Genomic DNA, 128,515 nt, shown 5'->3' on the forward strand with positions numbered 1-128,515 from the left:
CAGACATCTTGTCATAATGAGAATCTTATTCAACCCTTGACTTATTATTTATTTATCCTTATTTGTTAAGGATCTTAATAAAACCTTTATTCTCAAAACCCTTTATTTAAAAAAAAATTTTTTTAAGCCCTGGATCTGAAGAAGCAGCTCAGTTACTCTAGTAAGTATCCACAATCTAGTCACATGGCCGTATTAAAATGAACTAAGTCGCCATATTTGGGATTAATATATTCCAAATAACCAATAAACTGGTGATGGTTACTAATGGTACAATGAAGAAGAACACTGAGTTACAATCAATTCCTCCGTTACATCATTTCATGGACCCGACTGCAAAATTTGCAACACAGATTCTCTGCTGAATGATGCAAGAGAAGGCAGAACATTTTTTTCAGAATTGAATACACACTTGAAACCTGTTTTTTTTATGTACTACAGGTGTGCCATCTGTGAAAGTGAAGTCAGCTTTTCCGTTTTTAGTCCAAACTTCTCAAGTTTCTTCCTTAAAGAGGGTTAAGCAAAATAGTTTCTATGTGCTGGCTAATTATGGTGGACAAATTTTTTTTGCTTAAAAATTTGTTTTGCTGCACCCTCAAATCAGATAAACTACAATTAGTTCACCACTCTAAAAGTTGCAAGATATACAGAGAAGACCTTGTAAACAAGAAGGATGAAATAAGATAAAGACAGACATAAACCATAGTCCAAGAAAGAATATGATACATACCAAAAGAAAATTACAACATTAAATGTTTCCTCTCAAAGGAAGGAAACATACTATCTGGTAGGAGGAATCAGAAGAGACTCAAGTGGAAAAATGGCATTTGAAATAACTTCAAATTCTCTAATTAGAAATACCTATATGAGAGGCAATAATGCAGAATACAGAGAGAAATGCATGAGCAAAGAAAGGTGGAAAGTAAAACATAGTAAAGGTGATCACAGTTAGCTAAGCAGAAGTAGAAAAATAATCCAAGTTTCCAACTTCCTTTCAAGCCATTCACACACAAAGCCATTCATCTAATTTCCAATGCAGAATCCTGTACTGATACACTTTAGATTAAGAATGCTCTCATCAGGGGGGCACCTGGGTGGCTCAGACAGTTAAGTGTCTGCCTTCAGCTCAGGTCATGATCCCGGGGTCCTGGGATTGAGCCCCACATGGGCTCCCTGCTCAGCGGGAAGCCTGCTTCTCCCTCTCCCTCTGCCTCTGCCTGCCGCTCTCCCTGCTTGTGCTCTCTCTCTCTCTCTGTCAAATAAAAAATAAATAAATAAATAAAATTTTAAAAAAAGAATGCTCTCATCAGGGATGCCTGGGTGGCTCAGTCGGTGAAGCATCTGCCTTCAGCTCAGGTCATGATCCGAGGGTCCTGGGATCGAGTCTCACATCGGGTTCCTTGCTCAGTGGGGAGCCTGCTTCTCCCTCTGCCTGCTCTGCCTGCCACTCCCCCTGCTTGTGCTCTCTCTGTCTCCTTGACAAATAAATAAATAAAATCTTAAAAAAAAAAAAAAGAAGAAGAAGAATGCTCTCATTAATCAGTGAATGGGACAGACCATATTTCCAAAATTACACCTACCAGGATGCACCTATTTTTGCTGTTTCTTCCTAAAGTACACATAGTCTTTCTTCTCTCCTTTCTAAACAAGCCAATCACTAGACCAGAGCTTTCCACCAGGATGCAATAAAACAGTGGTGTACAGACAATAGAATTTAATGGGTCAAGACAAAGTGGACATCTTCAGCCTTCAAGGCAACCAGGCACAGCCAGGGATGGCTGGAGCTTCCAGGATTGTGATGTCTGGTTGTGAGCAACCTGGTTTGGGACTCCTTGTGTCCATCTCCCTCCCCTGGAGAAGGCGATTGACGAGTTACATCCCACACCTACCGCTCCTCTGTAAGACACTGAGCATAGCCAAGGAGTTGCCTGCTTGGGAAGCCTGCTTCCCCCTCTCCCACAGATTTATTAGCTATCTGTAGAGCATATCACCCTCCCATGAAGCTGCCAGAAGAGATTGTTTGAGATGTCCAAGAAAACCATGCACAGCCAAAGGTGCTGACAGCTTGGAGGAAGGGGGGAAGGGAGATCCTGGAAGGCTACAGATGATGGCCTCAAATCTCTGCCTTCACATATATCAGATATTTCTGTCCACTGGTAACTGATGTATGCCTGTGGTAGTATCCAAGCTAGATACAAGGTGATCACTCAAAAACTGTATGCATATACTGCAACATAGTTTCATCATTATTTAGAAATATTTGATATGAAACATTTTATTGATTTCTAAATCAATTTGTTTACCCTCAGAAATTTTGACATTATATTTGTCATGAGAAGAAGAACTATTAAATTTTAATTTCAACTCTTGCAATTTTGAATGGTTACAAAAAACAGTCTAAAAATTTTTAACTCTTTTTGGGTGAACAGTTTCTTACCTACAGAGACTATTCAAGAATTTTAAGAGATCACCATTAAAAAAATCTAGATTAGTAACTGCATACAGGCATTTCAACCATAAAACTTGATATTAAAAAACGTTACCTACATCCAAAAAAGGAAATTAAGAAAATAATTCGATTTACAAAGAAATTTGCTGCAAAGTAGTAAGAGAAGACATAAATACAGGAAAACATACCATGTTTATGAATTGGAAGACAATATTGTTAAGATGACAATACCACCCAAAGCAATCTACAGATTTAGTACCAAAATCCTCATAACATTAATTATAACAGATCTCCACCAAAATCCCAATAACATTATTTTTTGCAGAAATAGAAAAACTCATCCTAAAACTCATATGGAATTTCAAGGGACCGCAAATAGCCAAAACCATCTTGAAAAAGAACAAATTTGGAGAACTCACATATCCTGATTTCAATACTTACTACAAAACTACAGTAATCAAAACAGTGTGGCATAAAAAACAGAGAGAGAGACCACTGGAATAGAGTCCATAAATAAACCCTCTCATACATGGTCAAATGGTTTTCAACAAGGGTGCTAAGACCATTCAGTGAGGAAAGGACACTATTTATCAACAAATGGTGCTAGAAAACTGAATATCCACATGCAAAAGAATGAAGTTGGACCTTTACCTTATACCATACACAAAAATTAACTCAAAATGGATGAAAGACCTAAACATAAGAACTAAAACTATAAAATACTTCCCAAAAAACATAAAGATAATTCTTTATGACCTTGTATTTCCCCATGGATTCTTAGACATTACACCAAAAGCATGAGCAATAAAAGAAAAATTGGACTTTATGAAAATTTTAATATTTTGCGCATCAAAGGCATCTATTAAGAAAGTGAAAAGGTGGGGCACCTGGGTGGCTCAGTCGTTAAGCATCTGCCTTCAGCTCAGGTCATGATCCCAGGGTCCTGGGATCAAGCCCCGCGTCGGGCTCCCTGCTCAGCGGGAAGCCTGCTTCCCCCTCTCCCACTCCCCCTGCTTGCGTCCCTGCTCTCGCTATGTCTCTGTCAAATAAATAAATTTTAAAAATCTTTAAAAAAAAAAAAGAAAGTGAAAAGGCCACCTACGGAATGTGAGAAAATATTTGCAAATCATATATCTGAGAATCAAGAAAAAGATAAACAATCCACATTTTTTAAATGGGCAAATGTCGTGAATAGACATTTCTCCAAAGAAGATATTCAAGTAGTCAATAAGCATGTGAAAAGATGCTCAACATCACTAGCAATAAGAGAAATTAAAATCAAAACCACAATGAGATATCACTTCACATCTACTAGGTGGGCTGCAATTTAAAAGAAAAAAGAGTAAAATAACAAGTACTGGTGGGGATGTGGAGAAATTGGGACATTTGTACGCTGCTGGTGGGAATGTGAGATAGTGTAGCTACTGTGGACCATAGTGTGGCAGTTCCTCAAAAAATATTATATATAATTACCATATGACCCAGCAATTCCGATTCTGGGTATATGCCCAAAAGAACTGAAAGCAGAGACTCAAATAGAATTTTGTACACCCATGTTCATAGTGGCATTATTCCTAATAGCCAAAAAGTGGAAGCAACTCAAATGTCCATTGACATACCAAAGGATAAACGAGATGTGGTATATACATACATGGAATGGTATTCAGCCTTAAAAAGGAATAAAATTCTGATTCATGCAACAACATGGATGATCCTTGAAAATGTTATGCTAAATAAAATAAGCCAGAGACAAAAGGACAAATGTTGTATGATTCCACTTATATGAGGTACCTAGAAGAGTCGAATCTTTAAAGGCAGAAAGTAGAATAATGGTAACCAGAGGCAAGTTACTGTCTAATGAATACAGAGCCACTTGGGTGGCTCAGTCAGTTGAGCATCGGACTCTTGATTTCAGCTCAGGTCATGATCTCAGGGTTGTGAGACTGAGCCCTGCATCGGGCTCCGTGCTGGGCATGTAGCCTGCTTGGGATTCTCTCTCCCTCTCCTTTTGCCCTTACCCGCCTCCACCCATGCTTGTGCTCTCAATCTCTCTCTAAAAAAAAAGAGAGAAAAAGAAATGTTTAGGGTTGATGTCTATCTTAGGGATACCTGCAACTTACTTTGAAACATAGTTTAAAAGTGGATTGATGGATAAATGGCATAGTGGACAGGATTAGAAACATGTAAAAACAAATGTAGCAAAATGTTAATAACTGTGACATCCTGGTGGTGGGTATATAGGTGTTCACTATACAATTCTTTCAACTTCCTTGTATGTTTAAAGTTTTTCATAATATAATGGAGTGGAGACTTATGTACAAGGAAACAATACCCAAGTCTCTCGGCACCTTATGGACAGCCTTCTTAGCCTCTTGTGTACTAAATGACAGATCCCAAATCACTATCATCCTCTCTAGAATAAACCCCTGGACAGCTGATCATCTTCTGACTACTACCCTGGGATCCCATCCTCTAAGGGTCAGATCCCTAGCACCTCTGCTTCACCCTCCTGGTCATAACGTGCCAAACTTCATCTTCCCTACCCATCCTTAACCACACCACACTATGAATCAGTCTTTCTAATCACATCTCTATTAATACAAACAGATCCACCTGTCCCCCCAATCCCCAATCTTTTCTATCACAAAAAGAGTTTATGATTAATGCAATTTGGCTACTGCCCAGCTGTCCAACCCCAAATCGTACTACCATACTTCAGTCATAGCAATTTTTTTTACAGTTCTGCACCTTTGCACATGCTAATTATTCTACCTAGAAAATCTCTTCTTGCCTTATTCTCCTATTTATCCTTTTTCTTTCCCAAAAGTCATCTATGTTCCCCCATCACAATCTTTAATACTTCATACTAAAACTGCCTGTTTACATGTCTCACCCACTGGATCATGAACTTTTGGAAGAAAAAGACAGTTTTTTATTCACTTTTTAAATTCCCAATGCTTTTATTTTTTTTAAGATTTTATTTATTTATTTGAGAGAGAAAGTGGGCGAGAGAGAGAGCACAAGTTGTGGGGGAGTTGGAGAGGGAGAATCAGGCTCCCTGCTGAGCAGGGAGCCTGATGTGGGGCTCGATCCCAGGACCCTGAGATCATGACCTGAGCCGAAGGCAGCCGCTTAACCAACTGAGCCACTCAGGTGCCCCCCCTCGTGTTTTTTAAGATTTTATTTATTTAGATTCCCAATGCTTTTAGGGGCACCTCAATAACTCAGTTGGTTAAGCGGCTGACTCTTAATTCTGGCTCAGGTTATGGTCTTGGGGTCCTGGGATCAAGCCCATACTGGGCTCTGTGCTCAGCATGGACTCTGCTTGAGATTCTCTCTCCCTCTCCCACTGCCCCTTCCCCTGCTCTCTCTCTCTAAATAAATAAGTAAATCTAAATAAATAAATAAATTCTCAATGCTTTTATGTAATAGATGATTACAACATTTTTGTTGAATGAATGCTTGAATGATTACATTAAGGACGTGAAAGCTGAAAAGACTGATAAACCTAATAAAGACTCTAATAAAACAATATTAATAAAATAAAAAGGAGAGATACTGCTAAAAGACGAAAACAGTCAGAAAACGAGAACACAGAAATGAGAAACAAGCTCCACAAAGTGGCTTGTTGAAAGTGTACCTTGCTTATATCAAAGCATTTTGGGAAACTTAAGAGCTCATAGTGCATTTCTCAGACCCTCACTGGTTCACAAAATTGACTGTATTATGAATGTACTCTATGAACGTGGGAGAAAATAAGGGTAGCTCAGGACACCTGGGTGGCTCAGTCCATTAAGAGTCTGCCTTTGGCTCAGGTCATGGTCCCAGGGTCATGGGATCGAGTCCCGCATCGGGCTCCTTCCTTGGTGGGGAGCCTGCTTCTCCCTCTGCCTGCCGCTCCCCCTGCTTATGCTCTCTCTCTCTCTCTTTGACAAATAAATAAACAAAATCTTAAAAAAAAATAAGGGTAGCTCATGCAATTTAAGTATGGACTCTCCTCCTTTCATTCTCAAGAGTTATCATCACAAATTACAATCAGCACCTATCCAGCAGTACTTTTCTTTTTTTTTATTTTTAAAGATTTTATTTATTTGAGAGAGAGAATGAGCAGTGGGGAGGGGCAGAGGGAAGTAGGGAGAGAGGGAGAGAGAGAGAGAGAGAGAGAGAGAAGCATACTCCCCTCTGAGCAGGGAGCCCTATGTGGGGCTTGATCCCAGGATCCGGAGATCATGACCTGAGCCGAAGGCAGACGCTTAACCGACTGAGCCACCCAGGCGCCCCAGTACTTTTCTATTTGATTTCTGTTCTCACTGTCTCTACTGGAAGAAAGTCTCAAAGACCTGGGGAAGGTAAAGGAAGCTCTCAATTACCTTTCATTCAATTCCATCTCAAATCAAACCTACTTGGCTTTAGTCAGTTCATTTGGCCAAATACCCTAAGGCTTTCTCCCTGTACAAAGGTCCTTACAACCTGACATTCTCATTTAAAAGAGAGAGAATGGGGCGCCTGGGTGGCTCAGTCGTTAAGCATCTGCCTTCGGCTCAGGTCATGGTCCCAGGGTTCTGGGATCGAGCCCCACATCGGGCTCCCTGCTCTGCGGGAAGCCGCTTCTCCCTCTCCCACTCCCCCTGCTTGTGTTCCCTCTCTCACTGTGTCTCTCTCTGTCAAATAAATACATAAAAAATCTTAAAAAATTAAAAAAAACTTTAAAAATTAAAAAATGAAAGAGAGAGAGTACCTCCCACTCTTTATCACCTCTTCCATTTTACACCTTACCCATGGGTAAAAAGCTTCCCTAAGTCCTAATACACTTTTGGTTCAAGCCTCAAAATTCACACTTAAACATAAACTGCTTATCCTCTTATTGTTTCACATTAAAGGTCATGTCTGCAATCAGAAACTACACCACTTTGGGGAAGAGTGACTGACAATGTGTGTCCCCAGTAGTGTCTAATAAAGCGATATATGCAAGTAGTTGCTTAACAATATACTCGTTCACTAACTTATTGGTGGAACTTCTCATGCAGTTCCTGGAGTTCGAGAAAGCAGCAGAGAATTAGATTCTACCCAGAGAATTGGAGTCCACAGAGATGGAAGAATTCCAAACAGCCTAACACTTTCCAAAGGACTTCCAGGACCTGTCTCAGTTTCCAAATGACTTGCTGGAAACACTTCTGGCACACCCTCTTAAGAAAAGAAAGGGAGCTGGGGGAAAGAAGGAATGGTGCCTACATTTACCTGCTCCTGCCCTCCACCATTCCCATAGAATACCACCTCTGTGTTTATTATAAGTTCATTCAACCTATACAAATAACAGAGTATGAATTTGAACAAGCTAAGGATTAGCTAAAAATGAATATCATTTTTAACAAGTATGATACAGTAAATACTGCATGAACTAGTCTCTCTTGTTTTGATGGTAAAAATAAAGGGATCTGCTTTTTTTTCACTTTTTTTCTTTTTTAAATGGCATCTGCTTTTAAAGTTAACGAAAGTGGGCTTCATATATCAGACAATCGTCCAAAAAAGAAGTCACTGTACTACAAAATTTTTACTCTACAAAGACTATTTTTGAGGCATGATGTACCCTCCTGCATAGTTTCAAACTATGAAATTTTTAGGGGTGCCTGGGTGCCTCAGTTGGTTAAGTGTCGACCCTTGGTTTCGGCTCAGGTCATGATCTCGGGGTGGTGGTATTGAGCCCTGGGTCAGGCTCCTTGCTCAGTGGGGAGTCTGCTTGAAAGATTCTCTCCCTCTGCCCCTCCTCCTCCAAAAAAGTAAATAAATAAATATTTTTTTAAAAAATTTCAAGGCACAAGAAAAAAATATGATTATTTTGGATTTAAGAGTCAAGTAATTAAGCTTTTAAATGAATTTATTTTCTATTTTAAAATTAAAAATAATTTAGCAGTCACTTTCACTTTAAACTCTTCTCCATGTATACCTAACGCATAATCAAATCCCAATGTAACATAAAGCAATCTGAACTCAACTTTTCTTGCTATGACAGATTTATATTTCAGTTTTTATGGAATATAAAAATGAAAGGGGCTTGGGTAGAAGCAAGTGATGAAAAGAATATTCACTTTATCACTTTATTACTTGAATTATTTATAAGAATATTCATACATTGCTTTTATAATTAAAAATATACCCCCAGAGGAACTGATGAGAAAATTGAATGTATTAACATTTTTGTCTGTATTTTCCCTGAGAGAATTATCAAAAACCAATCAAATACAAAGTTAACAAAGACACTGAAGTAGAAGAATGCCAGGAGAGAGGAGCTTAAGAAATATAGAATATATATCAAAAGAAACTTTGCAAAAAAAAGATAATAAGTGAAACATGGCATAACAAACAGAGAAGTTGAATCACTATGTTGTACATCTGAAACTAATGTAACATTGTGTGTCAACTCTAAAAATTTTTTAAATAAAACAAAATTAAAAATAAATGAAATAAATCACACTAGTTATCATATATGAAAATATCCATCAACCAAAATGTATTAATCATCTAATAGCATATTCTGGACATTGTGCTACACACCACAGGGTATATTAAGATTGTACTGAGACCCAGTACCAGCCCAGTAGGAATTCACAATTATGTGAAGAAATTGCAAATTTTCCACATAAAAAGTTAAATCATACACAAGGCAATGTGTCCCTGACAACAAATGATTTATTCTAAAAGACAACATTTTCTAGGCTTCCTTACAACTAAATGTGGTCATGTAACCAAATTTTGGTCAGTGGAATGTAAGCAGAAATGGCGCGTGTTACTTCTGGAAAGCTGGTGCCACTTCTACCTCATGATCCCAGCTGACTGCTTCCGCTCCAGCATCACACCCTCCTTCCAGCCAGCAGGAAAGAAGAAAAGGGCATGGTCTCTTGCTTTGTGTATTAGATAGAGTCAGTTAGACCCAGGTTCTAATTGTGGCTTGACCAGGTACCAGCTGGGTGACACAGCGGTCAGTTATTTAATCCCTGTAAACATCAGCTAGAAAATGTAGTCTAATCTAGAAAGCAACGTGTCTAGCATATATCGTGGGAAAGGGTAGAATCGATCTGGGCGAGCCAGAGAGCTCTGCCACATTATTTCTCTAAGAATATCAATGAGAAAAAAATTATTTTGACACTTTTGAAAACCTGAGGTAAATATATGTGCAAGGCATGAATCATTTAATCTATCGATAATCCTGGGTGAGCACATGAATTGCAGGAGCTGGTCACAAACTGGTCTCTAGGGCAAGCTGCACAGAGTTCAAAGGCAGTCCAGACGACGTGAGGTTAGTCAGCTGTCATTGAGGAGGTGAGCTGGGCCTTGAAGGGTGTGCAAGACTGGGAAAGAGACGCGGAGGGTAACGGAGGCAAAACCGCATGGCAAAGGCAAGAGGGCAAGAGGAGCAGTTTGGCTGGAGCAGAAGAAATGTGGAAGTACTTAATAATCCCAAAACAGTATGAACATTGTCTATCACACGGAAGGTACTGGGAGGTAAGGTTAAAAAAGGCTAAAAAGCCATAGAAAAGATTTTGAATGCTGGAGGGAGGTGTTTGACTTTCCGGCTCGGCCAGTTACTAGAGGTGCGGCCTCCAGCCAAGTTGGTTAACAGTTGTGGACTTCAACTTCCTCATCTGTGAAACGTGGGTGATTAATAACAACCTAATGGAGTTGTAATGAGGTTAAATACTAGCCTGTAGTCAGCATTCAATAAATAGGAGGATTAATAAAAGAGTGGAGCAATCAAGGAACGTGGTAATTCTTTAAAAGAGTTAATAGCAATCTGACAGCCAGGGAGCCAGGGCAGAAGTGATGGGAGGGGGAGAATCTGAAGGTAGACAGAGCAAAGCAATAATCATCCAGCGCAGGCAATGCACACGAATTTGCACTTTAAGCTTTAAGCCAAGAAAAATTGGAGTCGACAGAGTGAATATTGGAGGCAGTGATATCAGTTAGGACTACTGCCAGGGTCCAGGCCCGGGATGAGGGCCTGAAATAAGACAGTAGCTGTGAGGCTGGAGAAAAAGACCCAGATAGGAAAGGAACTTGGTAAATGATTGCAGGTGGGAGGTGAAGAAAGGGGAAGAAAGTTCTGGCTTCTTGGACGACTGAATGGCCAGTGGTACCATGAACCAAAACAAGAAAAAGAGGAAGAAAAACAGCACAGGGCTGAGGGGAGCAGAGAGAAAAGGTCACTTTATCACACTCTTGAGAGAGTGTGGAATAGGAATGGGACTGTGGCGGTGATGCAAGGACATCCAGCTGATGAAGGTGCCCCATAACCCAACGGATATAGGGTGCTGGCGTCAGAAAAGGTGTCTGGGCTGGAGACGTATAGATCTGGAAGCTCTGGGACATAAGAGTAGCTAAAACTATAGGAGAAGAAGAGCTCTCCCAGAAGTAGTCTGTGGAACAGAGTCCTGAAGAGGGTCAACACTTTCATGGGCAAAAGAAAGAGAAGCCGGAAATGGGGACATGAACAGGAGAGATGGGAAACCAGGAGATGGTGGTACCAGAGACACCAAGAGAAAGAGGGGTGGCTAATAGAGTCTTGGAGCTGTTACGAGTTCCCAAACAGTTACAGAGACCTGAGGGGTCAGAAGGCTACTCAAATGGTTAAATACAATGCTGCTGAGTGCTCCTCAGAGAATTTATGGTGGAATTGTATGGGAAAGATTGGCTCCAGAAATGCTGACCTCCTGCAGGAATGAAGAACAGTTCTGGAAACAGTTTAAAGAAATCTGCCACTACCCAGGGTTACACTGAGGCAACAAGAAGATGGGTGGAGTTTCTGGCATGCTGTTTGTGTCTCGACCTTGATGTCTGTCTGTCTGTCTGTCTGTCGCTCTCTCTCTCTCTCTCTCAGTAGTGGACCAAAGGTCCAGAAGGGTGAAAATGGAAGGTGCTAGCAGATGCAGCCCCTCACCCTCTCCTTTCACAGCCCCTCCCAGCTAGACTGTAAACTTTTTGAGACTTACCTTCAGCATCTAGTAGTGCACTGTGAATACAGAGGCCCTCACGTTTGTTGAATAAAAAGCCAAAAGCAAATAAGGTAATTGGCCAACAAGAGAAATAAGTGCTGGAAGACATAAGCCAAATAGCACAGAGAAGTGGTGAAGGGGAGGAAAAATTCTTCTCTGCCCTCAAGGCCTTCCAGCTAGACTACGAATTGCATTTACATGGGACAGATTAAAAGAAGATCAGATTTAATAGTGTGCATATGGGGAATCCACAAAGACATGGAAATTCCAAAGATAGGCAAAATGAGGCCTTTATGTCCTTCTGACTCAAGGAGAAGGGGTAGGGGTGTGAGACTTCCAAGGGAAAGAGCGCAATTCACAGGAAGATGAAAAAGAGGAAATGTTTGGTAAGCAAATGTGTGCTGGGCCACTGGGAAACAATGGGACATGGAGGACTTGGGTCAAACAGGCCTTGCCAGGTTCTTCCCTGTCTACCGTAACTTGTTCATACCATAATGTTGTTCTCTGCGGTGATGGTTCTTTTCCTGGATCCTCTACCTAAATTCTTTTTAGGCAGTTGCGGGAGAGATAAAGAGCTGTTCCTCAATCTGCTGGGTTTTAACTGCTTTTTAACTGAAAATAATCTTCATGCCAAAGTGGCCCGTCATGGGGCAGCCTGCCCTTGGCCCCTACAGTGGTTAGGGCTCTTGGAATCAAATTCCAACCTTAGTAGGAAATGGGCTCTACTACCTCCTATCTGGTTGTTTAACTTTGAGCAAGTTCCTTAAATATCCAACAGGAGTTACAATAGAACCCATCCTAAATGAAGCACTCACTTAAATGATCAAGGATATAACCTATTTGGCAAAGGACTTATTACTACTCAACTCACCACAGAAGTCTGACCTGAAACATTCAGTACATTTTTAAACTAATTATAACTATAAAGTGACCACTTGTTATCAATCAGCGCCATCTACTAATGTTTACACAACCAGGAACTGCAGCGCCACATCACAATAAAACCATGGAGATAAAACCTACCTCGCACGGAGTCATGAAAGAGTTTAGAGAAATTAAATGAGGTCATTTATGTAAAAACATCCACCATAAAAATCAACTGGCCTCTTCTTAAAAATGTACCTGTTAAAGAATGTAAAAATGCTAAAACTAATGATGTAATGTATGGGGATTAACATAAGAATTAAAAAAAAAAAAAGAATGTAAAAATGCTTGTACTCAGCACCACTGTTACCAAGCCAAAGTTTCTATTATATTCATTTGGCAAAAGGAGAAAATATACAGCTTTTTTCTACAATTTATGATTTTAAAAAGCCAAGAGGGAAAAATAGTCCTCTAAAATTGTACTTACAAATCCTTCTTCTGTAATATCTGGTGGCTCTGAAACAAGATAAAATATGACATTATCTCACTCAAATCTGATTTCCTTTTAAAGTAAATGAAATAATTTGAGACAGCACCTAGCCCTGCTTTATACGTGGGCAAGCTCAGTAAAATTTTGGCCCTCCGTTCATTCTCTGCACATGGATTGAATTTTAAGTTGGAATTCAAGGTGGAAGTGGGGAGGAAAGGCCTCTGGAATCCAGCTTGGTCACTAATTCACTGTGACCCTGAAGTTAACCTTGTAGGCTTCCATTATTCCGGCTGCAAAACGGAGAATTAAGCAAGACAAAATAAGACGGTGCCAATGAGGCAATGCAAACGGGGGTCGCCGGGGGCGGAGCGGGGGTAGAGGGAGGGGGTGAAATTCGCAATAAAATGCTAAGAGAGCGCAGGGGAGCCAGGGTTTGGAAAGTGTGGGAGGGGGGCGCCCGGGCGAGAAGTCACGTCCAGAGGCGGGTGTGTGGTCCCCGCCGCCGCACCTACCCGCGGTGAGCCGCTTCTGGGGCATGCCGCCGCCGTTGCCCGCGCCCGGCGCCCGCGCGGGGCCGTCAGGGCGCCATCGCCCGGCAGCGCCCGTCTCTCCCCGGGAGCGAGAGCCGGAGCGCACGCCGACGCCGCCGAGTTGCTATGGAGCTGAGACAATGCGGGCCAGGCGGGCGGCGGCGCGCGCCTTCCCGGGGGCCCCGGGCCGCCGCAGCCCGTCCTCCTCCTCCGGGGCAGGGGCGGACGCCGCCGCCAGGGGCCGGGGGACCCGCGCGGCCTCCCCGGGAGAGAGACCCGACTCGCCCGGGCCTGGTGCCTGTGGTGCCCGCGGCTCCGGCCTGTTCCCGCGCATCAAGACCGTGGCCGCACCGTCCAGGAAACTCGGTGAATGCTAGTTAGAAATGACCCGCCGGCGAGCGCGTGCGGGAGACAGGGCCCGAAGGGCTGGTCCGGAGAAGAGGAGGAAGAAAGGGGAGTCGGGCCTCAGGAGTTTCCTTGAAAAGGAAGGAAGGAGGACATAGTCACACACAGCGCCTGAGCTCATCCCCAGCTGTAGGAAATGCCTACATCAGAAGTCAAATATTCGTGTGCTTTAGGAACGAGATCTGCCCCCACGTTTTTGCTTCAATTTGTTACAGCTCCTGCCTTTTCACATCGACGATGTCCGTAGTGTGTGTTCCGGGAAAAGTTAGGATGGAAGTAAAAAGTGAAATTCGAAAAAAGAAAAATGGTACTTCTAATTAGGAGGGGGAGGGAAGGGGGAAGGAGAAAAAGAAGATTTTTATTAAAGTCATAGTCAACTCAAATTTCTAGTCCAGATTTCCACTTCAGGCTCTCCCTGCTCCTGAGAACCCTAAATCCAATTGCTTGCTGCAGGTACACAGTGGTGGCTCATCCTTGGATGCTTCCAAATCAAAATATCCAAAAGGAAATCTACATTTCCCCCATTCCTTATCTTCAAATTTCATCTTTCTGCATATATCCCGTGTTCAGTAAGTGGTACCTTCATCTACCAGGTGACTCAAGCCAGAAACCCCATATTTAGACAAGGTCCTGCCAGTTTTAGGTCCTGCCAATTCTACAGTAAAGTATTTCTGGAATCTGGAATCTCCTCTCCACTCCCATGAACAACCATACCCTAAGCACAGGCTCCCATGTGGAGTGTCATAAAAAGTTCCTTAACTTTTCCCTCTTCCACTGCTTGCTTCCAGTGGGGTTCCCCTTAAATCCATTTCCCATGCTGAAAGCGAAACAATCTCTCTAAATACGAAGATGGCCCACTTAAAACCTTCAGTGGTTCCACATTTGCCTCCTACCCCGCGGGGGACATCCAAGGCCTGTCAGGGTCTTGCAGGTATGTGAATGCTTGAGCAAGCAAGGAGTCAGACAATGGGTGCTTGTAGAGCAAGGAACTGGTACACCTGCCTACTTATAGTTCCTGCCTTTTCAATAGTACATAGTCAAAGAGAAAAATAAAACTATAAACCACTGCTTGGACCAAACAAAATCAGAGGGCCAAATGAAATCAAGGGGGAGTAGTGGAAGCAATCAGAAAGGCAAGGGAAGGTGTGAGGCCAAAAACCACGGGAGGGTTTTGTCGGCCCTTGCAAGGATCCCAGCTTTCATCCCGAGTGAAATGCAAACCATAGAAGTTTTGAGCAGAGAAGTACTATGATCGTACTTTTATTTGAAAAGGGTCACTCTGGGTGCTATCTAGACAATGTCGATGGGCACAAGTAGAAGCAGACAGGAGTTGACAGTGGCTCAGACCAGGGTGGTAGCAGTAACAGGTTTGAGAAAACTCAGATCCTGCATACATTTTAACGGCAGAGCCAAGGGTATTCCTGACAAGTTGGTTGTGGGGATGAAACAAAAAGTAGCTGAGAATAACTCCAAGGATTCTGGCATGAGCAACCAGAAGAATGGGGTTGCCATCATCCGAGAAGGGAAAAGTTGTGAGTGGGCCATGTTGTGGGGGAGAGTTTAAGAAGCGTATGAGCCTTACAAGTGAAGGTTCTGAATTTGCAGTTGATATAGAAGCTTGGAAGTTAGGAGATGTAAACTTGACAGCTGACCTATAAATGGGCTTTTTAGGCATTTATTTGCTTGCACTGTTTCTGCTGCCACAGAAGCCCTTCTGGCCTTTTTCAAGCAAAATTTTCTCATTCTTCAATACTCAGCTCGAGTGTCATCTTCCCCAGTGTAGCCTCCTATGAATTCCTTTCATTGGCCTCTCCTAGTTTTCCTGTATATTGGATAAAAACTCCTATCTTAAAACCATATTAATATTAAAATAATCGGTACAGAGAGGTGTGCCCACTACCTCAGTGTCATCTAGCAGACAGTAAATTCCTGGGGATTGAAAGAGATCCATCTTGGGACGCCTGGTGGCTCAGTCAGTTAAGTGGCTGCCTTCGGCCCGGGTCATGATCCCAGGGTCCTGGGATCGAGTCCCACATCGGGCTCCTTGCTCAGCAGGGAGCCTGCTTCTCCCTCTCTCCCCCTCTGCTTGTGCTCTGTCAAATAAATAAAATCTTTAAAAAAAAAAAAAAGAAGAAAAGAAAGAGATCCATCTTATTTCACCCCCAACCCCCACCCCCACCCCCCTCTACTGAGTGCCTGCCACTCAGTACGTATTTGTTGAAATATCTTCTCTGCATTGCAATTATTCCGCACTGTGCCCTCTTCACAGACTTGTTTATCCCTGTTTCAGATAACCACACCCATAAGAAGTCAATTGTTTTATCATCAAGTGTGGCTACCACTTATTGCACACTTAACTATGGGCCTCTAACAATACCCCTAAGAGATTGGTATTATTATTTCCAACAGTCTAGGAAACTGAGACTTCCAGAGGTGAGATGGTTTGTTCAAAGACAAACAGCTTTAAAGTGTTGAAGCCACAAGTTGATCCAGGTCTGATTCCAAAGCCTTTGCTCTTTAACAACAATGCTATTCAGCCTTTCCCTCTAAAAATAATCTCATGAGGTTTAAAAAAACAACCTAAGAATCACAAAGACCGTAACTTGAACCCAAATGTGTAGGTTTTAAGTTATTCTAATGTTTTGGTGATTTTATTTTTTTGTAATAGCTTCATTGAAATGTAATTCATATATCATACAATTCATCTATCTGAAGTATATACTTCAGTGATTTTTAATATATTCAAAGTTGTGCAACTATCACCAAAATCAATTTTAGAACATTATTACCTCAAAAAAGCAATCGCTAACCTACCCTCTGTCTCTGTGTATTTTCCTATTCTGGACATTTCATATAAATGGAATCATACCATATGTTGGGCTTTCATGACTGGTTCCTTTCACTTAGCATGTTTCTAATTTTCATCCATATTGTGGCATGAATCAGTACTTCATTCCTTATTGCTGAATAATATTTCATTGTGTGGATATATCACAGTTTGTCCATTCATCAGTTGGTAGACATTGGGTTGTTTCTACTTTTTGGCTATTATGAATAATGCTTCTATGAACATCCATGTACAAGTTTTTGTGTGGACATATGTTTTCATTTCTCTTGAATATATACCTAGGAGTGGAATTGCTGGGTCAGAGGGTAATCCTATGTTTGTTTGACAACTCTTTGTAGCCTTTTGAGGAACTGCTACACTGCTGTTCCATATTGGCTGAGCCATTTTATATTACCACCAGCAGTGGGTTAAGGATTCTGGTTTCACCACGTCCTCACTAACATTTGTTATCATCTAACTTTTTTACTATAGCCATCCCACTGGGTGTGAAGTGGTTATCTCTTGGTGGGATTGATTCACATTTCCCTGAAGACTAGATTTAATTTACTTTTAAAATATTTTATTCTGTCTCTGCCCCCCAACTAGCTAGTTTTTCCAGAAATGCCTTTTTCTACCTTTGGTCTGTATCATTGTTGAAAACTGATGCTGTCCAAAACCAAAAGTTTATAATGGGAATTATATCTACATAAGTGGAATTAAATTTCTGTTTACTCTGATTCTGGACATATTGGTAGCAAATTTGAAGGATGTGCTTGAGATGGCCTTACTTAGAAACAGACTTTGTGGTACACCTGTAGTTCAATTTGGGGAACTCTGGAGAGCATCTCAATCTCCCTGCAAAATATCTAAAACTGTTGACGAGAAGCCAACATAACCATGGGACAGAAGTGATATGTTAAGCTGCTGTGGAAAAAAAAAAAAAAAAAAAAAATTGATTAGGTTTCAGATATGAGCCCTAAACCAAATGTTTCGAGGGCTGACCTAAATTGCAAAGATTTATTTGCACTAGGGCTACTCGATAGCCTGCTCAGGAGGCAAAGCTGCAAGGATTTATTCACTGATTCTCCCAAGTACTGCTGGAGAGATGTGCTAGTGTGTGTGTGTGTGTGTGTGTGTGTGTGTGTGTGTGTGTGTGTATCTCGACAATCACAAGCAAAATTTCAGGCATCCTACGTGTTTAATGATTTAGAAGTACTAGTCCTTTCTTGAGTTTGATGTGGTAGGGTCCCACTTAAGCCTAGTTCTAAACTTTTCTGAATGTGAACAGGAATAGCACCAAAGGCTGAAATTTATATCATTGTGATTTTAATTTTTAATGGTAATGAGATTTTTTATATGGCTGAGAGTCTGAATATACAAATGGACAATGGCCAGACCCTATATGCCAATAGAACTCTGACTCAAATCTCTGCAGCAACCAGTCTTGGAAACCAAACCAAAACCTCTATGGCAATAGAGCCAGAATGGTCAAGACATGGTCAGTAACTGCCAGTATCCCTAATTTTTGTCCCTATTTCCAATTAAGGACCAACCAGAGAAAGCCAAATAAGCTTCCCAAACCAATCACATAGGATTCCCTGTAGATTATAGTTAGCCCGCTTCCTGCTCCCCCATGCCAACAACCTCCGATCAAAGCACACCTGAAGTCTTCCCCTTTTTTGCACTATACAGCTTTCCCCCTCTCTTGCCTGCCTTGAGTCTCTACCAAATGCACATGATGGTGTCTGACTCCCTTGCTATTGCAAGCTCTGAATAAATACCCTTTGCTTGTTCTTCTCTGGGTTGTTTTCATTTATTTCCACATAACTAAACCATTTTTTAAATTTTTACACACAAATGAACCAGACTGACAGAAGAGTGCAGTATAATGTTTTTTCTAGGAGCTGGATTGCAACTCAACATCTAATAACGTATTATACCAACCCCCACTGCAGTCCCGAAAGTAACTGCCGTTGTGGCAAGATCAGAAACACAAATTACAAAATTTATATGTTGTTTATTTCCATTCCCTTTTTGATAATCATTATCTTTCCTTTTTATGAAATTACACATCTAAATTAGATAACTACACCATTCCTATCACATTTAACTAGAAAACAGCATTTTTTTCTATTTCTTAACAGTTCATGATTTTTTGAAGAAGGAATATAATTAGTTTAATACATTCATTAGGCAATTTCTTAACTTATCCAAGATAACTACCATCTGGACCTGCTGGTTTAGATTTATTGTAATTGTCAATATATTCCATTACATTACTTTGCTTCTTGCACAAACTGATGAGATAATTCCATTTTTAACCCTTCCCTAGTTAAAGTTTTAAAACCCTAATATTGCTCTAGGATGTTGTAGTTTTTACAAATAGAGAATATAGTTGAACCTTAAACAACGTGGGGGTTCAGGGTACCAACGCCCTCTGCACAGTTGAAAATCCACGCGTATCCTTTGACTTCCCCAAAATTTAACTACTAATAGCCTACTGTTGACCAGAAGCCTTACCGATAATATCAACAAATGACACATATTTTGTATGTTATATGTATTACATACTGCATTCTTACAATAAAGTAAGCTAGGGAAAAGAAAATATTAAGAAAATCATAAGAAAGAAAATATACTGACAATAGTCTACTGTATCAAAAAAAAAATCTACATATAAGTGGACCCACCCAGTTTAAGCCCATGTTGTTAAAGGGTCAACTGTACTTGAACGTTGCTAACGGAGTGGATCTTAAATGTTCTCATCACAGGAAAAAATGGTAATTATGTGATGGGATGGAGATGTTAGATAATACTATGGTGGTGATCACTGTGCAATATAGAAGTGTATCAAATCAATGTTGTACACCTTAAACATCCACAATGCTCTATGTCAATTATATCTCAAGCTGGAGAAAAAAGGAAAATTATTTTTCTTCCTTTATTTAATATAAGGGCAATGTCTTGAATATATATTTCCTTCTTTTGAATACCAACACAAAAATATCTTTGCTACCCTAGCACATAAAAATTTAAATGTTGGGGCGCCTGGGTGGCTCAGTCATTAAATGTCTGCCTTCGGCTCAGGTCATGATCCCAGGGTCCTGGGATCGAGCCCCGCATCAGGCTCCCTGCTCTGCAGGAAGCCTGCTTCTCCCTCTCCTTCTGCTTGTTGTTTCTTTCCCTCTCTCTCAAATAAATAAATAAAATCTTTTAATTTTTTTTTTTTTAAAGATTTTTTTTTTTTTTTTTTTATTCATGAGAGACAGAGCGAGAGAGAAAGGCAGAGGGAGAAACAGGCTCCCAAGGAGCAGGGAGCCCGATGCGGGACTCGATCCCAGGACCCTGAGATCATGACCTGAGCCGAAGGCAGACGCTTAACCATCTGAGCCACCCAGGCGCCCTCAAATAAATAAATAAAATCTTAAAAAAAATTTTTTTAATGTTATGTTGTTAACTTTCTGCGTGTGTATTTTTTTACCACTTAATTCTAAAGTGATGCATATTTCACCTCTAAAGGCAATATCCTCTACCCCTAAACACCTAACGTGTATATACACTTATACATACATACATATTTTAATTCTCATTCAGCATATCATTATCATATGGTTCATTATCATATGTGACAATCATTAATTCAACAATTCAGTTTTTTTTTCTTTTTTTTTTTTTTTTTTTTTTTTTTAAAAGATTTTATTTATTTATTTGAGACAGAGAGAATGAGATACAGAGAGCATGAGAGGGAGGAGGGTCAGAGGGAGAAGCAGACTCCCTGCCGAGCAGGGAGCCCGATGCGGGACTCGATCCAGGGACTCCAGGATCATGACCTGAGCCGAAGGCAGTCGCTTAACCAACTGAGCCACCCAGGCGCCCTCAACAATTCAGTTAATATTTGCTCTATCATCTATCATGTAAGACATTCTGCTAAAGGAGGTAGAGAGGTGAATAAAACAGTTTTGCTCTTAAGGAACTTGCTAATGGTGGAAGACGACAAGAATTTATTTTTTTATTTGTATTTTTTTAAGATTACAAGAATTTAATACAAATAAGACATGCCAGAGACAGCACAAGAAAGGTATAAATAAACACTAGATTCAAAGAAGGTAAAAATTTCATCTTGTTGGAGAGATCGTCGAAGATGATTCATGGAAAGAAACTAAGGATTAGCTGGGTTTGATGGGATTTAGTATGGCAAGAGAGAGGGGAAGAGGGAAAAAGCAGAGGGGAAATTTAGGAAGTAGTAAGGAATCTAGTTTGGCTGGAACAAAGAGTACAGAGTGGAATGGTGAGAGAGATTGCTAGAAAGTTAGGACCATTAGGAGATACTAAATTCAGCTACATTTTTAATAGGAAGCAATATAATTGGAGCCACATTTTTGTACAAATAACCTGGCAATGGCTATTTAGGACAGATTTAGATGGGGAGAAAGTAAAAGCAAAGAGACCTGTTAGGAAGCATTTACAGAATCTAGGCAGGCTGTGATTAGGATCTGAACCAAGCAAGCACTACCTTTCTGTAGAAATGAGAATGCCAGAAGGAAATGGTTGGTAGCAAGCTACCACCCTTCAAAACCAGAACTCACCTCCATGATTCTACTGCTCCTTCCGCTCCTCTGGCTCCACTGTCCATGATGAGGGAGCCAGGAGGGCAGAGCTGCTGGGCAAGTAAATACAGATGGCCAAGGCACAGACCCAGCCGCCAACAAGGTGTTCTGTTAAAAGTCATCCCAGAAACGGAGCAATCTTGCAAGCCAGCTAAAATATTTTAATTAGCAACTCTGAGCAATAACTATTACCTAAATTTATTCTGTATGCATTTTTAAAATTAAGTCAAGGAACATTTCCCCTACCTGGCAATGTCACAGTACATCAGCGTCAAATATATAAAAGTTAAATTAGCTTTTTTGAAGGAGGGCCAAAATCCCCATAAATGAGTCTTTGGTGCCCCCTTGTGGAATGTTTAGTGTGAGCTTTGAAATATTTACCTTTTGCACAGAAACAGTAATGGGTTACTGCCATCCTTTAAGACGTTTTAAGTACTTTCTGTACATGTTACACTATTCCTAAGGCACATAACTTAAAATAAGGCCATATGAATAATTTAATTCAAACTATAAACATAAGAGACCAAATGTTGAAAATGTTCAGTAAATTTTTATCATAAATTTATGACAATTTTGCTCTGTGAATCATAAATTAAGCAAAGGTAGTGGAAAACTTAGCTTTACACCGTGCTAGGTAAGTATCAAAACTGTTTTCTCAATAGCACTTCTACCCTTAAATTAATGCTTAAGACATTATTAAGTATTTAAATAACTGGAATAATTGTAAATGTCCATATTTGTGCCCATAGAAATGCTAGTATAAAATAATCAGGTAACTTTTAAAGTGTTGTTTCTCTTTATATCACTTATCACAAGTTTCTGACCATTTATTTTCCAAACTAGGGAATGAAAAATAGGAAATTCCTGTCTTTCCTGGAGACAAGTAGAAGTCAAAAAGAAAAAAATATTCCTGCCCATTAGCTGACAAGGCTGTCAAGGGGGCAGACCACAGTGGGGAAAGGTAGATTCTTATCCTAAATCAGTAGAAGTTAAAGTGTTGATTTTCCCCATATTTAACACTCCTTCTTTCCCTTATGTCCTTATTAAGCAGTGGGAAAAAATACAAAAAGAAAGTGCCAAATTTAATCATCCCTCTTGTATTGGAATCTTCTTGGAAACGCAGAGCAGACCTATCAATAACTGGTAAATTTTTTCTTATTACTTTCACTCAATAATCAAAATCTGTAAGAAGGTGGTAATGACTGGAATGTGTTAATACTTATTTTCATGCCTTGTGTCTTTAGATTACAAAGACCTTGGGCCTGGAGCTAAGTCTTTCTCTGGAACTGAGCTCTCAGATAATAGTATATTCATGCAATTCATTTAGTTTTTCAAATTATAAAGTTGTGAGGAACTACGGAGCTAAGGAACGACTTTATAGCAGAACTGTTTTAAGTCAGAATTTTTTTCCTGACATACCAATAGATTTTCCTTTAATGGCAAAACAATCTTCCATTTAAGACATGGTAATTCGATGCATATTGAATTTATCAACAGGGATTCTGCGGAGTCTTGTCATGTACAAGTGGCAGGCTACCTCTGGTAGAATCTTGGCTCCCCAGCTTGTTGTCTAAGTGATCTTAGATGATTAAACCTACTTCTTGGCTTCCTGATATATAAAAGGAATAAGATAATAACTGCCTTATAGAGTCAACGTGAGGAATAAATGAGTTAACACACGTAAGGGATTTAGGACAGTGTCTATACATAGTAAACACTCAATGTATGATTAGATGAATTTTTTTTTTCAAGCAGACATTTTTTACAAGCAAGTTAGAGGCTGACTTTATAGTTTCATTGAGCATAATGCTAATGATATCAAGATCATATATTCTAGCCCCACAAATGGTATTTTGTTTTATTCTATTCATATTTAGCCAAACACATAGCCATACAGATTAGTGTAACACTTAGAGTTTCAACACTTAGAGTGATCAACTCTCTTAATTTCTCTCATTTATAGACAGAAGAAATCGGCTCAGAATCAATAAGCTACTTGCATAAGGGCACAGCTAGTAAGTAGTTTAGAATACCCACTCCGGCTTTTTGACTCCTAGTCCAGTGCTCTTTCCATTACACTTTCACAAACTATAAGAACAGTAACTAAAAGAAGGAGTAAACCAAACAAATCCACTGATTACATGTGTGAAGCAATTTAAGAAATCATTTAGATCTCACTTTTTTGTGTCATGAAGCATTAATCACTAAGATCAAATATTATGAAATTAACATAGGATAGAGTTGTAAGTGTTTATTCAATAAAAATTACTAGTAGCACTAAAAAAATCCACTCATTCAAAAAATACTTATTGAGCCCCTTCTAGTTGCCTGGCACTGGGCAAGGTGCTAGGGATGCAACAGCATTTAAATCAAACGTGATGTGGTCCAGGTCTTCACAGAGCTGATCGGCTCATGGGGAAAGAAAATCAACAAACAATTTGAATAAAGTAAACTAAGTGCTGTGACAGGGGAAGCACAGGATGCTACCGGAGCATAGAGCTGTTACTACAATACATAGTTGTTTACAATAATTTGGAGAATGCTGATTATTTTCTGGATAGCTAAAGCCTTTGTTTAATAAAGTTATTCTGGAAACTGTATGATTTTCTTCTAGTTAACCTACCTCTGAACCCCATCACAAATATAAAGCTTACCAATAAAAAGCTTATCTTTCAAATTCCTACTCTGATCTTTTTTCTTCAGAATTTTTATTATGAAATCATTAAAATATGTGGTACTGAGTCCTTATGCTATTTTACTCATAACTACTTGATCATGGTACTCAAATCCCAATCAAAACCAGAAATATAAAAAATTTGAAACTCCATTGTTAACAGTACCTGCGGTAGACAAGAATACATGGAGATTATTGATTTCTAAAACAAAACGTGGTAAAATCTACATTTTCAACAGTAGAGTAAGATAAAATATTACATTTGAATGGACTGAGTAGCTACAAGACCACAAAGGTGATCACACGGAGAGGGCAGTGTGACTGTACCACATAAGACAGATGCAAGGTGCTTCCTAATGGACAGGAGATAGGATTCCAGATTCTTGCATTGCAATACTGACAATTTCAAGTATAAGGAGGCAAAAAAAATGCTTATCCTTCCTTTTTCATTTTCTGTAATAGAATAATAAAAATCCATAGGATATTGGGAAATAAACATTTTAAATTATAAAAATAGAAAATCTTGCATTTCATTTTAAAAAAACATACCATGAAACTGGATCTGTGATTTTTACAACTTAAGAAGTCGCTTCTGGAATGGCATTTAGGCCAGACAGAAATCAAGAGCATAAAATAGCAAAAATGTTCATATGACAGAAGAGGATATGATTTGATCTGAGCCCCAGAAAGAGAGGTCAAAGACAGGTAGTCAAACTAAATCAAGGAGTTGTCTTCATAAATTAAAAGAATCAAGACTGGGAATAAGTTTCCTAAATGCAAAGAAACTTCAATTAACAATGTTTATTAAAAATCTTAATAAGTATATTGACCCTGATGTGGAAGATACCTCAGGAAATTAAGTAGACACTGAGAACTAAACTTGATTAGAATCAACTGAATCAGAAAATTTGATATAAAATGTATAGACTGGGTAAATTATTAAAGACAACTGACAATTTACTTATATTTATATTTAGCCTCCAAAAATTCTTTGTGGAATTAGAAAGGATATAGATAAAATGTAATATTTAGCAGCTAAAATTTTTAGTGAGTTAAATAACAAATTAAAATTTAGGGCAGATTTTTCCAGATATATTTATATCCAGGGCGCCTGGGTGGCTCAGTCGGTTGAGTGTCTGACCCTTGATTTCAATTCAGGTCATGATCTCAGGGTGGTAGGATGGAGCCCCATATCGAGCTCCACACAGAGTCTGCTTATCCCTCTCCCTCTGCGCCTAGCCCCACTCACCTGTCCCCGACTCTCTAAAATAAATAATCTTTTAAAAAAAAGATTTTATTTATTTGACAGAGAGAGACACAGCAAGAGCAGGAACACAAGCAGGGCAAGTGGGAGAGGGAGAAGCAGGCTTCCCGCGGAGCAGGGAGCCCGATGTGGGGCTCGATCCCAGGACCCTGGGATCATGACCTGAGCCGAAGGCAGACGCTTAATGACTGAGCCACTCAGGGACCAGGGACCAGGGAATTTTTTTAAAAATTAAAAAAAACAACTATATCTATACCTAATTCACACTTTAAAACTGTCTTATTAAGATACTGTGTATGAAAAGCTACATTTTAAATCTGTGTGTATAGTGTGTACACAGACATATACCCACTCAGTTACCTAAAGACAAACAAATAAAATATGAAACCATCTTCAAATTTTCCCCTGGTCTTAGTAATTTGTTCAACAATAGAACTTACCTCTTTCTTGCTGCTATTCTATAAATGGAACATGCTACCTCCAATCATTTTTGGAAAGAGGTACATTATAAACAATTCAGTAAATTTTCTTATTTAAGAAACCCAATCTAAAACTAACTGTTGAGAAAAGAAAAACCAACAACAATCTTCTCTAACTAGTCCAAATTTATCACAATAGTGATAACCAAGCTGGATTAAACAAATGGAATCTGCGATTATAGTTCTGGAATTTTAAAAAACGCTTAAATGAAATGCAGGACTTATAAGGGTTTATTAACTGACTGAGACTCTCACTGTGAATTAACAACATACATCTAACAACTTAGTTTTTATGTCTTCTTACTAATCAATATTAAGTAAATTTTATTTAACTATAAGTCTGCTCACATATGACACTCACTAAATTAAAAGATTGAAATTATAGAGTAAATTCAATAGAACTTCTGAAAACATTTTATTTATATTTCATTTCAGTCAAATACTCATTTTCCAAATCTATAAGGCCATCTGTCTCAAGTTCAAAATTTGTAATATTACTTGGAAAACTATTTTTAAAAAGTGATCGAAGAACATTTCAACACAGAGTGATGAAATGCACAATTTTCAAAGGTTACATGAAACAATTAAATACATATATATGACAACATTAAAAACTCTTTATTTAAAAACACTTATTAAAATGGGAAAATGTGACACAGTAAAATAAAATTTTTTCAAACTCATCACTTTAAAGAATACAGACATAGATTATGATATATACAAAATAGGAAATAAATCACCATCTGTCATTAATGGGAAATGTTGCATGCTTTCAAAATATTCATAATTTTAAGTCAGACAAGACGCTGTTTAGGGGGAATGCTTCTTTTATTTGAGAGTCTCTTTAAAGGCGTTTTAAATTCCGCTTACTCTGGGCACTTCCTGGAAGAGCATCTTTCCTATTTCTCGGCTTTGCTGCTCCTCTACTACATTCTTCAGACCCATGATAAGCACACAAACATAACACACAAAAGTCAAAACCACAGGCTGTGCGGCTGCACAGTCCCCTTTTCTTATATGGCTGGTACTTAGCAGGGGATTGGCACCTGGGGCAAGGTTTTAATGCTTCATCAATAAATAGTGTTTTGGCAACCTGCAGTGAAAGCATACACACTAAATCTTCCAGTTTCATACAGAGAATCACTTTATTTCAAACTCTAAATATTTATGTCTAATAACTTGTGAGAAATACTCACCTTAACATATTCATCCTGTTTACTACTTAAGGGAGTAACAGAAGAGCTTGCTGTAGGTGTCAAAACTTCTCCCCAAGGAGAAAATGTTGAAACTTCTCCTTTCTGAAAACCTGGTATCCTAGCCTGAGCTTGTACAGATCTTAAAGCTGATCGATTTAAGAGATGGAGCCGAGTGGCAGCATCCTCAACATTTAATATAGCCCCCTGCAGTAAAAGATAAGAGGGATCAGTAATCTGTAATATCAAAAGTTCCGGAACAGTTTTCTGATGCACATGCATTTAAATATTGAAAGTGATTTCACACTAAATTCCATTAGAATTTTCCCCCTAAACTTTCCCTTTTAGACAAAAATTTTCTCTCAGCTAACACTTAAATGTCAAAGAAATATAAATGAACGAAATTAAAACAAGAAGTGTTAGCTTTAAGCTTACACGATGGGTTATTTTTCTGCTAAGGTATAGGTTGGAAAACTTTTCCTGGAAAGGGCCAGAAAGTATATATTTAATGTTTTGCAGGCCAGATAGTCACAGCTACTCAACTGCCATTTTAGCAAAAGCAGCTATAGAGATGTGTAAATGAAAGAGCAACTTATTTTAAAAACAGAAGTGATGGACAGGATTTGGCCCACAGACTGGAGTTTGCCAACCCCTCTTTTAAGTCAAGGTATTATTAGAGGTGAATCTTTGTAAAGTTTGCTATGGGATATCATGGAATTCTTCGAAGGTTTCTTACCTTAGCCACATGTCAGAAGAATAATGGTCCTGGTTAGACCATGAAATCCAATTGGTTTGGCTAGTTTTTATAATACATGTAAATACTGGAATCATTTTTACACTTACATTGTAATAAACATGCTTAGGCATTTTAAAAGGAGAAAAAAAGGTATCTCTTCTCTGAACTGGATTTCCACATTACTTAAATATTCAGCCAAGAAATATTTTCAATAAGCCCTCTATTTTTTTGAGGTTGATAACGGAAAAAAATCGTGTTTTTTTTTTTTTTTTTTAACAAATTGGCCTTCTTAACCAATTATCAAAATAAAATGTACTGAGAGTTAATTTCCTCATGTGTCTGACTAACACTGTGCCTCCTCTCCCTTGAGAGTTTCCCTTTGCCACAATTGGCTCCTAAAAGTGAGGAGAGAGAAAATAAGAGAAATTATAGTAGGATAAGTATAGGAAATAAGATAAGCTGGTCATGAAAAATTCCATGATTAACAGTTTAACAACATATGCATAAGGGTAATGGATGAACATTGGTTTGCCAAAATTAGAATGAATACAACTGAACTTTTTCAAGGACTCAATACATTTCTATATAGTACATTTGTATAAATAATTTGCAGCCTAGGACACAAGCACACGATAAAAGAGCACACCAAAATTTTGATGGATTCGATGCAATTGGTAAACACAGTGATTGTGTATGAACCAACAAAATGAATAGAGATACACTGTTGAAACACATTTCAGCCACAGAATAAACATTCATTTATTTAACAAATATTTATAGAACTCCTAAAGGTGCCAAGTGAATAAAACAGTCTAATCCCAGGCCTCGTAGAGTTTAAAATGTGTGCTTCCATCTCTGAGCAATAGGAGGCAAAGACGTCAACCAAGGCACATGTTCACGAAGGCCAAAATTTTTCAAACACAGTCACATCATGTTACCAGAAAATACTTAAATGTGAGAGTTGAGTCACCATGTGGTTGTTCATTTCCATAATTATAAAAGAACAGTGAAGAATACAGTAAATTAAGAAATTTGATGGAAAAGCCGTATCCCAATTCTAATACTCATTCTCATGGCTGCAAAGCAAATGGATGAAATTGAGATCCTATTACACGTAGCTGGTGTTTGCCTTCTAACTTTTATACATAAGGAGCTTTCAGAGACATTACACGAGTATGAGGAAAACTATCAAACAACTTTGTCTTACAATGTTTCTGTTTGGGTTAATGATATACATTAGGATAGTACATGTGGAAAGTAACCAGTCCATATCGGAATAGGAGGGCAAAGTGCACCAGGAAGGATGTCTCTAGGGAAAAGAAGGAACAGGAAGAATACCTGATTTGTCTGGACTTACACAGAGGAGATTTCCAGTTCTGGTGGATAATAGGAGATGAATCGGGGATCTGTACAGAGAAACACTAAGCAAAACAAAAGAAAGAAACTGGGCAATTAACAACTCTGGAAAAAAAAGTTATATAGGAAAAAAGATGTAATCATAGTGTACTGCATGTTTCAGCAGTCAACAAACTCATAGTCTCAATACAGTCTTAATAATATCAGCACCTGTTTCTGATTCACTCCCAAATGGTGGTATGGTTACATTAGTGAGACAGGAGAAAAGAAGAAAGGAGTTCAGAGAGACGGGTGGGTGGGTAGGTAGTGGTAGGAGCGGTGAGAGGTTAGAGAACAAACTCTTCAAAGATAAAAGCCAAGAAATAGCAGGAAAGGCATGCCATTTAGAAACGTGGAGGTAAATCTCAAAAGGAACAACTGAAGAGTTGAAAGTGATTAACTTGGGACAAGAATCAAGAGTAGGAAGAGACAAGTAAGAGAATGTGTTTTGTTATAAGCCTCATAGTCCAGTTTGACTTTTTAAACCATGTACTTGTTTTACTTTGAAAAAAAAATTTAAAAAGCAAATCAAAATAAGAAAAAAAGTTCAAGTAAGGAAAAACGTATAGTCCTTTAAGAAATAAAGTTGGAAAAAAAAAGTGGTGGCCAGGATATGAATATTTTATCTGGAATTACCTGAAGTGTTGCCAAACACAACCATGCTTCTTTCCTTGTACATGTACATGGAGCTAATAGTTTAATATTAATAGATGCTTGCTTAAAAATTGTTTTTTTGGGGGGGCGCCTGGGTGGCTCAGTCAGTTAAGCATCTGCCTCCCTCTCTGCTGTTTTATTTATTTATTGGTCAGAGAGATAGAGAGCACAAGCAGGAGGAGTGGCAGGCAGAGGGAGAGGGAGAAGCAGGCTCTCCGCTGAGCAGGGAGCCCGATGTGGGACTTGATCCCAGGACCCTGGGATCATGACCTGAGCCGAAGGCAGTAGCTTAACCGACTGAGCCACCCAGGCGCCCTAAAAAAATTATTTTTTAAAGTAAGTCCTTAGCACATAGAGCAGCACTCTAAAAAATAAGAAGTTAAGAAGAAAAATATTTTCTCTAGTATAAGCTCTAGTATAAGCTCCCAGGCCCAGAAGCTGCAGCAGTAGGTAGCCAGGAGCTGTGAGTAAGTTGTAAGGCAATATCATAGGTGAGAAGGTAAAAAAAAAGTAAAATAGAAAGTCAACATTTTAGTTAAGTGCAGTCCCCAATATTTCATTGTAATGAGAAACCCACCAATCTGTAACTAGGTATTTATATTTGTTTACACCATGTATCACCTCAATTATTATATTTTGTCAAATTAAAAATTTACTTATGTTATTAAATACTTTTTACTAGAACAAGGATAAGAGAGTGAGCTCTCGTGGTTTCTTTTGGTATTAATGGCTAAGAAAGGTCTAAAAGCTGCGTATACAATATATACAGGGCCAGAGTCATCAGATGCCTAGTACACAAAGTAATGTCGCTAGGAAGAATAAATCAGCTTCTGCAGGACTTTTCCTGTCAATTCAAAGCTGTTTCCCAAATCTTCAAGAAAATACAAGCTTATGATGCTTTACCAGCACTAATCTGCCACGCTCACTCACTTCCAGGCCTTCCTCTATGCTATCCTCTCTGCTGCAACGCTCCTCCCTGTCTTCACCTGGCTAGCCACTCACTCCCTCATCCATCAGGTCTCAGCGGAGTTGCACTGTTTCTGAAAAGCCTTCTCTTGATTCCCAAGTATCAAATACTCCTTTTCAATGATCTAATAGAATGAACTCTGGGCTTCCTCTAACACACCTGTATTATAATCCCCTGTTGACTTTTATCTCAAGTCATGGGGCATGAGTTCCAAGAGAGCAGGGACCATTTCAGAAAGGTTCACCATTGTAATCTGAGCAATTGGCACATAATATCCACTCAAAAGACGGGATAGAAAATGCTTTAAGGATATCTAATTATGAATAGGATCCAGCATAGCACTGGTATTCAAACCCTGCTAACAGTACACACACCTAAACAACAAAACCCTACAAGACGCTCCTGATGCTAGGTAGTCTACTCCACTGTGGACTGGAAGGAAATGGAGTTTGAGAGAAGTAAAACATTCATGAGGGAATGTTTGCTAAATGAAAAGCCTTAAAAGATAGCAGGGAAACCAAGTTAGGTTGTCCAGCAATATGAGATTATTTTACAAATCCATTTGAGAAAAGTATTATATACATTACCTCAGAATCTGCTTTCAGTTGTGAGATATAACATTTCCTCCTCCGATTCGCTTTTTTATCTTGAACAATAATTTCACGCCAATTTCTGCTCACTTTCCAAACACTGCAACAAAATGATTGGTCTTTATATTGTATATCTTCCACAAAATTAACATTTTTTAAAAGATTTTATTTATTTATTTGAGAGAGAGAATGAGATAGAGAGCATGAGAGGGGGGAGGGTCAGAGAGAGAGAGGCAGACTCCCCGCCGAGCAGGGAGCCCGACACGGGACTCGATCCCGGGACTCCAGGATCATGACCTGAGCCGAAGGCAGTCGCTTAACCAACTGAGCCACCCAGGCGCTCCAAAATTAACATTTTTGCATGTGACAATTAATAAGAAAAACTTGTTTTAAAGATTTTGGACAGTAAATTTAAACCTAAAACTTACATTAAAAATATGACTTGATCTACATTGTTGTTCCATATTGTTTCACCATATGAAAGAATTGTCATTAAAATATTAAGCATATACCAGCATTATATTGACAGGTTATTATCTTACAAATGGTTAAGAGAAAAACATAGTTGCATATAAAGCCAATATGAGTCCACTGGGAGACTGATTAAGAGGATTTAACTTCAAATGTGAGACTAAAATTAAAAATTTGGAACACAACATGTAGAAAATGATTATCATCCATATAGCACAAGAGGTGTTTATCTATTCCTCCTATGAATGTACTTAACAAAGCTATCATTTTTTTATTATGTTATGTTAATCACCATACATTACATCATTAGTTTTTGATGTAATGTTCCATGATTCATTGTTTGCGTATAACACCCAGTGCTCCATTCAATACATGCCCTCTTTTATACCCATCACCAGGCTAACCCATCCCCCCACAAACATAAGAACTATCAATAATTCATTGGATGTACTAAGTGCCAAATAACAATCATTATGATGGGTAGCACTACAAAGTTTCTATTTTAGAAACCAAAGTTGATGAGAATGAAGTAGCTAAGGAAAAAAAAAAAAAACACCTCAATTTATATCCAGAGATTGTCTATTTATCAGTAACCTTGGCTATACTATTTATGAAAGAAAAGATAATCTCTCAGCTGTTAATCTGGTCTTTTTTATTACTCTAACTTAAATCACTCAAAGGGAATAAGATCAGACAATTTTAAAAAGTTCGCTTGCTGTTATGGGGCTAATACTGTCCTTCCAGTTACCATGGCCACTTCAATTGCCTTGCCTCTCCCTAAACCAATAAATGTGTCTTATATCAGATTGATGGAGAGGAAAAGGCAGAAAGTCACCTCTAAATGGGGAAGAAATGAACTATGCAGTTGGTTATTTGCCACAGTTATTTCAACTGACCATAATCTCTCACATTACCAAGAATAAACACTGCTAACATTATACATGCATTCTGCAATACAAATACTATACATTTGGAGGGGTGGGGAAAAGTCGTAACTACAAAAATATGACCAATTATCAACTGTTCCTACAAGTGAGCATCCAAAAATATCACCCAAGTTTTTAATTGGTCTCTATCCAAATACTACAGCATATAAAAATAAACTTCCTATATTTCAGCCATCTCCGTGATTTTTTTAAACAAATAATTTATCTCATTCAAACCTTTTTTTAAAAGGCACATACATACAGGTACACTAATCTGTTTATTATCCTACTTGGTTTACACCAAGTACATTCCCGGTCAAGTCTATTTAGAAAGGCCTTAAATCTTAATATAAGTTTGTGAGGCAGTATTGGATTGAGAATCAGAGGGCTCAGGGCACCTGGGTGGCTCAGTCAGTTAAGCGTCTCACTCTTGCTCTCAGCTCAGGTCATGATCTCAGGGTCATGGGATCAAGCCTGGCATTGGGCTCCATGCCCAGCGTGGAGTCTGCTTAAGATTTTCTCTCTCCTTCTGCCCCTGCCTCCACATCTCCCTTTCTAAAAAAAAAAAAAAAGAAAGAAAGAAAAGAAAAGAAAAAAAGAAAAAAAAAATCAGAGGGCTCAATTAAAGACCTAGATACATTCCTATCTCCTTGAATGACTGTTGGCAGGTACTTAACTTCTTTGGAAGTTTCCCCATCTGCAAAACATGTGATTAGACCAGATGTTTCAGAAGACTTCCGGCTACAAAATTCTACAATTCTCTACAGTAGCCTACAATTAATTTGTGGAGGAAAGGTGAAGAAGAGCTTTAATAGAAGCAGTGGCCATAAAAACAGCAGGAATTCTATGAACCAAACTCTTGACATATCTCTATCAAAAAACAAATTCACAAACTCTCCTGCATGTCCTCCTTCTGCCGTCACCTTGCAGAAGTCTACAGGCTTCCCTCCTTCCTGGTCATGGCATTCCCAGAGGTCTTGTCTTCTGATGGTCCTGCAACTCCCCAAAATTGCCAGTATGAACACAGTCTCACGTTAGTCTTTATAACCCTCGTTCCTGCCTTCATACTCCTAAATGTCTGTTTCTCTTTAATTATGTAGCAGCATCCAATATACTGAAATCTTTGTTAACACAAATACTTCAGTTTCTAATTCCTTGAAATTCCCAAAAGTAATTACCTTCCACTGCCCTGTTAGCGATGAAAATGAACTAATCCATATGCCTTGGTCTCTAGCGAAACTAAGCCCTAACATGAAAGCTAACCATCATTTTGGATTCTAGAATTTAGATTAAATAACTAAATGGTATCCTTTGTATGCTGTCACTTCTTAGTCAGCATAATACTTTACATTGTTTCTGACCAAGTGTCATAACTTTAATACAATTTGCAATCTGACAATAGGATGTGAACTATTAAATCAGTAAATAACTTTTGCAGAATATAATTTGCCATCTTGAAAATTTAAAGTTCAACGTTTAGAAACTCTCTTCCCAAATGACAGTGACATGAACTTTATCCAGAAGACTATATTGATGCTTCTAAAACAGGATTTTATTTTTTTTTAAGATTTATTTATTTATTTTAAAGAGAGAGAGAGAGAGGTTGGGGGGAGGGGCAGAAGGAGAGAACCCCCAAGCAGACTCCCCACTGAGAGCCGAGCGCAAGGCAGGACTCCACCCCACAACCTGACTCCAGCCAAAACCAAGAGTCGGACCCCCAACCGACTGAGCCACCCAGACGCCCCTAAAACAGGATTTTAAACAGAAGGAACTATATTAGTAAGCTCTTCTAGGAAGCTCATTAAACCACCTTTGATAAAGTGTAAGACAACCAAAGATAGAGATAATAAAACAAAATGAATAGAAAACAGGACAACTACTCAACTCACAGAAAAGCTTTCCAACTTAAAAAAAAAAGGTGGTAAGAAGGAAGCTTTACTTCAGAAAAAAATTTTATTTCTTACCTGCATAGGCTTTCTGCAGCCAAGGAATCTAAAACCATAGCAAGAATATGTTTTAAATTTCTGTATTTTAATTCCGTTAAGATGTCCAGTTTTTCTATACCCATTTTCTTGCCAATCAGTCCTGCAAGTACACACTGTAGTACAGCTATTTGCCCCCCATCCTTCTCTTCTAAGAATTCATGTGCACCATTTTGCTGGAATCTTTTTCTTTTGTTTCTCATAAAGAGTTCGTGCACTAACTGCAAGGCTGGGGTCTTTGATAAATTCTTAAAGGTTAAAATCTCATTGTCACTGCTCGGCTGATTCTCCGAGGTGTCTGAAGCAGCTGCTGGTGTTGCTTCTGAGTCAGAGTCCCTTTCTGTCTCAGACTGTGAGCTTTGTTCCTGAAGGGTGGACAATCTTCTCAGCCTCCGAAGATGCCCTGACTTTTTTATGGTGTCCCCCACTTTGACAGTTCCCTTACGTTTCCAAAGTTCTCGAAAAGAACCCTCCTGGTCAGAGAGGGAATCTTCTGATTTATCCAAACAAAGTGAGTTAAAACCACTGTCTTCAGGTGTTGAAATATTGCCCCTCACTTCAGCTGAAGGAGAGAGCCTTTGACTTGCATTAAATTTAATGTTTGCTACAAGATTACTTATTGGAGTCACACATAAATTCTCATTTGTTCCACAAGATGTTCGACTAGCAGAAGAGCCCAGAAGTTTGGGATATGTATTCTCATCATTAACAAACAGACTGCTATCACTAAGGTCATATGTGATAGAGTCTTTAGAACTATTGCCCTGAATCGGAGATATACATTCAACTTCAAATAGGCTACAGTCATCTTTGGAATCATCAACTGTGGAAGTCTTCTGTTGAGAAAAATTAAGTCTCAATTTTTGACTGCTGGAAGTTGTTTCTTCTGTTTTCAAAGTACTAGTAACTAAAGGACTAAAATTGGTTTGCCTCGGAAAACCTGAAGCACAGCTTGGATTATTTTTTTCTAAGTTGAGGACTTGGTTTATACTACTTTCTAAAGAACTGTTTTGTGATTCACAGTCCTCCTTTAGGAAAGAGAAAGATATGTCCAACCTTCTACGCAGTAAAAATTTTTTTCCACTGACTTTAGGGGTTTCACAAAGTTCTGGAGTTGTATCATTTTCATTCCTAGAAAAGACAAATCTCTTTTTTTGAGTTGGAGATTCTAAAGGATGAGTTAAGCCCAGATTTGAAGTTTCAGGATGTTCATGGATTAATGTTGGGCCTTTTTCTTTCTTTCCAAAAAATTCTTTATCTGTACTACCAAAGTTGCAAGGTTGTAACAACTCATTGTAGCCACTATCTTGAAATGAAGATGTGGAACAGAAATCTCTGAAGCTGGAGGATTTGAAGTTGACGGTAGGAAAGTCCACCTCATTTTCTGCTCCAGTGCAAGCTTGGCTTGAACGTCTCTCTGACATCTTCAAAATCTGTTTCTACAAAGTGCAAACAGATTATATTCTTCCTTTGAAATGAGTAGCCTAGCAGCTTATCCAAAAATATATGAATAGGGATAATAGAAAATGTTATGGCAATAAGAAAAGTTACCTTAAAAAAACAAATCTACTCTAATACATACTCACGTGTATATTACTGAACCCAACTTTTAACGTCATAAAAACCAAAACTTTTGGGTTATACATATTCACGGATTACTTGGTTAAGCATAGTCCTAAGCACCATGCACAAATATTTTCTTGAACTACACTTGAGGAAAAAATCTGGCAGCATCATTTTTAGATTTTATTACCTTATGATTTTAACAGCACTGAAGTACATATAGTTTTAATATTCTAGCTTATTTGTACTGGCCTATATCTAGTCAATTGGATATTTCCCTTCAAAGTTCTGGTATATAAGTAAAGCTGCTTAAAAAACTATATGCCAATTTTTAAACATGTTTTTGGAAATGTGTCAAATGAGTGCTACCACTAGATTTAATGGCAACTTGGCTAAGCAATACCAGGATAATATTATTCATCTTTGTGACATAGGCCTGCCACAGAAATCCAGTCCCCATGACCATTTTCAAGGTCTGAGTTCCCAGACTCATAACTCTGCAAAGACTCCTTGGCTGATTGATAAATTACTAATACATTCTTCTTGACCTAACCCAAATGAACCAGCACCCCACAGATAGAGGGCATGTTATTCTTGTCTCATTTTCTAAATATTTTGAGACGTCAGGTCCAGTTGCAGGTTTGAATTCACAGATAACAGACAACTATTTGTGGGAAACTCACCCTTTATAATAGTCTTGAAATTACAAGAACAGAAGTCAAGTAAATTACTTGTAATTACTTATTGAGTTACTCAGTAATTATATTTGTAAGGAATGACACTAGGAGATACTTTACTCCTTAACCTTTTCTTAACAGTATTATCACATTCCTTCTTTCTAGAAACTCAGATCTTAACTCAAAGGGTGTGAAGGGGAGAAAATTACCATAGTTTCTGATATTTCTCCAGATTATTCAAAGAACACTGAGAAAACTGTCATTTTTCAAAGTTTTCTCCAGACCAAATACATGATTTTTCTCTATTAAAAGATCCTGGGAAAATATATTTTAGTTGACTATAATGGGAAAGTAATATATTTATGCTTAGGTTATACTAGTTAAGTACCTAAGTGAATGAGTTTTTAAAAACAACAACAACAACAACAACAACAAATTGCTACTCCAACCACAAAACAAAAGTTTCTTTATGGTAAAATGATCATGGGAAGATTACTACTGGGCAAAATACCTAAGTGTATTTCAACCTTTTAAACCTATATTCAATTCTGGTAAATCTCATACATGTTCTCTTCTGATCTAGATCCCCACAGATCTTAAGAATAACTGCTATCTTCTGTACATGCTTACCAGCCAAGATAATCAAACTTTGCTTTCTATAACTTGTATTATACTTTAAGACAATTTTGTTTTCAAAATATTAAGTTAATGACATATAATGAGCTTCCAAATTACACCTGCACCCATGAATATTTTCCCCTCTCTGAGAATCATTCTATAAAGTTAAGTTAAAATTAGGTCAACAAATCCTTCTAAAATTTTAGAGCAAATGTAACTATTCTACCTTACCACTAGGTGTCTCACCATGCTAGAATTTGGGAAACAGGCAAATTGTTAGAAACAAAACCGGGATGCAGCTATCCTCTCCCCCTACCACCCATAGGCCACTTGATATAAACATAAACATATAAACAAAAAACTAATTTTTTTCTGTTCATCTACCCATCTGAAGTTGCCTCCAATGTGCTTTCTCTGCTGTCATCATCTCCATCTTTCTACTATCCCAAGATGTTGGTCTCAAACAAAAATTGGTTCTTCAAAACTTAATTTTTAAATCATTTAAAAAGACTCATGCAAAATTTTGAAATGTCCATTGACTTACCTAATTTTACCGATTCAACAGTTCACTAATTAATCAAACGAGCCTCCCTGATACTCATTTTTTAAAACCAGGCTCCTGAGTGTTGAGAACACATCTCTATGTGCCCTCAAAAAAGAAAAAATTGGCAAGGATGTGGAGAAAAGGGAACTTTCACACACTGCTGATGGGAATGCAAATTCGTGCAGTCACTATGGAAAAAGGTATGGAGGTTCCTTAAAAAATTAAAAATAGAACTATCATATGATCCAGCAATTCCACTTCTGGGTATTTACCCAAAGAAAAAGAAAACACTAATTTGAAAAGATACATGTACACCTCTATGTTCATTGCAGCATTATTTACAATAGCCAAGATATGGAAGCAACCTAAGTGTCCATTGATAGATGAACTGATAAAAATGAGGTACATATATACAATGAAATATTACTCTGCCATAAAAAAGAATGAAATCTTGTCGTTTGTGACAACATGGATGGACTCATAGGGTATTATGCTAAGTGAAATAAGCCAGACAAAAACAAATACCATATGATTTCCCTTATTGTGGAATCTAAGAAACAAAACAAATGAACAAATGAAACAGGAACAGACTCATAGAAACAGAGAACAAATCTGAAGTTGCTAGAGGGGATGGGGGTAAAGGGTGGTCAAAATAAATGAAAAGAATTAGAGGTACAAACTTCCAGTTATAAAATAAATAAGCCATAGGAAGGTAATATACACCACAGGGAATGCAATGAATAATATTGTAGTAACTTTTTATAGTGACAGATAACTAGACCTATCAATGTGATCATTTCATAATGTATAAAAATGTAGAATCACTATGTTGTACACCTGAAACTAATATAATATTGTATGTCAACTATAATTAAGTTTAAAAACACTTAAGTTAGAGAATGAAATACTACTTAACTATATTAAAACCAAATTTTCATTTGTTAAAGTGGAAAATCTTACCATCAGTAAATCTTGAACTCTTAGATGTCAGTTATGTGAGCTTCCAAACAAGAAAATCTTTCACTTTGCTTTCAAAACTCATGCCAAAGCATTACCAATTAAAAACTGACAATTGAAACCTGCAGCAGCATGATGACTGCTAAGATTGGAAAGGTACATAAGTACACGCTGCAGGGATTATTCCTAACATATGAAAAGGTCTAAACCATTTTGAACTTCGTTCAGCTCTCCAGATAATGGTAATTTCAATATCCTTGTTCTCTCCAGCGAGTCTGGGAACTGAGGAACCTTCCCAAATTCGGGTTTTTCTGAAAATGCAGTGTAACAAGCCACAGCGGTCATTTATTCCCCCCAAGGTGCTGTCAGCGGGTGGCTGGTTAACGGTCTCACCAGGGCGTCTTTTGGCCCCGTTCGCCCTCCTGGACCTTCCCAAGGCCAAGCTGGCGGAGGGATGGGGGTCGCCTCGGCTCCGCCGCCAGGGCCCAGGGCCCAGAACGCCACCGAAAGGCGGAGGGTGGGTGGGCGTCACCTGGACCGGAGCGAGCGGGCAAGAGATCGGCTTCGGGGCGCCTCTCTCGTCCCAGCACCTGGAAAGCAAAGTGGGCGCCGGGCCGGGACGCCGGGAGGCCCGCTAGCCGGCACACACTTGGGCCCCCCACTCCCGCCCACCTGGAGAGCGAGGCGCGCCCGCACCGACCCGGCCGCGGGGCCAGGCGGGAGGGGAGTCAGGCAGCCGCCGCTGGGAGCGCCGGGCAGGAGCCACCGCCTCGCCCCCAGGGATGCCGGGCTATGGCAACCCCCACGCCAGGTTCGCGTGGGGCCGCCGCGTTTCCCTCCTTCGGTTTGAACCGCTCGCCTTGAGTAACCGCTGCGCGCCGCCCCGCCCCGCGCCGCCTCTTCCTCCGCCTCCGCGGCGCCCCCGCCGGCCGCCCCGCGACCCGCAGGCCCGGGTCCCGGCTTCCCCCGGAGGAGGTCTCGTCCTCCCTTGCCCACCCTTCCACCCCCACCCAAAGCTCAGCCGGGCTTCCTAACTTCATGGGCTCTGCCTCTCCCCATTCTCAGCTTGGGGAGCATTATGTAGAAAGGCCACTAGGCCCTACAATGGGATGCCATTAAAAATAATGCAGGTGAGTGGTCACTTGGATAATGTTTCTTGAGATAGGTATAAAAAGCAGGTTACAAACTGAATGACGCCTTTTAGAAGTATAGATATACACAGGATGAGGTCTGAAAGGTATGACTAACTTGGTTACAGTGTCTCTACACCGGATTATGCTTGATTCTGCTAGACGGGATGTTTTATATTGTTCACCGGACACCTATTCTATGCTAGGCTCCATCCTTCTGCTCTTGGGAGCTTCCTCCTAGTCTCCTTTTTCTGGCTTCTTTTTCTCTGCCTTTTCCCTAAATGAGACGTCCTACCTCAGCATTTTTTTTTTAAACTTTGCCATTATGTTCTTACATAATTCTTGTGCAGAACCTCACCCATTACTTTTAAGCCAATAATAGCAGCTACCACCACTCTCCTCCAAATGGACATTTATTTCTCTGTCTGGATGTCCTTTAGTCATCCAAAATGAAATATATCCAAAATAAAACTCACTAACACTTAATTAAGTTCTGCCGATCACTAGGCTAGCTACTGGGAATACAAAGATGAGTACAGCACAGTAATGGCCTTAAGGGGCTCACGAGCACTCTAATAGAGGAACGGTAGTAGTACAAAGGAAAGAGGATCAACTAACCCTAAGGAATTCGAAGAAGGGGTGGAATTAACTTTATAAAGACCATGACTTAATCAGAGAAAGACATGTATCATACGACCTCACTGATATGAGGAATTCTTAATCTCAGGAAACAAACTGAGGGTTGCTAGAGTGGGGGGGGGGGGGGGATGGGGTGGCTGGGTGATAGACACTGGGGAGGGTATGTGCTATGGTGAGCGTTGTGAATTGTGTAAGACTGTTGAATCACAGACTTGTACCTCTGAAACAAATAATACATTATATGTTAAAAAAAAAAGAAGAAGAAGAAGATAGCAGGAGGGGAAGAATGAAGGGCGGGAAATCGGAGGGGGAGATGAACCATGAGAGACTATGGACTCTGAAAAACAAACTGAGGGTTCTACAGGGGAGGGGGTAGGGGAATGGGTTAACCTGGTGATGGGTATTAAAGAGGGCACGTTCTGCATGGAGCACTGGGTGTTATACACAAACAAGGCATCATGGAACACTACATCAAAAACAAATGATGTAATGTATGGTGATTAACATAATAAAAAAAATAAAGACCATGACTCGAGGTGGATTTTGAGGGACAAATGGCAATTTAAAAGTCAGACAACAGGTGATTTCAATCTCAAAATGTGCAAGAGCAGGAAAGTTGGGACAGTTGGGCAAACTGTAAATAGTTCGTTATATCTAGAAACTCAGATTTATTTGAGGAAAGGGCAAAGAAAATTCTTGAGAAGGGGAAGAAGCCAAGTCATGGAGAATTTTGGATGCATTTAAGGGTCTGAAGTTGATCCTCTAGGCATTGCAGAGCATTTTAATTTTAGAAAGATCATTCTGGTGGCAGAATGGAGAACAGAAGGAAAAGAGGTGAGGGTGGTTGCAAGGAGACCACTTAGGAAGCTATTGCATGACTCTGGAAGCCAGGGGGGCTGGAGAAGAACCTGGACTCAACATGTTCAGTTAGCAGAATCAAGTGCATGGGGCAGGGGTTGAGGAAGCACAGAGGACAGGTTTGGAACAAAATAAGATGAATTTCATATGAGGTTGTTAAGTTTCAGGTACCTGTAGGACTTAAGGAATTGGTGAATTACACATAGCACCTCTCTGAAGACACCCACACGTACCCAGATACAGTGAGTAGTGCCCTCTCTAGCTCTTCAAACAAATCTCTATTACAGCCATTTTGCCCTTCCCCCCACCATAGCATTTGTAATCCTCCTTCTTTGCTGAATTTTCTCCATGTAGTTTATCACCTTCTAAAAATGTCATATTACTGGGATGCCTGGGTGGCTCAGTCGGTTAAGCGTCTTCAGCTCAGGTCATGATCCCAGGGTCCTAGGATCAAGTACTCGGGCTCCTTGCTCAGTGGGAAGCCTCCTCGCCCTCTGCCTGCTGCTCCCCCTGCTTGTGCACTCTCTGACAAATAAATAAAATCCTTAGATAAAATAAATAAAAATTAAAATGTCGGGCGCCTGGGTGGCTCAGTTGGTTAAGCGACTGCCTTCGGCTCAGGTCATGATCCTGGAGTCCCTGGATCGAGTCCCACATCGGGCTCCCTGCTCGGCAGGGAGCCTGCTTCTCCCTCTGACCTTCCCCCCTCTCATGTGCTCTCTGTCTCTCTCATTCTCTCTGTCTCAGATAAATGAATAAAATCTTTAAAAAAAAAAAAATTAAAATGTCATATTACTTACTTATCTAGTTTAATGTCTGATCCTCACTCCACTATAACATAAACAGGGCAGGGGATTTTGCCTATGGTTTAAAAAATCCACAAAATCCCAAACATAATTTAAACATTGCTCTTTTCTCTTTATCTAGTTAATTTATTTTTCTTTATTTTATTATGACTGAAGAGCGCAAAAGTATAACATAACTCCCTTCTATCATAAGAGTAATTTTTACTCCCTCCCCCCCGACCACCGAAAAGGCAAAAAGGAACCTAGTTACATATAGCTTGTCCTGGCTTTACTCATATACCCCAAATACAAATCACTGAGCTATATTCTCCTATTCTTTTTTTTTTTTTTTCTTCCTATTTACCCACCATGGTCTTTGGCCTTTTTGCTTCCTTTTCTGGATTGGATGTCATCCCATTACTGACCTCAGAATTTTAAAACCATCTGTTTTCCACAAGATCTAATTCTTCTTTTGGGGACCATCCGGCAAAACATAATGAAAGACTTTTCCAATCACGATGACTCAAGCTATGCAGATATACTTAAAAGAATAAGATCAAGGAATATGAAAAACAGAGTTTCAGGGAGGAAAAAAGCAACTTGCATCTCCATAACCATATTTTAAGGAATTAAAAGCACTAGTATCCAAGATAACAAGACATCTGCCCTCATTAGGAGAGGGCAATGGAGTGATATCTGCACATGGTATGTGCTCAAGAAAAGTTAGCTGTCACCAATGATAATAGTTTACATTGACCATGCTCCATAGTGATTCTAAAACTATTGGTTCCTACTGATAGGAAAGAGGGTGTTGGATTGAGAACTAGCATCAACATGGACTTTTGTAGAAATTCTGGATCTCCTCGATATCACTTGTAATTACTCTACCCTTCCACAGGGTCCCAAGACCCATTTCTGTCCTACTTTTGCGATCTATTCTCATCTCCCTAGACTGTTATGTGCCAGAATCATTTTGATACATCAACTGGAGAGTCAGAATCCAGTAAAGTGTGCAATGATTAAAGTTATACTTTCTGTATCACTCCATCATCTTTCTCTTTTTTAAAAAGATTTTATTTATTTATTTGACAGAGAGAGAGACCGCGAGAGAGGGAACACAGGCAGGGGGAGTGGGAGAGGGAGAAGCAGGCCTCCTGCTGAGCGAGGATCCCGATGCGGGGCTCGATCCCAGGACCCTGGGATCATGACCTGAGCCGAAGTCAAGACGCTTACCGACTAAGCCAGCAAGGCGCCCCTCCATCATCTTTCTCTTATAACAACAGTTTTATCTAGTAATTCTTGTAGGAAAGCTTATTTTGACTGTTCTGTTGCATTACTCTCTTCTCTTTGGTTGAGAGGGGAGGTAGTTTGTAAGAGAGCTGATGGTCAAAATATTTATGCTGTATGTTGGCCTGTCTGTGAAAGAAGCAGCAAGAAAATCCATTATGTTTCCCTGGAAATTAAAAAATTGGCAGCCAGGAAGACCAGGAAGATCAAGTTAAATCTCCCAACCTGGTCTGTAAAGGAACGATCAGTTTGAACTCCTGGAAGTGAGAGGTGAAGCCTGGCCCGACCCGTCGCCGCTGTGGCTGGGCGGGGGGTGGGGGGTGGGGGGAGTGGGGGGAGTGGCTGAGGAGTCTTGGAGAAAAGGTTTTGTGCCCTCGGGTGGGGCTTACCCCTCATATTTATGATTTTAATTTACACAGTGCCCGCCGTGGAAGCAAATGTCTCCTGTATCGCTGTGTACATACCCGATCTGGGGGTGTAAATAGGTTGTTCTGTGTATAAATAAAATCTTCCATTGTCAAATTGCTGGATGGAAGACAGGAAAGCAGTATATGCTGCTTAATAAGAAATCAAAGACATGTTGGGGTGAAAGAAACCTGTTTCTCTGCTTAACTATAATCATTATTAACAACTATTTTCTAAATTTTAATTCATTTTCTTCTTCCTTCTGATGTAAGTGAAAACCTTCTGTGAAAGAAGCAAACGAACGTAAATGTTGTGAACCCAATTGCTATTAATCTCACTGATTTTGATCTTTCAAAAAACACACCTCCACTGCGCAGATCCTTTTGTTTCATCTAGGGAGGAATACATGAGATGGAAGGAAGATCAATCAATGGATAGTGACTGCTACCAATATCCCTTAGTTTTAAGTGGAATTAATTTATGTAGCTGCCTTCATACCGCCTTTGCTTTTTAAAAAAATTTATTTTAGAGAGAGAGAGATAACACGAGTGAGAGGGACAGAGAGGGAGAGAGAGAGAATCTCAAACAGACTCCACGCTTGAGTGCAGAGCCTGATGCGGGGTTCCATCCCAGGACCCTGAGATCACGACCTGAGCAGAAACCAAGGGTTGGGGGCGCCTGGGTGGCTCAGATGGTTGAGCGTCTGCCTTCGGCTCAGGTCATGATCCCAGGGTCCTGGGATCTAGTCCCGCATCGGGCTCCCTGCTCTTTGGGGAGTCTGCTTCTCCCTCCGCCTCTCTCTCTCTCTCTCCCTCTTTTTTTTTTTTTTTAAAGATTTTTTATTCATTTATTTGACAGAGAGAGAGCACAAGTGGACAGAGCAGCAGGCAGAGGGAGAGGGAGAAGCAGGCTCCCCGCCGAGCAGGGAGCCTGGGGCGGGGCTCGATCCCAGGACCCTGGGACCACGACGCGAGCGGAAGGCAGACACCCAACCGACTGAGCCACCCAGGCGCCCCCTCTCTCTCTCCTGAATAAATAAAATCTTAAAAAAAACCAAACCAACCCCAAAAGCAAGAGTTGGAGGCTTAACCAACTGCGCCATCCAGGCGCCCCAGCCTTTGCTTTAAAACAAGCAAAAGGAGTGGGTCAGAGGGACAACAGGAGCCTACGAAAGGTTCAAAAAGCAAAAATGAAATTATGTGAAGGATAGGGGGCGGCTGCTCCACTGGCCCAGCACAGGTATCAAACGATAGGAAAAACATAATCTGAAAAGTGCTTTTTAAAGTGAAAATCAGTGATGCAGTCGCTGCTTCTGTGTTCCTCCGAGTAACGGTTAGCCTAGGATTCCAGGGGCACTTGTCATTTCGCTTTCTCTCCTAACCCTCAGCCCTCCTGGAAAAGTTTACTTTCTACTGACTTCATTAGTTAGAAAAGCAGACTCCCTCCGATTTGAGGAACTATTGAAATGCTTTGCTATTCTGAAAAACGAAATAAGCTGGGGCGAAACACGAATTCTTCTCCACAGAGCCTAACATACAAAATTCCCGGCTTTACCGCTTGTGTACAATCCGGGTTCCTCGGCCACGCCCGGGGGGCGGAAGAGGCGGGGACTACAGGCGTCATATGCCAGCGCCGGAAGTTGGTTGAGACACAACGAGGAGCCATAATCCGCCGCAAACTTCAGAGTACTTAGTTTCTGGGGGCTACGTGGGTCGGGAATTGGCTGGTTGTATTTAGAGGTGGGTATTTGGACCCAAATTGGTAAGACCCTCAAGGTTAAAAAGGTCCGGTATGGGGTTAGAATTGGGAGAAGCTGGGGGTTGAGTGGATGGTGTTATTCCTTTGCCCGGTTTCGTTCAGGTTAGCTCTTTGGCTTTGGGGAGTTATTCTCCCCTTATTTTCGGTTCGCATGTTCCCTTGTTGAGGGATATAATTTATTGCTTTCTGCTGAATTTTGGAACAGTAGGACTTCTGTTAAATGGGAACGCGAGCTTTGCCGTCAGATCCCAGTGCCCCTATCTCTTAATAGCTGAATAACCCTACGCAAATTGACTTCTACAGGGCTGGGTTTCTTCATCTGTAAAGTAAGGGTAATAACTCCTACGATTGTTGTAAAGGTTAAAATGACATTATATGTGTAAAATGTTACTGTGTCTAGTTTGGGGGTAAGTGCGCAATACGTTGTCGTCCTTTAGCTGTACCCATAGGCTTTGAAAAAGTACACGTTAGGAATTGGGACTTTTTTAGGTTTCTCTGAGAAAAATGAGGCCTGGTTGTATTTGTGAGGAGCCCTTTTAAGATATTCAAGATTTAAGTCTGTGATTTCAGGGACTATCAATGGACACCCAAAAGGACGTTCAACCCCCCAAGCAGCAGCCGATGATATATATCTGCGGAGGTAAGAGTAGAACTTACATAAAGTAGAGTGTTTTACTTCAGAGTTTTGAAATAATTACATTTAACTTTGTCTTGAATGAGTTATCTTTAAAGTTATAAAGCAGAATACTAGCAACTGTAAAAAAAAAAAATCTTATTAAGAATTCGTCCTCCTTAGTATATTGTTATTAAATAATAAAAGTTCAACTGAGTACATTTTAAAGGTGTAATAGGCTTTATTAATGGATTCATGAATCAGGCAGCATCCTGCCTAGCAAGTAGATGGGAGCTCCAAAAGGCTACAGAAAAGGGAAGGTTTTTAAAGGTAGAGAGGAGTGGGAAAAAAGGAAATTATTAGCAAAGACTCCATTGTTTTAGGTAAGGTTGCCTTTCTAAGAGGAACCAAAAAAACAGTAAATTTCCTAATGCTGACAAGGAAATTCCCGTGTTGAGTGGTCAGGGGTTATATTTCTGAATGGTTGAAACTGCAGTTAGGTTAAGTGTTAAGTCTTGGTTTACTAGGTTTACGGACTTGGCATCTTAACCTAAGTGAGGCCATTTGGGTCCTGTGGTTTTCTTTTCAACATGGTCATGGCACCATACTCTTGAGATTGAGTACATTTTAGTGCTTTGGGTAAAAAATACAGTTAAGATAATTTGCTTGTCTGTCCTATTTGCCCTTTAGACATTGAATGACCATACTTTCTTTTTTAGAATGTCACACAGAAAATGAAATAAAATCCAGGGATCCAATCAGATGCAGAGAATGTGGATACAGAATAATGTACAAGAAAAGGACTAAAAGATGTATCCTTGTAACTTGCTAAATATGAAGTAGGTGGAAGTGAAGAATAATGCTTGGGTTGTTAGTCAAAGACTAATTTCTGATTAAAAAAAAGGTAATAACTTTTAGACTGCTTACCAAAAAGGCATGATTAGGATTTTCATAATCATTTTATTTTTATTTTCATAATAAAAATCCAGTGAAGAGGCATATACTAAATATTTAAATACTAGCTGATTTTAGTTCTCATAAGTCTGTTTTTCAGGATCGGTATTTAACTTATTTTACGTATAGTCCTTCTTGAGTTTGAGTTGATGGACAAACTAAATTATACAAGTAGAAATACAAATACTGTGTATGAATGCTACTTAATGGATAAAGTGAGGCTTACAAATTAGCTGAAAGACAAAATACATTGTTACATGGTAATTAATAATACAATTACAGTATTTTTTAAACCAGTAAGTTACCTTGCTAACATGGTTTCAGTGTTTTTTGGTGCATTGGTCTTTTGTATCATGGAATGGGGACTAACAAAAATTGAAACCTTTTTTTTTTTTTTATTTCCAGTTGTCATAGTAAATACTGAGTTCCATTCTTTTGTGCATTGTAGCTAAATAACTAGCTTATTGCAAAGAGAAAGTGACTTGGAAGTGTTAAATCTTTCATGTAATTTTAAAATATGTTTTTGTCCTTAACTCATTTTAAAACAGTGGTGGTTTTTGATGCTCGATGAAACATGGAATTCAGAGGATTATCTTCATTTGTACTTGGATTTGCTGTTAATGTTGTATAGCTTTTGATTAGTGTATATATCTTTACAAATACAAATAACATTTCATTTTAAAATCCATCTTGTATTTAGATATCTATTTAATAGTTTCTATAAAGAAAAGTTTTTTGTTCAATTACATGATTTATAATTTACTTTTATTGTATATGTAATCTGACAGTGAAAGTTTAAAGTGCTTCCCTAAAGCACACTTAATTAAGGCCTAGAATCTTTTGGGATTCTTGTTAAAAATGAAGTTTTCTAGGGCCCTGTGAAGGTCTGATTAAGTAAGTTCCTTGGAAACTACTGTTTTACATCACCAACTGTAAACTCTCCAGCATCATTTTGTATTGAGTATACCAATGTGCTTAGCATGCATGCATTATTTTGTGTTAAATTTTTCATTTTACTTGATGTAGGCCTTCTGTATGTATATATAAGGCTTGACTATATTTTAAATCTTGGGTGAGGAAAAAGAAACTTTAATGGTTGCATCTGTAAGGCAAAATCAACCCTAAGTAAAGTGGATGAAGCAGATTATTAAGGCAGGTGTAGTTTCTGAGGTATAATCATTAAGGTAAAAAATTCTGCTTTCAGGATATATAAAGATATAAATATATATATATATATGGACTTGTTTACACTGACCTATGGATATATGTTTAAAACTTTTGCCCTTTTGCCTTGATCTTAGGGATATGGATACTCGAATACTCCCATTTGTTCCAGGATTCCATCATTATGGGATGTCATCTGACATTCATTTTGAAGATTAGATATATTCCATCTTCACTATTAGCTATGTGTGTCTCTGACATTCAAAAAATTAAGTGCCATTTTAAAAAAGCACCTGTAGGGGCGCCTGGGTGGCTCAGTTGGTTAAGCAACTGCCTTCGGCTCAGGTCGTGTTCCTGGAGTCCCAGGATCGAGTCCCACATCGGGCTCCCTGCTTGGCGGGAGTCTGCTTCTCCCTCTGACCCTCCCCCCTCTCGTGTGCTCTCTCTGTCTCTCATTCTCTCTCTCAAATAAATAAAATCTTTAAAAAAAAAAATAAATAAAAATAAAAAAAAAAATAAAGCACCTATATTTCTATTAACATCCTTGAATACTAAGTTCTATAAATTTTTTAAGTGCTATACAAAGTACTACCATGCTCAGATTTTTATTTATTTATTTTTTAAAGACTTTATTGGACAGACAGCGAGAGAGGGAACACAAGCAGGGGGAGTGGGAGAGGGAGAAGCAGGCTTCCCGTTGAGCAGGGAACCCGATGCAGGGCTCGATCCCAGGACCCTGAGATCATGACCTGAGCTGAAGGCAGACGCTTAACAACTGAGCCACCCAGGTGCCCCCCATGCTCAAATTTTTAAAGAGTGCCTCCTAGGTCCAGGTTTTCCTTTAGCCATACCTTTCATAATTTTGTAATTCTGCTCTGTTCCTTCTTGACCTTGTCTTTTTCAGACAAAAGAGTCCCAATAAATATGATAGGACAGTCCCCTAAACAAATCCTAACACTTCGGATAATGTTCCTCTTAGCTGTTTTGATTTTATCATAGTTCTTTTATGTATCATTAATTGAATTGAATATTATTTGGTTAACTAGACAGTGGTTTAATGGAAAAAGCATTACCACTGGAACTTAAGACCAGCATTTCAACTAGTCCCCTCTTTGTGTCCCTTACATCTATAAAAATGGAAGCCATTTTACCTCTTGCCTCCCTGGACAGTTTCAAGAAAAAAAGGTAAAATGGGTACAAAATTGCTTTAAAAGATGGTTTTGGGGGTGCCTGGGTGGCACAGTCGGTTGTGTCCCAAGTCTTTAGTTTCAGCTCAGGTCGTGATCTCAGGGTCGTGGGCTCGAGCCCCGTGTCAGGCTCTGCACTGAATGCAGAGACCCTCTCCCTCTCCCTCTGCCCCTCCCCTCTGTACACACTTTCTCTCTCAAAAATAAATAAAAACAAATCTTAAAAAAAAAAAAAAAGACTTTCAAATAGTGTTCTGTAAGTATAAATATCAGCAAATCTGAGCTTAGAGTTACCACATAACTTGTCCCGTACTTAAACTGCTTACCAATGACTATGGACATGCATGTCCATGAGAAAAGTATGGAAATTGATTCAAATCCAGCCCTGCTACTCAGTGACTAGCCAGTTCATTTCTTTTAACTTCAACTTCATTGTCAAAGTGGAGGAATTTATGATGGTCAATATGGTGCTTTGAGGCTCTGAAGTTATCTCGAGATTAAAGTTGTGAAAAATGTAAAAATAGTAGATGAAATCAGAAATGGCCAATGTTGGGGCTCCTTGGTGGCTCAGTCAGTTAAGCGTTGGACTCTTGATTTTGGCTCAGGTCATGAACCCAGGGTTGTGAGATGAAGGTTCTCTCTCTCCCTCTGCACACCTCACCCTCCACTGTGTTTGTCTCTGTGTGTGTGTGTGTGTCTGTCTCCAAAAAAAAAAAAAAAAAAGCCAGTCTTAGGAGTCTGGCTGGCTTAGTCGGTAGAGCATGCAACTCTTGATCCTCGGGGTTGTGAGTTCGAGCCCCATGTTGGGTGTAGAGATTACTTAAAAATCTTTAAAAAAAAAAAAAAAGGCCAGTCTTAAGACTAAATTATATAAGTTGAGAAGATGTAAAAACAAGTTGCCTCCTCACATATACAAATACATGGATATCCCCACCCTTCCTAGAATAAGTTCTGTGCAGAAAATTAGTCAAGAGGGAGTGGTTATTTGAGCAGAAGGCTGAAGGATGAGATAGTAAGACAAGGGGAAGGAGCATTCCTGAAATTGAGGAAATAGCCATTGTAATGTCTCGGGGTGGATGTTCCCACTTTAGAATGAAGCCCATGTGGCTCAAACTTTGAGTTAGGCAGAGGCCTGCTTATGTATGGTCTCGTGATGGGAGTAAACAGGACAGTAACATGATTTAAGACAAGATTACTTGAGCTGGGGGCACATGGGTGGCTCAATCGTTAAGCATCTGCTTTAGGCTCAGGTCATGATCCCAGGGTCTTGGGATCAAGCCCTGCATCAGGCTCCCTGCTCTGCGGGAAGCCTGCTTTTCCCTCTCCCACTCCCCCTGCTTGTGTACCCTCTCTCGCTGTGTCTCTCTCTGTCAAACAAAATCTTAAAAAAAAAAAAAAAAAGATTACTTGAGCTGTTCTGTGAGAATGGATAATGTAGGGATGGATGGGTGATGGATGGGGAAGCCAGTTAAGGACCACCTGTAATAGTTCAGGATAACAATGATGATGGCAGGCTAGAGTGGTAGCAGTGGAGGGACTAAGAAGTGGCGGGTTGTAAGATAACATTTTGAAGTTGAGCTAACGGGACTTATTGATGGATTGGCTATCATTTTAAGAGCTCAGTAAACAGTATGGACTTAAGTGAAAGGCTTTGGGTTCAAATATCCACAGTGTCTTTTGTTAACAGTGTGACTTCACCAGGATTCACTTTCCTCATTTGTAAGGTAGGCATGAAATAATGGCACCCACCTCACAGGTTAGTTGCAAAATAAAATGAATCCATAAAAACTCTTAGCCTAATCAGTGTTTATTATTATCACCATTGCTGTATTATTTTCCACACATGATTAGTTTCAAGATCAGTCTCCCAGCTTCCAGCCTTGCTGTCTCCATCCTCTTCAGATTGCTGTTTCAGAAATACGGATTTCATGGCACTGTCCTGAACATCCTCAGTGGGTCTCCATTTTGATAAAGCCAAAAGTATTGGAATAGTATATTTGACTCCTTTTCTATCTCTGTCACCACTTCAACCCACCTCTCACTTAATCTTTTGGTTCCAAGGAGATGTTTGCAGTTCTTTAAGCAGGTAACAGTCCTTTCTTTCTTACCTGTGCCTTTCTCATCCTTTTCTCTCTGCCTGAAATGACCTTTTGTGTTGTTTTTAACCAGCATCAGAATTCTGAAGGTTTGTTTCATAGTCTCCTAGCTTCCAGTATTTTTTTTAAGATTTTACTTATTTGAAAGAGCATGCTCGAGTGCACGGGGGGGGGGGGGCGCACTGGGGGGGGGGGGACAGAGGGAGAAGTGGAGGCCAATGTGGGGCTTGATCCCAGGACCCTGAGATCATGACCTGAGCCAAAGGCAGATTCTTAACTGACTGAGCCACCCAGGTGCCCCCATCCACCTCCGCAGTATTGTTGAGATTCTTATTCCTAATTCTTTTTCATTTTTTCTCTGGAAATGTAGGATTCTCTTTGCCAGTGTACTGAAATTTTACAGTATGTGCCTTAGCATGGGGCTGTTTTCCACTGTTCTGGGTACTTGGTGGGTCCTTTCAATCTGGAAAGTCAAGCTCTTCAATTCTGGGAAATTTTCTTGAATTATTTTTTATTTGAGAGCGCGTGCACGAGTGTGCAATTGGAGGGCAGAAAGAAAATCTTCAAGCTGACTCCTGGCTGAGCACAAAGAAAGCCCTGTGCTGGGCAGGGTCTCAGTGCCCATGAGATCACCACCTGCCCTGAAACCAAGAGTAGGATGCTCAACCAATTGAGCCATCCAGGCGGCCCCTCTTGAATTGTTTAATAACTTCCTACCTTCAATATTCTCTTTTCTCCAGATCTTTTTTAAAAAAATGTTAGACTTCATTGACCTTTCTCATCTTTCCTTTTCCTTTTTTTTTCTTTTTTGCTCTTTGGAAGATTCCTTTAATTTTACTTTCTAATCCATAGTAATTTTCTCTGTAATTTTCATTCTGGTGTAATTTTAATTTGTATAAGCTTATTTTTTCTCTATATTTGAATGTATTGGAATGTATACATTCGAAGAAAAACTAACACATACCTATCCTTGTTTCTTGGATGCAATGTCTTACCTCTATGAAGATGATAGTGGTAATTTTCATTTGCCTACATAGTCTATCCCCTTCAAGTTGCTTTTTACCCTACTTTTTAATTAAGCATAAATGTATATATACATAATTATAACGAGAACAAAATATTGAGTGTGAATGAAAAGAAAATTACAGAGTATGTGGAATTATAACCATTTCCCCAAATATTTAAAGGATTTCCTCCTGTGCTGGAAGTAAAACTATGTCAATTTACAGTAGTCAGTGTTTTAAACCTAGGACATAGTTTTGAGTGAAGTTTGCTGGCTGGAATGAGGTATGAAGTGACTTTACATGGACTGGGGCATGTGATGTGACAAAGCAAACTAAGGTTTACTCTGAAGTTCAAATCTGTGCCTATAAAGGTGCAAATTTAGCATTCTCTGGCATTGGCAGTGGAAATAATAAAAATATAGTCAGTCATATTTGCAGCAGCAGTTTTACCGCTATCAGTGTTTTTACCACTGTCAGTGACTGCTAAAGGACGTAGATCTAATTTAAGTGCAAAGGGAAGGAAAATAACATTGAGTTCCTATTATGTACCAGACATTAATCTGAAATTGTAAAAGTAAAATACATTCCCCCAACAATCTCTACTGTTTTATTCATCTGAATTGTATTACGTCTTATTTGCCTTTGTATCCCAGTGCCCCGTACGGTGTCTCATAACCACCACTCCGAAGATGTTGAATGCATACAAAGGAAGAGGGAATCTTGTCTTTCATTTACTCTTCTATGTAAAGGGAAGGAGCTAAGTCTGGGTTGCATTTTAGATATTCCGAACGTTTAATTATATTTCTATAATTAAGTTGGAGTAGTTATCAATTTATCTTGCGGGTAGTATAACAATCCAGAACAGTAACGGCGTTTTAACTCTGGGAAACGGGTCCTCTGTGCGGGAGAGCATGGGCTGTGTGAGGCCTATCAGCGAGGTAGCAAGTCGAGGGCCAGCCAATCATCCGCAGAGGCTGTGGTCCCGCCCCCGGCGGTCAGCCTCTCACCAGTGGGGGCTGAGGCGGGGCGACACGCCCCGATCTCGGCACCTGCGGCGTCAGTGGTAAATTGTGCAGTGGTCACGTCCGCGGCGCCGAGTGGCGTCTGGGAACCAGGTGAGTACCTGCCGGCCAGGAGTAAATTACATTTCCCATCGCAGTTCCCTTCGGGAGCTGGGGTGAAAAGCGGGCCCCGAGAAGCAAATGCACGGTCGGATTCGACTGAGGAAGCCGGTTATGGGATGGAGAAACTGGGGGCTTTAGTTTACTGTGGCGGAGGGTGGCGGATGTTGGGACAGGGTCGCAACACGGGGGTTGCCGGGGTCTGCCGGCGGCCTCTAGTCCTGGAGACCAAAGCCGGGGAGTGGGGAGCATTTTCAGAGGGTCCTAAAGTGCCCCCTGACCGTTGGGTTGACGGTAGAGCTCCGGGTTCCTGGCCGGCCCCTGACCCCTACCGTTCTCGGCCGCGCTGTACACAGAAACCGTTGCTACGGCTAAGGGAGCCATTTCCTTTCGATCTCTGCCTGCAGGGGGCGCTGGACCCTGTGGTTGTGGAGAGAACGTGCCTGGGGGAGGAAAACAGGTTTTCGTGTTACTTAACCATCTCAGTTTGCGCTGGAGGTATTTCTGTCAGCTGATTAGGGAATATGGGAAATGGATGTGGATCAGGATGACGGAGAAGAGATTAAATCCAACTAGAATCAAGGATTTTCCTAATCAAAGAAATTCCAACCGGATGTGGGAGTGTTCTAATGAGAGCAAATAAACTGTTGTATGATTTTTTTGGAACTTGAGAGTTAACATTTAGTAGTCTTGAAATGTTCATCCCACCGGGGGGGGGGGTACCCCAAACAAATATAAAGTTTTCAAAAAGGATTTTCAGAGAAATGTTAAACCAGTGTGCAGAATGAAATTAATTTGATTAGATAAGAGATGGCTCTGTCATTTAAAATGTTTTTTACTGTATTTTATTCAAATCGTGAAATCTCAGGGGTTGCAAGACAAATTCGAGATCATCCATTTTAATCCTGCTGGATGCTTAAGTTTCTCCCATCAAAGATCTGCCAAGTCTTTAGAAAAATTCTCCTAATGTAACCCATTCTGTTCTGGGCAGCATCAATAATTTAAAAGTCCTTCAAGTTGCTTTCCAGTAACTTCCACTCTTAAGGCTATCCTTGTGATGAATGTATCATCATCCTGGGCCCTGCCAGTATAGGGCGAAAACCATCTCATTTTTCAGCTGGATCTCATCGGAAAGCCGATGAACTGTCTTCTGTGTTCTTTGCCCCAGTCAAAGCCAGCAGGAATATGGAGAAGTTGACAGAGCCTTCTCTTCTTTTGCAGAGGTCTGATGTATGACCAGACTCCCAGAGGGCAGGCATGCTGAAGGAGATACTTTTGGTCAATTAGACCCATTGCTACTTTTTGTTTTAAAATTTATAACCCAATGTGTTTTACTATAGTGGTTTTTAAAACACTTTGACAATGACTCACGATGAGAAATATATTTTGTAACATGTGCATTTATGTTCACACTTGTCATTTGTATAGACACGAAATAAAAGTTTTTACAAAACAGTATTCACTTTAATGGTATGTGAAGTAGTCAGATTTTTTTTTGTTGCTGTTCTAGTGTGTCTTATTATAAAACAATGCTAATTGCAGCTCACTAAATTGATTTCAGGGGTTGCCACCCACAATTTGAAAAGTCTGGGTATGATGGCTAAGTGTGTGGGCTCTGCAGTTGCCTACTGAGATTCAAATCCTCAGTCACTAAATAATTATATGACCTTGAGTAGGTTACTTAAAACACAAGCACTTCCTTTTCTGTAAAATGGGAGTAATTATTAATACCCTTCATGAGAGTGGTTTTGAAGATTATGTGAGATAATAATCCATGGCACAGTAATTTAGCTCCATAACTCTTAACTGTTATTACTGCTCTCTACTTAAAATAAAACCTACCTGATACAGTAGTTGAAAGATTAAATGAGGTAATATATGTACAATTCTTAGGATGGTACCCAGCACACATTAAGAGCTGTGTAGTATTTGTTGGTGTTATTATCATCATCATTAGCAACAGTATCATTAAAGTGAAACAGTCCAAGGCTCCCTTTTTCCCAATTCAGTTCAGCAAGTGTTTCTTAAGGGTATAAGGCACTACTTATGTTGAATAAAGTAAGATCTCACAATCTAGAAGGGAAGACAAAAATAAATAATTAGAATATATGCTATGAGAAAGGTATGGGCCCTGTGTCGTTAGAACATAGCCGGGAGTGGGCAGCAGGGAATGGCGGAGAGGGTGATGTAAAGGACAGTTAAAGGATATTATTTGTGTTTGTGCTGAATCACAAAGCATGGTTGGGGTCTGAACAAACAGCTGAAGTAGAAGTAATCGAAATCAACATTAAAAGCTATCTTAAAAAGCAGTTTGAGGGCGCCTGGGTGGCTCAGATCATGATCCCGGGGTCCTGGGATCGAGTCCCCTGTCAGGCTCCCTGCTCAGTGGGGAGCCTGCTTCTGCCTCTGCCTCTCTCTCTCTTTCTGTCTCTCATGAATAAATAAAAATCTTAAAAAAAAAAAGTTTGAACACCTAAGGGGACCAGAATATGCCATCCCCAAATAAGCCATTTAAGCATAAGGATTATTATTTTTTTTTTTAAAGATTTTTATTTATTTATTTGACAAAGAGAGACACAGTGAGAGAGGGAACACAAGCAGGGGGAGTGGGAGAGAGAAAAGCAGGCTCCCCGCGGAGCAGGGAGCCCGACGCGGGGCTCAATCCCAGGACCCTGGGATCATGACCTGAGCCGAAGGCAGACGCTTGACGACTGAGCCACCCAGGAGCCCCAAAGCATAAGGATTATTTTAAACTGAAAACAATTAACAGGAAGAATTCTCACCCTCCCCCTTTCTGCCTAATAGCAGGGCATAAATTTCCCTTTGTAAAGGTGTCCCCTCCTCCCCTCTCTCACACCAGGAGGAGGAGAACAATCCTCATCATAGTAGATAGACAGCACCAGGATAAGGCTGCATACACAAATCTTAATAAGGAACCATTATCGGGGCGCCTGGGTGGCTCAGTCATTAAGCGTCTGCCTTCGGCTCAGGTCATGATCCCAGGGTCCTGGGATCGAGCCCCACATCGGGTTCCCCGCTCTGAGGGAAGTCTGCTTCTCCCTCTCCCACTCCCCCTGCTTGTGTTCCCTCTCTCACTGTGTCTCTCTCTGTCAAATAAATAAAAAATCTTAAAAAAAAAAAAAAGGAAACCATTATCTTTCACTAGTTTCTCCCATATATTTACCTTCTCCTAAAAGCCAAACCCCCTTTTCCTTTGTCTAATCACTTATCCACAACTTATCACCCTTTGTTAAAATGGTATACAGGCTCCCAGGCCTAACAGTTTCTTTCTTTGGGTTTTTACTTTTCTATGAAGCCCCGCGCCCCCATGCATAAGTGTATAAAATAAACCTTTTCTCCTGTTAATGTGTATTTTATCAGTTTAATTTGGGAGTCTCAGGCACTGAACCTAAATGAGTAGAGGAAAAGTCTTTTCCTATTCTATAGCACCAAAACATGCTTTGTGTTCCAACTTTGCTTAAGTGGAGATTGAGGTAATCTATGTATGGTACTTAGTAATTTAGTTCCATGACTGTTAACTGTTGTTAGCAAGGAGAGAGAGTTTTAAAATGAGTAGCCTTCCTCCTTAGAGAAAACACACCTCCTTTTTCCATAGAAAGGAAAAATCAATGTTATAGAAATACCTAGGTGGCTACTACTATCTAAATTCAGTATTACTATGTATATTTGCTTCATAACTATTTACCTATACTACATTTCAGCCATGACTGCCGAAGATTATCCATCATTATGGGGCTTTGGAACAACAAAAACATTTAAAATTCCTGTCGAACATTTGGATTTCAAGTATATTGAAAAATGTTCAGATATTAAACACTTGGAAAAAATTCTTTGTGTACTCAGGTAAGCATTCAAAAATCATTTTATGTTTCAGTATACCAATTATATTGTTGCCTTCTGAAAATTGAAACTCTTAGAAATATTGCACTTTCACATATTGAGATTGTTGTTTTGTTTTGTTTTTTTCCCATGTTAGGTTCCAAAACTGTTGTTTTGATCCTGTAGTTAGTTCAGAGGGTTCTGGCTAGGTCTACTTCCAGCATGCAACGTAAGGCTCATCAGTGTTCAAGAGGACATTTTTCTTGCTTCCTCCACATTTTCTAGGAAAAGGTAGCCATGAGAGTAGCCATTAGAAAATAAGGTTAGCTCACCAGCCTACCAGTTGATAAAGTTCTTTGGTACTCCCCCCACGCCATACCATCTGCCAACATGGGTGGTGACTTACTGTGAGCTGGTCACAAGGAGAGGATGGTGGGGCGGCCACAAGGTGGGACCAGAAAGCAGGGAATCCAGACCTTCTCTGGGTAAGGGCCCCACAGTGGTGATTGTCAAACTTTAATATAGGTCAAATGTGTTGTTAAAAATGCAGATTTGAGGTTCCCATTCCCAGGGACCCTGCTTCAGGAAACATGGGGTGGGGCCCAGGAACATGTGTTTTTAACGAGTGCCTGGCTGACTGACAGGCAGGTGGTCAAGGGAGCCCACTTCAAGCAGCACTGCTCTGGGTGATCCCAATGGGTGCCACCTATTTGGGATGTACTGAGGGGTTTTCATTTGGAGAGTAGCCTGATATTGTGGAAGTATTTGTGAAGCATGAATCACTCCTCCCTGGACATCAGTAGCGTTCCTTTTGTTAGGTGGTAGTTATCTGTTTTCTGTCTTCTGACCCCCTTCTTCTTCACTGTGTCCTCTCCTTTTTCTCTCTCATCACCTTCAGCCTCCTGTCCTCCCTAAGCATCCCTGCTTGTGCCTGGACACAGTCAATGTCAACCTCATCATTTCTGAAATGGAAAGTGAAACATGTATTTTTCCTTTTGTTTTTCTCAGCAGTAGAAAAACATTTTCATTTACCTGTGGTCAAAGACTAATAAAGAAAATATGACGTTTATGTGATGGAAGAGTTTGAAAGCCACACGCTGTTGGTTTTAAGAAATTCTATGAATAGCTTAATTCAATTATATTGCATTGATTCAGAATTTATTTATATTTAAAGATTTTATTTGTTTATTTGAGATAGAGAGAGAGAGAGATCACGAATGGAGGGCAGAGGGAGAAGCAGGCTCCCCGCTGAGCAGGTAGCCTACCCCGGGGCTCCATCCCAGGACTGTGGGACCATGACCTGAGTTGAAGGCAGATGTTTAACCAACTGAGCCACCCAGGCGCCCCCAGAATTTATTTTTAAGAAAAATTTATTTGAGGGCGCCTGGGTGGCTCAGTTGGTTAAGCGACTGCCTTTGGCTCAGGTCATGATCCTGGAGTCCCGGGATCGAGTCCCGCATCGGGCTCCCTGCTCAGCGGGGAGTCTGCTTCTCCCTCTGACCCTCCCCCCTCTCATGCTCTCTCTCTCATTCTCTCTCTCAAATAAATAAATAAAAAATCTTAAAAAAAAAAAAGTTTAAAAAAAATTTATTTGAAAATGGGAATTTTTTCTACTTTTCTAAAAATTTAAAGGTAAACAGACTTATAAGAGAAGGGGAAACGGTTGATTTTCCTTCAGAAACAAAGAACAGAGTTCTCCATACAACTCTCTAGGAATGAATTCTGTTCCTTGAGTTGGTTGAATTTAGAGGCATGTTGTTCTGAACCACTCCTCTGCCATTTTCTTCCTATCCCTTTGGGGAAAAAAAAGGAGCTACAAACTCCTCCTTGGGAAGGAAATCCAGTCTCAGTTTCTGCTTGTCTCTAATATTGAATTTTCATTTATAAGTTAAAATTACCTTATGTAACAAAATGAACACATGTTAAAGAGGGGAGAAAATGTTTATTCAGCTTTCAAAGTGTGTGATGGAAGCTGGTATCTTTGGAGCTCCATTTTTTCCTTCATTGCATCACTCCATAGATTAACATAAAAATGAAGGTTGTGCTGGTTGAGGAAGGTGAGTGGGAAGCCCACGCACAGCCTAGCCTTCATCCCTGTGCAGGGGCAGCCCTGGAGAGCTCCGCAGAACCCCTCTGCTCCATGGAGCCCAGCCTGCAAATCTACATTGGCCTCTAAATAAAGTGGTGACTCCAAAGTTCTGAATTTTTTTAAAGGTCTGGTGAGGAAGGATATTATCCTGAACTTACGGAATTTTGTGAAAAGCGCCTTAAAGGCTTGGCTCCTGAAAGTAGAGCTTTGAGGAAAGATAAACCTGCAGCAACAGCATCCAGTTTTACAGCAGAAGAATGGGAAAAAATTGACGGCGACATGAAGGTATAGAGTGACGCTGGTTTTTGTGACATTCTCATATTGCATATATGTCTCTTTCCCTTTTCTAAAATCCTAGGCTTCTTTCTTTTTTGTCAGTGAAGGGCTTTTAGTGGTATTCATTCAGGTAGTATTGGTTGCTTCTCAAACCCAGGAGAATATTATGAATGTGTATGTTTGTGTCTGTACACCCACATGTGTATGTTAAATGACTGTCCTATCAAAGAAACATAATTCACTCAGCTTCTATAAATAGTGCTACACAACATGCTGGTTTGTAATTTCTTTTGTACGATCCTGGTTATTTCCTCGGCATAAATTATTGGAAATCCAGTTGCTTGATCAAAGGATGTGAATAATTCTAAGGCTGTTGAAACACATTTCTATGTTCTCAGAACAGTTGTGCCTTTGTTCTCTTTTCAGCAGCAGTATATACGAATGCCCATTTAAGGTATTCTTCACTGGATACTATAATAATTTTTTTTTAAGATTTTACTTATTTATTTGAGAGAGAGTGTGAGCAAGCATGAGTGGGGCGGGGGTTGGGGGTGCGGTGAGGGGCAGAGGGAGAGGGAGACGCAGACTCCCCGCTGAGCAGGGAGCCCCAACGTGGGGCTCAATCTCAGGACCCCAGGATCATGACCTGAGCTGCAGGCAGACACTTAACTGACTAAGCCACCCTATAATCATTTTTTAATCAATTAAATAACTGAAAAATTCGTGTATCTGTTTGATTACTAGCAGCATTCAATTTTTTGTCCATCAGTTGAATTTCTTCTTTTGTTAATGGCCTGTATCTTTAGTGATTTCTTTTAATCAGCTTTATTGAGGTATAATTTACATTCGAACAAAAATGTAATGGTCTACGTTTCACTGAGTTTTGACACCTGTCTATGCTCTAAAACATTTCTATTACCCCGAAAAGTTTCCTTGTGCCCCTATGCAGTCAGTGCTGACCCCACATCCTGGTCCCTGGTAACCCCTGAACTGTTTTCTATCATTGTGGATTTGTCTTTTTTAGACTTCCCTATAGTCATACAGTATGTGGTCTTTTGTGTCTTCTTTCACTTAGCATCATGCTTTTGAGATGCATCTATGTTGTTGCATATCCATAGTTTGTTTCTTTTAATTGCTGAGTAGTACTGAATTGTATGGATATCTCACAGTTTATCCACTTATCAGTTGATGAACAAAATGTTTTCCAAAGTGGCATTCCTGCCAGTAATGAATATAAATTCCTGTTGCTCTGCATCTTGGTTCACACTTAGTATTGCCAGTTTTGTTAATTTCAGCTTTTAGATATGCAGTGGTATCTCATTTCTCTAATGACTAACTTTGTTGAGTGTCTTTTCATGTGCTTATTTGCCATCCATATATCTTCTTTTGTGAAAAGTCTTTAAATACTTTGCCCATTAAAAAAACATTTGGATTACTTATGTTCTTACTAAGTTGTAAAATACATGTCTTTCATACATGTCTTTCATTAGATACATCTTTTGCAAATATTTTTGCAAAAAATATTTTGCAGATTACCTTTTCATTTTTTTACGGTGACTTTGGAAGCGCGAAGGTGTTTAATTTTGATGAAATCAATATTTCTTTTACAGTCTGTGCTTTGTGTCCTATTTAGGAAGTCTTTGTCTAATCCCAGATTCCCAAGGTTCTTCATATGATTCTTCTAGAAAGTTTCTAGTTTTAACTCTTAAATCTAGGTCTAGGATCTGTTTTAATTTGGGGGTACACACACACACACACACATACATATAATATAGATATCAAGGTTTCAAGCATCACTTAATGAAAGATTATCCTTTCCCCATTGAACTTCTTGACATCATCATCAAAAATCAATTGACCATGTATGTGTGGGTCTATTTCTGGACTCTCTTTATTCTTTTTCATTAATCTAAATGTCTCTCTTTACTCTAATACCTCATTCTCTTGATTATGGTTAAGTCTTAAAATCAGATAGTACAAGTCCTCCAACTTTGTTCTCCTTTTTCATAGTTGTTTTGGCTATTCTAGGTCCTTTGCTTGCCAGTTACTACAAAATAACTTGCTCGTCTTTGGGTTGGGATTGTGTTGAATTTATAGATCAATTTCAAAATAACTGACAATAGTGAAATTTCTGATCCATGAACATTATATGTTTTCTGTTCATTTAAGTCTTCTTTAATTTTTTGTGCCAGTGTCTTGTAATTTTCAATGCGTAGTTCTTGCATATTTTTTGTTAAATTTATTCCTAAGTATTTAATATATTTTATGCTATTGTAAAAGTTAATGTTTTTCAATTTCAATTTTTTCCTCATTCTAAGTCACCCTAGCTATGAAATTTTATGTATGTATGTATGTATGTATGTATTTTTGGTGTGGTAAAATACATATCACATAAAATTTACCATCTTAGTCATTTTTAAGGGTACAGTTCATTAGTGTTATATTGACATTATTATATTCAGAGATTTTTAGGTGTGCAGTTCAGTGTTATATTCATATTGTTGTGCAACCAATCTTCAGAACTTTTTTTTATCGTACAGAACTGAAACTCTATACCCATTAAACAGTCCATCTCTCCCTCCCCTCAGCTCCTAGCAACGACCATTCTACTTTCTGTTTCATAAGTTTGACTAATCTAGATACCTCATATCAGTGGAATTTTAATTTCAATTTTTATTTGTACATTGCAAGTTTATAGTTATCTGACTGATCCTTTTATATTGACTTTGTATCCTGCAGTCTTCTTAAATTTACAAATTAGTTGTAGTAGCTTTTTTGTAGATTCATTTTCTTCTATGCAGGATCATGTCGTCCGCAAATAATGAAAGATTTACTTCCTCTTTTCCAGGATGGCTGCCTTTTATTTCTTTTACTTGCCTTATTGCACAGGCTTGGACCTCTAGTACAATGTTGAATAGAAGTGTAAGAACAGATATTCTTGTCTTGTTCATAATATTAGGGGGACATCATTCAGCCATTCACCATTAAGTATAATGTTGGCTTTAGATTTTATGATGTGACCCTTTATAAGGTTGAGGAGGGTCCCTTCTATTCCTTGTTTGATGAGAATTTTTATCATGAATGGATATAGAATTTTATGAAATGTTGGGGCGCCTGGGTGGCTCAGTCGTTAAGCGTCTGCCTTCGGCTCAGGTCATGATCCCAGGGTCCTGGGATCGAGCCCCACATTGGGCTCCTTGCTCTGCAGGGAAGCCTGCTTCTCCCTCTCCCACTCCCCCTGCTTGTGTTCCCTCTCTCGCTCTGTCTCTCTCTGTTAAATAAATAAATAAATAAAATCTTAAAAAAAAAATTTTATGAAATGCTTTTCCTGCATTTATTGAGAGGAATGTAAGATTTTCTTTATAGTCTATTAATAAGGTAAATTATGTACTCTGTTTTCAAACGTTATACCAGTCTTGCATTCAAGGATAAACTCTATTTAGTCATGTTGTGTCTTTTTTATATATTGCTGGAATTTTATGAAGGATTTTTGTGTCTACAATCACAAGAGATATTAGCCTGTAGTTTTCTTGTAATGTCTGGTTTGGGTAATAGGGTAATGCTGGCCTCATAGAATATGAGTTGGGAAGTGTTCTCTCTTCTTGAATTTTCCAGGAAAGTTTGTGTGTAATTGGTATTATTTCTTCCTTAAACATTTTCCAGAATTCACCACTGATGCCATCTGGGCCTCAAGTTTTCATTATAAGAAAGGATTTGGCTATGAATTACGTTTCCTTAACAGATACAGTGCTATTCAGGTTATCCTTAGAGTTCTCTCTCTGTCTGGCTCCCTCTTCTTGAATATATTGCACCCGGATCTTTGTAATCTTTGCCTCCCTGAAGCCTGAACTGTGTTTTTTTTTTAATTCAGTGAGACCACAGGACTGTTTGGGTTTCCTTTCCCTATGTTATAGCCTGGAAATTACGGGCAGTAAATTGGGGCCAATGCAAAGCTTCCCTCATTTGTTTCCTTTCTTTCAAGGATCATTGCCCTGTGCTACCTATTGTCCAATGTCTGAAAACCACTGTTTCATATATTTTATCCAGTTTTCTAGAGTTTAAGCAGGAGGGCAGATCCAGTCCCTGTTACTCCATCAGGTCCAGGAGGAGATATCCCTTTATTGATGTTTCTATTCATGTGTTCCTTATTTATTTGTAATAGTTCTGTTGCATATATTCTAAATTTTCCTTCAATTTGTCATTAGTCTTTTAAATCTTGTGTATAGTGTTTTTCATGTTTATTCATTAAAAAAATTTTATCCCTTGGTTTTATCCCTTCTGTTTTCTTGCTTTTATACTTGCGAAAGCTTCCTCTCCACCAGATGCATATTTACCTGTATTTTCTGAGTTCTTCTGTGGTTTCATTTTGCTTAAGAAATAACTTCTTAAAACAGATTCTGGAGAAACAGTTTTTTGTTTTACTTTATTCAGCGATTTTACTGGATTGAATAATACATTTGAAGACAATTTTGAGGAATATGTATTCTCTAACTCAGAATGCTATGTTTTTTTAAACTTTCAGTTTTCTCGGGGCACCTGGGTGGCTCAGTTGGTTAAGCGTCTGCCTTGGGCTCAGGTCATGATCCCGGGGTCCTGGGATCGAGTCCCGCTTCGGGCTCCCTGCTCAGTGGGGAGCCTGCTTCTCCCTCTCCGTCTACTGCTCCCTTGCTTGTGCTCTCTCTCTGTCTGTCTCTTTCTTTCTGTCAAATGTATAAATAAATAAAATCGTTAAAAAAAAATAAACTTTCAGCTTTCTCATTTTGCCATTTTATTGACTTGAAATTGAAAATCTGGTAATTAATCTACAAGTTAAAATATCAGTTTATGTCCAGAGTTCTTTGGCTTTAGTGTCCAGGGAATAACAGCGTAGTTTTAGTTGCAGAACCTGCTTTTTTTTCCAGTTGCGTGTTCTTTCTCAGTCACCTCTCGACTTTGCTTCCTCTCCCTTTCTTTCTTGCTTTTCCCTGCCACTTGTCCCTCTCCCCGCCCATGCTCTCTTACTCTTTGTCCTCCTCTGTAGTGCTTCCTCTTCCTTTTTACCTTTCTCCCCTTACTGTTTTTCTGTTTCTTCTCCCTTTTTCACCTCTCTGCTCCCATTTTGTTCCCCTGCCTCCTGCACGGTTAGGACAGATAATATAGTTAATCGCTGTATCACAGTGCCTAATTTAATACAGTGTCTGACAGATAGCAGACCCTCACTGTATAGCTGCTGAATAATAACAATAGAATTTCCCAGATAACAAATCTCTCACTCAGTTTCTTCCTAGAACCTGTGAAAATTCAGTTTAATAAACATGATTATGAACCTATCATGTGCCAGACATTGTGCTAGTTTCCTGAACCACAAAGGTGGGACTATGACGTAGGTTCTGCCCTCAGGGAACTTACAGAATGTGAGAGAGATGAACAATAATTGGCTTATTTTAAATCTCTGTGTTAAAACATGGAGGAGGAGCATTTGTAGCCCAACCAGGTAGTTCAGGGAAAGCTTGTTGGAAGGGATGAGAGTAAGCTTGCAAAATAATAGAAGTAGGAAGGGTAACACAAATATGCATAATAATACTGAACTGTACATTTAAAAGTGGTTAACATGATAAATTTTGTTTTGTGTATTTTACCACAGTTTAAAATAATAGTAGAAGGGCATTACAGATAGAATGCATGACCAAATTGTCACCCAAAAAAATGAACCCATAGGAAACTATGATGATGTGTAATCCTAACACCTGATTAATTACTTCAAACTGTTTATCTTCTTTTTTCTCCTGCTTCTCAGAGTTGGATATCGGAAATTAAAAAAGAAGAAAATAAAATGCACTTTCATGAAACGGACACACTTCCGGCACTGGAAGATAATTTGCCTCCAGTTCGTGGTTCACATAGCCATCTCCATGTTAGTAAGGTAGGCCGTTTTGGTGTGAGGTGTGGGTGGCGGGGGGGACAAGACTGTTGTTGTTGTTAAGAGAGCTAGCAGTTAATCAGAGTAACCGCAGTGTGATGTCCCCTGAGAGTTGGGGATCATCTTTCAGCTGGCTGTGTGCTGTGGCCTTCTTGAGGAGGCTGTGTTTCACCACTTGGAGATCCAAATGAAACATTTCCCTTTGAAGGCTTGCTTCTTGGGCTCTGCCTTTTCTCATTTTTTCTTTCATTGTGATGTCTGCTCTACTCTGACCAGTTTTGATGAGCACATAAGATCCAATTCAGTGGGTGAGAATTTCAGGGAATAATCTTGTCTGTCCAATGGAGGCATAGAGGAAATAGTTTATTACATGATTAACTCTGGATTTAAAGTATTAAATAGATACTTGCAAGCAGTTATAGATGTCATTCCTCTGTTTACTGCATGTTATTAGCCCCTTATGATGATTTCTCTGTGGTCGATCCCTATTTTGTCATGTAGACCTTTCCTTTTTCACCCATCGGTTCCATAAAGAAGGGGCCTGTTGGAATTTCAGGTCCATTTATACTTAACTTCAGCTTAAAACTGAGCTTCTGGGCATCCACCTGACCCTGATATTACAGAATCTAGCCATTGTGTCCTGGGCATTGGGAGTCTCTGGGCTTTCACGTGGCTCCTGCATTCTGTTCCCTCTGCCCTACTTTTTTCTTTTATTCCTATCATTTCTGAAAGTTTGCCTGCTCAGCTCTCTTCATTCTGGGTTCATTCATGTTATTCTCATTTCTTCTTTGAATACTCAATTTTATTTAAAAAACATCCATAGCCCTTCATTACAGTGCTCTCTAATAATTTACCTTCCTGCATCTTTTTCCTCCCCATTAAGAATTGCTCATGTAACTGAGGTACACCATAATCTGGTAAGGATGCCACTATCTGTAATTAATATATTTGTATTTATTGAACACCCATTTTTTGCTAGGTCTGTGCCCTGAAAATATAACAGGGGGTTATGGTTCCATGGGGTAGACAGACTAGTGGTACAGTGATTCTCAAAGTATAATCCATGGGCCCTGGTTCTCCCAGAGATCCTTCCAGAGGGTCCAGAAAGTCAATGCTATTTTAGAAAATAATGCTACTGCTTTGCCTTTTTCACTGTGTTGACATTTGTATTGAGGGTGAAGCTGCTGGGCCTTAGCACGAAGCAAGGCACTGAGGGGCACCAAATTGTGCTAGTAGTCTCTGTTTCCTCCACAGTTCCCCATTTACAGTAAACAATTCCAGTTTGACTTAAAAATGTCTTTGATGAAACAAAAAAACTTATTTTGTTAAGTCTTGAATCTTGAGGACACATCTTTTTAATAATCTGTGTGACAAAAGAAGTGTTCAAAAAGCACTTGACTGTGAGGTAAAATCCGGTGGTTATTTCGAGATTCGAGACTTGTATGAGTGAGTTGCCAGCTTAAGTCACCACTGTTTCCCGGAGCAGGTTTTACTGGAAAGCGATTGACAGACAAATTATGGTTATTCAGGCTTGGGTTTTGGCAAACATTGTATTGAAAATAAATGAAGTGGGCCTGTCACTCTAAGGAACAACTGACGGTGTTTTTTGCTAGTGATAAAATCTGAGCTTTCAATTGCAATTTAAGAGCATATTTCATGGGGTGCCTGGGTGGCTCAGTCGGTTAAGCACCTGCCTTTGGCTCAGGTCATGATCCCAGGGTCCTGGGATCGAGTCCCACATCGGGCTCCCTGCTCAGCGGGGAGCCTGCTTCTCCCTCTCCCACTCCCCCTGCTTGTGTTCCTGCTCTCGCTGTCTCTCTCTCTGTCAAATAAATAAATAAAATCTTAAAAAAAAAAAAGCGTATTTCATGTTTTTATGCAGCCCTTAAATACCTGCTTGTGACAAAAAATTTCCCCTTAAGGGGATACCTAAAGACTTTTCTGATGAGCTCGATGAAGATATTAACAGATAAGATTTTTAAATTGTATAATGGAATGTAGGGATATTTGGAAGCTCTCCATAACTCAAATGACCGCGCCCAGTGTTACAAAATTATGTATGGGTAAACAACCCATTCAAACTGGTTTTGGATTGTGACTAACTTTTTTTTTTTTTTTTTAAGGTTTTATTTATTTATTTGACAGAGAGAGACAGCGAGAGAGGGAACACAAGCAGGGGGAGCGGGAGAGGGAGAGAAGCAGGCTTCCCGCTGAGCAGGGAGCCCAACTTGGGGCTTGATCCCAGGACCCTGGGATCATGACCTGAGCCGAACGCAGATGCTTAACCGACTGAGCCACCCAGGCGCCCTGGATTGTGACTAACTTTTAAGAACCCACTTAAGAAACTGTTGATGAGCATAATGGCTGTTGTTTGCTTTCCTCCCATTCCCTTCTAGTGCTCGTAGTGGGCATGCGACCTAGGTTGGGCCACTGAATAGCACCAAGCTAGTGCTTGGTCAGGGATGGGTGCATGACCCAAGCTAGGGAATGCTGAGTCCTTACCTGGGATTTCTCTAACTAAAGGTGGAGAGAAGAATCACTCTCCTTCTTTCTGACTGGGAGGCCTGTGAGGTTATGATCCCATACTGCTTGTAGCCACTGTGCGTACTATATGGAAAAAGCAAGTAGCCAGTGGGGGGAAAATGAAATCTGTGTGCAGAAAGAAGCAGAGACTAGGAACAGGGGGAGAGTGGGAGAGCTGGAGAGAGAGAATATACTATCCTTTATCTAGTAATACCCCTGCCCTTTCATCAATTTGGTTATGTAAGCCAATAGTTTATTCTTTTTTTAATAGGATTAGTCCAAGTTGGGTGTCTGTTGTTGCAAACAAAACATCTCTAATGCACCAAAGTAGTTATTCTTATTTCTCCAATACCTGGGGTTTTTTATGGTTTTTTTTTTTTTTTTTAAGGTTTTATCTATTTATTTGTGGGAGATGAGAGAGAGCGCACAAGCAGCGGGAGCAGCAGGGAGAGAGGGAGAACCAGGCTTCCCGCTGAGCAGGGAGCCGGATGCCGGGCTCATTCCCAGAACCCTGGGATCAGGACCAGAGCCAAAAGCAGACCTTAACCAACTGAGCCACCCAGGCATCCCTCCAATGCCTAGGATTTAAAAGAATGAATGATAGGGCACCTGGGTGGCTCAGTTGGTTAAGCCACTGCCTTCGGCTCAGGTCACGATCCTGGAGTCCCGGGATCGAGTCCCACATCGGGCTCCCTGCTCGGCGGGGAGTCTGCTTCTCCCTCTGACCCTCCCCCTTCTCATGCTCTATCTCATTCTCTCTCTCAAACAAATAAATAAAATCTTAAAAGAAAAAAAAGAATGAATGATAGTTGATTACTTTTTTATTATAAGAAAATCACTAAAAAGCACATTTCATACATGTGAGTTTTTAAATCTTATATACATACTTAAAGTCCTATAGATTGCTCCCAGAATTAACTACCAATTTAAAATCCTTTTTAACATGCTGTATGTTAATAGTTACAATACTTGAGTTGTTATAACTTCAAGAGTACCTATTTTTCTTATCCATTCAATTAGTATATCTTAATTCAGTACTTCACATTGCATTTATCATAAAACCTGCTAATCTTATATTAAATATGTCTCAAAATGTGATTTTATTCTTTCAGGAAAAATATTCTAATAGCAGACAACCTAAGAAGAAAATTCCAAGGGATTATGCAGAATGGGATAAGTATGTTTTATATTTTGTAATACAAAATTTGTCACTGGAAAATTCTCTACCATAAAATATTGTAGTAACTTCTTAATTATTATAAATCTGAACATATCAAGACTACCAAGTTACTCTGGTAGAGTACTAAGAGTATATGGTCTAAGTAATGAAGGATAGTTGGAAGAAAGGCAGGCAGGGACAAGCCCCCCACTCCCCCTAAGTGGAAACCACCCTTAAAAGGGTTTTATACCATCCTGGAAGGAGCCCTCCACCCTTTCCCATGTGATAGATGACAAAAGCCTGATTGGATGACAGGCATGTGGAGGGTTAATCAGATTTAAACAGCCTACCAGCCAGGCCATAAAAACCCCTAGACTTAGACACTCCAGGTTACTCCAGGTTGCAACCCTCTCGGTTCCCCTCCCTTTTCAGGAGCTTTGTACTATCGCTCAGTAAACTTTGCTTTGCTGCCCACCACTCTTCCTCTGGTCTACCCCTTTATTCTTCCAAGTGGCGTCACCAAGAACTATGGGCATTGAGGGAAAAGAAATCCTGTAACATAAGCACTTTTGATCATAGTTTTTCATTAAATAAATATCTACAGCATCCTTTTGTTTATAAAAGCAACCAAAAATAATTCAGGTAATCCTATGCCCATCAAAAATAAAAAAGAACAAAAACTTTAAATCAAGATAAGTTAGTTACAATTTTAATGACAAAGTTCTGAACAGTTTAGGTCTGATAAATATGGAGTTCCTCACTTGAATTGCATGGTTTCTAAGAGCAAATACAGATGACTTGTAATATGAACCTGTTACACATTTTTGGAACATGTCTCTAAAGGCACAGTGGTGTGAATATAAGACTATCACTGATAAATTTAATTTTCTTGCTTGTACATTTTTTCAGTTTTTTTCTTTCATTTAAGATTTGACGTGGAAAAGGAATGTTCAAAAATTGATGAAGATTACAAAGAAAAAGCTGTAGTAAACAAGTCACATTTGTCTAAAATTGAGACAAGAATAGACACAGCAGGTAATTGGAAAAAAATAATAATTTCGTAGTTTTTACATTTTCAAAATTGTAATAAAAGCTATCAAACTAGATGACCTTCTCTTTAAGTGCTATAGATTTCCATTGTAATTTTATGGATTTTCTCCTAGAGTTGACCACTTCTAACAAATTCAGTTGCATCCTTTTTAAACTACTTAATTTTATATGAGTAATAGTTACACTACTTAAATTTAGTAAGCCTCAAAATATAAACCTAGTGTTTTACCTTTTGTTTTTCATTGTATTTTTCAAATCTTTTTTCTCCAAATCCCTCAATTTTTTTTTGCCTCAAAACAAAAAGATACAGCCGTTTATTTGTTTTCACTGGAAGTCTGTAGGTGTATAGCACCTTTAAGGTGAAATAAAACCAATAATAAAAAAAATCTAAACCCCCCAAAATTGGGAATGATTTAAAGAAACATTTCCTAAACTTAGGAAACCTTTATTTTATTTACTTCACAATTTACTGCTGCTCTTAAAATAAGCATTCTTGGATTTAAACTTTTTAAAAATTCTCTTCAATTATATTTTTATTTATAGCAGATAACATTTACTTCTAGGTCTAACTGAGAAGGAAAAGACTTTTCTTGCTACTCATGAAAAGGAAAAAGGAAATGAAGCTTTCAACTCAGGAGACTATGAAGAGGCTGTGATGTATTATACTAGGTGAGCAGATTTTTGTTGTGGTTTATGTTGCCTGTTTTTTTTTTTTTTTTAAGTAGGTTCCACACCTAAATATGGGGCTTGAACTCAGGACCCTGATCGAGAGTTGCGTGCTCTACCAACTGTGCCAACCAGGAACCCCTTGTTGTGGTTTAAACTTGCCATTTAGGGGCGCCTGGGTGGCTCAGTCATTAAGTGTCTGCCTTCGGCTCAGGTCATGATCCCAAGGTCCTGGGATCGAGCCCTGCATCAGGCTCCCTGCTCTGCGGGAAGCCTGCTTCTCCCTCTTCCACTCCCCCCCTGCTTGTGTTCCCTCTCTGTCTCTCTCTCTGTCAAATAAATAAAATCTTAAAAATAAATAAACTTGCCATTTAAAAAACATGATAATGTTTATATTTAATTGTTGAAGTGATATAAATAAGCTAAAAAGTCTGTCAGAATCACTGAAGATATTATACTTACGATTTATCATGAATTCACTTGTGTTTGCCTTGTTTTTCAGTACTTTTCTCAACCCCTTAAGCTCCCTAACCCCCAGTTTGACAGAGGTCCTTTCCTATTTTCCAGAGAAAATAGAAGCCATCTGAATGGAACTCGACAGAAACTCCATAGAGCATAGAGGTTAAGAACTCCAGTTCTGCAGTTAGAGTGCCTGGATCTAATCCTAGTACTTATAATGCTACCTCCCACCACAGGGCCTTTGCATATGCTGGTCCTCTGTGTAGAAATCCTTTCCTCTTCTTACTATCTAGTTAATTCAAACTTGCCTTCAGATCTCATCCCATGCTTCACTTCTTTGGGGAAGTCTTCCTTTGCCTCCCAGACAAGGTTAAATCTCCACTCTACTCCACTCCTCCCCACCCCTGACTCCCAAGGCAATCTTGCTTCTCCTTTGTGGTACTTGTTGGAGATACAATTTAAGTTTGTGTGTTTTGATAGTAACTGGACTGTAAACTGTCAGAGCAGAGCACCCTTGTCAGTTTTCTTATAACTTTGTATCCCCAGTGTCCAAGAAAGTACCTGGTTCATAGTAGATATTCAATAAATACTTATATACACTTTTTTAAAATAAAGATTTTATTTATTTGAGAGAGAGAGAGAGAGCATGAGTGGATAGAGTGGCAGAGGGAGAGGGAGACTCAGACTTTTGACTCAGACTCTCCTTACCTTTGACCCTGAGATCATGACCTGAGCTGAACGCAGATGCTTAACTGACTGAGCCACCCAGGCATCCACTTACATGAACTTTTGAAGCTCTTAACAGTCAATGAAAAGTAGAATAATTTCCTAAAATATTGTTACAAACTAATTGTGCTTATAGAATCCCTTATGCTATCTTAGAAATAAACTCTCTATGATCTTTTTTTCACCTTTGGAAGGAAGATTTTTTTTTTTCAATGTTGCTTCTCTAAAGAAGTTTGTCTCCACTGTTTAAGTGAACATACAAGGTAAAGAGGCTATTAATCTATTTCTCATTCAGTATTATCTTCCCTTTTTAGGCAGGTGGATGTCAGCGCTGATGTTGTTCTCTCTCTTCTTGTAGATTTCTACCAGTAGAGAATCTCTTAGTCTATTACAGGGAACACAATTTTTCCTCTTTTAAGAAATCAGAGTGGTGAAAAATTAAAGCAACATAGCATTAAGGGAACTCAGACTGCCACTTTCTGACATTGGGCAGATTCTTCACCTCTCTTGCCTCAGTTTCTTCAGTGTGATGAGGTTGTTATAGTGAAGTAGTTCAGAGCCGCTGTGAGAATTCAATAAAACAACACACTGAAAGGCAGGATAACATGGTGGTAGTGATAGCAGGTGCTGGAGTACACTGGGTTTGAGTCCTGCCTCCCATTTACTAGCTTGTGACCTCGGGCATGTTACTTGGCTTTTCTGTCACATCTGTTTTTTTCATCTGTAAGATAGGAAGAGCAGTAATACCTCCTTCATGGATTATAGTGAGGCTTCAGTGAGCGTGGTGTTTGTGCCTGGCAGGTGGGAGGTACTCAGTGTCAGGTACTTGTATTAGTCATTCTTACTTGTATTGTCTGTCTTTGGTCTCTACCCAACCATGTGATTTCTTTATATTCATCTTTAATGATCTTAGTAAATTGCTACTTTTTGTGGCTTTTCCCTTTTCATTTTCTGTTCTTCTGGCTTTAGAAAATTCAGTGCACTGATACCCTTATCTTTCCTAAGCTTAGGAATACATTATTTCACAGCACTCCAAATCAACTTATTAAGCAACAACCGGGGAGGTTTTAAGTCCTTTTCATCAGTTATTTTGCTTTCATACCCTTATGTAACAAAATTTCCTCTCTTAAAGTCTGTATTCCTCATTTACTATTACTCTCCTTTGTTTCCTTCAGTTAACTTTTTCTGATTAAATTATGATCATTTCCTCCCGGTTAAATCTACCTTTAGGTTACAAACTAAACTCTTGTTTTTAGATTACAAAGTAAACTCACCATAGCAACTTAATAAAGGATATTAGTTGTGGTTGATTGCTCCATTTTTTTGTACTAGGAAATTGTCCCCAAGGAGTCAAAATAATGTATTTGATGTTAACTAAACTGGTTTTTTAGGAGATCTGTGGGTATGTAGGTTACCATTCACTTCTAAAGCCAGGGTCAACCTTAAACTGCTTACCTAGATATTCAGCATCTGTCTAAATATTGATTCAGTATGTCTACAGAACTATATTTTATTACTCTTGATGATGCAGGCTGTACTAGTTTGCTAGGGCTGCCATAACAAAGTGCCACAGGCTGAGGGGCTCAAACAACAGAAATTTATTTTCTCACTGTGTGGAGGCTGCAAATCTGAGATCAGGGCGTCGGCAGGGCTGGTGTCTTCTGAGGCCTCTCTCCTTGGCTTGTAGGTGGCTGTCTTTTCTCTCTGTCTTCAAGTGGTCTTTCTTCGGCATGTGTCTGTGTCCTAAACTCCTCTTCCTATAAGGACACCAGTCATAATGGATGAGGGTACACCCTCATGACCTCAATTTAACTTAATCATCTCTTTAAAGACCATCTCCAAATACAGTTATATTCTGAGATGCTGGGGGTAAGGACCTCAGCATATGAGTTTGGGGGACACAATTCCACCTATAACACAGGCCATAATTGTTTTGTTTAAAACTTTAGCTGAGTTTTTCTATCTTATGTTTTCCTCTGGTCTACTTGTTGCCAATAAGTGTCTCTTTTGTAGGAGTATATCAGTGCTCCCCACCGTGGCGGCCTATAACAATCGTGCTCAAGCAGAACTCAAACTACAGAACTGGAACAGTGCTTTTCAGGATTGTGAAAAGGTCTTGGAGTTAGAACCTGGAAACTTAAAGGGTAAAAAATATTCACAGAATGCCTTAAATTTACACCAGGATTTGTTCGACAATTTGTAGACACTCACTATGATTATACTAAGACTATTTCAGATACACTCTAATTTCTGTGAATCATCACTTTCATAAAGTTACTTTTAACTTCAAGTTTAACTTGGAATTTAAATTCCTGGTTATTTGCACTGAAGTGGTTAATAATCCCAGGAGATTAAGTAAAATATGTTTTTAAAGAAATATCTCAGGCTTACATTTGAGCTGTAGTGGTTTTCTTTTTATCTTTTAATTTTTTTATTGTGGTAAAATACACATAACATAAAACTTACCATCTTTATCATTTTTCAATGTACAATTCAGTGGTATTAAATACATTCATATTGTTGTGCAGTCGTCATTATCCTCCATTTCCAGAACTTTTTTTATCCTGCGTAAGTGAAACTCTATGCCCATTAAACAATAATTCTCTACCTTCCCCTCCTGCCAGCCTCTGGCAACCACCATTCTCCTTTCTGTCTCTATGATTTTGCTATTGTAGGTATCTCATCTAAGTGGAATCATATAATATTTATCTTTTTGTTACTGGCTTATTGAACTATCCATTTATCCAAAAAATATCTAAGTATAATTTAATATAAAATTTCTGACATTAATATAATAAGCCCATGCCAGAGCTCTAGAACCTTCTGCCAGTGGCTTTGTGGGCATTTCCACCTACATGTCCATAGACATTTTATTTATTTCTTTTTATTTGTTTATTTGAGAGAGAAAGCAAGAGCGATTGAGCACAAGCGAGGTGAGGGGCAGAGGGAAAGGCAGACTCCCTGCTGAGCAAGTGGCCCGATGCGGGACTCGATCCCAGGACCCTGAGATCATGACCTGAGCCAAAAGCAGACGCTTAACCGAGGGAGCCACCTAGGCGCCCCTCCATAGACATTTTAAATTAAATGTGCCCAAAGCTAACTATATCTTTTTACCAAAACCTGCACTGTGTTCGGATTTCCTGTCTCAGTGGCTGCACAACCTTGCTGTGGTCTAAGCCTGACTACACAAGTCAGACTCCACTTTCCTTTTCTGTTATCCAGAAGGAATCACTCCACAAGGGAGCGGCATAATTTATAATAGACCCTATTTCTTTAAATGTTATGGATTTGAGTAAATATAAACACTTAATTTTTTTCACATGGAATGTACCCTTGTGTACCCTCCTGCGCACCATGGGTGTGCAGAAGCCATGGGTGTGCTAAGGGGAGATCCTGGAGCATCAGCCCTGACTGTCATTGCCATGGATTGCCCTCCTTTTACCAGCAAAATCCTCTTTGTCTGTAGTTTGTCTCTGTCACAGAGTATGGGTGGGCTCCCAGTTTTAGGACGTGGCAAAAAAGTTTTGCGATCTTCTGATGGGCCCACACCAACACTGTGCCAGGCCCTGTGCCAGGTACTTGGCACGTATTAACTCCACTAATTTCACAATAGGTGAGTAGAGGTGCAGATACTATTGTTAGGACACTCAGTTTACAAAAGTGGAAACTGAGGCATAGAAGGATTAAGCAATTCACCCATAATCACACAGCTAGCAAATGGCAGAGACAGGACTCAGCACTGGGCAGCGGACTCCAGAGCCCACATTCAACCACAGTGCTCATCTTCTGCCACCAGAATGACTTTATGTTTCCATTTTTCCTTGTTTGAGTAATTTCAAAAGCACCAGAATCTTCACTATTTAAAAAACAAACTGGATAGAGCCAAATCTAGTAATGAGGAGGGCCATAAAACATTAAGAAGTCTTATATTTGCTTAAATGAATAACTTCCTTTTCAAAACTTTATGTTTTACTCAAAATATAACTGTTCTAAATGCAGTGTGGTACTTCAGTTCATCCTGCAACAGAAAAAGGCATTAGTGGAAAAACTGGTGAAATGCAAGGAAAGCCTGTAATTCAGTTAATAGTATTATACCAATGTTAATTTCTTAGTTTTGGCAAATATTCCATAGTTATGTAAGATGTTAGCATGAGGGAAAGCTGGAAGAAGGTATATGAAAACTCTCTGTATTACCTTTGCAGCTTTGCTATACACCTAAAATTATTTCAAAAATAAAAAGTTTAAAAAATGATAACTATTACATCATGCCTACTTCTTTATGGTTGTTCCCTTCTGAGTAGTAATAGTAATAGCTAAACTTGTACTTAAAGTATAGTGTAACAGTTTTGATTAAATTTATGACAAAATGATTTATCCTGTAGATTTTCATGGCTCATTCTAAGGCTAAAATCAAGTTGGTCAAATGTATGTTTTAAAATAGCATATTAAAATATGTTGGATATAAATTTCTCACTTTTCAAAATTTCCAAGCCTCATTCTTTTCAAAATAATGATTTACTGGGCGCCTGGGTGGCTCAGTTGGTTAAGTGACTGCCTTCGGCTCAGGTCATGATCCTGGAGTCCCGGGATCGAGTCCCGCATCGGGCTCCCTGCTCGGCAGGGAGTCTGCTTCTCCCTCTGACCCTCCTCCCTCTCATGCTCTCTGTCTCTCATTCTCTCTGTCTCAAATAAATAAATAAAATCTTTAAAAAAAAAAAAAACAAAATAATGATTTACTATACAAAGTTCTCTGATTATACATGGATAATGATGGGACTATAGGCATTCCTTATCAGTATTAAATAATTGTTGAATTATTTGAAATACACAGAAAATCTGATGCAGATTACCAAAGTGCTCAATTTCTGAACTGAGCCGACTTAATCATCAGGATTCTGTCAGTTCCCTGTGCGCAATACCGTCTAATCATTTTAGAGATTGCTATAGAGGCTTCCTTCACTAATGGCTCATATTATGAGCCATCTGCTGGTCAGCAATATACTAAATTTGAATAAAGGATTTTCTCAATTTTCATAAAGGGGCAAAATACTACTAGTGATGATTATTAAGGGGAAAGTGTTAATGCTCCATGTCCAGCTTCCCAGTAGAGCTGTACAGTGTGGTGCCTCAAGGGTATGTATGGCCTCTCAGCGCTGACAGGGGCTGGCGGAGCCTGGGGCTGCTCGAGGACCGGGCTGCTGGAAGGGACTCTGGTGCCCGAGGCAGCCTCTTTGTTTACCCAGTATCATTTTCTACATGTGCAACAATATGAAAATGGGTGTAATTAAGCTTTGCCCAATTGCACACTAAACTGTTCTGTGCTATTTGTATTCTTCCACTTGAAAAATAGGTTCTGACCATGATACCACACATTAAAAAATATAACTTTTTTTTTTTTTTTAATAAATTTTCAGCCCTTCTGCGCCGTGCCACTACATATAAACATCAAAACAAGCTCCGGGAAGCTCTAGAAGATTTGAATGAAGTACTGAATGTTGAACCTGATAATGAGTTGGCCAGAGTAAGTACAGAAAGTGATACCTCACTTACTTTTATAGTTTTTTTATTTTTATTTTTAAAAAGATTTTATTTGAGAGAGTGAGCAAGTGAGAGAGACAGCACAGGGGCAGGGACAGAAGGAGAGGGAGAAGCAGGCTTCCCATTGAGCAGGGAGCCCGATGCAGGACTCGATCCCAGGACCCTGGGACCATGACCTGAGCTAAAGGCAGATGCTTAATGGACTGAGCCACCCAGGCGCCCAGTTAGTATTTCTGTATTTATGTTAAAATGACATCAATCTTGTTGGATGAATGATGTTGAGAATTAGGTCACAGCTTTAAAAACTAGGTATATCCCGGGGCGCCTGGGTGGCTCAGATGGTTAAGCGTCTGCCTTCGGCTCAGGTCATGATCCCGGGGTCCTGGGATCAAGCCCCGCATTGGGCTCCTGGCTCAGCGGGGAGCCTGCTTCTCCCTCTCCCTCTGCCTCTCTCCCTGCTCATGCTCTCTCTCTCTCTCTCTATCTCTGTGTCTCAAATGAATAAATAAAATCTTTAAAAAAAAAAATTAGGTATATCCCAAAAGAAAAAAAAAAAAAAACAACTAGGTATATCCCAGATGCCCCAAAGTGTTAATATCTATTTGAAGTGGAAGAAAACAGGCTCTGAAAATGTCCAAAACTATAAACCTACTTTTGAAGGACAAATATTTATTTATTTAGATAGGTAACATTGTTTATAAGGTGTACTTGTGTTGATTCAATACATTTATATATTGCAGTAGGATCACCACCTTGGCTTTAGCTAACACCTCTGTCACATCCCATAATTATTTCTTTTTTGTGGTAAGAACAATTAAGATCTTGTCTCTTAGCAACTTTGAAGTTTAGAATATGGTATTGCTGACTCTAATCTCTATGCTGTGCTTTAGCTCTCCAGGACTTATTTATCTATAATTGCAAGTTTGTGCCCTTAAGCAACATCTCCCAGTGCCGTACCTCCCCAGCTCCTGGTAATAATCATTCCACTTTCTGTTTTTTGTTGTTTGCTTATTTTTTTTTTAAGATTTTATTTATTTATTTGACAGAGAGAGACACATTGAGAGAGGGAGCACAAGCAGGGGGAGTGGGAGAGGGACAAGCAGGCCTCCCACTAAGCAGGGAGCCCGATGCAGGGCTTGATCCCAGGACCCTGGGATCATGACCTGAGCCGAAGGCAGACGTTTAACCGACTGAGCCACCCAGGCGCCCCTCCACTTTCTGTTTTTATGAGTTTGGCTTTTTTAGATTTCACATATAAGTGATATCATACAATAAGAATATTTGATTTTTCTCTTTCCTGCAGTGTTGTAGGCAATGCTTTTCTCTGAGCCAATCTCAATTTATTATGCAGAGTGGTATAGAAGTTTCCTAGGTAGGATTAGACACACACTCCATGGCCACAGAAGAGTGCATGGTAAGCATGGCACCACTGACAGCATTCGCTGCCTGACTGAGCAGACTGACTGAGGTATGCACCCCGGGGGCTGTTTGGAGGCCTAATGAGTAGAGGTAAGTGTAGAGAACTGTGAGATTTTACCCTACTGGCAAATTAACAAGGTGGCCTAGCAGAAGACACAAAGGACTCTGTTATTCACACTACAGCAAACTGATGAGCTTCAAATTCATGTCAGCTCCCCTGGCCCCCAAATCCCATGGGGGTGGTGCAGAGTGGCCCAGATAGAGCTGCACAGTCATTGCGTTTATATCACAGGTGAGGAATCCCAAACTTAGGAAAACCCTCATTTTTTATAATGGGATACAATTAAACCTGCCCAAAATTCTGTCATGGAGGGAAACATCTTTATTTTACTGGAGAGCAAACATACCTGCTCTCTTCTCTGAAGAGAAATACTCTCTCTGTTTTCCAAGGCTGTTCTCAGTAACAGACATCCTGGAAAAGATAGTCCAGAACAACTGTTATTTATGCCACTACTCACAACATATTTAGAAATGTGAGAAGTCCATGGAGAACTGTCTTCCAGCAGTAAGTTGTCACTGTTTCTACACGCACCTGTAGGGTTATCTGTCTCACTCTCTCTCAGTGGCAGCTGATGTCCCTAGTGTATTTGTCAAGTTAGCATTTCAGTGGATTAGGTTTAGGGCCTGGCTGAAGAACACATCTTTTTCCCATAGTACTTTCATTTTATAGGGGTATATTTATTGAAAAGTTATCATGACAATATTCTAAAAAAAATCTGAAACAAGGAAAACCACCTTTAATGTCACTACCCAATACAATTTCATGTTTACATATTAACTTTCAGGCCTTAACCATTTATATCTTAACCATATGCAAAGATTAACTCAAAATGGATCATATACCTCACTGTAAAACCTAGAATATAAGAGTTCTAGAAGGACACATAGGATAGAATCTTTATGACCTTGGATTAGACAAATCTTCCTTAGATATGACATAATGGCACAATCCATAAAAGGAAAAGTTGGTAAATTGGACTTCAGAATTTAAAAGTTTTGCTCTTTGAAAGACACTACCAGAAATAAAAAAAAGCAAGTCACAGACTGGGAAAAAATATTTGCAAATTGTGTATCCAACAAAGGACTTGTATCACGAATATACACATGGTCCCCAACTTACAACGGCTTGACTTAACAATTTTTTGACTTTATGATGGTGCAAAAGTGATAGGTATTCAGTAGAAACTGTACTTTGAATTTTCATTTTTTTCTGGACTAGCAATATGCTGGGAAGGGGCAGTGAGCCACGGATCCTAGTCAGCCATGAGCTCACAGGGGTTAACCAATACAGTCATAACCATTCTGTGCCCATGCAACCATTGTGTTGTTCACTTTCAGTACAATAGTCAATAAATTACATGAGATATTCATCACTTTATTATAGAATAGGCTTTGTGTTAGAGGATTTTGCCCAACCATAAGCTAATATAAGCGTTCTGAGCACGATTAAGGGAGGCTAGGCTAAGTAAGCTATGATGTTTGGTAGGGTAGGTGTTGTAAATGCATTTTCAACTTAAAATGGGGTTGTTAGGACATAACCCCATTGTAAGTTGATGAGGATCTGTAAGAACTGCAAAGAACTCTTAAAACCCAATAATAAGAAAACAAACAGGCAAATAAAAAATAAGCAAAATGTTTGACTGTCAGACTCCACCAAAAGAGATCTGTGAATGGAAAATAAGCATTTGGAAAGATGCTTAAGATCATTAGTTACTAGGGAAATTTAAATTAAAATCACAATACTGGGCGCCTGAGTGGCTCAGTTAGTTAAGCCTCCACCTTTGGCTTAGGTCATGATCCCTGGGCTCCTGGGATCCAGCTCCTGGTCGGGCTCCCTCTCTCACGCGCTTTCTCTCAAATAAATAAATAAAATCTTTTTAAAAAAAAATGGGAAGAAACTTTTGGGAATGATGGATATATTTGTCAAAACCTATCAACGTGCATTTTAAGCATGTGACTTTGTCAACTATACCTCCGTAAGCTGTTAAAAATGGGCAATCGGGGGGAAGGAAAATGTTTTGATATATTTTTTTTTTCATTCTCATTGGCATAAAACATAGAACTTTCAACATTAAAAAAAGCATGTGTCATATGATTTTATTTGTATAACACTGTGTGTACATATGTGTAGAAACATATCTAGGAATGTCAGAATGTCATTGTTACAGAGTGGCAGGATTTCAGATTATTTCTTTCTTTCTTTTCACGATCATTATGCTTTAATGGACATGTATGATTATAATCAGACAAAGCAATGAAGTTGTTTGAAAAAGAAAAACAAGATCACCATAAAAAGTGTTGTCCTATGTACCTTTATGCACTTTTTTTTTTTAAGATTTTATTTATTTATTTGACAGAGAAGGAACACAAACAGGGGGAGTGTGGGAGAGGGAGAAGCAGGCTTCCCACCGAGCAGGGAGCCCGATGAGGGGCTCGATCCCAGGACCCTGAGATCATGACCTGAGCCGAAGGCAGACACTTAACGACTGAGCCACCCAGGCGCCCCTCTTTATCCACTTTTTAGTATCTTCATATTCCTACCTGACAGAATGGTTATATTTTTAATTAAAGGAAAATGTTTTCTTTAACATGGTGATTATGTTGCAGAAGACCTTGTCAGAGGTTGAGAGAGATCTGAAAAATTCTGAAGCTGCATCTAAGACTCAAGCCAAAGGAAAGAGGATGGTTATCCAGGAAGTAGAAAACTCAGAGGACGAAGGTGGAAAGGACAGCAGAAGAGCACAGGAAGACGGGAGTGGAGATAAGAGTAAGACATCTTTCCTCTTTTGGTTATGCAAAAACCTCCCTTTTTATATGATGAGCTGGCTCAAATTTTCTATTTCTACCAAAATTCTTAGTCCACCAAACTTTTTCTAGCTCTACCATGTAAATCCATAAACAAGTTTTTTTTTTTCTTTTTTTTAGAGAAGGGGAGAGGCAGGGGGAGGGGCGGAGGGAGAGGGAGAGAGAGAGAATCAAGACCAGCAGCTGAGCCCAACGTTGGGCTCCATCTCATGACCCTGAGCCGGAATCAAGAGTCAAACACTTAACTGAGCCACCCAGGCGCCCCAAGTTTTTTCTTAATGTTTTTCTTACTACAATCTCCTAAACCCATTTTTCTTCTTAACCTGGCACCTTTCTCTAGTGTTCAACTCAATTCCTGATTATCATGGTATATTGACATTATTGATAATTTGTAGGTTAACCTTAAATCCCTCTCCAAGATGATTGTTTTGTATATAGCTACTTGGTTTTAAACCAAATGTTTTGACTTCACAGGGATGAATGCATTGTTGGGAAATTGCTATATAAGTCTCTCAAAAATTTTTTTAAATATGTGAAAGAAATAGATATAATTTCACTTCTGGTATAATTTTTTTTTAACAGAATCTAGACTAGATAAAGCTTCATCTTCATAATATGTAACAATGACAGTTACATCAGCTTTAAGGGGGAGGATGTGCCTACTCCCTTAACAAGGGTGGGAAGTGTGTCTTTACTCCTTTTCTGAGAGCCCCTGAACAACCGAAGGGAAAGTAACAGTTTTGAAAATTATTCATAGGCAAAAATTAACTTGTAAGCAATCTGACAGAATATTTTAATTTTGAGAGAGAAATATAAAATATTCAGTGCATTCAACTTAAAAAAGTAAAGAAGTAAAAGTTTTAATTTTTTTAGTGACAGAAATATAAATAAATACGTAAAATATACAGCTCAAGACAGAACATCAGTGAAATCAGGGTAAAGACAAAGGGACAAAAAAGAAGGGAGGAAGAGAGAAAAGGAAACAGTAGGAGCACCAGGGAGATGGGAAAGGAAGAGAGGGCATTAAAAGGATGAAAAAGGGAGAAGTTAAAGTAAATAGTTTTTCAAGGATTGAGACTTACCTTTCAGACAGATTTTAAATAAATTCTGGCAGCAAATATTGTTCTAAGGGTTTATATTTAAGATATCAAGCCAAGTATCTTAAAATTAAAGGAAATCATTTAATATCTTACCTGGAACAAGATACAGTATAAACTAGATCAGTTGATCCTATTTGTAAATTATTATTTAAATATTTACATATAGTAAAAGTGGACTTTTTTGGTATGCAGTTCTATCTAACAGGTATATAAAATCACGTGACAGGATACAGAACAATTCCATCATGCCAAAGACTCTTTCTTGCTGTCCTTTTGGCCAAATTCTTCCCTCACCTCAAACCTTGGTAACCATTGGTCTGCCATAAATTCTTCAAATTTTGGGGGTTGGGGGAGAACACAGTTTCTCCTCTCCCACAGGGACTGTTACGACAATTGTTAGATCACTTAGTGTTGTCCCACAAGTCCTTGAGGCTTTCTTCTTTTTTTCTCACTCTCTCTGTTATTAAGATTGAAAAGTTTCTATTGATCTATATTCAAGTTCACTGATTTTTTTATTCCTGATCCCAAATGTACTGTTGCTCCCATTCGGTGAATTTTAAATTTTGGTTATTGTGTTTTTCCATTCTAAAATTTCATCTTAGTTCTGGTTGTTTTTTGTTTTGTTTTGTTTGTTTGTTTGTTTGATCTTCCACTTCTCTGCAAACTTTTTAAATCTTTCCATTTCGGGAGTGTTTGCCTTTATTTCTTGGAGCATGGTTATAATAGTCACTTAAAGTCTTTGAGAATTCACATCTATGTTATCTGGGGTTTGGTATTACTTAATCATCTTTTCCCTTGCCAAATGTGGAGATTTTCTTTCTTCCTCGTTTGTTAAGTAGTTTTGTACTGTATACTAGCAACTTTAAATATTATGATTTGCGATTTTCAGTCTTATTTAAATCTTACAGAGAATTTTTTTTAAGCAGTTAATCAGTCTGGTTAGGTTTGGGTAACAACAGTTTTCCTGCCTGCTTTCTGTGGACTATGGTTCTAATGTCAGTTTAGTTTCAGAACCTTTGCAATGCTATTTGGATCTGTCCCACCTGTACACCACTCAGTGACCAGCCGTTGTCTGGGCAGTGGTCTTCCCCCATAATTCATTTCTCAAAACTTTTAGTATGCTGTTTAGGATCACATTATGTATAATGTGAGCCCAGGTCATGTGCAATTGTTTTCTTGAGCTCCCCCTTCTCTGTGATTCTTTCCTGCTCTTTCTGGCACCCAGAGGTTTTCCTTCCTATTCCTCTAGTTAGAAAGGCAGACTTAATTACCCCTTTCTACCACACACTTCCCATGACCCTGTGCCTCCAGGGCCGAGCAGCAAGAGGACAGAGAAGAACAGCAATGGGAACATTCTTGGAACCACAATTTCTCTGACCAGAGATAAGAGTTCCTCTCCCTCAAAATCTTATGTACCTGTTGGCTGTTACTGCCACTGCAGCGGATGTAGGATTGCCTGGGGGTTGGGATCGGACAGAAAGGAAAAACAAAACAAACAAAAAAGAAACCAAGATTTTGGCACCAGCTCCGGATTTTGGACAGCCTTTGAACCAGGTTAGGAGATGACAGAGGAAAGAAAAATGAGAAGCTCACTGCTGGTCTGGTGGCTTTTCAGGTTCTAGGCCCTTTTCCCAGCTGGCCTGCTACCATTTACTTTTCAGTGTCCTCCTTTGGCTACTCCATCAACTCTGTCTCAGGTTTTTAGTTATATTTAGGGGGAGAGATGGGTAGAGTGTGTTTATTCCATCTTGACAGAACTGCCTTTCAGATTACTATTTTTTTGAAGGATTAGCACATTTGAAGAACTATAAAAGTTGCTTATTTAGGTTATTTTATTTAATCCTCAAGGGAGCTATAACCCACACTTTTATAGATTAGGCAATGGAAGCCTAGAAAGGTTTAGTTATTTGCCACATTTGCATGGGCTGTAAATCACAGGGCTAGGACATGGCCCTAAACCTGTGTGACTCCAATGTCTATCTCATAAAAGTGGTTAGTGGATGCCAGCTAAGAAAGTACAGGTTCTATAAAATCCAGACTGAACATCACCAGGCTACCTTGTCAAAGAAACAGATGTAATTTGGTGTTTATCTCCCTCGTGCTTACTGATGTTGTACCAAAACTCTTATCAGAAGCTGATCCTATGCTGAAGAGCAAGTGAGTTAAAGACTAATGTGATAATTTTTGATTAAAAAAAAGGAGCATAGGAACTGAATAGACATTTTTCTAAAGAAGACATTCACATGGCCCATCGGTATAGGAAAAAGATGCTCACATCACTAATCATCAGGAAAACGCAAATTAAAACCACAATGAATCACAGACCTGTACCTCTGAAACAAATAATACATTATATGTTAAAAAAAAAAAGATAGTATGAAGGGAAGAATGAAGGGGGGGATATTGGAGGGGGAGACGAACCATGAGAGATGATGAACTCTGAAAAACAAACTGAGGGTTCTAGAGGGGAGGGGGGTGGGCGGATGGGTTAGCCTGGTGATGGGTATTAAAGAGGGCATGTTCTGCATGGAGCACTGGGTGCTATACACAAACAATGAATCATGGAACACTACATCAAAAAAAAAATAGGAAAAAAAAGAAATATCATAAAACATAAACAGAAAAGCATACATAGAAGAGCATGGATGTAGAAAAGGGGTTGAAGAAAATGTGGAAATTAAAGAATGTTAAGTCTAAAAAAAAAAAAAACCACAATGAGATATCACCTCAAATGTGTTTGAATGGCTGTCATCAAAGAGACGAGAGATAACAAGTGTTGGTGAGGATGTGGAGAAAAGGGGACCCCGTGTACTGTTGGTGGGAATGCGAACTAATGCAGCCACTATGAACAACACTCTAGAGGTTCCTCAAAAGATTAAAAATAGAGCTACAATCTGGTCCAGCCATCCCATTTCTGGTTATATGTCCAAAAGAAATGAAACCACTATCTTAAAGAGATATCTGCACCCCTATGTTCATGTCAGCATTCTCAATAGCCAAGACATGGTAATGTTGCAGTATTTCTTTTCCCTCAGTGCCCGCGGTTCTTGGTCATGCCACTTTGAAGTATGAAGAGGTAGACCAGACAGAGCGGTGGGCAGCAAAGCAAGGTTTATTGAGAGATAGTACAAAGCTCCTAAAGAAGGAGGGGATCTGAGAGGGTTGCCACCAGAGTTTCTAAGTCTAGGGGTTTTTACAGGCTTGCTGGTGGGCTGTATTAATCTGATTAACCCTCCACACCTGTCATCCAATCAGGCTTTTGTCATCTATCTATCACGTGGGAGAGGGCTCCTTCCAGGGTGGTGTAAAATCCTTTCAAGGGTGGTTTCCTCTTGGGGGGTGGGGAGGGCCCTTGTCCCTGCCTTCCTTTCTTCCAACTATCCTTCATCAATAACAACCTAAAGTGTCCTTCAGCAGATAAATGGATAAAGAAAATGTGAGACACACACTCATTTAAACACTAGAATATTACTAGGCCACAAAAAAGAAGGAAATCTGCCATTAGCAAAAGCATGGGTGGACCTTTAAGACATTATGCTAAGTGAAATAAGTCAGACAGAGAAAGATGAATACTGTGTGATCTCACTTATGTGTAGAATCTAAAAAAAAGCCAAACTTGTAGAAATAGAGAGTAGAACAGTGGTTGCCAGAGGTGGAGATTTTTGGGATAAGTTGGTCAAAGAGTACAAACTTCCACCTGTAAGTTTGGGGGAGGTAATGTACAGCATGGTGACTATGGTTAACAATATGATATTATATACTTGAAAGTTGCTAAGAAAGTAGATCTTAAATGTTCTCACTATAAAAAAAAAGGTTATGTGAGGTGATGGATGTGTTAAGTAACCTTACTGTGGTAATTATTTTGCAATATATATCTATATCAAATCACGTTGGGGCGCCTGGGTGGCTCAGTTGGTTAAGCAACTGCCTTCGGCTCAGGTCATGATCCTGGAGTCCCGGGATCAAGTCCCACATCAGGCTCCCTGCTCAGCAGGGAGTCTCCTTCTCCCTCTGACCCTCCTCCCTCTCATGCTCTCTGTCTCTCATTCTCTCTCTCGCAAATAAATTAAAAAAATAAATTAAAAAAATAAATTAAAAAAAATCACGTTGTACACTTTAAACGTATACAATGTTATATGTCAATTATATCTCAATAAAGCTGGGGAGGGATTGGAGATACTAAAAGGCCCTCCTCCCACCTAGAGATAAACAGGAAAGGGCTAATCATTAAACAATGAGTAATTACTATTCTGTGATTAGAAAAGTGAGTCAAGATTGTTGTGTAATTTTTTTTTTTTTAAGAATTTATTTATTTATTTGACAGAGACACAGCGAGAGAGGGAACACAAGCAGGGGGAGTGGGAGAGGGAGAAGCAGGCTTCCCGCCGAGCAGTGAGCCCAATGCGGGGCTTGATCCCAGGAGCCTGGGATCATGACCTGAGCCGAGGGCAGAGCTTAACTGGGATCATGACCTGAGCCGAAGGCAGACGCTTAATGACTGAGCCACCCAGGTGCCCCAGATTGTTGTGTAATATTAATCATTTAATAGATTGATGTTTCTCTCTGAGTTAGGTGGTTATCCATAACATCAGAACCACAGAGAAACAATGTTCCCATTGAGATCTCCAAGCAGCCAGAGCTTTAAGAGAACCATTTCTTTTTTTTTTTTTTTTTTGGGAGAGGAGAGAGCATGGGGGGGGCGCATAGGAAGGGTTGGGGTAGGGGTAGGGGCAGTGGGGGAGAGAGAGAGAATCTGAAGCAGGCTTCCCCCCCAGTGCAGAGCCCAACACAGGGCTCTATCCCCCAACCCTGAGATCATGACCTGAGCGAAATCAAGAGTCGGAGGCTCTACCGACTGAACCACCCAGGTACCCCTGAGAACCATTTCTGTCTTGTCATTTGTGCCCCTCAATAATTATTTTGTAGATTAGGGAATACATAAAGATATGTGAAATTCCGAAAATAAAAATGTCTTGATAGGAATATAAATTTTAAGATTAGTTAGTTCCCTTTTTTCAGGAAAGCAAATCAAGATTAGGTGGGATAAATAGCTGGAAGCTCAGAAGTATTCCTTTTAAGATAAAGTCAATAGGACTGTAGTCCTTTTAAGATGAAATAAAGTCAATAGGACTGTCTTATGCTCACCTCTACCAAGTTCCATTGTCAGAGGACATGTAAAGAGAGGTCCTGGAGCCTTGGACAAGACAGGAGAAATCCAAGTCACTTTTAGGAAATCCTGTTAAAGCCCAGAGGGAGGTCATCAGGATGGAATCCTTGCATATGTTCCCCCATCCCACCACATTCCAAGAAAGAACTCTTAGTCATGATGGGCTATGATGCAGGGAGCCCTGAAACCCCTGGGAAAATGCAGCTTTGACTGTTGTGTAACCTCAGCTGATAATGCTGCTCACCTGTAAGCACCACTCGGATTGGCCAGGCCCAGTTCATCCCGACTGAGGTATAACGTAGCCAGTGGATTTGATTTAATAGCTGACAGTTATTGATCACTTGCTCTGTATCAGGTACTGAGACAAGACCATTGACAACTGTCCTTCTAGGGACTAGTTTGAAGAAACACCTATTTGCCAGGCTGATTAGACCCAAGGATTTGAGTTCCTGGGCTTTCTTGGGAACTCCCCATCTATTTGTGTTTTCCTTCGCTAGTGGAGAGCATTTAGACGTGACCATCACCATACGACTAGCTGTCAGAGACTTTGGTATTTATTCTGTCTTCTTACAGAGTCTGTGAGAAGTAATCAGAGGAAAGTAACCATCTAGCCTCCTTTGTCGTGCTGTTGCTTATTCCCTACTTGAAAATGAAATATAAGAAAATTAAATAGTAACTTACAAACAGAAGAATAAAATAGTTATTTCTCTTGTCCTAGAATTGGTGGGATCAGGAAGGTGGAAGGGTAGGGATTTCAAGGAGTTAAAACAATAGATAAAATCATGAAAAGAAAGGTGAATGATGTTGACTGTGTATAAGTGAAAAACCACTATCAGTCAGATGCTATAAAAAAATTAAAAGGTAAATGACAAACTAGGAAAAATGGCAAGGAGTTGGTAACCTTATGATATGAAGAGCTTTTCCAAAACAGTAGGAAAATGTTAAAAGAGCCCAGTACCAAAATGAACAAAGCATATGAATAATTAATCACTAACGGAGAAATTAAATGATCAACAAATTTTGTACTGCTAACAAAAAAGAAAATAGATTCTTTTTCTCTCCCATCAAATTGGCCAAGATGGGGGATTAAAAAAAAAAAAAAGAAAAGTATCCTTTGTTGTCAAGGGTAAAGTGAAATAAGCATTCTTCTTTTTTTTTAATTGAGATAGGATCCATATATCATAAAAATCATCCTTTTCAAATTCAGTGGATTTTAATATATTCACAAATTTGTACAACCATCACCACTGTCTAATCCTGGCACATTTTTATCATCACAAAAGAAATCTCATACCCATTAACAGTCACTTCATCTCCCTCCCCTGGCAACCATTAATCTACTTTCTGTCTCTGTGGCTTTGCCTGTGCTGAATATCTCATATAAATGGAATCATACAACATGTGGCCTTTTGTGTCTGGCTCCTTTCACTTAGCATAATATTTTGAAGGTTCATCCATGTTGCAGCATGTATCAGTACTTTACTCCTTTTTATGGACAAATAAACTCCGTTGCATGGATAATACCACATTTTCTCTATCCATCTGTTGATGGACATTTGGGTTATTGCCACTTTTTGGCTCTTCTGAATAACGTGGCTATGAAATTCATGTACAAGTTTTGTGTGTGTGCGTATGTTTTTAATTTTCTTGGGTATATAACTAGGAGTAGAATGCTGGATTATATGGTAACTCCTGTTTAACTTCTTGAGGAACTGCCAGACTGTTTTCCAAAGTGGCTACACCATTTTATAGTCCCACCAACAATATATGAGGATTTTAATTCCTCCACATTCTTGCAAATGCTTGTTATGGTTTGCCATTTTGATTATAGCCATTATAATGGGTGTGTGAAGTGGCAACTCCTTATGGTTTTGATTTGCATTTTTGTAATGACTTATTATGTTAACCATTTTTCTGTGTGTATTATTATTGTTATTTGTGTATCTTCTTTGGAGGAATGCTTATTCAAGTCCTTTGCAGCCTAATTTAAGAATTAGGTTGTCTTTTTATAGTTGCATTATAAGTGTACTTTATATAGTCTGGATACTAGACCCTTGCAGGTAAGATATATGGCTTGCACATAATTTCTCCCGTTCTGTGGGTTGTGTTTTTACTATCTTGATAATATCCTTTTACACAAAGTTTTTAATTTTTATGAAGTTCAATTTATTTTTCCTTTTGTTTCCTGTGCCTTCGGTGTCCTACATAAAAATCCATCACCAAATCCAAGGGCATGTAGATTTACCCCTTTGTTCTCTTCTAAGAATTTTATGGTTTTAGTTCTTATATTTAGGTCACTGACTTATTTTGATTAATTGAGGTAGGAAGGAGTCCAGCTTAGCTTTTTTTTCAGCATGTAAAAATCCAATTGTCCCAACACCATTTGTTAGACTATGCTTTCCCCATTGAATGGACTTGACACCCTTGTCAAGAATCAACTGGCCATAGATGTATGGGTTTATAGAATCTCAGTTCTATTCTATTGGCCTAGATGTCTATTCTTATGTCAGTGCCACACTGTTTTGATTACTGAAGCTTTTAGTAAGTTTCAGAAATCAGAAGTGTAAGTCCTTTGATTTGTTCTTCTTTTTCAAGATCGTTTTGACTACCCTGGACCCGTTGAAATTCCATATGAATTTGAGGATCAATTTTTCCATTTCTGCAGAAAAGGCTGTAGAATTCTTTTTTTTTTTTTTAAAGATTTTTATTTATTTATTTGACAGAGAGAGAGACAGCAAGAGCAGGAACACAAGCAGGGGGAGTGGGAGAGGGAGAAGCAGGCTTCCTGCCGAGCAAGGAGCCCGATGCGGGACTCGATCCCAGGACCCTGGGATCATGACCTGAGCTGAAGGCAGACGCTTAACGACTGAGCCACCCAGGCGCCCAAGGCTGTAGAATTCTGATAGGGGATTATGTCAGATCTGTAGATCACTTTGGATATCTTAACATTAAGTTTTCCTATATATGATCAAGAGATATCTTTCCATTTGTTGGTTTTCTTCCAGTAATTTGTATTTTTCGGTGTACAAGTCTTTCACCTTCTTGGTTAAATATATTCCTAAATATTTTATTCATCTGGCTGCTACACTATATGGAATTGTTTTTGGGGCGCCTGGGTGGCTCAGTTGGTTAAGCGACTGCCTTCAGCTCAGGTCATGATCCTGGAGTCCCGGGATCGAGTCCCGCATCAGGCTCCCTGCTCGGCGGGGAGTCTGCTTCTCCCTCTTAACCTCCTCCTCTCATGCTCTCTGTCTCTCATTCTCTCTCTCAAATAAATAAATAAAATCTTAAAAAAAAAAAAAAAAGGAATTGTTTTTGTAATTTTCAGATTGTTCATTGCTAGGGTATCTTGTACCCTGAAACTGCTGAATTTGCTTTTTAGCCTTAGTAGTAGTAATGTGTGTGTGTATTCTTTAGGATTACATATACCCTCCAAATATAAACACACACACACATATATACTATACATAATATAAAATATAATAATCCCATCATCTGTTAATAGTTTTACTTTTTCCTTTCCAATATGGATGGTTTTTATTCTATTTTTTCTTGCCTAATGATGAGGCTGTATAATGTATAATGTTGAGTATAATGTTGAGTAGCTGTGGTGAAGACAGCATCCTTGTCTTGTTCTGAACTTCAGGGGAAAACTGAGAATTTTACCATTGATATGATGTTGACTGAGTTTTTCATAAATGTACTTTATCATTTTGAGATATTTCACTTCTGGTCATAGTTTTCTGTTTTTTATCATGAAAGGGTGTTGGCTTTTGTCAAATGCCCATTCAATGTCAGTAATGATCATGTGGTTTTTTCCCCCTTATTCGATTAATGTGGTATGTTGTATATTGATTTTGTACTGTTGAACTACTTCCTGAGATAAATCCCACTTGGTCATGGTGTATAATCCTTGTACTATGCTGTTGGATTTGGTTTGCTAGTGTTTTGTTGAGGATTTTTGCGTCTACCAACTACCCAAACTACTGAAGGCTACTGAAGTGAGTCCTCATGGCTTTAGATCTAATGGTTGTCGGTAGGCTTTAGGCAGCTGATACTGCTGGCCATCCCTTCTTTTGATATTTGTTATTCTTGACTCCTTCCTCCCTGAAATACTCTTTCTTCTTGGTTTCTGAGGCAGTACTCCCTCCTGGGCTTTCTCTCATTTCTAGATACTCCTCCATCTCCACTAAAGATTTTTCTTATTATCATCCTTTACATGTTAGTATTTCTTAGGGATCCTCTGGAAGATGGGAGTGACCTCATCCACACCCAAACTCCAATGATCCTATTTATATTAGCAACTCCCAAGTCCATTGGGACTTACTGAAGACTCTAGATAAGGCCACTCCTCTGAGCTACATTTGGAGCCACCTCCTGAACAACTCCGATGGAATGTCCCACAGGTAGTACAGTACACACCAGGACTCACAGGTCTTTGAGGATCAGGCCTCGGCTTACCTCTAGAGACTATCAAAGTTGTTCAAGGACCTTTCAATCTTAAGGAGAGAGGTATGCCTTTCAGTTCATTTCATTTGAATCCCATAAACCAGTTATGCTGATTTCTAGCTCTCTTTGCTCTGGGACAATCTTTAGCTTTTTCCGTGTGTCTTTGTTGCCTTATTTATAAAGTGGGGATGATACTACTAGGTATGAGGATTAATGATAATGGAAAACGGTGTATGCAAAAATCTTGACTCATATTAAGTTCTAAATAAACTGCACCTATTTAGTAATAGTACTGGTCAGACGTGAGGGCATAATATACAAGGGAATGGAGAATAATACTAAACTGTCTATTGTTTCTGTTGACACTGATCTGTGCTTTCATCTGTTTTTATACTGGGTGGGGACTTGAGCAGCAGATACCAGATGAAGAAGACTGGAGTCTTGCTCTAATAATCCTACTGGGTCCAATCTGGGGATTTATTGCTATAACAAGATCTTTTTATTCTTTTCATAATGAAGCCTCTTTTGGTTATTACACTGTATAGAAACCCATACTTACTAATTAGTGTGTTTTTACACTCAGTGCTTGCCTTAAGGTGACCATCCACTGATTTTCACTTAAATACTCCTGCTTCTCTATTCCCCCTGTCCTTGTGGTTCAAATCCTAGCTTTACCATTCATGAAACATAGTGGAAAATATATCCATTAAAAATCAGGTTAGAGGAGCACCTGGCTGACTCAGTCCCGCTCAGTGGTGCAGTATGCGGCGCTTGATCTCCAGGTCTTGAATTCAAGTCCTACGTTGGGCATGGAGCCTGCTTTAAAAAAATCAGATTAGAATTTGTTAAAACAGAAAGCTTGGAAGTCTCTGTACTTAAGTGTTTTTTCTAACAGTTCTGTGAAATAATTAATTGCTTTGTTTTAAATATTTTTTGCTTTGTTTTAAATATTGATAAGACACCCAACAATGAAATATTTATACATCATTTTCATATTTAAAAATAATAGATTTAAAAAATCAATTATTAAAGCTATGATTAATGCCTGAAGTCTTTCGATCAAGATAAAGGAATTTAGCTTGAATAAGACACTGTTATGGAAAATTTACTGTTTTTTAAAGCTCACTTTAAAAACTTGGTGCCTATTTTATGTAACTTCTTTGCTAAATTCATTTTAAAATGGTCACTTGGATTTTATTTCACTTTCAAATTATCTTTCTCTCCCAGTTCTTTACATTAAAAGGGTACCCTGATCTTGGGTGCAATTATCGTATTCAAGGTTTGGTAACTTCATGCTTGGGGAGAAAGGTACGTTTTTTGGTAAGCTGTACCTGGCCACGGATGCTTTGACTCAGGGAATGATTTTGAGAAGCCGTGCTCGCGTTCCAAGCCCGTCGGCGTTCAACGAGTTAACTACGGGTGCCTCGCGTGCGTGGCCCGGGCAGCGCGCGGCCCGGCGGTCAGCCCCCCGGCAGACGCGCGCCTGGAGGTGCCGGGAACCGCGCTGCCCCGCCCGCGGGGGCGGTGCCCGCCAGGCCTCCGCCGCGACCCGCCCCCGCGCGCGCTGCGCCGCGCGTCTGCGCCGGGCACCCCCGCGGCCGCCGCGGTAGGTAGTTTCTCCTGATGATGCAAACACTCGCTTCCCGCATCCACTTCCCACAGAGGCCGCGGAGCCGGCGGGAGCCGGGAGCGCCGCGGAGCCGCGCGCCATGGGCAACATCCAGAAGAAGCTGACCCGCAAAAGCGAGGGCGGCAAGCGGCCGGAGAGGGGCGCGCCGCGGCGGGGTCGGGAGCTCGGATCCGGCGCGGACAAGCGGGGCCGACCGCGGGCCCCCGAGGCGGCAGGCTGCGCCAGCCAGCACCCGGGCAGCGGGCGGGGCGCCGGGGACCCTGCCGCCGTCGCGGCCCCCGTCCCCGCCGCCACGCTCGGCCCCGCGGGCTTGAAGAGCCAGGGCAACGAGCTGTTCAAAAGCGGCCAGTTCGCCGAGGCGGCCCTCAAGTACTCGGCGGCGATCGCGCAGCTGGAGCCTGCAGGTAGGCGAGAGCTGCGCCCGCGCCTCCCCGGACCCTCGGGCTGCGGCTCTCGGGACGTGTAGGGCCGCCGCCCGGATGACAGGCGCTCGCGTCCGTGCAGACCGGACGGAGGGCGGGGTGGGACCGACCTGGGCGCGCGGCACCTCGGAATGTGTAGCATGTGCCCGGGCGGGGCGCGTCTGCATGCGTCCCTCACGGCCTCGCCCTCTGAGGCCCCTGCGGGCACCGGGCGCTCCCCGGGCTCCGCGTGAGGGGCGGTCCGTAGGACTGCAGTGCCCCCGGAGACCTCAGTCGTCTCTTCGTGCTGGGGAACTGTGATTGCGCTCCTGGAGTTTAACCGTATTTAATTAAATGTGATTTTAGGAAGTGGAAGTGCAGATGATCTAAGTATCTTATATTCAAATAGAGCAGCGTGTTACCTAAAAGAAGGAAACTGCAGCGGCTGCATTCAAGATTGTAACAGGTAAACTGCGCGTTTTCAGGTTTGTCAAGAGATTACCATTTCAGTGTGATGAATGAATGCAGTATTTAATTTCTTACCGAATTTTCTTCATGGATCTAATTTCTTAGACACTTTAAAGACATGTTAATTGAATTATACCGAAAAATGATACATTTTTCTCCTTCATATATACAAAGACAGTTAATAGAAGAATGCAAACTTTTTTCATTTACACAGCCGTCACTTTAATCCATGCTCTTTTCATGTCAATTTTAGACTTTTGGAGAAGCCTTTCATCTAGTCTCTTTGGCTCCTCCACTGTAGCATCAGAACGACTTTTCCTGAAGCATTATTTTGTGTTTCAAACAGGTATTCAGTGGCTCAGTGTGGTGTTGCAGATAATTACAAGCTCCTCTTACCTCCTTGCCCCCCAAACAAGCTTTCTGCTCTCATTTGGGCCACTGTGATGCCCTCTGCACATCTTTGCTTCTGAAATCCCTGCTCAACTGCCCCCTCTTCTTTGCCTTCCTGGTCACCTCAGGCTTCCTGGTCACCTGCATGGCTACACCCCTTGCACGGTCATTCTCACACCTGTGGGTACTTGTGTTATCCACTACAGTGGATTTTCAGCTCCGTGAAGTCAGGAACCGTGTCGTAGACCGCTTTGCAAGCACTATAGTCACCCGTGGTACTCAACAAGTTACATACTGAGGTTGGTGAATGTATTTACATGAATAAAAAGTACTGTTTTCTTCCACCATTATGTAATAAGCCTGCTTCAGGAGCCCTTTGGAAAGAAGCTACTATTAGTGCATCTAAAAAATAACTTGTGTGTCCTGGCTTGACCCTCACAGTCCTGGTTTACTCTTCTTGTCTGGTAAAATTACTAATACCCGTTTTCACTCTTAGAAGTCCTAGGGTGAACAATAACTTGTGGACAACCTCATTATAAGAAGAACAATTATTTTTTTCAGTGTTAGTATCAGTATATTGATATGGGTAAAAACTTGCCAATTTCTGTGTCTACAGTTTAAAAAGAAGGTGTTGAGGGGCTTGGATTTTTTTTTTTTTTTTTTTGCCAATTTTACATATTCAGATTTAAAAATAAATACTATTTATATTCACTTGGCCCTGACTGTAGACCCTTCCACTGTTGTGCTGGCTCACACTACTTATTACGTTTTTAGGAGCTGGTTGAAGTCAAATTGGTAGCTTGAAATCTGCCATGGTTGGAGTACTAATACCATGAAAATTGGCAGGCACCTCAAATCTGGGTTTTTCTCCTCAGGAGAGCCAGTTGTTAAACATTTACCATTGCACTTAACTAGTAAGACCATGTGAATTTGTGGAATATCAAGTACATTGTGGTTTGCAGCCAAGAACCTTCACAGCACAAGTGTCTGTGGCCAACACGTTAACCTTCAGATTTATCTTAGGTCTTGCTACAGTGAGTGAGTTCAGGACTACAGTTCAAACTTGGAAACCCTACAGTTAGGGCTACTGCAAAACAGTGGAGTCACTTTATCCTTGAGTGAGATAGTTTAAGGTAGCAGACATTTTCTTGCTAAAATTTGTTGTGTTTCAGTGTAGATCTGGGAGGAAGTCAAAGATGGGATTCCAGCCGTGGTGTCTAAGGAGGCTAGAGTGGAGGTTTGTCTGGAAGGAGAGCAGGAGATGGCCTGGGGAGGGGGCAGGGGTGGAGGGAGATGGGCAGTGGTTTAGTTAAGATGTCCTTAGATAAGAGCTGTGTTCTAGGCCAAAGAATCCTGCTTTGCTGGTCAGTACTGACCTCTCTGGAGCCCGACCTACTTAGATGTTTTCTTGATACCTGGCATATGAGTCCCAATATAAGGGGCATGAGGTGATTTTACTCCAAAGCAGTGAACCTCAAACTACTTTTTTTTTTTAAACTGTTTTGTTTTGTTTTTTTAATTTATTTGACAGAGACACAGCGAGAGAGGGAACACAAGCAGGGGGAGTGGGAGAGGGAGAAGCAGGCTTCCCGCCTGCAGGGAGCCTGCCGTAGGACTCGTTCCCAGGACCCTGGGATCATGACCTGAGCTGAAGGCAGACGCTTAACGACTGAGCCACCGAGGCACCCCTCAAACTACTTTTAATGCCAGAAAACTTGATTTGCTTTTGTAAACATGTTGAAATAAATGTATTTAAATCTGTATGAACTAGGAATCATTTAGTAGCAGAAATAGGACTATTTTCACCTCAAGAAGATTACATACATTTTAATGGAAGCCTATGTTTTAGTTTTTCACTTAATTGCTCTTTGGAGAGTTGTTAGTGTGCCCATGAGCCCTTATTCTAAGACAAGTGGTAGCAGGAGTCAAACTGAAAAAAAAAACTCAATCGGGGCAAACTTTAAAATAAGGGAGAGGGGGACCTATGAATTAGCTTTCATAGATTGACCTATGAGAATAACTTAATGCAGTTTTGGGGAAAAGTGTTTAATTTTACACATCTGAACTCCTGGGGCCTCCTCTGAAACACTTACTCTGAGGTGTATCCCAGGGGTGTGCTGAGAGGATCACTGTTGGAAGTATAAGGGGGTTTGAGGAGCTCAAGGGGCTCTGGGCTTTGTCCCTCTCCCGACCACAGCATCTTCATGTTTCTATTTTAGGCTTCGAGATAAACCATGAAACAGGGCAGAAGTTTAAAACCATTATCCTAGAAATTGCTTTATGTTCTCAGAATTGTTTATCAGCTTAAAAAAAAAATCCTCTTCCCATCTGCCAGAGAATCTTTTTGGGTTATCTAAACTACACCAAAAGAATCTTTCGGTGACTTTCCATTGAGGATATTTTGACAGACTCACTAAAAATGAACATTGCCTGGTAATTTTCTGCTTGTGCTCCTTTTTGCTTCTCTCTGACAGGCTTCAAATTACAAGACTCTGTAGGGTCTTAACTGTATTAACTTGAATAGTTAAACCTTTGTGAGCTCTGGCTTAAAAAGTTCTCTCTGTTTTGTTTTTTTGTTTTTTTTAAAGATTTTATTTATTTATTTGAGAGAGAGAGAATGAGAGAGAACACATGAGAGGGGATAGGGTCGGAGGGCAGAGCAGACTCCCTGCCGAGCAGGGAGCCCGATGCGGGACTCGATCCCGGGACTCCAGGATCATGACCTGAGCCGAAGGCAGTCGCTTAACCAACTGAGCCACCCAGGCGCCCAAAAGTTCTCTCTGTTTTTATGAATGAATGCCCTTTTTTTTTTTTTCCTTAGTGGAATTTCCATTTATAAGCTCATACTCACTTTCAGGATTGTGGTTAAAGAGAAAAAACCTTGCATTTACTGGGCTGGGAGTGCTAAAAATTAAATGCATCATCTTGCTCAGTGTTATGTTCCACGCCTACCTGGGCTCTGTCTTGAGTGGCTGAAAAGCACCTTGGGCGTTGGAAGTCTGTGGTGACCTGGGGTAGTTGTGGTGACATGGGGTAGTTGTGTGAGTATCATACATGTTTGTCATCTGGGTTCATGTTGTTAATATCTCCCAAGCATGAAACTAAGCTAGATTTAAGGCAGTGGTAATGATGCTCAGAGATCGGTTTTCTATTAAGTAGGAGTTTTTACTTGATCTTAGTTTTACTTTTAAAGTAACTTTTATTGTTTATAAAAGTAATACATATGTGTTAGAGAAAAAAATGTAAAGCCCAGTACAGTACAGAGGAGATCATTAAAATAACCCCAGTGGTAACACCTGGGCAGAACGAAATTGGTTAGATTATAGAGCACTGAAGCTCGTTCGTGACGCCTGTATGGTGCAGAGCCTGGGAGCACAGCCCCCTTTGCAGTGGAGTGTCTGTACAATGTGGAGAATTGTGAATGACTCCAACGAAGTTCCCTTATTGATAGGGCTTTTGGATGCATGAGGGAGGCAGAGCGTAGGTTCGCTTGTGGGGCGTGGGGTGTTTGCTGAGTGCCTCCTGCGGGCCAGGCGCTGATCTCAGCCGTGGGGACAGTCACTGCCCTGGCTTTCCTGAAGCTGAAATTCAGAAGAACTGCCCTGTGGGCTGATCAGGCTCAGTTCCCCTCCGCCTGCAGCATGAACGGATGACCTTGCCGGCTTGGGCAGTGCGAGGAGTGAGTCTGCAGTGGTTCGCACCTGGCAGGTGCTCTGTCAGCATCCCCTTGCCAGACCACTGTAGACGGGGATAGACAGCAGATCCCCAAGACTGTTGGAGAACAAGTAAAGCAGCCCTCACTCGTGTTTTCCCTAAAGGAAGTTAAACATGTAGCAGAAGAGTGAACCCGAGGAGCAGACCTGCCATCCCTGGTGTGGACAGCCCAGGGCAGCAGACAGTCCCTGGTGGGGTGTGTAGAAAGTAGGCTCTTGCTAGGATTTCTACTCGCCATGCTTTACAGTTTCAGTTAAGTTCGTTAAAACGAAGAGTGTGATAGTTTTCGTACATAATTACAATCTCTGGATTGTGTGCTTTATTTCAGAATGTCATGAAGTCCGTTGTGTAGCGAAGTAGCTTTAAACAGTTACTTCAAACAAAACCAAGGAACATAACCTTGAAATACATCTATAGTGATGTTGGAGATACTTCATAGCCTTAACAAATGCAAGATGAAAATTCATGACTTAACAAATCACCATACACTTACTTCCTTGATTCCCTCTGGTCTATTTTTGAAGCCCTTTGCCAGCAAGTAAATCATAATAAACTGACCTTTAGGGAGCTGATTTTCAAAATGTAATGCAGGTTTTTGTGGTTCTGTGCTGAGGTGCCTTATTAAACACAGGTGCGAATGAAAATTTTCCTCTTAGGGCGCCTGGGTGGCTCAGATGGTTGAGCGTCTGCCTTCAGCTCAGGTCATGATCCCGCATCGGGCTCTCTGCTCCTTGGGAGCCTGCTTCTCCCTCTGCCCCTCTCTCTCTCTGTCTCTCATGAATAAATAAATAAAAATCTTAAAAAAAAAAAAAGAAAGAAAATTTTCCTCTTAATCCATCAGTAGGTAACAAGAATCTACTGAAAGCCTACCTTGTATTTGGTGCCATGGTGGGTTCTGTCAGGGCTGGGGGGGGAGGGTTTGGGGTATTGGAGAGGGTGGAGCACACTGCCCACTGCCAGGGAGCTCAGTCTCAGCGGGGGGAAAGTAAATGCTGACGTGCTTTGCTACTGGTTTAAAATAAAGGAAGTAGGGGCACGTGGGTGGCTCAGTTGGTGCATCCAACTCTTGATTTCAGCTCAGGGCATGATCTCAGGGTTGTGAGACGGAGCCCCTGTGGCGGGCTCCACACTGGAGTGGAGCCTGCTTAGGATTTTCTCTCTCCCTCCGCCGCCACCCAAAGTATATAAAATAAAGGAAGTAACCTCAAGTTTGATTGTTCTACTCTGAATTTGCCTTTCTAGTATATTCCTAGGTCCTTCGTATGAAATACCAGATATGTTTGTGTTTGAAAGTCCAGTACTACAGTGTATATTCAGTTAGTATAAGTTAAAAGAATAATTTTCAAAACAAATGACATGTAATATTTTTGTCTTCAGGGCTCTGGAACTTCATCCATTCTCAATCAAGCCTCTTCTTCGTCGAGCAATGGCCTATGAAACTTTAGAGCAGTATCAGAAAGCTTATGTGGATTATAAAACAGTGTTGCAAATAGACTGCAGAATCCAGCTAGCAAATGACAGTATTAACAGGTAAGCCAGCCTGAGGCGGTGCCTGAGGTCTAGTTGTTTTCTACTGGAATTACGTGTTTTTCTTCCTCTTCTCCAAGAACGGTGTCAGAGTGTAGACATGTCCTCGGTTACTTACTTTGCATGCATGATTTTCACTCCCATCAAAACCAAAGAGTTCTCTCTCTCTCTAACTTAATTTCTAACTGTCCTATAATCCATTTTGAATTGTCCTCTAACACCTTTATATTTGTTTCCTGGTCCATTAATTACTGTTCAGTAAATTTTTTTTTTCTTAAGCTCAGCGTATAGATCTTCTTTGCTGTTGTGAATGCACAGAACTTAATTTTAGTATTTGTAAATATCTGTGGCGTTAGGAAGGTGTTTCCAGTGATGATGTAAATCACTAGTAATTCTAGCACAAGATCCAAAAATGTAGTGAAAACTGCCATATCGAATCTTCTTCTCCTACAGGGTTTGCACATGCTCAATGCACCACCTCTGTCAGTGGAAGCGTAACTGTTTCTCCTCAGGAGAGTGGATGTCTTCATGAGCCTGCTAGATTTTGTGTTATATGCCCTTTAAATAGACACTCATCTAGGATGAGTATTAATTTATCATGGTGAAATAGCAAAAATTTGGATCTAATTTATGTTATGACCTATTTACCCCCTGAGTGAGCATGGGAAGGTAAGAATTTCCAGACTTCATAAATTGCTTTCAGGTGAGATTAAAAAATGATGAGTTGGATAATATTTCTAGTTATGTATACTATTTTCTGATCCCATTTGTCCAGAGTATAGCTTCTTATGTGCGTTACACTGTGCCCCGTGTTGGTCTGGCCTGCCCTGCCCCCCCCCCCCCCCCCCCCGCAAAAAGAAAAAAAAGCAGCAAAATAATCTCTGTATTTAAGCAAACCAGAATATAGCCAGGGGGAAAAACATAAGACAGATTATCCCCACCGGTGAAAATATATTAGTAAGGTGGGGAAATCACAGAGAGGCCAGGCCCCTTTGGTCTGTGTAGGCTTCAGTTGTTGGAGAGCAAGCGCCTGAGGTGGTCTTTGAAGAGCACTGATAGGAGGAGACCTTGAACAAAATTGTGCAAGATGAGAATGGCATGTTTTAGATTAATTCATTTTATAAAATCATGCCTTACCTCCCCACATGGTCCCACCGCACTTTGGAGAAGACCGTTGGAAAGATCTGTGTGTAGAGCGAACAGCCATTTCCTGGAGTGTCCACTCTCGTCACGTGGAACCTGTCTGATCCCAGCCTAACTGGAAGAAAGGGATATGCATTGGCAATTGGACCTGGGGCCAGATCAAGCCTTGGGCATTCACAGCCTCCTTGCTCTTGAGCTTGAAAATCGGGCAGCGTCACCTGGGAGGTCTCAACCATTTGCCCTGTGGCACAGCTGCCTTGCTGAAATGTCATCTGCTGCCTCCTTATATGTGCCCGGAGGCTCTTTTCCCCTTTTTAAAATTTATTTATTTATTTATTTATTATTTTTTTTAAAGATTTTATTTATTTATTTAAGACAGAGAATGAGAGAGAGCACATGAGAGGGGTTAGGGTCAGAGGGAGAAGCAGACTCCCTGCCGAGCAGGGAGCCCGATGCGGGACTCAATGCAGGGACTCCAGGATCGTGACCTGAGCCGAAGGCAGTCGCTTAACCAACTGAGCCACCCAGGCGCCCTCTTTTCCCCTTTTTTGCCCAGTTAGTTCCTTCCTGTCCTTTAGGAGAGGACCTCCTCTAGGAAATGACTTTCCCTGATGGACCCAGCTCCACCCCACCATACATGTATTTTAGGCGCCCTTCCCACTTCCCCCAGAACACCGTGCCCTCTATTATTACCCAGCTTCCATATCGTTTGTAAATTCTCTGTCCCTTTTTGTAAAATTATTTTTCTCTCATTCTATTGAAAGTTCCTTGAGGTCAGGAATTGGGTTTTATCTGTCTGTGTGGTTGAAGTACCTCTTAGAGCAGATTCACTCAGTAAGATGTGTTGAATGAATTCATTCTCCAACAGAGAGCACAGTTGATTCCTGTGGTCAGCTTTTAATTTGCCCATCCTCTGTCCCCGGTCATCTCCAAGGTAGTTGGGCAAGTGGGATCTTCTCCCAGAGCTCGGCTTCCTGTGAGACAAAGCAGGAAGACAGCCGAATTAGCCGACAGGGAGGAAGGGCCTGTTGGAAGGTGTTGGAGGAAAGTGGGTTCATAGTGATGGGCTGGAAGGTCTGACGGGAGAAATAGTTATCTGAGAGGCTGTGATTACTCCTCTTTCTGAACCTTGTGCACTATATGTTTTGAAAAAATTGAAGTAAAATTCATGGAACATAAAATTGTCTTTTAAAGTATGCAGTTGAGTGGCCTTTAGTACATGCACACTTGTACAACCCACCATCTCTCTCTAGTTCCAGAACATTTATCATCCCCAAAGGAAACCCTGTCCCTTCCCAGCCAGCGTGCCCACCCAGCCACGCGTTCTCCCTTCTCTCAGCCCCTGGCAACCACTCATCTGCTTTCTGTCTTGTCGGTTTACCTGTTCTGGATGGTCCCTGTAAATGGAATCCTAGAGTATGTGCCTTTTGTGTTTGGCTTTTTTCACCTAGTGTGACGTTTTTAAGGTTCATGTTGTAGAATATGTGAGTGCTTCCTTTCTTTTTATAGCTGAATAGCATTCCATTGTATGGCATAGCACGTTTTGTTTTTCCATTCATCAGGTGATGGACACTGTGATGGTTTCCATCTTTGGGCTATTGGGAACAGTCTGCTGTGGGCATTCGTGTGCAAGTGTTTGCACACCTGTTTTCACTTCCCCTTGGAGTATACCTAGGAGTGGAATCGCTGGGTCATGTGGGAATTCTGTGTTTAGCTTTTTGAGGATTGCATTATACTTTTTATGTGTATTCATGAAGGTTCGTTTATACAGATTGACTTTTAAGATTCATTCACTTTTTAATCGAACGTTTCTTAGTGGTACTTTATAAGAAGATGAGGGGGCTTTGTCTGGTTTGGCCATATATATTTTTCTGTGAAATATCCATTTTTTAAATTTCACTGTTCCTTTTCACGAATCCCATATTTATGTTTGCTTTTCCATGTGAACAACAGCAGCGTTTTTTTTTTTTTTTTTAATTTAAACCTCTGTGTTTATATTTTGTTTCTGTCTTCCATTAACCATGTTCCTCTTTTCCTCTCCAGGAATCTTATATGTTAAATTTCCCTGCATTTACTTATTTACTCCCTGGCAACACATCATCTCTTTTCAGCTGCTTCTTCCTTCCTCTCTGCTGGTAATACAAGTTTTGCTTGAAAATTCTCTTTTCTAAAGCTTTTTTTTTCCTTCTGTAGTTGTGGGTGGTCTTACATTATTTTTTAAAGTTATTTTCTTTACACTAAGATATGTGATATTTGGTTCGCATAACCAAAGATCACTATTGAAATTTCGGTTTAAGAAACTGTAAGAAAAAGTATGTGGATTGTGTTTGTCTCTGTATAAATAGAAAACTGTGCACACAAAAAGTACTACTGAGTTAGCTAACTTGAATGCATTCTACTAATTAGCTGTAAATCCTCTCATCTTGGGACACACCTTTTTAAAATCAGTTTCATTTCAAAGACACAGTTCAGTTTTGTTTTTACACGTAAATATGATATTTTGTATGTTTAAAATGATGACAAAGTGATGATGGGGATGTTAATCTGAACTTTGTGATGGCCATTAGTAAACATCAATAGTATAAGGGCCCTCCTATTGGACTTCAGTATCCTGTCCTTTCATCTTTATGCATATGAAAACACAGTAAGTGAATAACATTAAAGACAAAAAAAAAAAAAAAGGCAAGGTAAGAGTATCTTAGCCATATGTAAATGCTTTAAGGAAAAACAATATTCCACATGATAGCTTGCCCTCCTCAGTTTTAGCAGCTGGTCTTGTACACCTCTCTTTGGTGTATAGTTTGGGCATAGAAATTCTCAGGTGTTTTTGATTATTCTCAAGAGTAATGCATTATCAATTTAGTAATTATATTAAATGTTATGCGGGACATTTCTTCTAGGCCTCCTAAATTTTACCTTTATATTTCGCTTTTTATTGCATATACATTGAAAAAATTTTTAGACCTTCATTTTTTCTTTTGATACAGAAAGGATCTAAAGTTAACATAATTTTGGGCAACTTTTAAAAGTCCTTTTAAAGACAGTTTATGGGGACAGCAGATAGCTCAAGACTGTGTTTTCTATAGAGAAGTACACACGCAGTGTTGTAAATCTTACTGTTGATTTGAGCTTCAGTGATATAAAAAACAAATGGCATGATTAAAAGAGAAAACTCTTTTTTTTTAGAATAACAAGAATTTTGATGAATCTGGACGGACCAAGCTGGCGGGAGAGGTTGTCCCCCATTCCTGCTGTGCCCACATCTGCGCATTTGCGAGCTTGGCAGCCTGTGGCAGAGACGCCCCCCAGCCAAGGGGGGGATTCCTGCAGCCGGCCCCAGCCCGGCAGCACAGGTGGGCAAAGCCTACACACCTTCTTTTCAAGGTTACCTTGAGCTGCGTGTCTGTTTTCACAGGAAAGCAGAAGGATAAGGGCGTTAACTCAGGCATCAGACCCAGGTTTAAGACCCTGTTCGCCCTCTTTCTAACTAGAGTCTTAAGAAGTTGCTTCCCACATCCAGTGTCCTAGTGTGTATGAAAGGGGGGAATATGAATAACTGTCTTGTGGCGTTGTTCTCAGGAATAAATGGAGATATGCATACAAAATACTTAATAAAGGTTTAGTTAGCATTCATAAGAAAAAGAAGTAGCATGTAGTTCTCTCTTAACACCTGCATGTCGCAGGGCTTAAAGTAATAAGATCGGTGTGTTTGAAATAATAGAACAAAGTAAAACGCTACAACGTAAATATCTAGCAGGTATTTCTTTCTGCCTTATATCATAGTTATTAACATACCTGCATTCCCATAGTACCTACCTCATTACTTTGTGCAGAGTGTTTAATAAATGGGACTTCACTCTTGCTTTCTGCTAAAAGCCACTTCAGGCCCCATTTCTCCTGCCTGCTTAGGAACTCCATGTGTGTCCCTGGTTGACCCTCATCTTGTAGACACCCTGAGATTCCTGAGTCGTGATGTGGCTTCTGTTAGACCCTCATCCTCTTCATTGACTAGAAGGGAGATGCAGAGAACATCTACTTTGACTTGGAAAGTCTTGGAGATCTCTGGTTTTCTAGCGTTGGCTGTTACTGGAGTCTCGCACAAAGCATTTGCTCAGTAAAGGGTGGTCGTTTATTAACAAAGAGCATATACTGACTATACTGTAGATCTGTGTTAGTTAATCATGAGCACAAGTATAATCAGCTCTTCATATTTATGTGATTATTAGAATAGATACCAAAGGTTTAAAAACAGTGGGGGAAGAAAAGCTTAAGGAAAGTTTTTCAGCAAATTGGGCAGGGAGGAATCCCTGTAATACTTTGTTTTAGGTCTTACATATAGCAGGATGTATGGGGAGTGTCATTTGGCCCCATTGTGTGGTCTTTTTGAAACATGAAACATTAGAAATAAATTTAATTTCAGGATTTTTATTTTATATCAAGTTACTCCATTAGGTAGACTTATTACATAGATTCAGAACTTCAGGTTTTCATACTTTATGTGTGATAGAAAACTTTGGTTGCAAGTACAGAAAATCTACTAACTTAAACTGTAAGGAATATTTTGGTTCATGTAACTGAAAGCTCATCAGGGCTCAGTGCTGACTGAAAATAATAGAACTGTAGTGGTTTTAGGCTTCCTGGGTGCAGGTATCAGTGTCCCAAGAGAGAGAGACACCATTGCTTTGGGTAGCATTAATTTAAAAAGACAAAATATGTTACCCTGAAAGCCCTGGCTTTTTTATCCTGTTACTTTCTTGACTCACATTTTATTGGTACTTATTCTAATGGGTCATGTGCCCATTCCTGAGCCAGTCTCTACGATGAGGACATGCCGTGCCCCGATTGGCTTAGCTAAGCCTGTGTTCCTGATCAGTGGGGTCAGCTTCCTCTGAACGCCTGGGTTGAGTAGGAGAGGAGTGATAGCTGAGTGGACATCAGGGCACCCTGAGGAAGGGGAAAGGATCCTAAGCAGAGTCGGCCATGATCACTGCAAGATAGCACAGGTAATGGTAATAGTTGGGACTCTCTCACTGCAGGTAACAGAAAACCCAGCCTTTTATGGCTTAAGTGAAAAAGGTTGTTTATTGGCTCCTATCATGGAAACGTCCACAGGTAGAGTAGCTGCAGGGATGGCTAGTTTCAGGACTCATAGATTCTTCTTCAGCTCTCTATCTTGGCCTCTTTCTTGCTCTTTTCACCCTATCTTAGAAATATAGACTCTCCCCTTGTATCACCAGATGGCTGGATAGCTCCTTTCTTCCTCCTCATATTCCACGAGAAAGAGCAAGCATTACCAGAAGCTGCCATAAAAAATCTTGTTGTAGCTTATTGGCTCTCATAGGCCCATCCCTGACGAGTTAGATTATTGTGGCCAGGAAAGTATGATGTGCTGATAGTAACACAAAAATTACTCCAAAAGGTTGGGCTAGGGTAGGGCTTGCTTTACCTAAACTGCAGGACAGAGCGCGGGGGAGGTGTGGTTTTCCAAGGAAATGGGGTACTGGACAAATGTCCACCTCAGGCTTGAACAGGTTTGTGCATTTTTCATGAAATACTTACTAAACCAAACACTGTAGATGTTTGTATCTCCAGTAGAGAAGACATATCGGTATGGATAAAATGATGTCATTATTTATGTTTTATTTTCTAATTTGAAAAAAATGTCATAATTGTATAATTTTTACTTACAGCCAATTTGTCTTTTTAATTTGTATACAAAGTTTCATTCCACTTTGACTTTAGCTCTGCATGGTGTGTGGTCAGGTTAATTTGCAATAGAATATCTGCTTACAGGTATACTGAAGATTTTGTAGAGGTGCTTATATGAATCCTTCCTCTTTTTTTTCTCCCCCCCTTGGGGGCTGTCCCATAGATGAAAAAATGTTTAAAACCCTTAAAGAAGAAGGAAATCAATGTGTAAAGGACAAAAACTATAAAGATGCCCTTAGTAAATACAGTGAATGCTTAAAGATTAACAACAAGGAATGTGCCATTTATACAAACAGGCAAGTTCTTTGTAACTTTACGTATTTATGTTAATTTTTGGGGGGGGGGATTAAAAAGTATAGACAGATTAATTGCCAAAGTTTTTTCTCCATCGTTTGGAGAATTTATATAGCATATTGTCCTAAGTGTTTTTCAAAGGGGCGGGGGCCATAGGCGTTCCAGAGAGACTGACAGCATGCGGTGTGGCGGGCTGAGGGTCCCCGCGGGCTGCCCTTGCCTCCCCTTCCTGGCCGTCCAGCTCCCTGTGCCCAACCAGGCCCGTGCGTGGTCGGCCCTGTAGGAGCAGGACTCAGCTGTCTTTCTGACGCGTTTCCTAAGTGTCCTTTCTCTCTTGGAGTTCTAAGGGAGGGTACCAGCATCCTTCAGTGTGTAGCAGGAATGGGCAGATTGTTCTGGAAAGCTGCTGAGAGGCAGTCTTTACCACATGATGGTAAAAGATTGCTATCTAGACTCCGGTGATGTGGGGATTTTCAGGAATAGGTAGAGTCTGGGGTGACAAGAAGAGTGAGGATAGTTCCTAAAGAGCAGGGACTCCCAGCACACGTTTTCTTAGCTATTTCAGATGAATTCTTTTTACTCCGACCTCTCACTGCTTTGTTTTTGTGCATGTTTTCCTCTGCTGGCAACCATTTTGTCAAAAACGTTGTCACTAACTCCACCAGGTAGTGTTCTCCCCTTCTGCTCAGCCTCTGCGGTCCGGGGTATGGGCGGCTGCTCAGTTGGGCCTGAAACCTCCTCGCCCTTTGATGTTAGTACAGGGGGCTCACTGGGCAGCTCTCCTGTCCTCCCTCCACAGGCCTTCCTTCCCCTGCCCTTCTCGGGGTTCTGAAGGCGCAGATCCCTTTTTCACCCTGCATGCTCTCTGAGCCAGTCCCATCTTCTCCCCAGTCCCCCTACCACCTTTCAGGTGTGCCCGCCGCCCGCCGCCCTGTCCATCTCCCTCTGGGCTCCAGAACCGAGTACTCCACTCCTGTCTGCACTCCTGACTGACGCCTCCCTCTCCCGGGCTGTCTGCAAACTGGGATGTCCCCCTTCCAAATTCCTCTTTGGCGGGAGCCTTTCTCTCCGACCTCACTGTCACCCCTCTCCTGGGCCACCACTGACTCCTCCTAGATGTTTGCAGCACCCTCCATACTACCCTGCATGTCTTCTTCCCTCTTGTCTCCTTCTCCAAGGTTGCAACTCGAGCCATCTTTCTAAAACCTGGTAAACATGTTAGCCCTATTTGAGAACCCATTGGTGGACCTCCATGGAGCTCAGGAGAAAGCTCAGCCTCCTTGCCATGATTTATGGGACCCTTCACCATCTGGCCTGGCCTCCCTTCTAGCTCATCCCTGCACCCAGCCATATGGCGCTTTTCTTAGCGCATCAAGAGCACTGTGTGCTCGCTCGCTCGCTCGCTCTCTCTCACTCACTGTGAGACTCTGCTCTTGCTGGGCCCCTGGCCACCACTCTCCCCTCCTACATCTTAACTCTTGGCCCAGTGCCTTTGCACTGGATAATTCTCACCTCATGGTCTGGGCTTCAACTTAAATGTAACTTCTTCCGGGAAGTCTTCCCTGACTACTCCTGCCCTTGCCTCAGCCCCACCAGATTCCGTGACATTCTCAGCTGTGTGCTCCCAGAGAGAGCATCCTGTTTAGATTATACTGTGTTTGCTTGTTTTAAGTGTCTCTCTCTTCCACTAGACTGTAGCCTCCTTGAGGGGCCCGGACTGTATTTTGTTTGCAGTTGTATCCCCAATGCCATGATTACATGCATTGCAAGAAAACGCCATGATTGGAGATATGTTGTCTTCGCTGTTCATAATACCTCGTTCCTTTCATACTTACGTTACACCAGAGCGCTCTGTTACTTGAAGCTGCGCCAGTTTGAAGAGGCAAAGCAGGACTGTGATCGGGCACTGCAGATCGATGACGGGAGTGTGAAAGCGCACTATAGACGAGCTCTGGCTCATAAAGGACTCAAGGTGAGGAAATCTTCAGTTTTTTTTTTTATAGAATTTTTTTATTTATTCATTTGAGACAGAGACACAGAGCAGGAGCAGTGGGGAGGGGCAGAGGGAGAGGAAGAAGCAGACTCCCCACTGAGCAGGGAGCCCGATGCGGGGCTCGATCCCAGGACCTGGAGATCATGACCCGAGCCAAAGGCAGACACTCAACCCTCTGAGCCACCCAGGTGCCCCGGAACTCTTCATTTTAATATGTAAATTGCAGCTCTGAAAACAGCATGTGGTTTTTATGAACATAAATCCTGGGATCATGGAAAGGGAATGAGATTATCCTGGGATTTAATCCTGCTTCTGTGCTAACCAGTCCTGAAACCTGGGAATGGGCCTCAGATTTCCCCTACCTTTAATGTGGAGCTAGATAATTTCTAAGATTCCTTCCAGCTCAAAAATTAGGATTTATTTGCTGATTTTCTAAGGAATTTTATTAGTTATCATAGGTCCACTTTAAGGGACAGGAAGGTTTGCTACTGAATCACTGAAGGCAACCAGCAGTGCCGCTGGATTCCTCCACCAAACGATTGGGGTTGTCTGTGGGGTGGGAGGAAGGCGTCGGAACGGAAGATTAATTCACCCAGGGGAAGTTGGTAGAGACATATCAGAGATTGGGAAGCTGATGGTGATTTGGGCTTTAAACTGGCTGGTTGGTTATCAGTGTGAGACTGTGGAGTGATGTTCTTCTCTAAGAAAACCACACCGTTATTTTCAAAGTATTGTATAATTTACACTTTTCTTTAGGCTGAGTCTTCTGCGTGGAAATACTTTAATGAATGTTCATGTTTGTAGAAAGTAACATCAGAAGGACAAATTAGAACATACTGGGCTGTGGCATTTTTTGAAATTGTATTTCTTAAAAACCAATTTGTTTTAGGGCCTAATACAATGAAATTCACACATTGTAAGGTTACAGGTCATTGACTTTAAGTTGAGATATGATTGACATATAACATTGTATTAGTTCTGAGTGTATAACATAATGATTCGATTTGCAAAATGATCACCACAGTAAGTCTAGTTAGCAGCCCATCAGCACACATCATTACCATTTTTTTTTTTCCTGTAATGGGAACTTTTAAAGATCTACTCTTGTAGCAATTTTCAGATACACAGTACCGTGTTAAAACTGTCGTCACCATGCGGTCCGTTCTATGTATCCCCATGACTTATTTTTTAACTGGAGGTTTGTACCTTTTGACAAACCGTGTCACCCACGCCCCACTCCCCGCCTTGCCTCTGACAACCACCAGTTTGTTTTTATATCTGTGAATTCAGTTTTTTGTTTTCTTCTAGATTTCACGTGCAAGTGAAGTCATACGGTAATTGCCTTGCTCTCTTTGCCTTATTTCACTTAGCATATGTCCCTGGGGTCTACCCATGTTGCTGGCAGATGGCAGGGATTTCCTTTTGTTGGAATAATACTCCATAGTGTAGCTATATCACATTTTCTCTGTCCGTTCATTCAGTGACGGACACTTAGGTTGTTGCCATGTCTTGGCCGTTGTAAATATTGTTGCAGTAAACATGGGGGTATGGTATCTTTTAGATTTAGCGTTTCCATTTCCTTCAGGTAAATACCCAGAGGTGTGATTGCTGGGTCATATGGTCGTTCTAGTTTTAGTTTTTTTTAAGGAGCCTCCGTGCTGCTTTCTGTAATATTCCCACCACCAGCGCACAAGGGTTCCCCTTTTCCCACGTCCTCAGTAACACCTGTTGTTTCTTGTGTTGTTGAGTTTAGCCATCCTGACAGGTGTGAGGTGATAGCTCATTGTGGCTTTGATTTGCGTTTCCCCGATGATGAGTGATGTTGAGCATCTTCTCATGCACCTGTTGCCCATCTGTATGTCGTCTTTGGAGAAATGTCTGTTCAGTTCTTCTGCTCTTTTATTAACCAGATTCTTTTTTTGATACTGAGTTGTTTACGTATTTTGGATATTAACCACTTATTAGATATGTGATTTGCAAATATTTTCTTCTACTTGGTAGTTTTTTCATTTTGTTTCCTTCACTGTGCAGAAGCTTTTTAGTTTGAGTAGTCCCAGTTGTTTACTGTTGATTTTGTTACCTTTGCTTTTGGTGTCAAATCCGAAACCCAAGACCAGTGTCAAGGAGCTTTACTGGCTGTGTTTTCTTCTAGGAGTTTTATGGTTTCAAGTCTTATGTTCAAATTTAATCCACTTTGTGTTGATATTTGTGTATAGTATAAGATACTGGTCCAGTTTTCCCGGCACCATTTATTGAAGACTGTCCTTTCCCCAGTGAGAATTCTTGGCTCCTTTGTCATAAATTAGTTGGCCGTATATGCATGGATTTATTTCTGGGCTCTCTATTCTGTTTTATTGATCTCTGTGTCTGTTTTTATGCCAATACCGTACTGTTTTGATTACTGGAGTTTTGTAAATATAGTTTGAAATCAGGAATTGTGATGCCTCCAGCTTTGTTCCTTTTCAAGATTGCTTCGGCTATTTGGGGTGTTACCAGGTTCATATAAATTTTAGGATTGCTTGTTTTATTTCTGTGAAAAATGCCATTGGAATTTTAAATAGGTATTGCATTGAATCTGTAGATTGCTTCGAGTAGTGTAAACATTTTAACAGTATTAATTTTTTCCACCCAGGAGCACAAACTGTCTTCCCATTTATTTCTGTCTTCTTCAGTTTCTTTCATCAGTGTCTTATAGTTTTCACTATACTATGTACAAATCTTTCACCTTCTTGGTTAAGTTTATTCCTAGATACTTTATTCCTTTTGATGCAATTGTAAGTAGAATTGTTTTCTTAATTTAGTTGTTGATTTTTGAATAATGCATATCCCCATGTAGCCACCACTCCAATCAAGGTAAATAATCAGAAAGTTCCATGTGCCCATTCCCCTCCTTCCACGCCCACCCCCAGGCAGCCATTCATCTAGTTTCTATCATTGTAGATTAGTTTTCCTTCTTTTTGGCAGTAACATAAGTATAATCATATAGAATGTAGTATTCTTTGGCTTTTTTTTTTTTTTTTTTTTTTGCTCAGTAGAGCATCTGAGAGTCATCCATATTGTGTGAATATCAGGAATTGTTTCTTTTTATTACTGAGTTTTATTACTGAATATACTACAACTTTTTTCTTTCTTTTTCTTTTTTACATATTCACCAGTTAATTACATTTAGATGTTTCCCTTCTGGGGTTGTTAAGAATAAAACTGTTGGAGCACCTGGGTGGCTCAGTCGTTAAGCGTCTGCCTTCGGCTCAGGTCGTGGTCTCGGGGTCCTGGGATTGAGCCCTACATTGAGCTCCCTGCTCAGCGGGAAGCCTGCTTCTCCCTCTCCTACTCCCCCTGCTTGTGTTCTCTCTCTTGCTGTCTCTCTCTCTGTCAAATAAATAAAATCTTAAAAAAAAAAGAATAAAACTGTTATAATTATTCCTTCCCACATTTTTTATGAACTTGTACATGAACTGGTACAGCGAGAGGCCAGGTGCAGATGGGAATGGGGATGGAGAGAGATGGTCAGATTATGAAGGGCCTGGGAGGCCTTTGTCTGGTGGATAGGCTTGATCCTGAAGGTGGTGGGATCCCCTTAGGGTCAAGGGGGGCATGATGGATCAGATTTGGCAGCAGCATCAAAGCTGGATCACCGGGGGCCCAGCACGGAGTAGGGAGATTGGTTAGAAGCTGCCAAGGTAAGAAGCAGTTGCCTGAAGGAAGGTAACGAATAGCAGAGGGAAGAGAGAAGGTCTATTTGCCGGGACTTCCATAACAAAGTACCACACGTCATGGCTTAAAGAGAAATACATTTTCTTAACGGTTCTCAGAGTTCTTAAGTTGTCAGCCAGCCGGGATGGCTCTTTCTGAGGAGTGTGAGGGAAGGATGTGCTCTAAGCCCCTCTCCTTGGCTTGTGGATGGTTGTCTCCTCCCTGTGTCTTCAGTTTGGCTTCTCTCTCTACATGTGTGTCTGCCAGTTCCCTCTTTTTATAAGGACACTAGTCCTACTGGATTAGGGCCCACCCTAATGACCTGATGTTAACTTGGTTACCTCTTTAAAGAACCTATCTCCAAATACGGTCACATTCTGAAGTGCTGTGGTTAAGACTCCCAACAGGGGAATTTTCAGGGGGACACGGTTTAGCCCATAGCAGAAAGTGAGGGGTTAATTCCAGGGCGTTTGAAGGTAAACATCCTGAGCAGTAACATGTAGGGGGTAAGGAGCAGAGGGGGTGCCTCTCAGCTTCCTGGCTTGGGGATTGAGTGGTGCAGTATGATAATGGAGGGTATTCAGGAGGAGGGAGAGGTTTGAGTGGGGAGAGGGATAGTTCAGTTTGACCTTATTGAGTTTGAGGTGATTTTTTTAGTTCCATGCCCATCACTGACAGGGCAATATCTAAAAATATATTCTGTAAAACCGGGGTTTTGTTGGGAGAGGGCAGTCACGTTTCTACCTCGTGTAGCAAATGAGTCCAAGCTGTGCGCATTGAGCGCTCAGGCTTTTGTATTTCTAGATCCTGGATCCACCGAGGTGGTGGTCGAGCCACATCCGTGCAGCTGCTGTGGCAGGACCCCTAGGCCGGTGGGGCCGTGCCGTGCCTGCCCCCCTTCTCCCGCCCAGTGTGTTCTCAAGGATATTGTGAAGGACACAGATCGAGAGCCAGGCGACGAGGTACATCGGGCCAGGGCCAGAAGGGTCCCGAGCACAGCAGCTTCTGTCCGCGTGGGGCTTGCCGTGCACCGCCTGCCTGCATGTGGTGCATCTGCCGCCGGCCCGGAAGCCCCTCGTGTGACCCGACCCGCTCCCCCCACTCCTTTTTTTGTTAGCAACACACTCATCCGTAAACCTCACGTAAAGATTTCTTGGCTGGTGTGTGGCACCATGAGGTAACAGAGGCTTCTTCACAATTTACTCCGCTTTTTCTGAGTTTAATGGATTCGGGCACATGAGGGTAGACATGCATGACGACTCATAGTTTGCGTATGTCCAGACTCTAAAAGCACCTTTACCTCAGACTGGCTGCCTGATTCTTTGAACCTGTTTTTCTCACATAAAGGCAGAAGGTGGACCTAATGAAAGACTTTTTATACTTCTTTGGAATGAATTCTAGAAATTGTATTACGTGGAAAGATAATCCCAAATTTGAGTAATCCTAGCCCACTAGGTTATGAGGCCGGCGAGTTGTGTTTCTGGTTTGAGTTCTTGTAGCTTCCATTTATATATCCTATAATTTTGAGTTATGTGCCAAGCAAATTTAATTTCAAGATCTTCAAAGGCGCCAGCTGCTTATCAAGTGCATCAGAACTCACGCCCGGATCCACTTCCTTAGTGTGTCTGTAAGGAGAAGTTGGCACAGAGGCTTGCGGGGAGCAGGTGCCCTACCTGTGGTTACCAGCTGAGTGCTCTGCTTTCTTAGATCTTTTGTTTTCTAGATGCCTTTAACTGTGTGTGCGCGCGCACCAGTTTTGAAAATTATAGGGCTGTCACTCAGAATCTCTTTTCTTCCAAGTTTTTATTTGAATTCCGGTTAACCTACAGCGCAGTACTAGTTTTGGGTATAGAATTCAGTGATTCAGCACTTCCATGCAACCCCCGGTGCTCATCTCAAGTGTCCTCCTCAGTCCCCGTCACCTACTTAACGCCCCCACCTCCCCTCTGGTAGCCAGTTCTCTGTAGTTAAGAGCCTGTTTCTTGGTTCGCCTCTCCTTTGTCCCCCCTGTGTTCAGTTATTTTGTTAAGTTTCACATGTGAGTGAAACCCTGTGGTATTTTGTTTCAGAATTTCTTTCTCTTACTGAGTGCCACGTCTGTGCTAGACTGTGGGTCACAGTGGTGAAGAGCCCATGGTGTTGCCTGAGGGAATGTGCAGCCCATTTAAGTGGGGATGCTGTAAGGCTACAAATATCAGTCATATAATTGTTACTACATTTTAAGTACATCTATTAATACTGTGATTATACTTTTTTCTTTAAGGCCCTAATGCAGTAATTAGCAACTTTTAATGTCCTCCTCTTTGCCGGAGCCACACTCTCCTCTGTGTAGGCCCTGCTCTTCCCTCCACTGTGTGCCTGTTTCCCTTCAGGGCTTGTGTTCCCTGACAAGTGTATCAAAAGGAGACTCCTTCCCCCTCATTAGTATCCAGAGAAAACCTTGGCTTTCTTAATTGCATTAGTGATAGTCCGTACTTTATTCATTCATTTACTTTTTAAAAATTGTTTCCCTTCCTAAGACAGAGGCTTCCATAGGGGCCAGGGCTGCCTGACCATTCTTGGGATCTGGCAGATGGGCTCGTCCCTCTTCCTGCTCTCTTGTCTCTCTTTACATTTGCTTGCCCCTGTTATAACTCTTTATCAAAGTGTTATTTCATGTTTTCTTAGGTCTTCTCCAACCAGACAGATCGCTCTTTAGGCACAGCTTTTTTTTTTTTTAAAGATTTTATTTATTTATTTGACAGAGAGACAGCAAAAGAGGGAACACAAGCAGGGGGAGCGGGAGAGGGAGAGAAGCAGGCTCCCCGCTGAGCAGGGAGCCCGATGCAGGGCTCGATCCCAGGACCCTGGGACCATGACCTGAGCCGAAGGCAGACGCTTAACGACTGAGCCACCCAGGGGCCCCTAGGCACAGATTTTTCTTAAATACAAAACAAAACACATATTGTTTCCAGTGGTGTGGGACTTCTTCCATTTCCGAGGCCATAGCTCCCAAATCTGTTTTCAGGCTTCTCACTGGGATTCCACAGCTGTGTTCTCATTTGCTTGGTGGGCATTGCTGCCTTGATCGTCCCAAGTATTCTCTCGATGCCTGTTTCCTTATCTTTAAAATGTGGACAGCAGTTAGTATGTGTAGGGCTATTGAGAGTAAACTAATACTTTCAAAATGCAGAGAGAGTGGTTAAGAGTTAGCAGTTATTACTACCTCAAATTGTCTGCTGCCCCATTCCTTGCCTTTCAGTATGGTTCCCAGCAGGAACACTTCGGATGGAAATATAGTGTTACTTGTTTTTCTGTAGCAGGTTTCAACTGCACTGTTGTGACCCAGTGGTATGTGATTTGTTACTAATAGAACAGTGTATTATGGCTTGTAAATAATTTACCTTTTTTACTGAATGAGAGCAGATTTATGTTAATCTCTTTAAACAGGTCACTTTTGCTCTAGTGTCCTACTGGGTGGAGGGGGGAGGGATGTGGCCTCACAGCGAGCCCCCCAGGAACGCCACATAATCACTAGCCTGTCTTACCTGGGCCTCAGCCTCCAGTGCATGTGCTTATTGGTAGGTCATGAATACTTAGGGAGGTTACACATCATTGGAATTCTTTGCCTCCTTACAGAATTAATTTTGGTTTAATGAAAACATTGGTCTAGTTCTAGAATGGCCTGTCACATCAGACTGTGATTTTGTGGTATCTTGTCTCTACTACCAGATTCTTTGCTATGTTTTGTTAAGCTTAGATTCCTTTTCCCTCACCCCCTCCCAATGTATTGTTTGACTCTGTGGAAGAATAAATGTTGCTGCTAGCCTATTTGAAGAGCATACCACTTTGAAGGGTTTTATGGTGCAGGATATTATGTGACAAGTGACACTGGATAGCCCTTTACATAGGCTTAAAGTATTCCTTATTAATTCATTTATACTTGGTATGGCCTTGGTGAAAACCAGAGTAGACTACTGAAGCTTTTGTTACCCTTAAAGATGAGAAAACTGAAACTCAAAGATTAAGTAGGATTTTGTTCCAGTTTCTTAATTAGTAGGTGCTAACATGAGGATGTTTGTTCTTCCATTCACTCACTCAGCAGACGACAAATGCCTGCTATACACCAGGGACTGTGAAGGTTGTGGTGACCCCGAATTGAACTTGAGTCTTCCAACTCCAGATTCCCTGCCTTTTCTTTTCTGGTGGATGTTCTGTGTTATGGGTGTTAATATTTTAGTTCAAGACTACTGTATGGGCCTGACGTTATCATCAGGGTACTGAAGGGAACCCCTGTACACGTTCCACGCTACTCAGCTTAGTCTCACTCCCACTTGAGCTAATCTGTGCCCTGTCTTTTATTTATGAAAATTATTTTCTCTGCTTTCTACTTTCAGGATTATCAGAAAAGTTTGAACGATCTCAATAAAGTTCTCCAACTAGATTCAAGTATTGTTGAGGCAAAGATGGAACTGGAAGAGGTAACCAGATTCCTTAACATTAAGGACAATACGACGTTATTCAACAAAGAAAAGGAGAGAAGGAAAATTGAGATTCAAGAGGTATTTGATTATCTTAAGTACTCTCTGGGGGATTTTATATTGGATTCTAAAGTCAGATTTAGGGGCGCCTGGGCGGCTCAGTCGTTCAGCGTCTGCCTTCGGCTCAGGTCATGATCCCAGGGTCCTGGGGGGTCTTGGGATGGAGCCCCGCATCGGGCTCCCTGCTCGGCAGGAAGCCTGCTTCTCGCTCTCCCACTCCCCCGGCTTGTGTTCCCTCTCTCGCTGTGCCTCTCTCTGTCAAATAAATAAAATCATTTTTTTAAGTCAGATTCTTAGGAGTTCTACAAAAATGTTTTAAATTTTTTTATTTTAATCTCCAGTGAAGAAATTTCAACCAGTTACAGACCAAACTTTTCCTTTGCCATAAGTAGCCATTGTATTTCGCAGCTTGGGTCCGTGGAGGACGTGGGGTTCTGCGTTACTGCAATTCCTCCCTTCTCTGCATTCCACCCTCCCCCCCACACCCGCCTACAGTTCACATCGTTTCCACCCAGAGTGCTCTGGGGGCCTGTGGTCATTGAACTTTGCTTCAGGGTAGACCCGGAGAATCCTGATAGGACGGATTCAAATTTCAGTGGCCTTCCCATACCCCGTAGGGATTTTTTAGATGATTTAGGCCTTTTTAGCATCTGAAACAAGACTGGCCTCATCACAGATCTTGGACTACTCCTGAATCAAACTCCGTGTCTTGTGCTCCAGCTTTTTGCTTTGCCTTCAGTGAAGAATGTCCGCTCATGGGGCACCTGGGTTACTTAGTTGGTTAAGTGTCTTGACTCTTGATTTCAGCTCAGGTCACAATCTCATGGTTGTGAGATCAAGCCCTGCTTTGGGCTTCTGAGCTGATGCGGAGTCATGGAGACTGCTTAGGATTCTCTCTCTCCCTCTGCTCCTCACGGCCCCCCCAATGTGTGTGCACGCACACGTACAAGCTCTTGTAAAAAAAAAAAAAAAAAAAAAGCTCTTGAATTCTTGTGTATTCATGAATGGTGATATGACCCCATTTATCACCTTATATTTCCATTATAGAGTAAAAGGCAAAAAGTGAGGGAAACCAGAAGTATTTTTCCTCTAAGGAGGGAAGAAAAGTATGTCTTAAATTCATGTCTCTGTTAAATATAAGAAAATAAGTGTAAAATTTATCATGAAAAAGAAAGTTTTTTTTCTTTTTTTTTTTTTAAAAGATTTTATTTCTTTGACAGAGCAAGAGACACATAGCGAGAGAGGGAACACAAGCAGGGGGAGTGGGAGAGGGAGAAGCAGGCTTCCCCACGGAGCAGGGAGCCCGATGTGGGGCAGGATCCCAGGACCCTGGGATCACGACCTGAGCCAAAGGCAGACGCTTAACCGACTGAGCCACCCAGGCGCCCTGAGATAAAGTTGTTATAGGTCGTCTTTCATGGAAAACTATAAAAAATTTTTAATACTTTCATGAAGGGATATTTAAAACTTCCTAAAAAGAATAGATTTTACTATTATAAATTACACTTTTCACTTAGAATTTGACTAAAATATAGCCTACTAGTGTTTTCCAGTTCCTTCCCATTTTAACATAGCTTGGGATGTGGGCAGTGGCTGTTACGCCACAGTATCATTTTTTTCCCTCATGAAGGTGAGCGAAGGCCAGGAGGAAGAGCCTGGAAGGACCTTGGAGGAGCTCTCCACTGACTGCCCTGCCTCTGAGAACCGGGACACAACCAGCGGGCTACCAGAATACGATGAAAAACTACCTATCACCAAGCCTAACAACGCCTATGAGTTTGGTCAGGTTATAAACGCTATCAGTATGCGGAACGATAAACAAGCCTGTGCACACCTTTTAACCATCACTGAACCGAAAGATTTGCCAATGTTGTTGAGTAACAAACTTGAAGGGGATACATTCCTTCTCCTCATTCAGTCTCTGAAAAATAATCTTGGTAAAGATCCCTCATTGGTGTATCAGCATCTTTTATATCTGAGTAAAGTAGAAAGGTTCATGGTAAGTGGAAAAATGACTTAATAGAGATTTTCTTCCAGGAAATGTTCATTTTTTCTTAATTAAGCTAATACAGTTTTTCTCTTTCTTCCAGATGATGTTGACACTAATTAGCAAGGGCCAAAAGGAGCAAATTGAACAGCTCTTTGATGACCTCTCAGACACACCAAACAAACATTTTACTTTAGAAGACGTACAGGCCCTAAAAAGGAAGTATGAGCTTTAAGTAAGACTATGGTTAGATTTCTTCCATGCATGTATGTTTTCCAGTAATGCTAGTGGGATGGTATTGTAATAGAGTTGCATGGATAAAACCTGGTTTAGAAAAGATCCTTTGGTCTGGACTATAAAATATTTTACTTATTTTTATACATAGAACATGTATATTCTACAATATTCTTATTAGTTGTAAATATTTTCTTACGTACCAAGAGCTAACATCTTTATATTTAATAAGTATATTTCGAACTTGTTTAAAGTACATTTTAATTTATATTATACATTTTCTTTTAATTACTCACTTGTTAAAAATTTGAGTTAAATTACATTTCTTTGGGCTGTGAAGGATTCCTCTAAAGTTTGATAGAAATGTATTTCTTTAAAAATCATTAACAATGATTATTATATCACCTTTATTTCCTGCTATGATATATATAAATCCCATTTTATACTACTTGTGGATTACAGTCTGCTTGGGTGAAATGCAACACTTAAGTCTTCTGAGATGATTATTAAATAAATTGTGATTATTAATTCAAGAGCTATAAGAGGAACTTATTTTTTCTTACATGGAAACATTAAAAACAAAAATTGGCAAAAATTTTTACTACTTTTTCTAGATTTTAAAAAGCTCCTGTCCCGTATATATTGCTTATGTAAATAATAACAAAACCACCACTGTATAAAAGCAAACTAAGCCTCCGTTTTGTCACCTCCACATTTTCCCCAATGTTTAAATGTTCCTTTTCCTTTTCCCTTAAGCATGACCATATTTATTCCCTTAATGGAAAGTGAAGAAATCTTATCATATTGAAAGCTCCTTTGTTAATTGGGTCAAAGTAAAAGTATTTCTTACAATAAAACATTTAGGTCTGTATCAATGTACTGTCATTTATTCCTGTAGTTGTTAGAGTCAATTCTCTTTTTCTGGAGCATTCTTTAGGTATCACTTTCATTATTTCCATATTCATTATCTAATCTTTTAGAATTACAGTATTTTAAAAAATCATTGTGGGTAAATGATACCTTTCAAACTCTGACATTTTTCTTTTTAACTGTTCTTTGTTCATTAATGAAAATCTGTGACTCGAGTCTTCAGGCAAACAAAAGTTTTCTCCTTTTGAATGTTAGTAAACTTCAGAGACATTACAAGGAAACCTTTTTTGTTGACAGTTACATACCCAGCACCTGGCTGCACGGGGCTAAGCCGTCTGGCAGTGGCGGGCCTCTCCAGAGAAGGTAGAAAGTAGTGAGTGCCCAGCTATGCCAGTTGTGTGGGTCACGGCTGGAGAAATCCATTTGTCTCCAGCAGCAGCCTGGGTACCAAAGTGGGACCTGAAGGATTTTGAAGGGGAGGGAAGAGAGGGGAAGGAAGCAGGTAAGAATATCAAAGGGCATTAGAAGAAAGAATGCAGTTCCTGCTGACTGCTTCAAGCAGTCTGCCCATATACCTCTGAGAGTATCCCACTCAAGATTGCTCCACGGGGTCCACAGCACCCCCAAAACCCCAAGTGCCAAATGCACACCAGCTCCCACTATGTGGCTGGATCCCTGTGCATGCTCATGATGGGGCAGTGAGAACAGGTCCGGTGATGAGAGTGCTCTCAGAAAAATGGACCAGGGTCCCTGGGCAAGGGAGAAATCACCAACTGGAGCTGTGGAGCTATGGCACCACCTTCTGGAAAACAGGTTTCCAGCAGCCAGCCTGGTGAGTTATAAGAAAAGATGGAAGAGAAGAATTCTGCCACTAGAGGGAGCAGGAAGAGTGGAGCAGCTTTGCCCATTCAAAAGTCGAGGAAACCTGATGTAGCAACACCAGAGAGCAGCAGTCCATCGGAAGGCAACCAGTAAAGGCTCAGGAGGTGTCTGCTACTTGAAATGTGAAAACAGCAATGCAAAAACACAAACATGAAAATCAACTATTTCACCCCCAAAAGATCTCAGTAATTCAACAATTGAGCTCAAAGACATAGAATACTGCAATCTAGCTGATAAAGAATTCAGAGTAACTGTTCTGAAGAACACAACTAGCTACAAGAAAACTCAACACAATGATATTAGGAAGGAAAATACATAACTTTTTTTTTTTTAAAGATTTTAGAGAGTGTGCATGAGCAGGGGTCAGGGAGCAGAGGGCAAGGGGAAGCAGACTCCTCACTGATGGTGGAGCCCGAAGCAGGGCTTGATCCCAGGACCGTGAGATCATGACCTGAGTTGAAACCAAGAAATGCTCAACCATCTAAGCCACCCAGGTGTCCCAAACAAAAGAATAATTTATCAGGGGCACCTGGGTGGCTCAGTCGTTAAGCGTCTGCCTTCAGCTCAGGTCATGATCCCGGGGTCCTGACATCGAGCCCCGCATTGGGCTCCCTGCTGCGCAGGGAGCCTGCTTCTCCCTCTCCCACTCCCCCTGCTTGTGTTCCCTCTCTCGCTGTGTCTCTCTCTGTCAAATAAATAAAATCTTTAAAAAAAATCATTTATCAGATGAAAAATACAAAAGAACCAAATTCTGGAGTTGAATTCAGTGAATGAGACTACAACAGAGAGCCTTTGTAATAGAATAGAGCAGATGAAAGACAATAAATGACTTAGAGGATAGGACTTTTGAAATAATCCACAATCCAGAAGAGGGAGAAGGGGGCGGAAAGTTTATTTTAAAAATAACTGAAAGCTCCCCTAAACCTGGGGAAAGATTTGGACATCCAAATTCACAAAGTTCATAGATCACCCTATTATCTCAGTGTGGAAACACCTTCTCCCAGACACGTTACAAGGAAACTACCAAAATCAGAGAATCCTAAAGGCAGCCAGGGGTAAAAAAGAGTGTAACTTACAAAGGAACCCCCATTAGGCTATCAGATTTCTCAGCAAAAAAAGGCCCTATAGGCCGGGAGAGAGTGGAATGACATATTCAAAGTGTCAAAAAATAAAAACTGCCAGCCAGAGTTAAAAAGACTTGCCCAATAGACAAAAGCTGTGGGAATTTATCACCACTAGGTCTGCCTTGCAAGAAATGCTGAAAGGAGTTCTTCAAGCTGAATTAAAAGATGCTAATCAGTGACATGAAAACATCTTTATACTGGTAAAGGTGAAAAATACTCAAATTTATAAAACTCTAATTCTATAATAGGATAGTATGTTAGCCACTTAACTATATAGTATAAAGATTAAAGGAAGAGTATTAAAAATAACTTGCTACTGTAATTTGCTAACAGTACGCAATATAAAAAGATGAATTGTGATAAAAATGTAGGAGTAGAAGTGTAGAGCCTTTAATAGGCAAGTGAAGATCAGCTGCTATCAGCATAAAATGGACTATCCCATGTATGAAATGTTTTAGGTAAGCCTCATGTTAATCACAAAGCAAAAATCTAGATTGACAAAAGATTAAAAAAAGGAAACATATACATGGGGTATACCCACCATGGAAAATCACAAAGGTGAAACAGAAACAAGAAGGAAAGAGGAATCAGTAAGATGGCAGTTGTAAATCCCTACATATCAATAATTACGCTAAATGTAAATTGAATTCACCAATCAAAAGGCACAAAGTGGCTGGATAAAAAAAAGTAAGACCCAACTATATGCTTCACACAAGAGACTCACTTCAGCTTTAAGAACACACACAGGCTCAAAGTAAAAGGATGTAAGAAGAAATGACATGTAAATGAAAACCAGAAGAGCAGGGATAGCCATACTTAACATTAGACAAAACAAACTTTAAGCCAAAAATGGTAACAAGAGACAAAGAAGATCATTATATAATGATAAAAGTCATTATATCTGAAGGTCAGTTCAGATATAATAAAGATCAGTACAGCAAGAAGATATAACAATCATAAATATGTATGCATGCAACAATGGAGCACTAAACAGATGAAACAAATATTAACAAACCTGAATGGAGAAATAAGACCAGAGAATAACAGCAGAGGACTTTAATACTTACAGCAATGGATAAGTCATCCAGACAGAAAATCAATAAGGAAATGTTGGAATTGAACCATACTTTGGACCAAATGGACCTAACTGACATATAGAACATTCCATCCAATACCAACAATATATTATTCCCAAGTACACAAGGAACATTCTCCAGGATAGATTATATGAAAGGACACAAAACAAGTCTTAGCAAATTTAAGAAGACTGAAATCATACCAACCATCTTTTCTGACCACAATGGTATGAAACTACAAATCAACAAGAGGAAAGCTGGAAAATCTATATGTGGAAATTCAACAATTGACCCAACCAATGGGTCAAAGAAGAAATTAAAAGGGAAATAAAATTTATCAAATGAAAATGGAAACATACCAAACCTATGCAAAAGCAGTTCTGAGAGGGAAGTTTATAATGATAAATGCATATATTAAGAAGTCAGATCTCAAACGGTCTGACTTTATACCTAAAGAACTATAAAAAGAACAAACTAAGCTCAAAGTTAGCAGAAGGAAGGAAATAAGGATCAGAGAAGAAATAAATGAAATAGAGACCAGAAAAAAAAAATAGATCAACAAAGCAACTTTTTTCAAAAAGATAAATGAAATTAACAAGACTGTTCACTAGACTTAAGAGAAGATTCAAAATCAGAAGTGAAAGAGGAGACATTACAGAAATAAGGATCATAAGAGCGTACCATGAATAGTTACATTCTAACAAATTAGATACCTTCGAAGAAATCTATGAATTCCTAGAAACAGAACTCACCAAGACTGAATCAGGAAGAAACAGAAAATCTGAACAGAAGAGTAAGAGACTGAATCAGTAATCAAAAACCTCCTAAGACAGAAAACTGCAGGACCAGATGGCTTCACTGGCAGATTCTACCAAACATTTGAAGAAGAGTTAGCAATCCTGAAACTCCTCCAAAAAATAGAGGAAGGAACACTTCCAGGCTGTTTCTATGAAACCAGCATTACCTTGCTATCAAAGCCAGATAAGGACCTACATATAAAGCCAAAGACTTATAACTCTGATGAATATAGATATACTCAACAGTGAAAAATCAAAAGCTTTTCCTCTAAGATTAGGAACAAGACAAGGATGCCCACTCTCATCACTCTTAATACAAATGTTGGAGATCCTAGCTAGGACAATTGGGCAAGACAAAGAAATAAAAGGCATCCAAATTGAATAGGAAGAAGTAAAAAATTTTTTTAAAAGATTTTATTTATTTGAGAGAGAGTGTTTGAGCACGAGCAGGGTGAGAGGCAAAGGGACAAGCAGACTCCCTGCTGAGCAGGGAGCCTAATGTGGGGCTCGATCCCGGGAGTTCGGGATCATGACCTGAGCTGAAGGCAGATGCTTAATCAACTGAGCCACCTAAGTGCCCTGGAAGAAGTAAAATTCTTGTTGCAGATGATATTTTATATAGAGAAAACCCCAAAGATTCAATTAAAAAATTGTTGGAACTAATCAAATCCAATAAAGTTGCAGGATATAAAATTGACATAGAGAAATCAGTTGCATTTCTAGAACAGTGAAACATCTGAAAAACTATCCCATTCAAAGTAGCATCAAAAACAAAATAAACTGAATTTACCAAGGAAGTGAAAGATCTGTATAGTCAAAACTACAAGACTTCATTGAAAGAAATCAAAGATGACAGAAGCAAATGGAAAGGGATTCCATGCTTATGGATTGGAAGAATATTGTTAAAATGTCCCTATTACCCTAAGCCATCTATAGATTAATTACAATCCCTACCAAATTCCCAATAGCATTTTTCACATAGAAAAAAAAAATCCTAAAACTTTAATGGAACCGGAAAAGACCCCAAACAGCCAAAGCAATCATAAGAACAAAGCTGAGGCATCACAATCTTGATTTCAAACTAAACTACAAAGCTTTAGCAATTAAAACCACATGGTAGTGGCATAAAAACAATGCACACAGACCAGTGGAACAGAAGAGAGAGCCTCAAATGAAACCACTACATATATGGTCAAATAATATTCAACAAGGCAGCCAAGAATACCCAGTGGGGAAAGTAAAGTATTTCAACAAATTGTGTTGGGAAAACTGGATAAACACAGAAAAGTGAAACGGCCCCTGATTTTTTTTTTAAGATTTTACTTATTTGACAGAGAGAGAGCATGAGCTGGGGTAGGGGCAGAGGGAGACTGAGAAGCAGACTCCCCATTGAGCAGGGAGCCCGACATGGGACTTGATCCCAGGACCCCAGGATCATGACCTGAATGGAAGGCAGACGCCTAACCAACTGAGCCACCCAGGCGCCTTGGGCCCCTAATCTTATACCACCCACAAAAATTAACTTGAAAATGATCAAAGACTTTTAAACATAAGACTTGACACCATAAAACTCCTACAAAAAAACAGAAAAGAAGTTCCTTGATACTGGTCTGGGTGATGGTTTTTTTGCTTATGACACCAAAAGCACAAACAACAAAAGCAAAAATTAACAAGTGGGACTACATCAAAATGAAAAGCAAATTTTGCACAGCAAAAGAAACAGTCAACAAAATGGAAAGGTAATGTATAGAATGGGAGAAAATATTGGCAAAGCATATCCTGGACAAGAGATAATATTCAAAATATATAAATAGTTCTCGGAGAAAACACTAAATGGCGGATGGCACTGGTGCAGTGGGAAGGTCTGGAAGGCTTGAGGGCCCTGGAATGGGAGGCCGTGGTGGCTTCCGCAGAGGCTTGGCAGTGGGACGCAGGGCGGGGGTTGTGGCCATGGTGAGGCTGGGGCCAAGGCCAAGGAGCTCTCGGAGACAAGGCGAAGGCCAAGAATTGGATCCCTGTCGCCAAGCTGGGCTGCCTGGTAAAGGACATGATCAAGTCCCTGGAGGAGATCTATCTCTTCTCCCTGCCCATCACGGAATCTGAGATCATTGACTTTTTCCTGGGGGCATCCCTCAAAGATGAGGTTTTGAAGATTATGCCTGTTCAAAAGTAAACCCATGCTGGCCATCAGACCAGGTTCAAAGTATTTGTTGCCATTGGAAATTACAATGGACACATTGTTCTGGGTGTTAAGTGCTCCAAGGCAGCGACAGCCATCCATGGGGCCATCATCCTGGCCAAGCTTTCCATCATCCCTGTGTGGCAAGGCTACTGAGGGAATAAGATCAGCAAGCCCCACACCATGCCGCTATGGCTCTGTGCCGGTGTGCCTCATCCCTGCCCCCAGAGGCACTGGCATTGGCTCAGCCCCTGTGCCCAGGAAGCTACTGATGATGGCCCGTATTGATGACCGCTGCACCTCAGCCAGGGGCTGCACTGCCACCGTAGGCAACTTTGCCAAGGCCACTCTTGATGCCAAGACCTACAGCTATCTCACCTCTGACTTCTGGAGAGAGACTGTTCACTAAGTCTCCCTATCAGGAATTCACTGACCAGGGCGCCTGGGTGGCTCAGTTGGTTAGGCGTCTGCCTTCCACTCAGGTCATGATCTCAAGGTGCTGAGATCAAGCCTTGTATCCCTCTCCCTCTGCCCCTCCCCCCCACCTATGCTCGCTTTCTCTCACACTCTCTCTCTCTCTCTCTATATATATATCTCAAATAAATTAAAATCTAAAAAAAAAAAAACAAAATGGAATTCACTGACCATCTTGTAAAGACCCACATCAGAGTCTCCATGCCGAGGACCCAGGCTCCAGCTGTTGCCAGGATGCAGTTTTACACAAGAAAAATAAAGTGAATGAAAATCTGTTAAATAAACGTATATATATATATATATATATATATATATATATATATATATATATATATATA

The 128,515-nt window shown here is 40.3% G+C and overlaps 4 protein-coding genes and 1 pseudogene across 5 annotated transcripts in view; 3 read left to right on the forward strand and 2 right to left on the reverse strand.

Annotated features, from left to right (window-relative positions):
* The window catches only part of RGS22 (regulator of G protein signaling 22), a 121,995-nt gene extending 108,671 nt beyond the window's left edge, over positions 1–13,324 (reverse strand). Inside the window, 3 exon segments of the mRNA XM_021688416.1 lie at positions 7,685–7,748; positions 10,659–10,857; positions 13,300–13,324. Of these exon segments, the coding sequence (XP_021544091.1) occupies positions 7,685–7,748; positions 10,659–10,857; positions 13,300–13,324 (288 nt within the window).
* Positions 13,325–26,417: 13,093 nt separating this feature from the next.
* On the reverse strand, positions 26,418–45,615 carry FBXO43 (F-box protein 43). Its single transcript, XM_021688417.1, is given in 8 exon segments — positions 26,418–26,666; positions 26,770–26,973; positions 31,106–31,208; positions 34,470–35,920; positions 36,937–36,944; positions 38,850–38,878; positions 38,880–38,917; positions 45,505–45,615. Coding segments are annotated over 8 exon segments (2,193 nt in total).
* On the forward strand, positions 45,604–48,791 carry POLR2K (RNA polymerase II, I and III subunit K). Of its 2 annotated transcripts, XM_021688397.2 has the most exons (4): positions 45,604–45,689; positions 46,279–46,348; positions 47,041–47,133; positions 47,824–48,791. In XM_021688397.2, the coding sequence occupies exons 2-4, from the start codon at positions 46,288–46,290 to the stop codon at positions 47,844–47,846; spliced, it is 177 nt and encodes a 58-aa protein (XP_021544072.1). In that variant the 5' UTR covers positions 45,604–45,689; positions 46,279–46,287; the 3' UTR covers positions 47,847–48,791. The 2 variants fall into 2 exon arrangements, with proteins under 2 accessions (XP_021544072.1, XP_044770200.1); XM_044914265.1 differs by lacking the exon at positions 45,604–45,689 and having other exon boundaries at positions 46,031–46,348.
* An 8,780-nt stretch (positions 48,792–57,571) lies between these two features.
* SPAG1 (sperm associated antigen 1) lies at positions 57,572–121,619 on the forward strand. Its single transcript, XM_021688696.2, has 18 exons — positions 57,572–57,711; positions 59,902–60,061; positions 65,829–65,954; positions 69,587–69,651; positions 70,562–70,668; positions 71,247–71,352; positions 74,548–74,678; positions 77,949–78,055; positions 82,159–82,318; positions 94,735–95,106; positions 95,470–95,569; positions 101,053–101,205; positions 105,532–105,698; positions 108,218–108,350; positions 110,194–110,320; positions 118,411–118,575; positions 120,185–120,553; positions 120,645–121,619. Exons 1-18 carry the CDS (start codon positions 57,572–57,574, stop codon positions 120,774–120,776), a joined length of 2,820 nt encoding a protein of 939 aa, XP_021544371.1. The 3' UTR covers positions 120,777–121,619.
* Positions 121,620–127,275: 5,656 nt separating this feature from the next.
* Positions 127,276–128,515, forward strand: part of LOC110578890 — a 4,408-nt pseudogene continuing 3,168 nt past the window's right edge.

The sequence above is a fragment of the Neomonachus schauinslandi genome, chromosome 4 (assembly GCF_002201575.2).
Source record: "Neomonachus schauinslandi chromosome 4, ASM220157v2, whole genome shotgun sequence".
Taxonomy (NCBI): Eukaryota; Metazoa; Chordata; class Mammalia; order Carnivora; family Phocidae; genus Neomonachus; species Neomonachus schauinslandi.

Coding starts and splice junctions, on each gene's coding strand:
- POLR2K (XM_021688397.2), top strand. CDS start 46,288: ATGGACACCCAAAAGGACGTTCAACCCCCCAAGCAGCAGCCGATGATA. Junction 46,349..47,040: donor GATGATATATATCTGCGGAG/GTAAGAGTAGAA, acceptor TTTCTTTTTTAG/AATGTCACACAGAAAATGAA. Junction 47,134..47,823: donor CAAGAAAAGGACTAAAAGAT/GTATCCTTGTAA, acceptor ATTTTAAAACAG/TGGTGGTTTTTGATGCTCGA.
- SPAG1 (XM_021688696.2), top strand. CDS start 57,572: ATGACTGCCGAAGATTATCCATCATTATGGGGCTTTGGAACAACAAAA. Junction 70,669..71,246: donor GACAAGAATAGACACAGCAG/GTAATTGGAAAA, acceptor ATTTACTTCTAG/GTCTAACTGAGAAGGAAAAG. Junction 101,206..105,531: donor GCAAATGACAGTATTAACAG/GTAAGCCAGCCT, acceptor CTTTTTTTTTAG/AATAACAAGAATTTTGATGA.